This window comes from Protopterus annectens, chromosome 4.part1 (genome assembly GCF_019279795.1).
Source record: "Protopterus annectens isolate FY-2018-M chromosome 4.part1, PAN1.0, whole genome shotgun sequence".
NCBI lineage: Eukaryota > Metazoa > Chordata > Ceratodontiformes > Protopteridae > Protopterus > Protopterus annectens.
In genome coordinates, this window is record NC_056734.1 from 955,730,465 (window position 1) to 955,874,643 (window position 144,179).

The window sequence follows — 144,179 nt, forward strand, 5'->3', positions numbered from 1 at the left end:
AAAGAGCACTTCTGGTTAACATCAAAGGTTGAAACTATAGTCATTTTATGAACTTTAATCATACTTTGACTTAGGAAGAGAGTCCATTCCTGTAACAGTATTAGAAACCCAAAAGACTTGAAGAAATTAAAGGAGAGAAATATCCAAGTTTAACAGTGCTGGACTTTTAATAACACTCCTAAAAATCAACAATAGGAAAACTATATGTGTGATGCCTGCCACTGCTACCAATATGTGAGTGATACTACTGCCACCAATATGTGATGCACCCATGCTGGGCCAGTAATCAAGGAGCCTGAATCCTCACCACTGACAATGGACTGGGGCATGCACTTCCAATATAAATGGATATACTCAGTATTTCCAGATGCAGACCTCCGTGAATCAAGTACACTTTCCCTTAAAACAGGAAACACACTCAGCACAGAGTCTGGATATTTCCATATTTGTCTCTGTCCAGATCCCCAATAAGACTCCCCACTGGTACAGCTGTAGGGTTAGGTTCTCAGCCAAGTGTCCAAGCCAAGTCCTTCAGCACCCTTTCTGTGAACCTAGTGGTTCATGTCTCTGCCCCAAGTAGCTGACACAAACACACTTTGAGATTTAATTTTCACACACACACACACACACACACACACACACACACACACACACACACACACACACACACACACACACACATATACACACGCGCGCACACACACACACACACACACACACACACACACACACACACACACACACACACACACACACACACACACACACACACACACACACACCAACTTTGCCCAGATTATAAGGCAAATTCACTACCATTCAGTTGCTATAAGGCTGTTAAAAGGGTATCCAATTATGCTGAGTGAAGTTAATATTAATACAAATTATAGTAGTTAACCAAGACAGCAAGGCCTTCTGGAGTGGCCCACACAGTCTCACCAAATAAATATAAGCACTCTCAAAGGCTAAGTACTTTCTGCAAGGACCAGCCACAAGTTTTTGTTATGTCATTTGGCTTTTCCCAGTTAGGGGTCGCCACAATGGAACTCCTGTCCGCTAATGATTGGCAGTAGATTTTTATGTGCCGAGTTGCCAGCCCTGACGCACAACCTTCAATGAAGGTACGCCCATTCACGCATGTCTCCAGACAGAAGATGCACTAAAAGTTTTAAATATATTTAATAAATAATAAAAAAAGCATGAAAATACTAAATATATTTTTACAGTAAACCACAGAGTTTAAATCGCAGAAAATAATAAAAGTTAACATTGATGGACAGACTCATACAAATAAAGAAAAACACTCTCTAAACTAAGCTTCACTATGTTCCTGACTGAATCTAAGAGAATTTACTGTTCCCCTAATAACTTACTTGGGCAAGGCAAGATGAAATATATGAACATTCTTTCTAGTCAGGTCCCCAAACAGAACACACAGTACTAAGACTTCTCTTTTTAATATCTGAAGTATAATTTTCAGGAGGGCTGACAGAATGACCTCATCTGGTCACCTGACTCTAAATTCTCACAGTATTCCCCTTTGAAGCTGAGACAGGAATTTAGCATAGACGGCTACAATACACATCTAAATGTTTGACAGTGCCTGGGGCTTACCCTCTTTCTACTGAGGTAATGAACAAAGGCTTTTTTTCCTAGACCTAGTATCTCCGGTCCTATTCAGCACTATGGGGTGCTGTTTTAATGGTTTAACAGTTCATTTACATTTCCCTTATTTTTCTTAAAGTAAGCTATCTTGCAATAATCTATGTACATTTATTTTCATTCCAGCAGGGTGCATTGTTGATACATTTTAACACAATTAATTCAGGCAAAGCTCACAAATACATTTTCAGCACAAGCATCTGTGCAAATCAGTTTGGTGTACAAATGGCATACAATTCTAATACATTTGTATCACAATCATCTAGTATAAATCAGCTTGATATTCAAAGGACATATTCTTTAACAAAACTGCAGCTGGCTATGCTGGCACTTGCCCATATCATCACAATATGTTTAATAGCAATTGATATACCAATAGGGAATAATATTGATACTGCTGAAAACATCCTGTATTGGATATCCCAACAAATTATCCAAACATCTACCTTACACAGATAGGCTAAAAGCCAAGTCCCTCTACTCAGTGTCCTACAGACTCCTCAGTGGTGACCTCTGTCTGGCATACAAAGCAATCTCAGACCCTAAGTCAAGCTCCACTCGAGTAACCCACACATGAGACCTCAACCTGGTCTGTGACATCAGTAGGACTTGTTGGCAGGACAAATATGTATCCCAGAGACTACCCTTTTTGTGGAATAGACTCCCTTTCCAAATAAAGCAGAGTACCTCATTAAACCTTTTTAAGCACAACCTGGATAACTGCATGGGGAACAAAAAATACACCCCTGGGATTCCACCTATGTGCCTGCTGGACAGTGGCATAGGGTGTTGACTTATTGGAACATGGGCTAAATTCTTGGCTAGGCTTGTAAGGGCCTCAGGGCCAATAGCTTAGTAACTTCTTATGATCCTATGAAGCTATAATATATGGAGACTGAAATATAGATTGTCAACTCATAAATTCCACTAACCCCACTGAAGCCATCAACTTGTACAACTTCAAAGAATTAATAACCATACCCCCTATAATCAATAAAACTGCAGGAAGACACTCAGCATTAGACTGGATCCTTACAAACAAACCAGGCAATGACAAACGTAGGCTGCCTCTCAGATAGCATAAGTGACCACATACCAACATATGCCATTAGAACTCACCATAACCTACATAAACATATTATCTATAATCAAATACGAAATATAACCAATTTCACCTAAGAGATTTTCAATGAAACACTAAAACAATATAACTGGAATGTACTTAGAGCAATGTCACTAGATACTGCTATACAACACTTAATAGCATATTCTTAGAGAGCTTAAATAATCTAGCACCAGTATGTAATAATAAAGTCCAAACCCGCATTATGGCTAACCAAACAAACACAAACACTCATGATAAAAAGGGATAAAGCCTGGAAAAATTGGTATAAAAATAGAACTCAGAATGCCTTCCAGCAATTTAGACATCTTAGAAACCTTGCAAAATTAAAGAGGCCCAAGCATCTTTAAAGTCCAAACTGCACAGCATACAATAAAGACAAAAAATATAAGCAGCAAGACCACCACAGCTGAAAGCATACATTCAATAATAAAACAAAGGAGATAAGCACTTTTGCGTTCCAACACAATGCTTCATCAGATCTAAAAACATGATTAATATACACACACACACACACACACACACATATATATATATATATATATATATATATATATATACATATATATATATAAAAAACAGAAAAACAATCAGTGAAGCAGCCAATAAAATAACAGGCACATAAGCAACCAAATTGCATTGTTAACAGTTTCCTCCCTGCTAGGGCTGGTTTAAGGGGGACAGAACCATTTAAACCCAGAAAGCTATCTGCCTACAGTCTCAAAATCCAAAGCAGTTCTGTTCTTTCAGTGTGTCTTGTTATATCACTCCCCTTCCCATTATTATATAAGCATTGCGACGCTTTAAAGGAAAAGCTGTGTCCAATATGTACCATTATGTGTTTTAGTAACGCATTCTTACTATTCTTCTTCTTTATGTCATAGAGATGTCTAATTTTTTGTTAGTCTTTGCAACATGTTGCCAGGTACACTACATTCTCAGTTTTGCAGTCAGCATACACTGTAGGTATGAGGGTAAAATCTAACCTAGAGTGTGTGAAAGACTGTCTTGGAGATGGATGCACAAGCATGACAACCTCTGCAGGGGAATATGCCTTTCCTATCAGACAAAGATGGACCTTCTCTTCTAGATGTCTTCCCATATATAAATTAGGAGCATTCCTGTAGGAAAACTTAGGGAATTCACCTAATAAATTCTTAGTCTTCTCATCTGTAACAAGGAATTTCCAGTTTCTACGTATCACATTACGTATGATGTTGACATCACTAGTATAACTGACACCAAATCTGAATCTATCTGGCCCATGCCCAGATCTCACTGTGTCACTAGTTATATTAGCATAGTCAAAGGAATAGTAAGGTTTATATCTGTCTGTTTCTCCCATCTATTATGGATTTGATATGTGGTTGTATCATATCCCTTTTGTAGCTTCTCACTATTAAATTCTCTGTCACGTTATCCAAAGTATCTTTGAATATGTTATCATGTGTATTTAGCCTAGATGTTCAGGCAAACTGTCCTTTGACAATATTCGGATAGATATGCCTGGGATGCATATTATCACCGGCTAACAGGTTATTCTTCCAACATTCTTTATGATGCAAGGTTGTATATATACTGCCTACATTATCAAAGCCAATTGTTACATCTAAAAAGTCTACTTCAGATTCTGAGCTAGTCTTAGTGAATTTAAAAAATTTAGTAGTAGAATTCAAGTAGGTTACCAATCAATCCACTTCTTCCTGAGTCCGTTCCATAAGATAAAAAATGTTGTCCATGAAACGATGATAAAACATCAACTTATCAACAAGATCTGTTCTAGAAAATACATTATCATCCTCCCATTTACTGAGCACTAAATTAGCATATGTGTTTGCACAGGGGCTGCCCATGGCTACTCCCAGCACTGTAGAAAAATATGCTCTTGAAACATAAAAACATTATTGCTTAGTAAAAGATCTAATAGAAGACAAATAGTATGTATAACCATAGCCGAGAAGTCTCTTTTGTTAGTTAAAACATGTCTAACTTGCATCTAATGCATAGGCATTTGGTATGCAGGTGAACAAACTCTGAATATCTAAAGTTACCAATAATAATTTAGGATTAACTCTATTGCTTGTGACTTGACATAAATCATGTAAAAAATGTTTTGTGTCCTTCAAAACATGAGGAAATAGATGCAAAACTCCCTTCAGTTGTTTCTCTATGAGTGTTGAACTAGGCTGAGTAACCCATTTCTCTCCAGCAACAATGGGGTGCATATGAGGTTTTACCATATGCTTATGCATCTTAGGTAGCCCTTTAATATGCTTTCTTTGTTGTTAGATTTGTTAGTTTTAGTTGGGTCATGAATGGTCTGAGAAAAACCATGAAGATTTAGGAGGGAGGTGGGTGTAGAGAGGTGCAGATTTTCCAGTCAATATTGACATCGCCCAGGACTATGGTTTCTTGTGGGAATTGAATAGCGAGCCAGCTAAGGATCTCTTCTAGGGTACTAATGTTATTTCCGGGGGGGGTAGGTGCAGATTATATAGATGGATTTGTGGGAATTAAGCTGGAGTTTGGAGATAAGGATTTCGGCATTACTTACAGAGGGGGGGGGGGGTTCATGGATGACAGTAATTTGCAATCCGGTTTTATAAAGAATTGCTATCCCACCACCCTTTTTGGCTTTGCGATCTAGTCTGAAGATGTTATGCCAGGGGAAGTAATCTCCCTGTTTTGGGTTGTTGGCTTGAGCCAGGTTTCAGACAGGCAAAGGATGTCAAATGAGTGTATGTCTAGCAGTGCATGTAGGTAGGCAATTTTATTATTAATGCTATGGATGTTAAGGTGAGCTATAGAGAGGGAGTTTGGGGGTTTGGAGGATAAGGTTGAGTATGTGGGTGGAGGACAGAGGGGGTTTATATTAGCAGTGTTATTTGGGTCAGGGTTGGGATGAATGTCACCTGCTAGAAGGGAGAGAAGTAATCTTATTTTTAGGTTAAAGGGTTTTGGTGAAGATATGTAAAGATTTTCTGTATATGTGATTAGTGTAAGTAATGTAGAATTTTCTACGAAATTTTGCAATAAGGTAGGTGGGAGAAGAAATAATGTTTGAAAATGGATGGAATGTGTTTTTGGAAGGTGAGTTAGTATGCTGAGTGAAAGTGTATGGTTCTTTGAGTCTAAGCTGTTCATATGAGGTTAGAAGGTAGAGTAGCATAAGGTAAAGAAGAAGTGAAAAAAGGAGGATATGTTTTAAATAATTTGAGGTTAGAGGTGGAGGCATAGTGATAGGATGGTATATGGAAGAAAAATTGGGAAGTAGAAGTGGAAAAGCAGACAGGAAGAGTTGAAAGAATTTGTGTGTGTTTTAAAGATATAGGTGGATGGGTAGTGGTTGAGCAAGATGGGAGGGGGCAGAGTGTGGTTGGTGAGCCAAAATGGGGGAGTGGTTAGAGAGGTATAAGTTTAGAACCACTGGGGGTGTGTGGGAATTGGGGGTAGGGTAGGGAAGTGGAGTGAGCCAGCAGCGTGAACAGATTGGGTTTGAGCAAGTAAAGGATGAGAATCACAGAAACAATCAGAAGCAAGAGATAGTAGAGGAGCTCTAGGAATTCCAGGTGAGTGAGGAAAACTACTACAATAATTAGGTTACAGGAGATAGTGGTAAGGGGACTTCATGTTATCATCTTACAAAAATGAACAAACACACAAGTGCACTCGACAAACATTAAAAAAAGAAGAAAAAAAAACAGAACTCTTAGCATTTTCCATAAGACTGTCCCTTTGATGTCAGGGAAAATTATACTTAAAATGGCTGTTCTTCTTTTAGACAGTGAAATGTACAAACTGAGGACTTGGGCATGGATGTTTGCCAAAAAGATGCTCACTGTAATAGGTTTACCTCAGCCATCTTTCCTATAACCTTAATTATTTTATTAAGCAGACCTGCTCTATATAATATAAAAAAGTTTCTCTCCGCTCTTAAAGCAACATTCCCATTTTAAAGTTATAACAGTTCTCTAACTAATACAACATTTTTTTATCTATTCTTAAAGAAAAAGTGTTGTGCATTTATTTATGTATGTATGGATTTATTTATTTTTTACCCAGGTAGGTGAGCTGATGCATTGTCCTTTTTCAACAACAACCAGGCCCAAGAGGCAGTTATAACTTTGTTGAAATAGAAAAAGTACAAATAATAGTTACAAAACAATTAGCCTTACTTGCTGAAGTGTATATAAGATATGTGTGCACAGGACATTACACTTAGATGTCATGTATTGCAGTGAGCTAAACAGAAGGTTAGCAATAGCCCTCCTGTAGTGATAAGTAAGAAAAAGACTAACACAAGTAGTCATAATAAAAAAAAGCTATTAATAGCTAGATATGCTTCAAGTATCCAATCTAAATGACTTCCAAGAAGAAAAGTGGGATATATAAGAGAAACTTTAACAAGATAAAGGACAGAGAAGCTCATATTGCAGCAGATTACATGGCAGAACTAGGCAAATGTGCAGACAGATGTGTTAACTGAAAACTGAGCCATGGCTCTTTTGGAGGAAAAAGGGCTCAAATGTACAGAAAATATTAAAAATAGGAAGCAACTAAGAAGACTATATACGAACAAAAATAAAAATGGAACACATAGAAGATGGTCTGAGATGGCATTCTGATTAATTAATCTCAATTCAGAAATTAAAAATTAAAAACACAACAGGATCAGTTTGAGATAATTAAATCAGATGCTAATAGAACTAGAAGACTGTTCAAGAGGGGATAACATTTTCATTGATACATGTAGGGGCAAAGTGCACTGAATTTAAGAATGCATTTGTGAAAGGAAAGGTATTCCTCTCCAATAAATAATGGCAGAAAGATAGACAGGGTATATATACCAAATTCCCTAACAAAGAGACACCCAAAATGGTTCTTGTAAAATTGCAGTCATTCTCACAAAAATAATAAATCATACTAGAGTTGTGGCTGAATGGAAAACCTGTGAGGATAGAAGAAATTTGAATCTTCATAGACAGTGATTATTTTTGCCAGATAAGGTAACATAGAAACCTGTTTATTCCTGCATCTTGCAAACGCAGAGAAATAGGTCTTGTGTGTAAAATGTTTTATCTTATAAACCTCAGAATATTCCTGTCAAGTGGAACTAAAACTAACTTAAATACAGAGTAAGCTATGGAAAACTTGCAGAACATTCAACAGGACATTGTTGAGCAAAGAGCAGAGTTTCCTAAATAATTCGAAAGACTGTCAACCATTGCCCTTTAGGAATCAGAAGGAGGGGATACCTACTAAGCCATTCCCAGTTTTTCAAAACTGAATAACTCTGCTGGTGAAGCAATATTCTCTTGCACCATAGCCAAATTATGGAACTCCCTCCCACCCACAATTACCTCCATACCATCACGCACCCACTACAAAACTTTACTAAAAGCGCACCTAAAAACATGCTGGCTATGCCCTTGCAACTCCCACTCTAATATCACCCACCCCATCCAACCACCTTTCTTTCCACTCCACTAACTACCTTGATTATAGCAAGCTCAGATGCTCATAAGCCTAGTACTTATTATACAGCAGGAACATCTTATTGTAACATTTGTTGATGTCTGTTATGTACTTCACAGATAAAGATTCTAGTTGTCTACTGATGTACTATGTTCTTTATCTATAATATGTCGTAAGTAATTGCTATGTTAAATTGTTAATTGCTATGTAATCCAATATAACTACTGCCTGTTTATTTTAACTGTGGAGCTTTTCTCCCCGGGCCTCCGCTGAAAATGGACCTACGTCCAGTCGGACACTCCCGGTCAACAAATGTAAATAAATAAATAAATAATAGAAAGATAAAAAGGTTTGCAAGAGATAACCCAAATAACTATACAATTATAATCAAGCTGAGCAGCTGGCACAGTGAAAATTATGAAGATGACAGATCTAATTGTGAGCAAACTGCAGAGTATCAATAGCAACTAACAAAATAGTTGATGTACTCTGTGCACTAGTGCAGTTCCTTTTGCTGTTTTCTTTTTCTTTTGCTGTGTGGCTTCTTCCTAGTCTGCTACAATCCTGGGTATAAGAGGACACAGGTAAGCACATCCAACTGTCTAAAGGGTTTGAAAAGGTAAAGGTATGTCATTTATATTATCCATCTATCTATCTATCTATCTATCTATCTATCTATCTATCTATCTATCTATCTATCTATCTATATATTTATCTATCTATCTGTGTGTGTGTGTAATGTATGGAGCTACTTCACAAGCTTGAAGTTTCAAAACTTTGAATAAATGGTCAAGACCATAAGATCACAGTTTTGAAACTTCAAACGTTCTGAATGGAGTTTGCACAGAACAAGAAATGTACTGTTTCCCTCACTATAGTGCTGTCTTCAGAGCTGGTATATTTATTTAGCAGGGGGTGTGGGGGTGCAGGGGGGGCTTGCTCCCCTGCAAAAGCGTAAAAACAAATTTAAAAATTTTTTTTATTACAATTTCAAAGTTTTAAAACTTCGATCTTATGGTCTCATAAATAAATATGGTCAGTATTAAACTGATCTCTGATCATTTGATGAACCTACTGTGTAATATCTGCTGCAGTCAGTCTGAACTTGCTTCTGTTCACAGATTTCATCATTTCCCTAAGCATCAAAAGTTTGTCCTTAAAGTTGCATCTGCCCACATTGTTCAAAATGGTACGTGTATTATTATATTATATTATATTATATTATATTATATTATATTATATTATATTATATTTTGTATTAATCACATATATTTTGAGGTAAGATAATGTGTGCACATATCAGGTTCTTATATTATTATTAGTATATCTTAGAATTACAAGAGAGCTAATAATTATACTTAAGTCTCTTCATGATGATTACAATTTTGAACTATATGGGAATGAGAGACCACTTTATAACCCACATCTAAACAGGATGCAACATCCAGGTAAGGCAATTTCACATGGCTAGCACCTACATCCAAAATTTGTATTAGTGCAGGTAGGCAGTGTGGTAGGCTTTTCTACAGCTTAATAAATGAACCTTGTCTGTTGATAGGCTTCTGGCTGATGGTATATTTGAATAAGCTGTACAGAAAAACATAATGCTTGACTGCCTTGTACTTCCTTTTATTTCCACTGCTATTTTCCTCTTTTCATCTACACATAAGCAGTGATATAAACTATGGTTTTCACATATAGGTTCATAGGTTCATAGGTTGGTACTAGGCTATCAGCCCTAGGGCCTATACAAGCCTAGCCATAACAATTCCCTGGCTATTTCTTCCCACACTATTTACTTCCCTGGACCCCTGTCTAGAAGGGTGACTGACGTGATCCCCGGGGTGAATTTCCTTTCTCCCATCCAATCATCAAGGTTCCTTTTGAAGAGGGCCAAAGAGGTGCTCTGCTTGACATATATGGACAGTCTATTCCAGAGTCTGGGGAGTCTCTGGGTCAGGAACCTATCCCTCCAGCATGTTTTGTTTATTGTGATGACAAGGTTTAGATCTCTGGAGCGTGTGGCTCTGAGGGATTGGGATTTCTTTAAGTGTAGCATGTCCAATAGCTCTGGGTTTGACATGGCCTTGTATGTTAAGCAGAGATCGCCTCGGAGTAGACGATATGGGACAGAGTATAGCTGTAGTTTTTTAAGGCGGTCAGCATAGGGCATCTGCTTTAGGCCTGTGATTCTTTTAGTGAGGTATTTCTGTGGCCTTTCCAGTTGTTGCAGATGTCTTGAGAGGTACATACCAAATGGGGCGTTGTACTCTATAATGGGTCTAATGAGGGATGAGTACAGTGGGACAATGACCTCCTTTTTTCTGGTTGAAAAGTCCTTAGTGATGAGGTATGCCACATAGAAGGATTTCCTGACTGTTGTGGTGATGTGGTTATTGAAGGTGAGACCACTGTCCACCTGTGTCCCTAAGTCTCTTATCACACTTTCGGTGTTTAGCGTATTGCCACCTATGTGGTAATTCACGGGTACATGTTTTTTCCCAAAGAGGATAACTATACATTTCTTGGCATTGAGCTTGAGCCCATGGCTCTGGCACCAAGCATCTGTATCTGTAAGGCCCTTTTGTAGAGTATCGACATCATTTGGGGATTCAATAATGGCTCCCAGTTTGCAGTCATCTGCGAACTTTGTTAGCCAGAGTCCCTTAGTGTTGGCCTGTACTTCAGAGAAGTAGATGCCAAACAAGAGAGGTCCCAGGACTGAACACTGAGGTACTCCACTTGTCTGGAGCTGGATTTGGAGTCGGCTAATTTTACAGTGTGGAATCTGTCAGTAAGCTAGTTGGCAACCCATTGAGTGACATAGGGATTAATGCCCAGCTTAGTAAGTTTATCTATGATTCCAGAGTGGGGGATGGTGTCAAAAGCCTTGGCGAGGTCCAGATAGGCTGTGGACTGCCTTACCCTCATCCACGGCTCTGGAGACTGATTCAAAGAAGTCAAGCAGGTTCAGGAGACAAGATCGGCCCTTCATGAACCCAAACTGGGTGGGGTACCTGGCCAGAACAGGAAGGTTAAGTTTATCCCACTCCAATAAAGTCAGCTTAGTAGATTGCACTAATTCATTTAGATTTATGTCCAGTATCTCTCAAAGGTTCTTAGTTAGTTTTATGCCCATATAAATGTGTAAGTGTATTATTCCTATATTTTTCTCTACTGGAATGGTTCCATTGTCCCTCAGTGCTCCAGTTGAGAGAAAGAAAAGAGCATTTATGGCAGTCTGATTTAAGCCCAGAGAGGCAACCAAAAGCTTCTAGAGTATCTAAGATTGCGGGTAAATGTTTATTTGGATAATTAAGCTAGATTGCTCCATCACCCATAAACCACAAAGAAAAGTATGTAGTGACGTCTACATTTCTCATGCTGACATCTCAAATAAGAGCCAAACAAATAGTGCCTTCCAATCCAAATCCTGGAGGTAAATCCCCTTCCCGTGGTTGGAGGACCAACTCAAAAAACCTCTGTGAAAAATCTCACAAGCCTAAAAACTCATGGCTTACAGGGAAAAAAAATATGTCCCTTTTTAAGTACCACGTTCTCCAAAAGAATATAGTGATGAAAAGATCGTTTGCAGTGTCACACAACAAAAAACAAAAGTAGGACTTTCAAACTGCTTCTTGTTTGAAGACATCTCTTTTCATAACTAGTACTTTACAGGCAGATGAGCACTGCTCTGATAATGTGTTAAAGCTTGTAAAAACATGCACTTATTTCAATTGTTCAGAGAGGGGCATTCTTTGAGATACATCCACCTTTAGGGGTAATGCCATTAGTGTGGGATGAATCACCACTAGGGTGCAGTCTAGAATACGGTCTTGCCAAACAAGTTTTACCTGTTTCTAAAGACTTAACAGCTACTTTTCATTGCATCTAATGAAAGATAACAAATCTACTCAAAAAAATCTTAAAAATAATTGCAGCAAACTGTGGTTGGAAAGCAAAATCAAAATCACAACAACACAAATGAGCTGCAAATGTTTCAATAACCATAACAAAGAACAGAGTGAACAATGGACACCCCTGCTGTGCACTTTGGTATAAATTGAAATAAGTGGGAGAGATGCCATTTTAATTACCAAGGCTACAGGTTGGTTGTAGAGAATTTTACATCGACCTAAAAAGCTACCATGGATGCCATAAGCTTCCAGGGTTGCACAGTAGAAGCCATTTTGAAGTCTAGGAAGTACTCTCCCAGTGATGTGTCTTGTGCCTTGTTGTACTGTAAAATGCTAATCCACAAATACAGTAACTCCAGCCACCCCCATCTACACTTCATGTTGTGAAGGGTATATTAATTTGGGTTGAATTCCCTCCAGCCTGTTCACTGATATCTTATCATACACTTTTGTTTCCATCTTGTAATAGGGAGACAGGATGATAACCTAAGGGGAAATGAAGAACTTTTCCAGGTTTGAATATGAAAATGATCAAGGCTACATGTGAGGAGAGTGGAAAGATGCCTTAGTTCTCAACTCACTCCAACAGCAACAATAACCCATTAAGTACCTCTTCTGAGTACAATGAATAAAGATCTACTGGAATACCAACTGGCTCATTACTTTTCCCTTTTGTAGGGATTTAATGGCTTTACATACTTCCTCACTCATAACAGGGTTGTTTAATGCTACTAAATCCTGGTATATGCCATTACGTTGGAGGATGAAATGCATAAATATGTGGCCTCATATGCATCAGCCATTATTTGATTCATCTTGAAATATGTTGCAGTAACTACTTTGTGCCCCACAGAGCCCCAGTGAAGCACTGACTCCTGCTTTTCTTTAATCTCTTTATTAAAAAGTAAAGGATTTATTTTAGCCCATGCCTATGCTTTCCATATCTAGCCTTTCTGTACTTCAGCTGCCATCCTAATAGCTCTATATATCTTTACTCACTGCTCTGTCTTCTTTCTAAGGATCTTATCCAACAACCTGTAAGCTTATAAAACTCTTCTTTGTCCCTCATTGAATACTCTTTCTTTTCTATTTTCTTAATTCTATCCCAACCTTTTTTGTTTTCCTATCCTTCACTCTGTTTAATGAAGATTTTAAACCTCTCCCATCCTAGACCCACATTTGTGTAAAAGCCACTGACACATTCTCAATAACTGTTTGTATTTTGTTGCAGCACAGCGTCATGCAGTAAGAAAGGGCCTAACATCCAGTTCCTGCTTGGCTTTGGCCGACCTACCTCCTGAATGTCTAGAAGTACAAGACTGTGGTCAGACAGAGTGGTAATAATGTGCTCAGATGATACAATAACTTGAACATTAAAAATGTTAATAAAAATGTGGTGAAAACAACTTGCAGTCCATGTCTTTAGTTCAGGAAAAGTGAAATCTTCCCTCTGGGTGCATAGTCTCCCAGGAGCCATGGATGGTGCAGATCATGGTCACTCAGTGCTAGCACTTCCACAGTGACTTCAATTATGAAAGGGGATATAGACAGCAGATAACATCCCCAGGATCATGTCAGTTGGAGGAAAAGCATATCTGGTAATGGAAGTGGTTCACAGTCATGTAGCAAGGTCAGTGACAGTGGCCCTTCACAAAGCCTTCAGCTTTAATCCTCACCCCTCAAAACTGGCTCATACATGTAGTGAATTTTTGGTTTTCCAAAATAAGCAGTACTCATACATTTCTCTGTCTACATGTGCAAATGATGATACCCATCTCCTGCCCTACTTTGGTTGCCAGTGAGATACCCATCTCCTGCCCTACTTTGGTTGCCAGTGATCACAGTCTAGTGTTTTGCATATATATATGCTGTGCTGTGGGTGTGGGCTGAAGCTGTGTGCAAGCCACAACCTCTTTGCCAGTGCCATGGCATGGTATACTGCATCCACCTCTATCTAGCATGGTTATATCCTGCTGATGAGTCCTCCACTGACTTCTCATGTGGCTCCTCATGTGATAACTACCTGAGTGACCTGCATGCAGACGCATTGTAGATTATACCCATGTACATTACAGACCATCTGGGAGTTAATGGAGGAATAACCATTGTGGTTTACTTACCTTCTTTCCAGGTCACCACATGGGGCCTTTATTTCAATGTGGGCACAATCTATGACCCAAAGTACCACAAGAAAATGGACTATGTCATAGAAGTACTGCATGCTGTTTTTCTCTCCTTTGTGATACATGGAAGCCAGATGTGTTCCCCCAGTGCTGTAGTTTGGCATGGGTAAAGTGATGGTATATTCTTAAAGCACCTGTCCGAGAAACTCCTACTGTGTTCCCATCTGGTAGCTGAAAGGTCCCAGCAGCTAGTATATACAATGCCACACATACCTTGCTATTCACTGAGATAGGTAATCCATGACTTCAGTGGGTCTGCAGATGACTTATGTCTTCCAGGTCATTCATGGTATCCCTATCCACATGGTACCAGTCCACAATGTCAGTGTCTTGGATTCCATGAAATGTTAAGACAAGGTGCTTTCAAGGGCAATGACGAGCATCACTGTGAATTGTAGTGGTAACAATAGCTTCTTGTATATACACATTAGCTAATGTTGCAGCAACCCTAATATATTTCTGTGGTTTGGTAGCATAAACATAGAGATTTAGCTGTGATCAACAATACTGGTATTAGAACAATTTGTCGTGTCATGTTTTATATGCATTTTGAATTTATATCTATAGCCATTTTTGGTTTATTTTATTTGCATACACAATACCCCTCATTTTTAATAGTGTTGTTTATTATACAGCCACTAACATATACAATCTTACGCTGTGCTACTCAGCATTCACCACATGCATTACATGTACCTTTGAATTGTAGGCACCCTGTGCAAAGCCATTTACAATGTAAATTTGCTTAGCCCAATGTTGGTAAGGTTTATGAATCCAGGCTTTAAGAAGGATGTTTGTCTAGGAGATCCCTGTGGGGAGACGTTGTCCATGGGGGAGTAGTCCTCAGATGTAAACAGGTGAATACAGGAGGCACCAAGTGGTAAGTCATAAATAAAAAATCCCCTGTGGAAGCAGTCAATGCCCCCCCTCCCCAGGACACCATTAGATTCCATTCTGGTCCTAACCTTAGAACAGAGATAGTCCTGGGGTGTAGTAGAGGCTGGTAGACCTGGCAATGGATAGAAGCAGGAGTTAGCTGAAACAAATGAAGGAGAAGGGGAACAAAAAAGCTTAGATAGAAAGTCAAAAATATTTTACATAAATTTCAGTTATTATATTTAATGATACAAAACAAATACCATTGATACAGAACTATAAAATAAATACTCATTTAATAAATACATTTAAATATATTTAGATCAGTAACCAAATAAAATATCTAGGGTTTATTTTAACTCACAATATAAACAAAGGTATACAAGTAAATTATGACCAAACTCTTGAAATCATTGACAGTATAATATTGAACACGTTCATTGAAAGCATTGATAGAATAATATTTAACACTTTCATTTAAAGATGCATAATATCTGACAAAAATGATATTATTACTTAAAATTGCATTCATAATATAGAGAAATGTGTTATGCTTGATGAAATATGCAAAAAGAAAATTTATATTTATCTATGTTGTTTGGTATCCAAATAAACTAAGGAAATAACAGTAATTATACTAAGTTACTCAAAACATGGAAACAAACTAAAAATAAAAAAAAAAAATTCAAGGCACAAAAATGGATACTCCAAGTGTAACAAAAGTAATGAATGAATTTAATAAGATATTAAGTGCTTTTCGTCCAGTAATGTTACATGAACTTCTTCAGATAAAATGACAGGTGCATAATTCCCTTTTAAAATATCCTCCTTTTATCCCATGTGATTGTCACTAGCATTCTCTTAAAGAAACATTGTTCTGATGATATTTGTAATGAAAATTATAAAAAAGTAAAGTAAAATAAACTATCATTCTTACTTTAAAAATAAAATGTACACACATTTTATATTAATATAAATGAAAAATTCTTAACATTTATCTTTTCAGGTTTTTTAATTTCAACATACAAAGAATTGAACACATATCATTAAACCCTGGGGTAATATATGAATTGAGACATATTTGCCACAGTAATTCCAGCTGTTCAAGAATTACTGTTAGTGGTCCAACCCTTGGGTCTACATAAACTTGATCTATTACTTGGAATTTAAACGTGTGGTTGGGATTTACACTTATATGTTTAGCTAGTGCATTCTCTGTTTTATTTCTTGAGATACTATATATGTATTCATAAATTCTCGGTCTTAATTTATGTTCTGTTTTTCCTACATAAAAGGAAGGACATATTTGGCATTTAGCAATATATACTACCATTTTTGATTGGCAGTTATACTTATTAGTAATTTCCAAAGGTCTGCCATTAATTTCAATACTTTGTCCTTCCTCTATGTATTTACAGTATGCACAGCTAGCGCATTTAATTTTTTACAATTTACTTTTACTTATAACAATCAAGAAATCCCTTATCTGGATATTCATCTCAGAAAGAGTAGAGAGAGTATATAGTGCCAAAATATATAGGAAGAAGACGTATTCAAATAATTTTCTGTACTATTCAAGTGCTCACCCCTTCCATCAGAAAAGATAGGGGTTAAGGGGCAGCTCATACGACCTGCAAGAATTCATATATCCACTGATTTAGATTTTGAACATGAATGTAACAACCTAAAACATATTACTAAATGAACTAATAGAAAAAGTCAGGCCCAAAATTGCTACTGGTTATTACAAGCCCATCTTGAGAGGAGAACTTGTACAAGAAAATTTAGAAACCAGTCTTGTATTACAAAATATCAATGGAAAAAAAGTGAAACCATGAATTTCAAAACTGGATATGTTACATCTTTTAGATATGAAGCCTTAATATTAGGAAAATCCTGCACAAAAACTGGAACCTATTGAAGGATAGCAGGGTAATAATGGAAAAACTGAGTGCAAGTCCTAAAATAATTTTTAGGAGAGGAATGAATTTGAAAAATATACTGGAAGTTAGCAGGACAACTATAAATAGAAACCCCAGAATGTTTAAATGTGCTAGCTGTACATACTGTAAATACATATAGGAAGGACGAAGTGTTGAAATTAATGGCAGAACTTTGAAAATTACAAATAAATATAACTGGCAATCAAAAATGGTAGTATATTTTGCTAAATGCCAAATATGACCTTCCTTCTATGTAGGAAAAACAGAATGTGAATTAAGAGAGAATTTAAGAACAAATGTATTGTATCTCAAGAAATAAAGCAGAGAAAGCACTAGCTAAACATATAAGTGTAAATCCCAAGCACACATTTAAATTCCAAGTAATAGATCAAGTTTATGTAGACCCAAGGGGTGGACCACTAACAGTAATTCTTGAACAGCTGGAATTACTGTGGCAAATATGTCTCAATTCATATAGTACCCCAGGATTTAATGACATGTTCAATTCTTTGTATGTTGAAATTAAAAAACCTGAAAAGATAAATGTTAAGAATTTTTTATTTATATTAATATAAAATGTGTGTATATTTTATTTTTAAAGTGAGAATAATAGTTTATTTTACTTTACTTCTTTATAATTGTTATTAAAAATATCATCAGAACAATGTTTCTTTAAGAGAATGCTAGTGACAATCACATGGGAGAAAAGGAGGGTATTTTAAAAGGGAAGTATGCACCTGTGATTTTATCTGAAGAAGTTCATGTAACATTACTGGACGAAAAGCACTTAATATCTTATTAATTTCATCCATTACGTTTGTTACATTTGGAATATCCATGTTTTGTGCCTTGAATTTTTTATTTGTAGTAATCATATAAGCATGTCTGAGAATGGTAAAAAGCATACTAGATTTTGAACCATATGAAATGCCAACTATATTAAAAAATAATAATACGTTGGGTAAATACTTAATGAACTGGAAACAGTTATTGTTAAGCTTATGTGATGACAAAAAAAATATATAACCCAACTAAGTATTTAAGTGACAGGTAATAAAATATGGATTTTAATCATTAACTGTTTTCATTATAGAATATATATGCATTAATAAATGGTCTCTCTCACTATATATATATATATATATATATATATATATATATATATATATATGGAACATTTTCAAAAATTAAATTTATACACATGCCATGTTAAAGACATGTATATTTGCACTATTCCTTCTTTGTGTCATCACATGATTCATTGACGCTACTTGGTTAAGTAAAATGGTATAATAGAATTGGAACAATATTTGGAGCAATATTTATCTTTTGGAAAATGTATACCTGGGAATATTTGCATCAATCATTTTATATGTCAGAAAAATGAAAATTTTATTAAAGTTTCATTAATACGATGGAGATGTCATAAGAAAATTAATGAAGATAAATGTAGTATGTTCTTTGATTGCATCTTATTTGTATTTTGGAATAGTTGTCAATCATTCATACAGTCTAGGAGAAATAGTTTATTTAATGTTATGTAATGCTACAATATTTGCATTCATAAGAAGATGAATATCTCAGGAAAGTAACTATAAAACATGGGAAAAAGCCCACCTCTTCTAAGACATCATTAACCTCTTAAATTGCCAAGCATTTTCAGAAAGGCTTTTCACAGAATTCTGTATTTTTTGCTATATTTGCACTTTGTATTTGAAACCTCCATAATTGGTTCAACACTTATTCATGCAAATTTCAGAGGATTTCATTGCATAAGTAATTATTAAAACATTATTTGACTGAGTGCCTATCTTCAAAGGCAAACAAGCAGCTGCAGCTTGAATTATAATAATTTTTAATGCCATTTATACCTTAATAAGTACAATGCAAAGATAAATTTTATAGAGAAACAAATAACTGATTGTATGTTTGAAATCATATTATTTTACGATAAAGAGAGAAAGCTACTCATTTGTTTTCAGTTGAATGTTTTGTAAATGTTGCACATTGTCAGTTTACAAAGACCATTTCACCCTAACTGCAAATCGCAGTATCTTTCTACTGCTTCAAGATATTCTTATAAGGTTTTCAGGACAAGACCCCTTCATAATACCACTTTCATTTTGTTTTCTAGAATCCAATAACATTTAGGGAAATAGACAAACAGAATATCTAATATGGGTATGCCTCTTAGAATATGTAGAAAATATGTAATTTGCTATAACATATGGACATGACAGAAATATTACTTTTTCCAAGAAAAAAAATATTTTTTGTTCATGTTTCATAAGACACTCCAACAAAATGTACCTGACACATATTTTGAGTGCTATCCTGAAATAAATACATTTCTATGATGCGAACACCAAGAAATGCATCAAAATGGCTGTTAAAAACTGCTGGTGGTACTAAGTAGTAATGGACCATTTGTCTGTAACTGTAAGAAGTATTGTAGCACATTTCTCAGAATAATATATCATGACCCTCAGCTACACAATGCACTTAGTAGGTGGTTTCAAGTACAAAGACTCATGTGTTACTTTATATTCTTGTAAAGAGGTTTGCTTCATATGAGTGTCTAAGCTGGTGGTGGTGGTGGGGGTATGGTTCAGATGTCCAGTGACAAAAAACTTCAGTATTCTGGGAAATAAATATGATTTTTTCTTCTTATATATTAAAAACCCAATAAAGAGGTATTTTAGGACATTATTGAACTTAGCATTCTGCGGTGGTGGTGCTGCGGTAACGTTGTCGCCTCACAGTAAGACGCTGTCTGGTTTGATTCTCAGCTAGAGCGTCTTCTGTGTGGAGACATGCGTGAATGGGCATACCTTCATTGAAGGTTGTGCGTCAGGCCTGGCAGGCCGGTACGTAAAAATCAACTGCCAATCATTAGCAGACCGGAGTTCCGTTGCGGCGACCCCTAACCGGGGAAAGCCGAAAGACACAAACAAACAAACTGAACTTAGCATTCTCATCAGAAGTTTACTAGTCTAGATAGAGGACTGCTGTTTGTTTGTTCTGATTTCCTGCCAATGAGTGTATCATATAATTGATTTTTTTGCAGTTAAAAGCATTCTCTAGAGTATCCTTGCTCCTTTATCTGTTTAAAACTTTCATTTAGTGTCTCACTGCTGTTTTTCTGCTGTGATAAAGATTTCTGTAGTGTTTTCTGCCTAATAGTGTAATTAGTAGCTGTAATAGTGTTCATTACTGTAATTGCATTTTTACTGAATTGCTAAACTGTAAATTGTTTTTTCATACTGGGAGTTGCATTTTCTGTTTGTGAGTGCTCTATCTGTGCTTTTCTGTGCATTTATTGTGATGTTTCTGTGTTCTAGTCAGGTAGCATAGTCTGGATTAGAGGCCTGCTGTTATCCAGGCCTGGTTGTTTTGTTTATTGAGTTTCCTGTGTTTTTGGAAGCCATCTTTTGCTGATAGTGTCTTGTCTTCTCTGTTATTGAGAGTAACAGGGTTTTCTGACCTTCTCTAGCATAAGTGATTGGTTGAAAGAGCAGGTGCTAATAGGACTGTGTAGTAATTCAAGCTTCTAGTTTCTTCCATCCTTTCTGGTATTTAAATCCTGTGTCTGCAGAGGGCTGTGCTTGTATTTACCAGGCTGTGGAGTAGTGATTCAGGACTGTTAGTAAGCTTTTGAGCAATGCCAAAGTCTGCTCTTCAAAATTTTCCTTATATCTGCTAGTTCTCTCCTCTCCTGCACTTTTACTAACTTATTAGTCTAGCACTTTACCTGACTTCTTGTAGCAATTATTGTAGCACACAAAAGTGCTACCAGCACTAAACGTTCTACAAGGAAACAGCTCAAGTTCTTATTATTAATGCCCATCCCTCCAGGCATGTCTAAAGGTCAGTTCCCTGTGCTTTCTCCTATTAACCTGGTGAACTTAGGCATCCTGAGGCAATGTTGCAACTGCCTCATGTACACCAGCAACCCTCTCCTCTTACCTCCCAACACACAGACTTGTGAGAGATGCACTTATATATCCAAATTGGAAGTCACGCACTCTCCAGACAAGACCGGAATAGCTGGTCAAGAGGAGAAGAATGACACTTGCACCACACCACATGGAACAAATAGCCCAACAGAACACACACTAGCACTGCCTTCACATAAAAACACAAACGACACACCCACCTTCAAAGAGGCTCTCAATAAAAACCTACCTAAACAGCAGAGACCTCCAAGGCAGAAATGCACTCAACCACCACAACACAACACTAATCATGAGACACATAACTCTCCTAAACAGTGTGCCACTCAACCAAAGCTCCTAAGGCAAAACAGCATGCCCAACATACTAGTCATAGGTGAGGCACACTGATGTCCCACTCACTAGGTTGAATAACGAGAAAGTAACAGTCAACTGTCTGTCAGGTTCCAGGATTCACAAAACACACGCACTCAGGTCCCTCAACAACAGGTACAAATATGACTCTGTCATTGTGCATGTTTGTGTGAATGACCTGAGATGTACCTCCCTGGACTACATGAAAAGAGACACGGAGGCACTCTCGGATTATGTAGCCCAGGTGGGTATAACCCTAGCCCTGAGCAGCATCCTACCATCACCCCGAATGATACCACAGTACAAGCAGAAAATGACTGATTTCAACAATTGGCTAAGTTTCTGGTGTCATTCTAAAGGGATTCAGTAGCTGTCTGCCTGGGATGACATGATTGACAGATCTCGATACTTTGCCAGAGATGGCCTGCATCTGTCACCCTGGGCTTCAGGATACTGGCCAAGGCTGTTGCCATCCCTTTCTAGGCAGTGTTCCAAAGACCAAATTACCACCATAACAGCTACAAACAAATGCAATCTGAGGGTCATGCTGCTCATTGCTAGAAGTCTAAATCTCAAAATACACTCACTTGAAGCACTCCTTAAAATGGAGAACATCGACATTTATGCTGTAACAGAGACCTGGTTCAAGGCAGCAGAAAGCACCCCTGCCCTATCAGGCTATAACTCATTCCACATCTTTCATCCCCAGAACTTGGACAGAAGCTCCAAAGGCAGTGGTGTTTCCATATTCATAAAGGATGTGCACATCTCCAGACTGGTAGCCCATCATAATGCATCAGGGATACTTCAGGTGTAGCTAACATTGAATAAGACAGTGATTCAGGTGGTAGCCTGCTATAGGTCCCCAACCATGTCCCAAGACACACACTCCATGTTCCTAAGCACACTGGAGAATATTAAGTCCAGCCTAACACTCTCATACTGGGCAACTTCAACTACCCCTCCATTAACTCGGAAAATTACTCACTCATGTACCAATACACTTGCCCAACGTTTCCTGGAATTCATTAATTCCAATGCTCTGGACCAGCTTGTTCTTACCCTCACTAGAGGTAGCAACATCCTTGACTTGGTCATTACTAACATGGGCAACTGTTGCTCTACACCAATAGTCAACTCTTCCCTGGTTAGATCCGACCACAAACTAATCACCTTGAAAATCCACATCTCTCCCACCACCCCACCCCACTGCAAAGCTAACCACCATGAAAAACATATCCAAAGCTAACTTTGGGCTCCTAAAACAGAGGTGGCTAACTTCATGGCACCCATGCAAATGGAGAATAGTTGCATGACCGCTGAATCATACACCAATGCACTGTATGAACATGTACACAAATGCATGGATCTCGCCATACCCAGTAGAACCAAAACACTCTCCTCCAAATAAAGGAAGCCAATCTGGTGGTCCCTTGCCATAAACAAACTCTACAACAGAAGGAGGAAACTGATGCGGAATAAGGTGAAGTCCCAATACTGGAAAAACTCCCTTATCAGCCTCAACAAAAAGTTGACATCCCTCATCAAATCCTCTAAAGCTAGCTAAGAAAACAGAATTGCAGCAGATAGTAAAGTCAACCACAAGGCTTTCTATAGTTATATAAAGAATCTCCATGGCAATACCCAGATTTGCTCTGAGCTACTTCACAATGGTACCTCCCATACCCAGCCAACAGATATTGCCAATATACTGTCCGACAGATTCAGTGCCGTTTACCCCTCCACCCCTAAGGGACCAGTTACAATACCAGTGGATTGCAAGGAACCCAGTATTTCTGTTACACAGGTTAAAACAGCACTGTTCAAGACCAAGAATACAGCTTCTATACATTGACCTGACAATATCCCTGGCTGTGTTCTACATGAACTACAGAGTGAACTGGCACCTCACCTGTATGCCCTGTTCAATCACAGCCTCACCTCAGGCTTTGCTCCTACCGAATGGCACACTGCTACAGTCATCTCTCTCCCCAAAGGAGGAGTGACTATGGACCCTGGGAACTATCGCCCCATTAGCCTGACAAGTCTGATATGCAAAGCTATGGAATGCATCGTCATGGACCTAATAAACAAGGATATAGAGAATCTCCAAACTCTGTATCCCACACAGTTTGGTTTTGTGAAGGGTAGCTCATGCCTGCTCAACTTGGTCGACTTCTCTGAGTCAGTCACCAGAGCTGTGGATGAAGGCAAGGTGGTTCATACAGCCTACCTTGATCTGGCCAAGGCCTTTGATACCATTCCCCATTTAGGAATCATAGAAAAACTCACTAAGCTAGGCATCAACCCCTGTATCACTAGGTCAGTTGCAAACTGGCTCACAGATAGAACCCACAGTATGAAAGTAGCTGACTCCAAGTCAGACTGCTGACCAGTCACAAGTGGAGTCCCACAGGGTTTGGTCCTGGGTCCTCTCCTGTTTATTATCTACTTCTCTGAAGTCCACTCCAACACGAAGGGACTCTGGCTGACAAAGTTCACAGACAATTGCAAGTTGGGAGCTATTATTAACTCCCCAAGTGATGTTGACATCCTACAGAAAGGCCTCACACTGATACCAATGACTGGTGTTAGAACCATGGCCTTAAGCTCAATGACAAAAAATGTGTTGTCATCCCCTTTGGGAAAAACCCGGTTCCCATGAATTACCACATCGATGGTAGTCCACTGAACATAGAAGGCATTATAAGAGATTTGGGAACACAGGTTGACAGCAACCTCTCTTTTGACCGCAACATTGCCACTGTGGTCAGAAAGTCCTTCTATGTGGCACATCTCATTACTAAGGGTTTTGCATCCAGGAAGAAAGAGGTCATTGTCTCCCTCTACTCTTCCCTCATTAGGCCAGTCATTGAGTACAATGCCCCATTTGGCATGTACCTCACTAAACACCTGCAACAACTGGAGAGGCCGCAAAAGTACCTCACAAAGAGGATCCTAGGCCTCAAACACTTGACCTATATGGACAGACTCAAAATCTCCAGCTATTCTTTGTCTCATATCATCTACTTGGAGGCGTTCTCTGCCTGACTTACAAAGCCATGTCTGACCTAGCTCTGTTAGAAATGCTATGGCTAAAGAAATCTCAATCCCTTCACACCACATGCTCCAGAGACCTCAACCTCATTACCACAATCAGCAGACCATATTGGACAGACAGATTCATAACCCAGGGATTGCCCATGCTATGAAATAGACTTCCTATATATGTCAAACAGAGCACCTCACTAGCCGTCTTCAAGAGAAATCTTGATGAGTGGATGGGAAATAGAAAATTCTCCCCGGGAATCACTCCATTAGCTCTTCTCTACAGAGGCACTGGAAACTAAGGTCCGGTGGCATGATGATCGAGTAATCCTATCTGCTTGTAAAGGCTCCAGGGCCATTAGCCTAGTACACACCTATGAACCTATGAACTAGAGCACCACAAATGAAAACAGTATAATGCAAAATGTCAAGACTCAACAGTAAAAGCATTTTCAGCTAAAACCACTTGAGCCTATATTTGAAAGGCTATATCTCTGCTCCTCTTGAGATATAGTTATGAACCTTTCATTTAATGACAGCAGACTGTCAGCTACAACACACTCTTAAATCTGCAATTCTAGACATTCCAGTGCTGTGTAACTCTAAATTTGACTCCACAGCTTTAGCCACTTGAAAGCTTAACATTGTAGTCAGTGTGTTACAGGTCAAAATAAAAAAAGAAAATATATATACTGCTGAAATATAAGTAATATGATGGATGTTTGCTTTTTATGTCTTGACAACTACACACAGAGTTTTTGAGCCATTATTATTTACATACTGAGCAGATGGTTTCCATCGTGGGTGCTGTGGTGAACAAGTACATTGGAGAACATAAGAGAATGTCAGTCAAGGCACACACATTAAAGCCACTGTGGAGTGTCTTTCAGAGGCTGCATGTCTATCACCATATGAGAGTTTACTACACAAATATGAAGTAATAACAACAAAGTATTCAAGTAAAAACAACACATATAACACTGCAATCATGACTGTTGTAACCACAAAGCTTACAGTGAATTTGGCTGTACAGCTGCAGCTGTTTTATAGCTTGTCATTGTAGCTGTGATATGTCACATGTTTAAAAAAACAACACATACACTGTAAAAAAAAAAAAAAAAAGAGAAAGACTTCTAATACGATGCTCTGGTACTTAAAACACATACTGTCCTTGAAGAATGCCCCTACATAAACATCCAATGTGCCAAACATAGTTAAAAAGCCATGTTAATGCATTTCCATTTGCTGCTATAGTGCACCCCACCCCCATGTTGTTTGCCATAAAAATACACTTAAAAAACACAGGGGTGTATAGTGCTGTGGGCAGTGCATAGTGTTACCACTGCCCACATATATATCTGGTTCCTGACAGAAAAAGGTGAAAAAAAACAGGATCACAGCAAATGTATTTCACACACTTTAATGTCTCCAGCCAACCCTTATCCCACCCCACCAAGCCACACCGATAATCACTATATTGTGATCTCTCTAATTGCTCTCTTCTTTCATCCACTGACTTTATCCTCCCACACATACAAAAACAAACCGCTACTTCTGGCAATCACTTCTCTTGTGTGATTGCAAAATGTGATGAATTAAGTCACAATTCTGCATTTACACTTGCTGCTATAGGGCTCCCCATCCCAATGTTGACTGACATAGAAAGGTAGTTAAAGGGTAAGGTGCTATGAATAGTGAGTACTGTTACCACTGTCCACAGACCAGTCTGGTTTCTTGCCAAAAAAGAAAAAAAAAATGTAGACATGAAAAGCCATCCTGGAAGTTGTGAAAATGTTTTTTTGCTTTAATTTGGAGCTTTCAAACACTATGTTTTTACCTTATGCCCTGATTAAGTCTTCTTGATTATGTTACTGTCATCATCATAACTGTACTTTCCTTTCATCCATGGACTGGCCTGCAGACATGTAACCACATATGGGATCACCTGTAATCACAATAAGTGATCAAAAATAGGCACAGCAAAGTTACTGATATAGGGCTGAAGTTGCTGACAATAGCCACACCCAGATCTGACCACGGCAAAGATTACAAAATCTGTATTCTGCTGTTTGTAGTGTTTACCGCTCCCAATAGTGTTTACCACTCCCAATAGTTCTAGCTGTTTTTTTTCCAGAAAGTAAATAAAGCACACACCTACAAGATAATAACTATCTCTGAAGATCGGTGCATCTGTACTTTCCAGTGGTCTGTAATTATATTACTACAGATTGCTGATTAATCACTGTGATCACTTGCTAACACAACTGATTGCAAATGCTTAGACTGTAGAGTAAAAGGACATGGCTTGGCTGCCCACGTTCTGTTAATATATTCCTAGAGTGGAAGTGAAAAGCCATCCTAGAAGTCATGCTGATAAATAGCATGACTTCTCACCTCTGAGTTAAAAGATCTTCTTGATTTTAATGAGAAGCTTCAGAGTAACTATTCGGCTAGCACAGGTACTTAATAGCAAAATAATTATCTCACAGATGTGTTGCAAAAGAGAAAAAAATAGATGCTGATTTTAAAATAAGACAAAAATGTACTAAATTGGAGTAAACATGGCACTTGCTCCAGTGGGTCAGCAGTGTGGTGCTGAGTTTACTTGTCAAAGTGTTAAACTATTCGCTATAATGTATAATAAAGAAATTAAATGAATTTCAGTAAAAACAAAATCTACAGTAATCTATTTCTATCCAAAATTTATTCTATTAATTTAGAAATAATTCCTATAAAATATCAAGAAAGAACATGACGTTAAACTTAAACAATTGAGCGATTCTGTATAAGTTAACACGGCCTCTCATGATCACTTGTGGTAGTGAACACTGACAGAAGCATGTGTTCATCCATCCAGACAGAAGTAATTGCTGGAGTGCTTAGCGCAAAGGTATTGTTGGGGTTGTGTGCATGCGCGTATATGCAGTTTGCATACATGAGTTTGTGTGTGTCTGTCTGGGAGGTCACAGTGGAGGGGGTGTAGTGAAGGCGGTAGAGTAAGTCTATGTGTGTTTGTTTGTATGGACTACATATATGTGTGTTTGTGTGTGTATATACACAAATTAGCCAATACTGAAGTCTTCCCTCGTTATGGCTAATGTGTCTCTAAATTACAAATCTACATATCAAAAGAATTTGCATGTGCACTTTTTGTTTATGTACATCATACACAAAATTATAAATTTTGTTGATAGATGGGTAAATTACTGTAAGTACAATGGACATTAGGTTTTCACAGAACGTGGGCAGCCAAGCCATGTCCTTTTACTCTACAGTCTAAGCATTTGCAATCAGTTGTGTTAGCAAGTGATCTGCATGTCCTCCCCGTGATCAAGTGGCATTCGAAAGACATGCGTAGAATGGGCATTGAGCTGGCACCTCGGCACCCGTAAAAAAATCTACTACCAATCATTAGCGGACCGGAGTTCTGCTATGGTGACCCCTAACCGGGAAAAGCTGAAAGAAGAAGAAGACACATCATGGAAACAGGACTCTTTTACCACAGCCCTTCCTGTAAGCACTGGGGTTCTTTCTGCATAATGTTTTCTTTTACTCTAAAATTTTGAGATTGATATCAGAAAATGGATGCATTTACTTGTAAATGTATATTAGGAGCATAGCTCTGTCTGCCAGTGACCCATTTGTTTTATACCAGCGATACACTTTACAATGCTGCATTCAAACAGTAGTCTAACATTTAGCTTTAAAAAGCATAAGGAGCAACTCTCAACAAGCTAGTCTAGTGAGGGACAGACAAAACTGATTTATTTAGGACTTGAGAACACTGAGAGATGATGGCATAATGTTTGAAGAACGCATTTTAACAGTCATCACAAAGGCCTATGGATTAGCACATCTAATTTCAAATGGAATACCTAGCTGATCAGGAGAGGTCATTGTACCACTTTATACCTCACTCATTCATCAGGCTGTAGATTACATGTTCTTCTATAGCCAGCCATCTTGGCGATGATGATGGTGATGATGATTGCTCCACTGGAAAATTGATGGACTCTGTGATTTCATTTATTCAGAGAGGCACCACAATGCTCAGCATTTTCAGCTTTATATTAAGTCCTTAGTAGTAATCTGTACCTCATACATCAGTCCCCATCTTCCCCTTTTTAACACCAAGGATTTCTTCATGAAAATAGAGTGGCCAGCACAAAATCTTTTTCTCTAAGTGACAGACTTGCTATTAAAGCTAAACATAATTGTCATAGGTAAGTATTAGGCTAGCTACCCTTGTGGGATATTTTATGCCTAGTCAGTTTCCATCAAAGGTGAGAATCAAACCCTGTACCTTGTGTGCATGTGTTAAACACCTTAACTATTATGCCAACCCCAATTCCCAAAACATTCAAACCCTGCACATGTGCCACAGGAAGAAGCTCAGTAAAAATTAGAGCTTTAGTCCTCTGTACTAACTGCCAGATCTATGAAAATTTTAAATCATAATACCCCACACTCCTTTGTGGTGGCCACTTCCCTAACTATTACACAGTTTACATCCTCTGGTACCTTTAAGAAGCACCTATAATACAGAGTAACAGCTACCAAGCTTCTAGATAGCCATTAGTCCATAAGTTTCAGCATGGCATAATACTGATCACAAATAAATATTAAAAAAAACAACGATGCCACTGCGAACCTCTACTACACAACTATATACCAATAAAATAAAAATAAAAATGTAGTAAACGACGTGGCTAAAAGCAGATAAATTTATTAACAGGTTAGCGCTTTCACATCAATGATGCTTCTTCAGACCATGAACAAATCTCTTCACTTCCCCTATATATATATATATATATATATACACACACACATAAATTCATCAATTAACCAATAATGTAATCAAGTTATTAAAGTCATCTCACACTACTTACTTAAATTATAAAATAAATATATACATATATATCTTCTTCTTCATTTGGCTTTTCCTGGTTAGGGGTCGCCACAGTGGATCACCTGTCCTCTCATGATTGGCAGTGGAATTTTATGGTGTTGAGTTGCCAGCCGGGCGCCCAGCCTTCGACAGAAGGCACATACACACACACTCACACCTAGGGCCAATTTGGAGTGTCCAATCCACCTATAGCATGTCTTTGGGATGTGGGAGGAAATCGGAGCAACCGGAGGAAACCCATGCGACCACAGGGAGGACATGCAGACTCCACATAGAAGGCACCTCAGCCAAGGATCGAACCAGAGAACCTCTTGCTGTGAGGTGACAATGCTAATCACTGCACCACCGTGGCCACCAAAAATATATACATATATATTCATGTCAAAAAATCAGCCATAAATACATAGCTAAAAAAGCAACATTCTAAAAAAAAAAAAAAAAATATATATATATATATATATATATATATATATATATATATATATACACACACACACACACACACACACACACACACACACACACACACACACACACACACACACACACACACGTGTATATATATTAGATATTATTTTTATATTGATCAAGCATTTTAATATGGAATAACAGTTATCAAGGTTCTGGACTTCCATTAATCCACATGTGTCTGCATAGAATAACTGCTCTCAAGTTTCTTGATAGACATTAGTTCATATCTTTCAGATAGTATAATAGCTACCGATCTTCTGGATAGCCATTAGTCTATAAGTTTCATCACAGTGTAATAGCTATCAAAGGTGTAGATAGTCATTAGTCCATTAGTTTCTGCATGGGATAATGGCTACCAAACTTCTTGATAGCTGTTATTGTATATGTTTCAACAGTGGGTTAACAACAGTCAAGGCTCTGGATAGCCATTAGTCCATAAGTCTTAGCATGGGATAACAACTGCCAAGGTTCTAGATAGTACAGCCCATAAGTTTTTTTCTAAAACGTATGCTCCTCTCTAATGGGTAGAAAGTCACCTACACCACATCTGCCTCATACATGACAAAGAGATGCTCCTGGGGAGAAGGACTAGGAATATGAAGCAAAGATGCAAAGAACTGTTGTGTTACAGGAGTTAGTAAAAACAAATGGTAGGAAAGGAAAGTTAAATATTCCAGTATTCTATGCAGTATGAACTATTTTTGATCCATTTTAACAACTATTTATAGGTCATTTTGGTACTACACATTTAATTTATAATTAAAATACATTTATTAAGTTGGTGCTTGCTGCAAATAGCCCAGCTCATTCATTCCCAGAAAGAAGATTATATTTTTCTTTTTCAAGAAATCAATCTGAACCTTGGAACTTTATCTGCTGAGTACATGAGGTGAAAGGGTTCAAAATGGTTAATCAGTAATAGAACAGCATATGATGTTTGCTGAGCATAACTTACAATTATCATAATTGATAATCAAGATTAAAGTAAAAGAAAATAAACATTGGCAATGAAAAATCTGCACACAAATGTCATAGGAGCGGTTTATTTGCTGTTGCCCAAAATAAATTAAAACTAGTGCAGTGAAAATAGTAAGCTCCTACATACAAGTCTGATTTAGACAATCTCATATGAATGGCTTCTTTATTGTTCTTTCTGTTAGAACAGGTTTCTGTTTTGCAGCTATGACAGTCTCCTTTGCACATTTTAATATGTGCAGTGAGAAACATCACATTCAGAACTACAGTGTGTAGCTGTCCCTAAATTAGGGCTTTTTTATATTGTGGTTCCTGGCTGCTTTATGGCTTATGCTGTTCTCCTCCACCTTTTAGCAGTGCCTCAGGATGTGGCAAGTATGCTGTGTATCTGGGCTTTATCTGAAATTGGTCTGCTATGCATCAGGTCATTATCTTGGTCAAGAAACATTAAATAAATAATAAAATAGCACTTCTCCAGAATTAATTCAAGTGATAATGGGCATGCGGTCACTGGGATAGGTTTGTCTACATTGTAAGACATGAGTCTTTTCTGTTGCTAGACCCTTGGTAATGGCATAAGGTATCCTTATGTGTGCGAATATTGTAGCATACTGTTTCTTAGTTCCTTTTGTTTCTTTCCTATTATGTTTCTACTGTTGGATTTCAGCATTAGGTTATAGAAGCTATGGCTTTTCTACTCATATTTGCTTTGCTTGCTGTTTAATACACTGATCTAGACACTACTGGTCTAGATGACATACCTGTGGAAGCATGGAGGTGTTTAGGTGAATTGGCAAGGGAGTTTTTAACCAGATTGTTTAATGAAATTTTGGAAAGTGAGAGGATGCCTGAGGACTGGAGAAAAATGTTTTGGTACTGATTTTTAAGAATAAAGGTGATGTGCAGAGCTATAGTAACTACAGAGAGATTAAATTGATCAGTCACAGCATGAAGTTATGGGAAAGAGTAGTGGAAGCTAGGTTAAGAAGGGACATGATGATTAGTGATCAGAAGTATGTTTTTATGCCGGGAAAGAGCACTACAGATGTGATGTTTGCTCTGAGAGTGTTGATGGAGAAGTACAGAGAAGATCAGAAGCAGTTGCATTGTGTTTTTGTAGACTTAGAGAAAGCATATGACAGGGTGCCTAGATAGGAGTTGTGGTACTGTATGAGGAAGTCGGGAGTGTCAGAGAAATATGTTAGAGTGGTACAGGATATGTACGAGGGTAGTATGACAGCAGTGAGGTCTGCAGTGGGAGTGACGGATGCATTTAAGGTGGAGGTGGGATAACATCAAGGATCAGCTCTGAGCCCTTTTTTATTTGCAGTGGTGATGGACAGGTTGACATACGATATCAGACAGGAGTCCCTGTGGACTATGATGTTTACAGATGACATTGTGATCTGTAGTGAGAGTAGGGAACAGGTGGAGGAGACCCTGGATAGATGGATATTTGCTCTAGAGAGAAGAGGAATGAAGGCCAGCAGGACTAAGACAGACTATATGTGTGCGAATGAGAGGGAGGATAGAGGAATGGTGAGGATGCAAGAAGTAGAGGTGGCAAAGGTGGATGAGTTTAACTACTTGGGATCAATAGTTCAGAGTAATGGTGAGTGTGGAAAAGAGGTGAAGAAGAGAGTACAGGTAGGATGGAGTGGGTGGAGAAGAGTATCAGGAGTGATTTGTGACAGACGAGTACCAGTAAGAGTGAAAGGGAAGGTCTACAAGAGGGTAGTGAGGCCATCTATGTTATATGGGTTGTAGACAGTGGCATTGATAAAAAGGCAGGAGTTAGACCTGGATGTGGCAGAGTTAAATATGTTAAGATTTGCACTGGGTGTGACGAGGGTGGACAGGATTAGAAATAAGTTTATTAGAGGGTCATCCCAGGTTGGAAGGTTTGGAGACAAAGTCAGAGAGGCAAGATCATGTTGGTTTGGACATGTGCTGAGGAGGATGCTGTGTATATTGGGAAAAAGATGCTAAGGATGAAGCTACCAGGTAACAGGAAAAGAGGAAGGCCTAAGATAAGGTTTATGGATGTGGTGAGAGAGGACATGCAGGTGGTTGGTGTGACAGAGCAAGATGCAGAGGACAGGAAGAAATGGAAACAGATGATCCGCTGTGGCGACCCCTAACAGGAACAGCCGAAAGATGATGTTGATCTAGACACTACTCTAAAGTTAAATCATGCCATGCATAGTTTGATGTTTTGTTAACAGTTCTACATTATAAAAAAGAAACACAAAAACCTGAGAAAAAGTAGTTTATTATGAACAAATGATAGTCCATTTCATCAAATATGTAATTGGCTTCATTTGACATAAAATATGTTGTCTCTGCTTAATAAATAACCTTCAGAAAGTCAATTATTCATCATAAAATTAAATTAATGAAAGTACAATACTCTTAAAAATACAATAAAATGTCAAGTGTGTAAAAAGTCCCAAAGCTTGATACTTCACATTATAAAAAATATTTGACACTTCAATTCTTTTGATTTGAAATTTAATCAAATACTGGTATACTTACATAACCCTTTGGGATGCTAATCCCGAGCAAATGCTTTTATTAATGCTCCTTTCTTTCAAGTAATGCTTCTAGATTCCCTCATCTTTCATTCAAAGTGCCCCCCTTTAACACAAATAAATAAAATAAATATATAAATACACATTTATTAAGGAAAAAACTGTACTGTCTGAAAACATTGTATTTTAACTTTTTAATAGCATACATTTTGGCATACATTATTTCATTGACCTAAAAAAGAATTACACATTTTGCAAGAGATAACACACAGTAGTGGTCCAGCTCATTGGTTCTGCCTAAACATCAAGGATGTTATCTTAACTCTTAGGTAAGATGAATGTGGTGTGCATGTGTGTGTGTGTGTGTGTGTGTGTGTGTGTGTGTGTGTGTGTGTGTGTGTGTGTGTGTGTGTGTGCGCGCGTGCGTGTGTGTTTTCCTATGTGTATGTTACTGGGAGAGTGAGTGGGGGGGGGGTGACTGTGCTAACATAATGCATGGACCGGCAGTGTTAGCTACCACATGAAAGGGTTATTGTTAATGAATCTCCAATTTCTAATAAACCCATATCAAAAAATGTTCATTTCCTTTTATTAGTTAGAGTTAGCTTCTGCCACTACTCTGCTATTCTCCAAAAGGAACCTAAAATTAGACCAACTCTTTTTAAAAAGCACACTGTTACCTGCTATATTCTGAAACAACAGGATTATTCTAGCTTTGTACGGGATCACTCTAGCTTTGTACAGGATTACTCTAGCTTTGTTGGTATAGTGAGATAAAGCCTAGCAATGACCCAAGTAACCTACGTTCAACTAGCTTCTGAAGATACTTACTGAAGTTGGTGTGGGAAGGATGTGTATGCTTATCCTAGAATGGATTGGGGCAGGGTGGACTGCCAATTCCATTGTCTCTCAGGGGGGATGATGATGATTATGATGTAATGACAACCCAAAGATTCATATCTGACCATCAAACCACTGTTCAGTTGCCCCTCTATAGCTGCATGACAGGATATTCTCACACAAGGAGGCCATAGATTCTGCCATAGTGATGTGGGTCACATATCCCTAACTTGGGGGGGGGGTTAAGACTTAAACACACCTTCATTTCTGGGGTGCCTGAATGATAGCTGAAACATGGATTGTTCTTGTTCTTGTCCTGCTGGTGGGGAATGAATAAACAGTTGTTGCAGCCCAATGATTGGAACATATTGGGGCCATAAAAAATATGCAAAATGGATTTCCAATTAGCACTTTATATTTACACCTTTTCAACCAAAATGCAATGGACTGAACAGGCTAACTATCAAATACAATTTTTTATGACAATGACTTGTACTGAAAAGAGAGAGAGAGAGAGAGCAGCATGATGACAACATGGTTAATATCAAGAGTTTAGTCATAATCTCTACTCACTGTTTGTATGGACTTTTCAAGTTCTGTCCATGTCTGCATGGTCTTTCTGTGAGTACGCCAGTTTATTCTCAACAAACATATAAAGTAGAGGAATTCTACAATGTGCTTTAAAAGTTTGGTTGATGGATGGGCTGGTGTTAGAAAAGGAATTACTGGTGCACATCAGTCTGCATTCCTAGATGGCTTTTAGCCTGTATGCAGGAAATAACCAGCAGATACAAAATATCACACCTCTTAGCCAAAGAAGCAAGGCATGCCATAGCTATAAGTGTCCTAATGCTTGGGTTGGAATACTCACTCCCAGTCATTGCCTACATTCTTAACAAAATATACAGCTCCTCAAAAGGACAGAAAACGGAATGCTGTACTTCATTCATCTTTGCCCTTCAAGAGAGCACTGTCACCTTACCACAGCCAAATACGTCTGGTTACTGGTTGAATATACAGATGCATTCCTACTAAATCTCTTTACCTTTAAGCTACTTAATGACTGCTATTGACTACTTCTTAAACAATGCCTTCAATTTAATGACTCATAATACGGTGTCAGGAACACATATAGTTTCATAATGGTATGAACATCCTATACTCTATCAACAGTAAAAAAAACACATACTAAAGTAGCACCTGTATAAAGGAACAAAATAACAGAAAACTTCAGAAATGATAATTCTCTCACCCCCCCCAAATGAAAAAAATAAAAAAAAGCATATCAAGAAAGACTTCCAGCGGATGTCACCAAGATGTCTAACCAGAAGCAACAACTGGTGACTGAAAACTTTCCTCTGACAGAAAATATTATCAAAAAAATTTAAATTTGGAGATACTTGTTAGCTAATTTATTCATTGATAGTCAGAAAAAAAGATTTGTAGATTCAAGTTTTCAAAAGCTGTAATTTTACTTTCAGAATTTCAATTACTTGGTTAAGAGAGAAGAGACGTCAGCATGAGCCACTCAAGAAATGGTACTAGGGATATTTTGTGTTAAAAAAGACATGCAGTCACTAATATCTAGTATGCAGGCTATATTACTTAAAATGGACAACCTGGATACTGAAATAGAAAGTTTCAAAGAGACCAGAAAGAAAATAGAACATTTACAAATTCTTATGAAAGAAGGTGCACAAATCAGCAGTACTGAAGAAGCTTTAAATGATCATGAAGGAAGAATAACTGAAGTTGAGCCTCAAACTGAATTTATTTTAAAACAAAATAACTGGCATATAGGTAAAGTTGATGAGTTAGAAAACAGACCAAGATGAAATAACATTAGAATGTATGGTATACCTGAAAAGTATGAGGGAGACAATATAATAAACTTCTTAACAACTTGGCTACATAAAACATTAAATCTATATGAAACTTTATATTTTGGAATTGAAAGGACACAGATCCTTGAGAACACATTCAAAGAATGAAAACTTGCCACCATGTTTAGTTATAGTTAAGTTTATATCTAGCTTAGAAAAAGATCAAATGTTAAAAATAACATCGTCCATCCCACACTTTTAAAATAGGTAAACAGGTAGTCAGATTTGACAATGATTATTCCAGTAAAGTAATGAGTAAAAGAAAATCCTGCTTACCACTGATAATAAACTTAAAAAGAACAACATTAAAGCTACTTTGGTGTTTCCTGCTAAGATCATAGTGTTTCTTCCAGAAGCTAGGCACATACTTGAAAATGAAAACTATAGATTTAAATTTAGAGCTATTGAACAAGTAACATTGGACAATAGAGGGTGTCCCTGTTCATGTTGGACAGACTTGAATTAATATGGCAGATACGATTGAATGCTTGTCCTGGCCTGAATGAAATTTGCTCAATTTTATGTATATTAAAATTGAAAAGTTTAACAAGATAAGCAATAACTCAAGAATGTGAGGGCTGACAATGTGAATTTTTTGAAGTAATGATTTTTTGTATACAAGAAACTTTAAAAAAAATTTTTATACAGTGTTTTAAATGTTTAAAATGATGAGTAAAAGTAGGTAAAAGGTATTTGACAAACCATGTTATTTGTTACTAGATAGGAAAGGGTTAATTTAACCTTATGTGGGAAACGTATGATTCTGTTGGGTAAGAACTGACACATGACTCAGTGTAAGGAGGTTTTTAAATGAGGAAACAGTTTGAATGTTTGTATCTGAAGAAGTTCTAGCAAATTGCCGGACAAAAAGCACTTAATAAACATTTAAAGTGGATTGCTGTATACGTCTGTGGTGGACTACTCCTTTGGTTGCTGTCATAGTTTTTACTTGTGGTTATTTAGAAATTTAGTGATAATAATGCTGAATGAGCAAATAATTTAGGAATATTTAATAGATAATTTATACTACTATTTTATAAACAGGTATATAATACACTACTTGTTGTATTATTTAATATTCCTGATTAATAGAAGAGTATTATTAAAGTTTTGCGTGGTAATGGGGGATATAGTTTTAAATGGCAAAATATATAACTGAATTAATAGTCTCTTATTATTTTAAGTTGTATATAATATATTGATTATTTGTAAGCCATGGTAACTTTTGACTAGTTTTTAAATGAATTAATAGTTATTCATGGGTAAAGAGATAGTATAGTAGTTTGGCTATTCTATAGGCAAACTTAGTGCTTTGGTATCCATGGTAGGTTGTGTTCTATTAGTAATATATACAGTTAAAGTCTAGACTTGTTTCTGTTTTTGTTATTTATGAGATTTAGTAGTTTAGTTTGCAGAAAGGAAGAAAAAATGTGGAATGTTAAGATAGTGTTGAAGGAATGCATTAGAGTCTTGTATACAATTACATTAATGTGGTGGATAAATGTCATATTATATTTTATAAAAAATCTTTTTAAATGCACAGCATGTATAGTTTTAATCTATTATCTGTTAATGCAAATTGATTAAATAATGGCAACAAAAAGAAATCATTAATTAAATGCCTACAATTAAATAGAGGAGATATTATATTCTTGGAAGAGACTCACTTGATAGATAAAGATACACATTATTTAGATAATTTAGGTTACCAAATGCTATCATCTGTTAACAAAAAGAGGAGAGGAACTGCTGTACTTTGGAGAAATTCTACTGTAGTGCCTAATGTCATAGAATCCATTAATGATCCCAAAGGAATGTGTACATTTGTAATAATTATATATAATGGCAAATTCTGTACACTAGATAATTTTTTACTTGATCTCTGAAACAGGTGAAAGCATGGGTAAAGTTCACTTAAACTTATTACAAAGTCATTGGAAGGGTAGTTTAATTTAGCATGGGATTTTAACTGCATATCTAGTATAGAAGATACAAGTGAACAGAAGAAAGCTATGAATTAGTGATAGCAATTTAATTGATTTAATAGTAAAAGCAGAAGATACATCATTGTTCTTTACCCATTATTCATATGGGCATGGGACTCAAATTAGAATTGATCAGATTTATGCCTCTACAGATTTACGTAATAAAATGAATTATTTTAAAACTATTCCTTGCCCTTTATCTGATCATAATTTACTAAGTATTAATATATTAATTTCTGTAAGAACATTTCAGATTATTTATAGAATCCCAGTATATATAATGAAATTAAAAATAATTTAAGAGTTATCTTAAAGAACAAATTGAAAAACTTTTTATCTTGAATGATAATGGTCAGGTTAGCAAAGTCTTACTATGGCACACCTTAAAAAGGCATATTAAAGATAGAATAGGAAGATGGGCTAGTAATGAAATGAAACAGCTGGATAAAGAGTCATTAGAAATACAAGATTAACTTCACAAAGCAAGGTTTGAACAACAAAAAAATTAGATAATACAGAATTTATTTAAAAATAATGACAAATATCAAACAGTTTTAACACAGATAGTGTGGAGATAGCTTTAGAAAAAATAAAATTGCATGGTTATGCGATAACATCCAACAATCTGCATATATTGGCTAATAGAAGTAAGATGTTAAGCAAAAAGGCACAAATCAATAATATCCAAAATCCTCACACTAATAAGCTTACTTCAGACATAGATGAAATACTTAAGATCCTCTCAGAATTTCTTAAATATATTAATAAAGATAAAAATAATAATCCCAATGATTACAAAATTGACAACTATTTAAATAAAAATGTCACTAATACACTTAATGACCAACAGATTGCACTGTTGAATAAACCTATTGAAGATGGTTTAAGTATGGAATTATATAATGCTTCCATTACATATTTTAGAATTACTGAGTGATGTTTTCAGTATAATTCAGAGTAACAAAATAATTCCTCCCTCATGGCAATTTTCTGTAATCTCACCTATACTTAAACAAGAAATTGATAATAGGTTAGTTTCCTCATATAGACCTATGTTATTATTAAACCTAAACTGTAACATATTGATTTCCATCCTCACTACAAGATTAAGAGATATAGTAGATACATTAATTAAGATCAAACAGGATTTATAGTTAATATATTAATGCATGATAATACAAAAGGGTATTAATTATCTTACATTGAGCAAAAATGAATGAACAATAAATGGGCCCTAATTGGCTTAGATACTGATAGAACTTTTAATTCTGTAGACTGGAACTACTTGTTTAATACTTTAGAAGTATCTGCATTTTCAGAACAATTTGCTAGAATATTAAAAAATCTGTAGAGTGACTCCAAAGTATATGCTAAAATTGAATATTACATTTCTCAAGGATTCACTTTGAACAAAGGCACAAAGCAAGGATGTCCCTTGCCCCCTTTGCTATCTGCATTAGTTATCAAACCCTTAGCTAACAGTATAAGAAACAATGAAAAAATGATGAAAAACTTCAGAAAAGTCACACCTAGAAATAAACCGCTTTAATATCTTTAAACGCACTTTTTTTACAAACATTTTTTGTCTTACTCTATAGTAAAACTTCTTCAGAAAAAAACAGTTCATTGCAAGTAGCCCTTATATAAATTAGATTGAAGTTTTGGTGCCAAACTACGCAACAAATCATGATGAAATTTAAAGTTATATTCACCTACATTACATTTAAAAAAATACATTAATAAAATACATTAGATAAAATACATCATAAAGACTGGGATAACTCTGATAAAAAATACCATTATTAAAAATTATTAAACATAAATAAGTTTTGACCATGTACACCATTAAGAAACTTTGAACATCTCATAATAAAGAAAAACGATGGGGTGACAACCTTATTTATACTTAAATACCACATGTTCAATATTCAAAACTACATATATATGAAAAAATATATATGAAAATATATATATATGTTTTATCAAAACTTAAACACCGATGCTTTTATATCAGTGTAGCAGTGTTCCGAATTGTTAGTGTATTCCATCTAAAATGACAGATGTCCAGAATACTATTCAAGTATCATGACAGGTGAGATGTATAAATAACCATGCCAATGGAAATGAATAATGAATATATTACTATTTCATGAATTCATTGATTTAAAAACTAAAGATAAATTATTTATATCGATCACTATTTTTAATATATGATAATAAGCCTCTGGTTTAACTAACTTACAAATTATGTATAATGACAGGAGTCCAGAAATTTTTTCCACATATTTTAAGAAGCGCTAAATATGCAAAAGTCTACAACGTAAAAATAATAATACTGATAAATTGATACCCTCCTGAAAGAATTTATGTTTACATTTAGATTGTATTTATTACCTATGTATAAAAATTCATTTCCCATATAAGGGAAACCTTTCTTATGTAAAAAATCCAATAATATACAAAATAATATACAATAAAAAATAATATACAAATACGCAAATATTTAATGATGCATATAATATATTACTTATAAGCTAAATATTTAAAATTATTAATTAATACTAACCATATGTAAATCCTTAAATTATTTCAGTACTTCCATATATAATATTATAAACTATTTATTATGAAATATTTATATATGGTACTATACATAAACTATATTTTACCTTTCCAAACTCTTCAACTTTAATAAACAACTGATGGAACATTTTTCATTAAGGCCTGGATATAAACATGCATTAAGCCTTATTTGCCACAAAAGTTCTAACTTTTCCAAAAACAGACCATTAGGTCCCCCTCTTGTGCTCGAATGCACCTGTTGTATAATTTTAAACTTAAATTTATGTTCAGGATTCATTTTGATATGCCTGGCTAATGCATTCTCTTCTTTTACTTGGTTAATGCTTCTCAGATGTTCTGAGATTCGATCTCTGATCCTACGGTCTGTTTTGCCCACATAAAATGATGGGCAACCTTGGCATTTTGCTTTGTACACTACTCCCTTTTATTACAATTATATCTCCCCTTTAAATAAATTTTATAACCATTGATATCAATACTATGACCTGTATCTATTATGTAACAAAATGAGCAGTTACCACATTACATCATGCCCGGATTTCTTATAAATATATCTTTCTGCCTTTGAAAGAGGAATTTGAAACTATTTGTTTTTTTCCATACAAATTTAGGTGTAAGATTAAACACTGAATTCAAAAAAGCATCTTCTTTCAATAGATTCCAATTCTTCAAAATTATTCCTTTTATAGATGGTAACGTGAATAATCAAGTTAACAATGCTAATATGGTATCGGTAGCCCCAGAGACTTGTATTAATGACAGAATTTTAATCGATGAAACAAATGTAAGAGAATTATCTCAAATGCCTAATTTGAAAGACTGGCTAATTTTACCAATAGGTCTTTCCAAATCTAATCAAATAACAAGTGAGCAAAATGCAATAGAGAACAGTAAAGCTGCATTATCTAACCTGCTTAATGAATTGGATGAAAACATGTTGAAACATAAAAAACTGACCTTGGAAATTGAATATTTCCAAGAATGTTTAAAAGCAGAAATAGTGCCAAAAGGCCTTAGAAGTTGGCGGTATCCTACAGGTTTAGTACCTGGTTCACAATTTCACAAAGATTTGATTAACCTATTCAACCAACAAGGCTTTCAATTAATGCAGACTATGATCAAACATTATTCTCTCACCCTCAAAGAATTGGGAGATAAAATAGAGAAACTGGATTTCACTATAAAACAACATTCTGATTTTATCAGATACAAATATGACTATTTGCGAGTTTTTCACAGCATAGAGCAACATATAGAAAAAATAAAGAAAACGAAAATCAAAAAATTGGAAAGAGATAGAGGGCAATATGTAAAAGGGATAGCATATCCATCGCCCTCACCGATGCAAGTATGGCAGAACAAATTATTAGATTCATTAGATCTTTTTATGGAAAATAATAATGAAAATGAGCCCAGAATAAATGATAATAATTTTAGTAACAATCACCATGGACATCAGTCTAATCCTTCTACTTCTGAATCATCACGACATCAAGATCAGAATGTTGTGGAACAAAATCCAGTAAGAAGAAGTGAATGGATAAAAAGTTACAACAACATTAATAATTCTAGAGCAGAAGTAGCTAATGGATCAACAACTAATGCCAATAAAAATCAGGGTTTTCAGAAATATATGCAGAAGAAGCGATGGAACAGGAAGAGGAATCAGAACAACAGGAGATGACCGAGATAAATCATGAACTAAATGGACCTGATATTATAGAAAACAACAATAAAGATTTTACTATTTACAATTTTTCTTCTTTTCAGGTCACACAAGTTTTGGTGGATACACTTTCCAAGGGTCTAACTTTCGTACCATCAAGTAGAATGAATTTGGCAGAAACGATTTGTGATCTTAAACTTTTTGTCAGAAAGTTAAATTTGAAACATATTTTTGGAACACAACAAGATCATGTTATGAATGAATTTAGAGTTACTAGTTGTTACAACCCTCCTTTACATAATACACTGTTCACATTTGAAAAAATATGTGAATTGGATTTGAGAAGGTTAAGTAATAATAATTTAAAATTCACTGATAACTTGAATAAAGAAGAAATGGATGGTCTGGAGTGTTTATTAAAGGCCAATATCAGAATAATGAACCCAGATAGAGGAGGGGGCTTGGTCTTTATGGATATTCCAGATTATCAGCAGCGTATCAGGGATAGTTTGAACACTGAGGTATACCAGATAGCATCTCTTAATGAATATAATAAAGCAAATCAAGTCATAAAAAGCTTTATAAATGAATTATTTATTGAAGCAAGAATCAACATTCATATATTCACTTTTTTTGTTCATGTTAACACCTAGAGTCCCAGTTATTTTTGGGGTGCCAAAAATCCACAAATATTTGTATAATCCTCCATTCAGACCCATCGTGGATGGGAGGAATTCCGCTACTTATGCATGCGCTAAATTCATTGATTCTATATTAAAGAAATATGTGACAAAGGAAGAATGGATCATAAAAGATTCTTGGACATTCTTAGAAGGATTAAATAAGTTCGAATATAGAGATGAATACAGTTTTTTGACAATAGATGTCAAGGAACTGTATACTAGCATTCCGCATGACGAAGGAATAGAATGGGTTACAACTAGAATGCGTCAAAAGCAGGCATTAGAATCTGAAGTTACTCTTGTACAAGAAATGTTAGATATAATACTATCATATAATTTTATTCTCTTTGAAGATCAATATTATGTACAAAAGAAAGGGGTAGCAATGGGATCACCATGTGGCTCAAGTTATGCAAATATGGTGATGTCATGTTGGGAGTGTAAATATGCTTTCTCGAATACTCTATTTCAAGAGGTAGTGAGGTTCTATGTCAGATTTATTGATGATATATTTATAATAATTCATGGTACAAAACAAACAGCAGAAAATTTAGTATCAATGTTGAATCATACATCTGAATTTTTGAACTTCACATACACATTTGACAATTCATCTATATCATATTTGGACATAAAGGTGATAAAGAACAGTCATTTAAAACAATATGAGGCTTTAATATTCAGGAAGCCTACATATTCTAATAGATTTCTGCATTTTTCTAGTTCTCATCCATTTCATCAGAAAAGTTCAGTGCTCAAGGGACAATATGTCTGAGCAGCAAGGATGATAACAACAGATGAAAAATTCGAAGAGGAATGCAGAAATTTAAAGTCCATGTTTCTTAATAGAGCATATCCACTCAATTTGATAGAAGACATAATGAATGAAGTTACAATAAAAAGAAGGAATGGGTTTTACACAACTATTTTAAATAACAAGAGTAATGGAAACGAAGAGAGTTCGATTCATAGTAATGAAGGAATTATAGAAGTATACAATCAAGAGGGGCTCATAGAACAAGAGGTAAAGTTTACCTTAGCATGTATCATGAATTTCTGCTCTTATTCAACACATATAAAAGGAATAATTTTGAAGAATTGGGATCTATTGAAGGAAGATGCTTTTTTGAATTCAGTGTTCAATCTTACAGCTAAATTTGTATGGAGAAAAACAAATAGTTTCAAATTCCTCTTTCAAAGGCAGAAAGATACATTTATAAGAAATCCGGGCATGATGCAATGTGGTAACTGCTCATTTTGTTACATAATAGATACAGGTCATAGTAGTGATATCAATGGTTATAAAATTTATTTAAAGGGGAGATATAATTGTAATACAAAGGGAGTAGTGGACATAGCAAAATGCCAAGGTTGCCCATCATTTTATGTGGGCAAAACAGACCGTAGGATCATATATCGAATCTCAGAACATCTGAGAAGCGTTAACCAAGTAAAAGAAGAGAATGCATTAGCTAGGCATATCAAAATGAATCCTGAACATAAATTTAAGTTTAAAATTATACAACAGGTGCATTCGAACACAAGAGGGGACCTATTGGTCTGTTTTTGGAAAAGTTAGTTTTGGCAAATTAGACTTAATGTATGTTTATATCCATGCCCTAATGAAAAATGTTCCATCAGTTGTTTATTAAAGTTGAAGAGTTTGGAAAGGTAAAGTATAGTTTATGCATAGTACCATATATAAATATTTCATAATAAATAGTTTATAATATTATATATGGAAGTACTGAAATAATTTAAGGATTTACATATGGTTAGTATTAATTAATAATTTTAAATATTTAGCTTATAAGCAATATATTATATGCATCATTAAATATTTGCGTATTTGTATATTATTTTTATTGTATATTATTTTGTATATTATTGGATTTTATATATAAGAAAGGTTTCCCTTATATGGGAAATGAATTTTTATATATAGATAATAAATACAATCTAAATGTAAACATAAATTCTTTCAAGAGGGTATCAATTTATCAGTATTATTATTTTTACATTGTAGACTTTTGCATATTTAGCACTTCTTAAAATATGTGGAAAAAATTTCTGGACTCCTGTCATTATACATAATTTGTAAGTTAGTTAAACCAGAGGCTTATTATCATATATTAAAAATAGTGATCGATATAAATAATTTATCTTTAGTTTTTAAATCAATGAATTCATGAAATAGTAATATATTCATTATTCATTTCCATTGGCATGGTTATTTATACATCTCACCTGTCATGATACTTGAATAGTATTCCGGACATCTGTCATTTTAGACGGAATACACTAACAGTTTGGAACACTGCTACACTGATATAAAAGCATCGGTGTTTACGTTTTGATAAAACATATATATATATATTTTCATATATATTTTTTCATATATATGTAGTTTTGAATATTGAACATGTGGTATTTAAGTATAAATAAGGTTGTCACCCCATCGTTTTTCTTTATTATGAGATGTTCAAAGTTTCTTAATGGTGTACATGGTCAAAACTTATTTATGTTTAATAATTTTTAATAATGGTATTTTTTATCAGAGTTATCCCAGTCTTTATGATGTATTTTATCTAATGTATTTTATTAATGTATTTTTTGAAATGTAATGTAGGTGAATATAACTTTAAATTTCATCATGATTTGGTGCATAGTTTGGCGCCAAAATTTCAATCTAATTTATATAAGGGCTACTTGCAATAAACTGTTTTTTTTCTGAAGAAGTTTTACTATAGAGTAAGATGAAAAACGTTTGTAAAAAAAAGTGCGTTTAAAGTTATTAAAGCGGTTGGTTTCTAGGTGCAACTTTTCTGAAGTTTTTCATCAGTTTGTTCGTGTTTGAAGTGATTTTTAAACAATGAAAAAATGATGGATTCACAATTAACAAAGATCGTCAATCTAAAATACAACTTTTTGCAGATTATATTTTACCAACTATAGGAGATTTAAATTATTCAATTGAAGAAATAGATGAGGAAATTGAAAAGTTTCAAGAAGTATCCCCCATTATGTGCATGTATGAATGCTAAAATCAAAGGTAAATTGGCCTACAAAGGAAGCTTGTACAAATTATGTAAGTTAATCTTGAAGCAAAATTCTGGAACTGAAATGGTAAGAGTAAAATATTGTTCCTTAAATCAGTTAGTTAAACTTCTTCAAGTTTATACTGATTTTTTTTTATGTGGAAATATATACATAGAATGTTTGTTACTCCCTATAAAATCTCTAAGTTTAGTAAAATTATTTCTTCAGTTTGCTGTATCTGTAGTAAAGATGCAGAAGCTGATTGGACACACATGTTTATGGATTGTGAAAAAAATGGAATGTATATTGGGAAGAGATAAGTATGTTTTTTAAAGGTTTGTGTGTGATAATGGTTCTTTAACTATATCACTAATACTAATGAATGCTCAACTTCCTTTCTCTGTAAAAGCCTGCAAGAAGTGTAATGTTTGAATACTACTACTATTATACTTCTACATTCATGCTTACTCTTTAATGGAGTAAACTGTCCTATAGAATGGTTACTATTCAATTTTGTTACTGTCACCTTGCCAAGTTAAGTGCAATGACTTTGCTGATGGCAGAAAACTGCAAGGACTTTTATCGGTTCATAGGTTCATAGATAGGTACTATAGCCAAAAAGGTTCCCTGGCTTTCAGCACCCAAGAAAATTATTTTAGGCAGTAAGGTAGCACTTACCAAAGAACAGTACATATGTACATTGAAAACAAAAAAAGAAAAAAATCAGTATGTATTTATGATGCTAATAAGTAGTTTCCTATTACTCAGATAGAAATGTAAATTTGGTTTAGAAAGGTAGTCCACACATTTGCTGTAATTCCAAGTTTAATACATGATATAACAATATGGAAAGATTTATCCCACTTTAGACAGCTATAGACAGAATGGTTGAAGGTATTTCTTTTGGTAGAGTACCCCAGCATTATGGGAAGGGGAACATCAGAGGAATATGTCTACAGATATGCCTATGCATAACCCAGAAAAAAAGGATATCAACTACTAGGCACATTATTACAGTATTAGAATCCAGCAAAGACCAAAGAATGATGTTAAAAAGTCTATAAGAGTCTAGGAATTCAAATGAAAAAGACCCTGCAATGGTTAGAGATTTGTCGGAATATATCTCTAGCAGAACCACTAGAATGAAAAGACTCCCATAGTAAAATAGTTCATACGATAAAAGGCAAAGACAGATTTGTCATTGCAGCTTGAACATGTTGCAATGCAAGGAGTTAAAGTGAGAATCAAAACAGAACAGAACAGAATTCTAACTGAAAGCATATAATCTAAAGAAATTAAGTTAGGAAATATAGAAAATATACCAATCAGCTGAATTCTAAACTTACTATGAAGATAAACAGAAAGCCTCAGAAATGGGGAATATATGCGGGTGGTGGGTATTGAAAGGAAGAACTGTAAAAATAAAACAGATTTTACCAGTGTAGTTAAAGAAGTAGAACAGTATCTGCTCTGACTTCCAAAGCCATGTCTGTCAATGTCAGAAAGAAATCTCAATATGGGAAATCTCTAAGCAACAGATATCTGTAAGCAAGAAATAATACCACTGAGTACATCCTTTTCAGAAGGAGAGTCCCTAAAGAGGAGAAATACATTGAGATGGAGAGTTTAGTCACCCTGTGTGAGCCATATAAAGTAGAAGAGAAGGAAAACTTGGTGAATACTAAGGGAATAAATGACTTTGAACAAAGCCATAATGATATTCCTACAGAGGCAAAATGCAGGTACTCTCAGCAAAAGGAAGAGACCTCTACACTTCACGTTCATAAAAAAGGAAGAAGAAAAATTAAATAAAGCAGTGGCATTAAAGATTACTGGTGTGAGTTCTCCTATTCATAGAGAATAGTTAGACATTGTGATCCCAGCATCAGTACTCACAGAGGAGAAAGCAATGACTTCTTCCTTACAATAAGATTACCTTGAAAAAACTGGAAAAATAGTTTATATTCAGATAGGTGGCCAGATTTTAAATATGCACAGTGAGAATATACTTTCAGTAGGGCAAGAGGAATAATATATGGTTGTAGATGAAGAAGATGAGCAAGATGTTTTTATGTCTTACCCATCTTTTGAGGTACAATAATAACTTAGAGATACATAGTGTATGTAATGATAGAGAGAAAACAGCATGTGAACCTTTGGTTCATAAAGTCTTTTTGAAGGTAACTGTTTGAAATATTGTGATCTACTTTAATGAGTCCCATAATGCTAGGACTGAATAGCTGGAAAAATGGATTTGCATATATTAAGTATGAGACATACATTTCTCAGAATATTCCGTTTTCTCTATGGTATGTCAGTCTCGATGTTAGTATATTTGGTGGTGTGGTAAGCTTGCCCCCCAATTTTGGGGCTGCAAGGTGGCTTACCCCAGGGGCGGCCCATGCTATTGGACTGCTGGACTGCAGCCCCCTCAACAAAAAGAACTAAAAAGAAAAAAAAAAAAAAAAAAGTTTTAAAATTCGCGGACTTCGCGCATGCGCAGTAGTCCAGACTACTGCGAGTCTACTGCGCATGCTCCAGGCAGTCCGGCAGTCCTGGTAGGGAAACATGAGGAGACATCTGTGTACTTTTAAAGTGCACAGACTCGCTGGGAAAACACGTCGGGGCCGGACTGCAACACCAGCAGTCAGTCTCTCGTCGTCGGGAAGGGTTTGGAGCTCGGGAATCTCGCGGGTCTTTGGATTATTGTGCGGGCATTTGGATGTACATTATGGAGAATGGACAGCCAGGACAGGTAAGTGTGCTAATTATTTTATAGTGTGTGTGTGTTTTAATTAGTACTATTTGAATTTATGCTGGACTGTGTTTAGGGAAGTGTGTGTGTGTGATTATGCTGACTGGTTAGGGAAGTGTTATGCTGGACTGGTGTGTGTGTGTGTGTGTGTGTGTGTGTGTGTGTGTGTGTGTGTGTGTGTGTGTGTGTGTGTGTGTGTGTGTGTGTGTGAAAAAATGCCCCAGGTGCTCATGGTGGTGTGGTAGGGAATACCTCAGGCTTGAACCCTGTACCCTGTATGCAGGTGTTAAAGACTTGAGTTCCCTACCCACCACCATTTGTAAAAAAATTGCAGATTTTTGCCTCATATTTGATCTGATCTGTTCCTCATAATATCTGCGGTTTGTAAATATTACAATGCTTGATATCTGATGGTGTAGTAGTAACATTGTTGCCTCACAGCTGCAGGTTCTCAGGTTTGATTCTTGGCTGGGGTTCCTTCTTTGTGGTGTCTGTATCTTCTCCCTGTGTTTGTGTGGGTTTGCTTTTGTGTCCTCCCATGTTACAAAGACATGTCTGCATTATTTCTTCCTCGGCCTCTGCTGAAAATTGTTTTTTTGTTCCAAGCCAGACTGTCCTGATTAACAAATGTTAAATAAAATTGACAGGCATTTGAATTTCAGACTTCAGGTTTCTGAATGTTTAATTTCTTACATATTTGATGGTGCAGTGGCAGTATTGTTGTCTCATAGCTACAGGGTTTGTGGTTTGATTCTTGGCTGTGGTGCCTTCTTTGTGGAGTCTCCATATTATCTCTGTGTTTGTGAGGATTTGCTCTGGTATCCTACCATTTTACAAAGACGTGTTTACAGTATTTCTCCCTGGGCCTCTGCTGAAAATTGTTTTTGTTCCATCAGAAGTAAAATTGACAGGCATTTTGAATTTCATACTTCATAGTCTTCAGAAAATACATAGTAAAACAACTTTTTATTCTAGCAATAAATATATAGGTTCATAGGTTCATAGGTTTATACTAGGCTATCTGCCCTAAGGCATTTATAAGCCTAGCCCAAATTTTTGTGGCTTACGCCACCCCTTATATGAAAAAATACTGTGCCCATTAGTTTGGTGTGCCTCTGTCCAGCAGTGACACAGAGATGATTCCCGGGGTAAACCTACGATCTCCCATCCACAGGTCAAGATTTCTCTTGAACAGAGTCAGCGAGGTGCTCTGCCTCACATGGACCGGGATTTTATTCCACAGCATAGGGAGTCTCTGAGTGATAAATCTATCCCTCCAGCACGTCCTATTTATATCCGTGCTAAGGTTTAAGTCGCTTGCTCTAGTGGTTTTGGTGGATTTGGATTTTTTGAGGTGGAGCATGTCCATTAATTCCGGGTTGGACATGGCCTTGTATGTCAGGCACATGTCACCTCTGAGCAGATGGTATGAGACTGAATAGAGCTGGAGATTCTTCAATCTGGCAGCATATGACAGATTTTGGAGTCCCTTTATCCTTTTGGTGAGGAACGTTTGGGGTCTCTCCAATTGCTGCAGATGTCGGGTGAGATACATCCCGAATGGGGCATTGTACTCGATCATTGGTCTGATAAGTGAAGAGTACAGGGGAACAATGACCTCACTAGATCTGGATGTAAATCCCTTCATGATCAGGTGGGCAATGTAGAAGGTCTTTCTAACCACTTTAGCAACGTGAGTGTCAAAAGAAAGGCCACTGTCAACCTGGGTCCCCAGGTTCCTGATAACCTCTTCTGTGCTTAGTGGATTGCCACCTATATGGTAGCTTGGGGTTACCTTGTTTTTCCCGAAGGGTATGACTACACATTTTTTGGCGTTTAACTTCAGGCCATGGCTCTGGCACCAGCTATCTGTTTCCGTGAGTCCCTTCTGAAGGATATCCGTGTCCGATGCACTTTCCACTATGGCGCCCAGTTTGCAGTCGTCAGCAAACTTTGTCTGCCAAAGTCCTCCAATGTTGGCCTGTACTTCTGAGAAGTAGATGCCGAACAATAGGGGGCCAAGGACCAAGCCCTGTGGGACACCACTTGTGACCGGCTGACATAGCGCCAGCAACTCTAACCCTGTGGGTTCTGTCCTTAAGCCAGTTTGCAACCCATCTTGTGACATATGGGTTTACATTTAAGCTGGTAAGTTTTTCTACAATACCCGAGTGGGGTATTGTGTCGAAAGCCTTTGCAAGGTCAAGGTAGGCTGTATGGACTGCCTTTCCCTCATCAATGGCCTTGGTGACTGTTTCGAAGAAGTCGACCAAGTTCAAAAGGCATGATCTTCCCTTGACGAAGCCAAACTGGGTCGGGTCCAATGTCTGCAAGTCCCCTATATCTTTGTTTATGAGCTCCATTATGATCCTCTCCATAGCTTTGCAGACTAGACTTGTTAAGCTTATGGGCGGTAATTACCAGGGTCCATAGAGGCGCCGCCTTTGTGGAGTGGGACCACAGTTGCCGTCACGCCACTCCTTGGGCACGTATCCTGTGGTAAGGCTGAGATTAAACAGCTGCCTTATGTGCGGGTTTAATTCCTCATTTAGCTCGTGTAGCACACAGCCGGGGACACCATCCGGTCCCATTGATGCTGTGTTTTTAGCTTTAGAGAGAGCAGCTTTCACCTGCGCATTTGAGATGTCTGGGAGGCTACACTCGGCTGGGATAGTTATCTCTCCTTTAGGGGAGAGGGGTGAAGTTTGCACTGAACCTGTCTGCCAGTATGTTGGCAATGTCTGTGGGTTCAGTGATTTTTCTATCATTTTGGACTAATTCTGAGCATATCTGGGAGTTTCCACCCAGGTTCCTAACATAGCTGAAAAAGGCCTTATGATTGTCCTTTGAATCCATGGCAATTTTTCTCTCAAAATTGGCCTTAGTTGATTTTATGAGTGCTCGTATTTTTTTACTAATAATGATCAGGGGTGACTTCCCTTTTATGGATTTTGTTCTATCATGTAATAGCTTTCTCCTCTTATTGTAAAGTTTGTTAATGGCTGGGGTCCACCAGACTGGACGTTTGCCCTTTGTGGAAAGAGTCTTGGTTTTATTTGGGATTGCCTGATCCATGCAGTCCTGGAGGTGTTCATAGAAGGCATTTGTAAGGGCTTCCGCAGCTTGGGTTTTGGTTTCCACTGGCTCAGGGGCCTTGAAGGATTCCACACCAGTCTTGAGTAGTGTGAAGTTTGCTTTAGAGAAGTTCTTCACTGTGGTCTTTTTTGTTTGGGGTGGGGGCGGGATGTGGATTTCCAGTGAGATTAGTTTATGATCAGATCTCACCAATGAGGGATATACTTCCAGTGTGGAGCATTTTGTCCCCATGTTTGTGACAATGAGATCTAGTATATTTTCTCCTCTCGTGGGAACAGTGACTAGCTGTTCCATGGCATTTGAATTTATGAACTCCAAGAACCGTTGGGCTAGAAAGTTAGGGCTTGAGTAATGTTCCCAGTCTATATTCGGGTAGTTGAAGTCACCCAATATGATGGTGTTTGGAGATACATTTATACCCTCCAGTGTCTTCAGGAAGGCTGTGTGGGGTTTCTGAGTTTGAGAGGGTGGCCTGTAGCATGCTACAATTTGTAGAGCAGTTTTGCCTATGGTTAGTTGCACCTGGATGGTTTCCGAAGCTTCGTGCATTGCCACCAACCTGGAGGTGTGGGTATCCTTTATGAATATGGATACACCCCCTCCTTTTGTGGTGTGGTCCGGGTTTTGGGGCCGGAACGCATGATATGAGGTAAAACCTAATAGTGCCGGGTGCTCTCAGGAGCCTTGAACCAGGTTTCAGTTACAGCACAGACATCGATGTTCTCCATACTGAGAAGGGCCTCGAGTGCGTGCATTTTGAGATTTAGACTTCTGGCATTGAGCAGCATTACCCTCAGCTTCTTCCCATTTTTGTTTTCTAGGGTGGTAGGTTTAGAATTTGAGCCTTGCCTAAAAAGGCACTATGGGGTGGCAAGAGCCTTAGCCAATATCCGGAATCCCAGGGGTGACAGGTGCAAGCCGTCCCTTGCGAAGCAGCGTGGCTTGTCAAGCATGTCATCCCAGGCAGACAGACACTGGATCCCCTTTGAATGACACCAGACATTAAGCCAATTGTTAAAGCTGATCATCTTGTCTCTATATTGTGGCATCATTCTTGATGAAAGAAGGATACTGCTCAGGGTCAGGGTCATACCTGCCTGGGCTACATAATCAGAGAGCTCCTCTATGTCTCTTTTCATGTGGTCCAGGGAGGTACGTCTCAGATCGTTCACACCAGCATGGACAATGACTGTGTCATATTTGTAATTGCCGTGGAGTGACCCGAGTGCTTGTGTTATGTGGCGGATTCTAGCGCCCGATAGGCAGCTTACTGTGACCCTCTCCTTGTTCAGCCTGGTGAGTGGGACGTCAGTGTGTCTGACTATGGAGTCACCTATGACAAGTATGTTTGGTGTTGTATTTGGCCTTAAGGGCTGTGACTGCTTTGCACACTGCTTTTGTGGTTTATTTGTTGCTTGTGGGGTGTCTTGAGGTAGCAGTTGTTTGGGTGTCTGCTTTGGAGGCCTCTGCTGTTTAGGTAAATTTTTACTCAGAGCCTCCGAGTATGTCTTTGTGTGTTTATGTGTTTGATTCAGTGGAGTGGTAGCATTATGTGAGGCTGGTTTTGTGGTGTGTGTAGTTGCCTTCTCCTCCTGTCTGGTCTTGCCAGTCCTGAGTTGAGAGAGCTCAGCCTCCAGTTTGGCTAAAAAGCTGCATCTCTCGCAAGTAATTGAGTTATGTGGGAGGAGGAGAGGGTTGTCTGTGTACATGAGGCAGTTATAACATTGCCTCAAGATTCCCAGATTCACCAGCTGGACCGGAGAGGAGATTGACAACTGACCTTTGGACATGCTAGAATAATATTGGGAAATCCTTTATTGAAAACAAGGGCCAGTGGGGAGTGAGGGTGTAGTGCTTTTAATTTTTAGTGCTGACTTATATAATTGCTTTAGTGAGCAAGTGCCAGGTAACTTGAGTGCAATGTGTTACAAGTAACTAAATGCAAAAACGACAAACAGTAACTTTCTTTCAAGTGAAACAAGGAAATAAGTACAGTAAGCAATGCAGATATCACTAGTGATCCACAGAAGCGCTGAGAAGTTGCGTATTAGGTGGAATTAGCTTCCAGGGAAATAACAAGCAAACAAACAACAAGCATATAAACAAAGCTAGATTCAGCAGGCCTGGATCTAGTCTATGCTAGAGCAAACAAGGTGTACCAATTTCAGTAAGATACAGTTCAAATATACAGTAACACAACCTTTTATTATAGCAATTTTTTAAGTTTATAAGATGACTATTTGAAATTTTTCCTTATTTTTGGGATTGTAATACCCTGTTAGTGGCTTTGTCCAGGTTTTTTGGGCTAACGTTGACAGCTATGGCAAGAACTGAATTCACTGAATATGTTTGAGGGCTGTATTCCCTCATTACTGGATTTGTCCAGGTGTTTTGTGCTAAGAGGTTGACAGCTATGGTGAGAACTGAATTCATTAAATGATAGCCATTTAAGTTTCAGTCTTCCTCTCGTTCACAAAACAGCTGATTTGGCATAGTGGTATGTTGCTCTTGACTGTTTTGCACAGGGACCTTGTCTGTAAAATGTACAGTGGTAACACAGCATTTTTCTTTCACAAAGCAGGTGATTTGGCATAGTGGTATGTTGTTCTGACTCTTTTTTGCACAGGGACTTTGGCGGTAAAATGTATGGTGGTACCGTGGTAACACAGCATTTTATTCTAGCAGCTTTCCAAGATTATACAAGCAATGTTTAATGCGTCCCTGGTTTTTGCCCTTTTGACCCACCCCAATAAATTTGGCTTTTTCCAGACTTCTTTTGCTGCGAAGTTGAGATGCAGTTGAGTATTGAGTAGATTTTACAAGGAGCTGAGAGCTGCAGAGGAAGAGAAGTTTAGTGCTAATAGCACAACAGGCTGCGTGCTTGCTTTTGATGCAGAAGGTTGTTGGTTCTACTCCCATAAGGGGTGAATGCTGCCGTACTGAAAGTTAAGATACTAATTATGAGCCTGTTATCAGTTTGCCATCCATTTCCTATTGCAATATTACTAGCTTATTTTTAATGTAATTTAGGCAATTTATTCCACAGGGGCATCAGACACTTTATTGTTGGATGAAACCATGAAATATAAAGGTGATTGCTAGCACCAACCTCTTCATTTTCAGATTTATTTAACGTGGAATTATTTAGATGACTTTTTTACTACTTCAGAGATTGTGCATATTTACTGATAATGGTGGACTGTAGAATTGTGCATATTTACTGATAATAGTGGACTGTAGAAGTTTGAGTAGACTTTTATGATGGAAATGTTCTGAATTGGACAGTTTTGTTTCACTGTTTACTGGAAAAATGTTCAAAGCAATAGGAAGGTGTATCAAAGAGCACATGTATGTTTCATATGCAAGGGGCCTATGATTTGAAAACAGCCCAGAATTAATTTTTATCTGCCACGAGTAAAATGTATTTTTTTTGAATGTGGATTTTAATGTTGTTTCAGTGAATGTGAGTTTCAAGGGCAGAAAAGGTTTAGTGCCAAGTTTGTTTAGCAGATGCCTTAGTGTTTGTGCTGTAAAATGCAAAAATAAAACTTTCAAATGAAGTTCAAATCATCATAGAAGTAAATCAGTATGCACATTAGTGTTTATGGTAAATGGAGTGAAATAGCAAAGTAATGGATCATTGGAATGGCTGCAGGGAGGCTCCATTTGACCAGGGTTTTGTGAGGGGGAAGGGCGGCAAACTTAGACAGCCCCAGCTGAACCATACCTCCCAACTGTCCAGATTTTCAAAGAATGAATAGATTTTTTGCTTCTTATTTTTGATTTGTTCCTCATAAAAATTTGTGGTTTTCTGGCAAATCCTTTAGGAATTAAGTCACTAAACAATGACACACCTAGTTTCAGACTTCATAACCTTCAGAAAAATGCATGCTAAAGTAAGACCTGTTCTATCAACTGTCCCAGTTTATAGAAGAGCATTTTTTAGTACTGTTTATATGTTCCCCCCAATATATCTGGCCTTGTCCAGATTTATTGCATTAACAGGTTGAGAGGTACATGCAAATAAATTGCTTTATAGAATTAGGCATAGCCAAACCTCTGAACTGTCCCTGATTTTTACTCAAAATGTTGCTCTTCCCCTAATGATCCCTCCGCAAAATAGCAATTTTGGAAGAAAACATGGAGGGTTTATAATTAAGAAATAACTGTAATAATCAGATTACTTTTATTTCAGAAATACATGTAGATTATTTTATTTTGTCAGCTGCTCAAGTTAGCAGTACTAATATTAAAGTGTCCCTTCTTTGACAGGTTCCCAGCTGTATTGTGTTGCTATTTTATATATTTACATCACATTTTTGGTCCATTTTTCATAGAATTGTGTTTTTTGGCAAATTAGTGATAAATAATTAAAGACTGAAGTTAGAAAATAATGACAGACATTTGAGTTTCAGATTTCATACCATTCAGAAAATTCATACTAATGCAAGACCTCTATTAGCTTTCTAAGGTTATAAGAGCGATATTTAAAAAATTGTCCTTATTTTGGGCCTTTGTCCCATTTCTTTGTATGGCTTTGTCCAGATTTCTTGCTCTGAGGTTGAGAGGTATGACAAATGTGTCAGGGCCATCACAAGTCAGCCAGAGACATTTCAAACTGTGACATACTTGTTACACCCCACTCCCCCATGTAGTGACTCTGGATGTGTCAAAGCAAGGCAAGGAGTATTTATGCAGTGTAAATGTGCAGAGAATCCCACCCATCCAAGGTAGACACAAGTACTAGAGTGGCTTTTCATCTGTCCTTGATTTTTGCAGAATGGTCTGGTTTCTGTCATATTTTTTTTGTACTGTTGATTTATGCTTATTACTCAAAGTGCCTGTTGCTCTGTGTTTAAGTAGCAATACTTTAATGACCATCAGGTAAGCTTGGCTGAGATTGCAAGATGCAAGTAAGCTTTAATAAGCATACTGTTAAAGAATTGCCAACATTGAAAGCCTTTCTGTTGCCATGTAGAGAATACTTAACTAGATAATGTATAAGCCTTGGGTATTGAAATGCATATGCCAGTATTTGTAATAAAGGACAGAATTACATTATTTTAAGAGTCTCATTACACTTGGAGACTTACAGTCATCTCTGCAGGCTTTAACCATAAACCGAATGCCAATTGTGTGGTCCATAACCTGTACAGTAATCCTTTTAAGCAATGTATCTTGAGCTTATTTCTTTTTTGCTTTTCATTTTTTACTTTGATCATGTTTTCCCCATGAAACAAGTAGTTGTCAGGCAGCAGGTCTTTTTTTGGATAAGGAACATTTTTACAAGTGGGGGCATCAGAGATTTCTACTTTCAGCATGTTACTTGTTACTTTAATAAAGCTGAATATAAATTATAATTAGAACTGCAGTGCAAGAAGTGGTTTGAGTTGAGTGCTGCTTGTTTTTCTTATACTTGATTTTGACTGACATTCCATTAATGTATTTAAAAAAAGTAATTTATTTCTTCATGCCTCACAACCTTTTTTGTTTCCATCTAGATATTAAGCTGTCATGCAGCCAATGCATTGAAATATTTTTATTCTTCTACACTTCATTTTGTCTTGATTGGACTCTCATGACAACTGTTTGGCGTAATGCAGTATATTTAGTTTTTGTGGTTTGCTACTACAGGTGTTTGTGTGTGTGGTAGGGAATACCTCAGGCTTGAATCCTGTACCTTGTATGCAGGTTTTAAAGACCTTAATTCCCTACCCACCACCATTTGTGAAAAAAAACCTGCAGATTTTTGCCTCATGTTTGATCTGATCTGTTCCTCATAATATCTGTGGTTTGTAAATGTTGTAATGCTTGATATTTGATGGGGCAGTTGTAGCATTGTTGCCTCACAGCTGCAGGTTCTCAAGTTTGCTTCTTGGCTGGGGTGCCTTCTTTGTGGGGTCTTTATCTTCTCCCTGTGTTTGTGTGGGTTTGTGTCCTCCCATGTTACAAAGACATGTCTGCATTATTTCTTCCTGGGCCTCTGCTGAATTTTTTTTGTTCCAAGTCAGACTGTCCTGATTAACAAATGTTAAATAAAATTGACAGGCATTTGAATTTCAGACTTCAGGTTTCTGAATGTTTAAGTCCTTGCATATTTGATGGTGCAGTGGTAGTATTGTTGCCTCACAGCTATAGGTTTTCTGGTTTGATTCTTGGCTGGGGTGCCTTCTGTGTGGAGTCTGCATCTTCTCCCTGTGTTTGTGTGGATTTGCTCTGGTGCCCTGTCATTTTACAAAGACGTGTCTGCAGTATTTCTCCCTGGGTCTCTGCTGAAAATTGTTTTTATTCTGTCAGCAGTAAAATTGACAGGCATTTGAATTTCAGACTTCATGTTCTTCAGAAAATACATAGTAACACAACCGTAACACAACCTTTTATTCTAGCAATTTTCTAAGTTTATAAGATGAATATTTGAAATTTGTCCCTATTTTTGGGACTGCATTCCCTCATTATTGGTTTCGTCCAGGTCTTTTGTGCTAAGGTTGACAGCTATGGCAAGAACTGAATTCACTGAATGTTTGAGGGCTGTATTCCCTCATTACTGGGTTTGTCCAGGTGTTTTGTACTAAGAGATTGACAGCTATGGTGAGAACTGAATTCACTAAATGATAGCCATTTAAGTTTCAGTCTTCCTCTTTTACAAAGCAGCTGATTTGGAATAGTGGTATGTTGCTCTGTTTTGTACAGGGAGCTTGGCAGTAAAATGTATGGTTCTACCAACTTTCCAAGATTATACAAGCAATGTTTGTGTCCCTGGTTTTTGGGCTTTTGACCCCTCCCAATACATTTTGGCTTTTTCCAGTTTTCTTGTGCTGCAAAGTTGAGTATTGAGTAGATTTTACAAGGAGCTGAGAGCTGCAGGGGAACAGAAGTTTAGTGCTGCTTAAGTGAAGTTGGTTTGCCTTGTTAATAGCACAACAAGTTGTGTACTTGTCTTTGATGCAGAAGGCTGTGGGTTCTACTCCCACAAGGGGTGGATGCTGCTGTACTGAGAATGTTCTCCTTGGTGAAGATACTAACTATGAGTTCGTTATCGGTTTGCCATCCATTTCCTCTTGCAATATTACTAGCTTATCATTTTTTTAATGTAATATAGGCAATTTATTCCTGAGGGGCAACAGGCACTTTATTTTTTGATGAAACCATGAAATATAAAGGTGTTTGCTAGCAGCAACCTCTTCATTAGTTACAGATTTCTTTAATGTGGAATTATTTAGATGATTTTTACTTCTTCAGAGATAGTGCATATTTACTGATAATGGACTGTAGAATTGTGCATATTTACTGATAATGGACTGTAGAATTGTGCATATTTACTGATAATGGTGGACTGTAGAATTGTGCATATTTACTGATAATGGTGGACTGCGGAAGTCTGAGTATACTTTTATGATAAATGTTCTGAACTGGGCAGTTTTGTCATTATGGGTGCATGCATTTTGTTTCATTGTTTACTGGAAAAATGTTCAAACAAATTTAAAACGCCCTCTAACAACTGTAATATATTGTACAAGGAATATAATTTAGTACAATGAGGAAGGTGTATCAAAGAGCACATGTATGTTTCATGTGCAAGGGGCCTATGATTTGAAAACAGCCCAAAATTAATCTTTATCTGCCACTGGCAAAATGTATTTTCTTTGAATGTGGGTTTCAATGCTGTTTCAATGAATGTGAGTTTCAAGAGCAGAGAAGTTTTAATGCTAAGTTTTCATTGTGAGACTGCATTGCTTTGTTTAGTAGATGACTTAGTGTTTGTGCTGTAAAATACAAAATAAAACTTTCAAATGAAGTCCAACTCATCATACAAGTAAAGCAGTATGCACATTAGTGTTTATGGTAAATGGAGTGAAATAGCCAAGTAATGGTTCACAGGAATGGCTGCAGAGGCTCCATTCAACCGTGATTTTGTCAGGGGGGAAGGGCAGCAAACTCAGACAGGCCCAGCTGAACTATACCTCCCAACTGCCCAGATTTTCAAAGAATGAATAGATTTTTGCTTCTTGTTTTTGGTTTGTTCTTCATAAAATTTGTAGTTTTCTGGCAAATCATTTAGAAATTAAGTCACTAAATAATGATACACTGAGTTTCAGACTTCATAACCTTCAGAAAAATGCATGCTAAAGTACGAACAATGATACACTGAGTTTCAGACTTCATAACCTTCAGAAAAATGCATGCTAAAGTAAGAACTGTTATGCTATCAACTGTCTCAATTTATACGAGCAATTTGTAGTACTGTTTATATGTTCCCCCAGTATATTTGGCCTTGTTCAGATTTACTGCATTAACAGGTTGAGAGGTACATGCAAATAAATTGCTTTATAGAATTAGGCATAGCCAACCTCTCAACTGTCTCCGATTTTGGCTTAAAATGTTTCTCTTCCCCCTAATAATCCCTCCGCAAAATAGCAATTTTGGAAGAAAACATGGAGGGTTTACAATTAAGAAATAACTGTAATAATCAAAGTTATAGATTACTTGAAATGCATGTAGATTCTTTTATTTTGTCAGCTGCTCAAGTTAGCAGTACTAATATTAAAGTGTCCCTTCTTTGACAGGTTCCCAGCTGTATTGTGTGGCTATTTTATATTTTTGCATCACATTTGGTCCATTTTCATAAAATTGTGTTTTTTGGCAAATTAGTGACAAATCACTAAAGACTGAAGTTAGAAAATAATGGCAGACATTTGAGTTTCAGATTTTATACCCTTCAGAAAAGTCATACTAATGCAAGACCTATTCTATTATCTTTCTAAGTTTATTAGAGCAATATTTAAAAATTGTCCTTATTTGTGGGCATTTGTCCCACGTCTGTGTATGGCTTTGTCCAGATTTCTTGCTCTGAGGTTGAGAGGTATTACACATGTGTCAGGGCCATCACAGTCAGCCAGAGACATTTCAAATTGTGACATACTTCTTGCACCCCACTCCACCATGTACTGACTCTGGATGTGTCCAAGCAAGGCAAGGAGTAGTTATGCAGTGTAAATGTGTAGTGTGTCTCCCCCTCCCCCCGCATCCAAGGTAGACACAAGTACTACAGTGGCTTTTCATCTGTCCTTGATTTTGCAGAAAGGTCTGGTTTCTGTCATATTTTTGTACTGTTGATTTATGCTTATTACTCAAAGTGCCTGTTGCTCTGTGTTTAAGTATAAATGCTTTAATGACCATAATGTAAGCTTGTCTGAGATCATAAGATGCAAGTAAGCTTTAATAAGCATACTGTTAAAGAATTGCCAACATTGAAAGCCTTTCTGTTGTTGCCATGCAGAGAATACTTGACTAGATAATGTATAAGCCTTGGGTATTAAAGGATAGGATTCCATTATTTTAAAAAGCTCATTACACTTGTTGGAGACTTCCAGTCATCTCTACAGACTTTAGCATAAAATAGGTACCATCAACCACAGGGTTAGCAAAATCCAACAATGAGGCACCGACCAGGAGTAGAATTAAATACAGTTTAATCCAATAAATCACATAGACTGGGCGCTTTCTCCAGTACAACTGGCTTCATCAGAGTCATTTAACAAAACACACCCAGCTTTATCCTTCCTTATATAACCCAATAAAATCCAATTAATCAATTGTCAGATCAATAAAATAATTAATTAATCAATTATTTAAAAGTCTTGACTAAAGAAGAATCATCACCATGAGATTACATTCTAAAAGTGAGAATGGTACATTACTTGTAATACTAGTTCAACACAATATAATAAATTATTATTTTAACCTTAAAGTTGTGCACCAAAAATATGCATACATTTAATCAATGTGTTCTATTCCTTTATAATTCTATGATATTTGTAAATTCATCCCCTAATATAAATTCCATAATCAGAAAATGTGTAAAAAACAAATAAATATAATAAACTGAAAACTGTATATATAAATTAAATATTTTGTTTATATAAAAAAGCCTTTCTGTTGTTGCCATGCAGAGAATACTTGACTAGATAATGTATAAGCCTTGGGTATTAAAGGACAGGATTCCATTATTTTAAAAAGCTCATTACACTTGTTGGAGACTTCCAGTCATCTCTACAGACTTTACCCGTAAACTAAAGAGAATGCCAATCATGTGTGGTCCATAACCTGTACAGTAATCCTTTAAGCAATGTATCTTGAGCTTGTTTCTTGTTTGCTTTTCATTTTTTACTTGCATGTTTTCCCCATGAAACAAGTAGATAGTTGTCAGGCAGCAGGTCTTTTTTGGATAAGAAACATTTTTACAAGTGGGGGCATCACCGAGATTTCTACTTTCAGCATGTTACTTGGTACTTTAATAAAGCTGAATATATTATATATTAGAACTGCAGTGCAAGGAGAAGTGGTTTGAGTTGAGTGCTTCTGGTTTTGCTTGTACTTGATTTTGACTGGCATTCCAGTAATGTATTTAAAAAGTAATGTATTTTTTCATGCCTCACAACCTTTTGTTTCCATCTAGATATTAAGTAAGCTGTCATGCAGCCAATGCATTGAAATATTTTTATTCTTCTACACTTATTTTTGTCTTGATTGGACTCTCATAATGATGGTTTCCCACCCAGGGCAGTGTATTTAATTAAAGTTCGTTTTGTGGTTTTGGGCATAGCTCCTCCCCTTTCTGGTTGGCTACACCCCTTCCCCTTGACCCCACCCATTCAGCTGGCTCCTGCAGCCCCCCTTTGATTTGAAGTCACCAGCCGCCACTGGCTTACCCCCTTACAAAAATAAGCTTTAAGGAGAACAGCACTTTTTAATATTCACTCTTCACCTGCACTTTGGTGGGTTTTTTTTTTTTGCATGTCAGTACTCAACCCTTTTAGAAATCTAGTGATGAGATTAGCATGTAGTTCAGTATTAGGTGGATACGTTGGAATAGACAAAACTAAAGTACACCTGATAGTAAGGTTTTAATGGACAGATATAATGAAAGAAATTGAGAAATAGGAAAATTTTCTGGTGGAGGTCCTGAGAGTCAGAAAACGTCCTGTCATCCAGTCTTTAAAAATCCTTTGATTACAAAGCCTATCATAGGAATGGATTCAATATATTTTAGTTATTTTGCACTATGCAATAAATACCCTGATCCATCCCATTATTTAAAGCCAGTGCTAAATCTATATTCAGGGAGCTTTTCATGGCAGTGATAACCATGTGATTATTGGACTCCATTTTTGTCCAGAATAATGCGCTAACTCTGCCAGTGCTTTAAGGTCAAGCAATTAAATACGTCTGTGTAAAATCCCCAGATAGATGAAATGGTGGAACATTTTAAGCAAATGCTAAAGTCTATGAGTTAATACCATGCCACATATCTGCATTAGAGAACTGCTGCAGCCTTCAGCTGAGTACAGTTCTGTTAAATAAACATATGGTAGGAATCCTCAGGGACTATTAGGTATTGCCAAACAAACAAGGGAAGAAGAGAAATCCCATTTAAAAGTATCTCAAAATTGTGTACCAACTTGCAATAGAAACACATGGAAAGACAAACATCTGACAGCAAGGGACATATAATAGAAGTGCAAGAACTAGGAAATTTTATATAAATATATATATATATATATATATATATATATATATATATTTATAGATATAGATATATAGATATATAGATTAGATTTATAGATAGTGCAATATTTGTCAGCATGGAAGGAGATGGTCAACATGCCGGGGATGGTCTGCACCTCTCCCTTCTAGGCTTTCGAATATTACCTAAAACATTGTCTTCCCCATAGTACCTTTCTTAGGCAATGCCAAACTGAAAGTACTTCTGACATAGCAAATCAAAACCAAGAAAATCTAAACCTGTTACAGCTCAATGCTAGGAGTCTAAACAAAAAACTCCACTCCATAGAAGCTCTCTTTACCCTAGACAATGCTGATGTCTGTGTGGTCATACCAAATGTGTCTTCCACACATTTAGACCAGCTACTTCACAGGCAGGGACTATAGGTGGAGGTGTCTACATCAAAAATAAATATACTTCAAGGCTGGTCAAGCAGGACAATGCACTTGAGCTGCTCCATGTTCAAATCACCATAAATAAAATCTAATACTGCTTCCTTGCAAGCTATAGATCCCACTCTATGACCCAGAAAACCCATACCATGGATTTAAACTTAGTAGAAATACTAACCATCCAACCCAATACCATATTTATGGGTGACTTTAATTACCCTGCAATTAACTGGGAATCCTATATGACATCAAACGTACATGCACAGAGATTCATGGATTTTATAAACACAAACTCCCTGGGACAGACAGTCAGTACACCAACCAGAGGTGCAACCATACTGGATCTGGTCCTCACTAATATGGGAGACTGCTGCACACCCCTACTGTAATGCCTTCCCTGGTAGGTCAGACCAGAAAATGGTCTCCTTTGAAGTAAAAATAAAACGTGGACCCCCAGCTAAACCAGCAATATTCAGGAACTATTCTAAGGCTAACCTACTACTATTAAGTTTGAACCTGGCAAAATTTCAAACCCCCATAAACCTTGGGAATACTTCTGCCTATGCAGAACTGTTCAGAGAAAGCACAAAACTAACTCAGAAAACAAACCACCCTGGTGGAATCACAAAATCAATTGGATGTATACAAAAGGAAGAAAAACATGGCAAAAAATATGAGGTGCAGCACCCAGCAGGATAAAAGCACTCTCATCAAACTAAACAAACACCTCAGAGGACAAATAAAGTCTGCCAAAGCCAAATTTGAGGTAAGTTTGGCCTCCCAGGCCAAGTACAGCCACAAACCACAACCACAAAGCACTTTAGCTTTGTACGCAACCTCAAAGTCAATGCAGAATTGTGTGCAGAGCTCATTGTAAATGGAGCCACCTGTACTGAGCCAGAAGATATATCAAACCTCCTGGCTGATAAATTCAGCTCCAAAGTTACTCCTCTTTCCCCCTCAACCTTCCCTCAGGAAATATCATCAAATATAACTCCCTATACTATCACTAGGGAGCAGGTCCTTGATGCTGTCTCTAAGACCAAGAACACTGCATCATTGGGCTCAGACATTATCTCAGGATGCCTTCTAAATAACATGAAACATGACCTATCAGGGCCTCTGGAATTACTGTTTAACTGTAGCCTCCAAACAGGCTTTGTGCCTCATGAATAGAGAAAGGCAATAGTCATCCCTCTGCACAAAGGTGGGCCATCTACAGACCCTGGAAACTACCGACCCATAACTCTCACCAGTCTTATATGTAAAGCAATGGAAAGAATCATCATGGAGATGATCAGTAGAGATAGTAAACCTCCAGACACTGGATCCAACCCACTTTGGTTATGTTAAGGGCAGATCATGCCTACTCATCCTGATGGACTTCATTGAGAAGATCACCAAAGCAATGGATGAAGGCAAAATTATTCACACTGCCTATCTTGACCTGGCCAAGGTATTTGACACAATACCCCACTTGGGCATTGTTAGCAAACTCAAGAGGTTAGGTACAAACCTGTATATCACCCAGTGGATAGCCAACTGGCTCACTGACAGGACCCAGGAAGTTAGAATTGGGGAGTCCACCTCTACAAAGAGGCCAGTCACAAATGGAGTCCCTCAGGGATCAGTCCTTGGACTGCTCCTTTTTGGCATTTACTTCTCAGAAGTCAAGGCCAATGTAATTGGCCTCTGGCTGACTAAATTTGCAGATGATTGCAAATTAGAAGCTGTCATGAATCTCACACTGACACAAATATTCTCCAGGAGATGTTGGCACAGACAAACATCTGGTGTCAGAGCCATGGACTAAAACTAAATGCCAAGAAATACATAATAGTATCCTTTGGGAAGTCATCTATCTCTGGTAACTGTCATATTGACAACACACCCCTTAGAGTTGACCCAGTAGTCAGGGACTTTAGGGACACACATAGATAGTAATCTAGCCTTTAATCATCACATGTCTACAGTGGTGAGGAAATCATTCTGTGTTGCGCAACTTATAAACAAAGGTATGGCATCTAATCCACGGAAGTCACTGTTCCACTGTATTCAGCATTCATCAACCTATCATTGAGTACAATGCCTGCCCCCTTTGGTATGTACCTAATCAGGCATATCCAACAACTGGAATGTCTGCAGAGGTTCCTCACTTCAAGAATGCAGGGCATAAGTAATATGTCCTATGCAGACCGTCTCAAGGCCCTATCCCTGTATTCTGTCTCCTACAGGCTTTTGAGGAGATATCTATACCTGGCATACAGGTCATTGTCAGACCACATTCTGATGGACCTCCTACATATCCACAAAACAAACAATACCAGAATTGCCCATTCTAAATACTTAAACCTTGCCTGTGATATAAATAGGACCTGTTGGAGAGATAGGTATCTGTCCCAGAGACTACCCCATCTATGGAAAAGGCTCCCCATCCATGTGAAGTAGAGTTCCTCCCTAACCTGATTCAAGTGCAACTTGGACAACTGGATGGGAAAACGGAAATTCATCCTTGGTTTGGCACCTATGTCTCTAATGCAAACAGGCAACTTGTAAATGGATCACCTCCCAGGCTCATGCTTACACTTATCAAGGGTATCAGAACTTGTCAGAGATTTGGGATTGCATGGCTATGCTTAAAAAGGCCCTTGTGGTTGTTAGCCTAGTAAACACCTATGAACCTATAAGATATATGTAGATATTGATAGATGTGTGTGTGTGTGTGTGTGTGTGTGTGTGTGTGTGTGTGTGTGTGTGTGTGTGTGTGTGTGTGTGTGTGTGTGTGTATGTTTGCTAAATGGTAGGACCCCTTTAAACTAAACAAAGAAGGAAAATAATTGAGATACCTCTCTGTCTAACTCTGTAGATTAAGAGAAAGCAAATTGGGTATACCATGTCACTGTACTGGGAAACATAAAAGGAAGAACACATTTGAGAAGTTACTTAAACAGAGACTAGTGAATCTGATAGAGAACTACCACCATGCATGCAGTTCACACAGGTGATACAGTATCCAAGCCAAAAAAAAAACAAAAAAAACAAGAATTGCTTTTAAAGAATCAACAAGACACCACTATATGAAGAAATAAAAAGTTACTTAAGATTGCGAAAATAGAGGGGTCTAAAAGTGATGGCAACATCCTCATAGCATTAGCCCCAAAACTTAATGGAATGATCTTGATTGTAGTGATTTGCAACCATTGAAAAGCATCTCAAAATTTTATAGTTACAGCATGGCAAAGGTAGATGAATAAATAGAGAAGACAGAATATGCAGGATTCTTGTCTATACCGGATCTGATGAAGGGATATTAAAAAACAGGTGAAGCTTGAGAGAGAGAAACAAGCATTTATCTCTCCTAATGGTTTGTTTCACAATGCCATACTTCCCTTGTTTTAGTATATCATACTTCCCTTGACTCAGCATACCATACTCCATAGTTTCAGTGTACCATACTCACTTTTTTAAGTTCACCATAATGCACTGGTTTCCATATAATCCACCCCCTTCTTTCAGTACACCATACTTCCATTGTTACTGTATACCATACTTTCCTTCTTTAAATATACTATACTTCCCTTGTTCAATATACCATACCTCCCTTGTTTCAGTATATAATTATCCCTTGTTTCAGTATACAATACATCCCTAGTTGGAGTATACCATACTTCCATTGTTTCACTACACCATGCTCCCTTGTTTTAGTATACCACACTTCCCTCGTTTCAGTAAACCATACTCCCTTCATTCAGTGTACTATAATTCCTTTGTTTCAGTGTACCATATTTCTCATTTCAGTATACCATGCATTTCTTGTTTCAGTATAAAAAACTTCCTTCTTTCAGTATACAACACTTCACTCTTTCAATATACCATATTCCCTTATTTTAGTATACCATACTTCCCTTGTTTCAGTAGACCATACTTCCATTCTATCATATGTCCATTGTTTCAGTATACAATGCTTCCATTGTTTTATAAAATACCACCTTGTCTCAGTATACCAGACTTCCCATATTTCAGTATACAACACTTCCCTTGTTTCAGAATTCCACCCTTCCTTGTTTCAGTATACCATATTTCCCTTGTTTCAATAAACCACACTCCCTTCTTTCATTAAACCTTGCTCCCTTTTTTAGAGCACCATACTTCCCTTGATTTAGTCCCTTGTTCCAGTATACTATATTTCCCTTGATTTTATATTCTATACTTCCCTTGTTTAGTTATGCCATACTTACCTTGTATAAGTATACAATATTTGCCATGCTTCAGTATACTATACGTCATTCTTTCAGTATGCCATACTTTGTTTCAGTGTACTATACTTCCTTTATCAATATACCATACTCCCTTGTTTTAGTATACCACACTTCCCTTGCTTTAGTATACCTTTTTTCAGTATACCATACTTTCCTTGTTTTAGTCTGCAACACTTCTTTGTTTCAGTATAACATAGTTTCTTTGCTTTGGAATAAAATACTTGGTTGTTTTAGTGTACCATACTTCCCTTGTTTCTGTGTACAATACTTACCTTGTTAAAGTATACTACACCTTCTTGTTTCAGTATAGCATATTTGCCTTGTTTTACACCAGCATGCTGCCACATCTTAGTATACCATACTCCCTTGTTTCAGTATACCATACTTCACTTGTTTCAATATACCATACGTCTCTTGTTTCAGGATACAATGCTTCATTGGTTCTGTATAACATTATTTCTTATTTCTGTGTACCTTACTCCCTAGTTTCAGTATAAAATACTTATTTTGCTGTAGTATACCTTATATACCTTCTTTCATGAACCATGCTTCCCTTTTTTTCAATATGTGATTCTTCCCTTGTTTCAGAATGCCATACTTCCCTTGTTTTAGTATACCATACTTCCCTGCTTTAAATACCTTGTTTCAGCCAACCATATTTCACTTAAGTATACCATACTCCCCTGTTTCAGTATAGCATACTGCCCTTGTTTCAGTGTAGCACCACTTTCATGATTTAGCAAACCATACTCCCCTTTTTCAGTACAACATACTGCCCTTGTTTCAATATACCATAATCCCTTGTTTCAGCATGACATACTTCCTTTGATTCAGTATACCATACTTCCTTTTTCAGTATACCGTATTCCCCTTGTTTTAGTATACCAAATATCTGTTATTTCACTATAGCGTACTTCCTTGCTTGAGTATACCAGACAACTCTTGTTTCAGTATACCACACTTCCCTTGTTTCAACATGCCATATTCCCCTTGTTTTAGCATACCACACATCCCTTGTGTAAAACAGATCCCTTGTTTCAGTATGCCTTATTTCCATTGTTTCAAATTATCATACTTTCCTTGTATCAGTATGCCACACTCCCTTGTTTCAGCATACCATACTTCCATTGCTTCAGAATACAGTACTTCTCTTGTTTTACCTTCTGTTGTTTCAATTTACACCACTTCCTTGTTTTAGTAAACCATACTTTTCTTGTTTTAGTGTGAAACACTTCCTTGTTTCAGTATTCAGTACTTCCCATGCTACAAAATAAAATACTCAGTTATTTCAATGTACCATAATTTCCTTGTTTCATTATATGATACTTCCCTTGTTTTATAGTGTGCAACACTTTCTTGTTTCAGTATACCATACTTTCTCTTGTTTCAGTACACTATACTTCCCTTGATCCAGTATAATATACTTCCTTGTTTCAATATGCCATATTTCCCTTGTTTCAGCATACCATCAGACCTCTCAACTGTCCCAAATTACTCGTTTTTTACAGAGTTGTGAGGTCCCAATAATGGGGTGACACGATTCCCGATTGGCACCCCGTTATTTCTGATTTTTCAAATCTACTTGTTTGATTTTCACGCTTTTGGAGCTGACGTCATCACGTGCGCAATGAAGTCAGCTCCGTCAATATGCTGCGCACCTGTTTGAATACTGGACTGCCGTTTGGGCAGAACATAAGCCGCGTGTCTGTCACAGGAAGATTTATTTACAATGCATTTACTTTGTAAGCCAGTCGGAATGCATTGCCATTGGGGCAGGAAGTCTCTGCTGTTACTAAATGAATGAACTTGGACTGCCATTCGGATTTCTTCAACTGCACAGCTGAAAGTGAGTGTCAGTTGCCAAACAGAAGGTTACTTTGCTGTTTAAAGCCGGCAAATGGTGTGTGTGTTTCATGATACAGGTTACGTTAAGAATGCCAGCTTTCTTTCTACTTGATGCTGTTCTGCTTGAGGAGAGCAGTATGACTGAATATTGACATTGAATAATGAATAAGACATTATTTAATTAAAACTGAGACTAAATTGAATAGAATGAACTTCTAACACCACAAGGTTAATCAAGCTGTCATCTTTTCTAAATGTTTGGGTATTTCTGTTTAATAAAATAGCAGCAGTTTAGATGTCCTGCAAATGTGTGAATACATGAGCTGTTTAACATTGGTGTTTTGCATACACCTGCAGATTTTTAGTAGTACAGATGTGGCAATGCGCTTGACAATAGTGGAATAACTTCCATTCACTAAATGCTAATGTAGGAAAGGTGAATTAGTTTGAAAAGAGAAACCTGTGCTGGTTAGGTGGTAATGTATTAGGTATTTCTGCATAACAAAGAGGTAACACTTGTAACTTCTCAACTCATAATGAAAGACCTTTGTTAAAAGCAATTTGAATGGTTAAAGTGTTTTGTCTCGTCTTGATCATCATAGAGGAAGTGTGCATTCCAACAGGAACCATGAAAAAGAAAGCGAGTTTACATTAGCACTGTATCCTTATGAGCTTAAAGGCTCGTTTTGCTGAGCACATCTGTAATGTTTAACTCACTTTTTCTGTTTAAATTGTTTTAATGTGTATAAAACGAGGTTAAATATGTTTTTTTTTCATACGTGTCATAAAGGAACATAAACGTTCGAAAACATCGTGGTAGGTTAGGTGGAAATGTGCAGTTTTATCTGAAGTTGTAGAAAAGTACAATGCACCTTAACGTTATGTAAAACAGATTCTATTTATTTTGGTAATAAAGGGATGTTTTGCACTTGACCCAGCATTATATAAAACAGATTCTAATCCTATTTATTTTGGTAATAACATGATGTGTTGCACTTGACCCAGCGTTTCAATGAGAAATATCTAATTTTATTTAGGCAAGTGAGGTGACAGCCTTGTATGTCATTTTCATAGCTTCCTTTTGGTTTGTAGGACAATATAGGTGGCAATATAGAGCTTTAAGAAGATTGTTCGTTGAATTTTTGTGTCTGATTTCTACTTCTTTCAGTGTTCATCGAGTTTGTATTGTCTGATTCCTACCTTAATGTGAGTTAATGAATAATAAGATCTGATTTCTTAGTGCTCCAGCTGCAGGAACAGACGGGAATGGACAGTAAGGCCACTCAACACACACAATTTTCTCAGGCTGTTAAACCAAGCATATAAACAATGCAGTAGCCTTGAACTCAGAAAGCAGTAACACAAAATTGTTAGTTACTGTATTTAACAAGTGGACTGTTTGCTTCCTGTAAGAATTGTTCAAAAGCTATGTGCATCTTGATTTATGTTATAACCCAGACTGATGCAACACATACTTTGTTTTGTCCCTTGAAAACTAAAGCTTGCCTTCAGATTTTTTTTTTTTACTAGAGTCATAACAAAGTTATTTCAACACATATATGTTTGAAAGATACATATGCATGGAATGATTTTATGTATTTGTGGATTAGGTTTAGATAAGTGGCTTCGTTCAAAGGATTTTTTTCTGTCATGATTCATGAACTAGACAAGATATATAATGAATTTGTACTATAAATATATATATATGATTGAAATGGCTGCGGGGGGAGTCTGGTGCCATATTTTGGTTGTCTGTTCTTCAGTTTGCATTTGAAAGTTGGTATCCCAACATTCCATTGGAGTGGGTGGGGTTATATAATTATGTATGCAAATTATATACAAATCAGTGTACAGATTTGTACCTATTTTTCATTTGCCTTGTCCAGATTTTTGATGTTTCCAGGTTGAGAGGTATGCATACCATACTCCCTTGTTTTGGTTTACCATACTTCCCTTGTTTCAGTATATCATAGTTCCCTTGCTTTATATTAAAATACTCCATTGTTTTAGCATACCATACTTCCTTTTTTCTGTATACAAATCTTCCCTTGTTTCATTATATAATACTTCCCTTATTTCAGAATACCACACTTCCTTTTTACAGTATACTATACTTCCTTTGTTTTAGCCCACCATACTTCAATGACTTAGTATCTGTTTCAGTACAGCATACTTGATTTGTTTCAATATACCATACACCCCTTGTTTCAGAATACCATTCTGCTTTATTTTTTGTGTTTGATCCTCCCTTGTTTTAGTATATCATATTCCCTTGTTTTAGTGTACCACACTTGTCTTCTTTCAGTATACCCTATATACCTTCTTTCAGGACACTATACTTCCCTTTTTCCAGTATACAATACTTCCCTTGTTTCAGTATACCATATTCCCTAGTTTCTGTATACAACACTTCACTTGCTTTAGTATGCCATACATCCTTGTTTTAGTATACCGTTTTCTATTGTATCCAGCACACCCATGTTTCACTATACCATACTTCAGTTCTTTCAGTATACTATACTTCCATTGTTTCAGTATACCATAATCCCTTGTTTTAGTATACCATACTCCATTTTTCAGTAAACTGTATTGCCTTATTTCACTGTATGTACAATACTTCACTTGCTTCAGTATACCATACTGCCTTGTTTCCATATACAATACTTCCCTTTTCTCAGTATAACAGACTCCCTTATTTCAGTATAGCGTATATATATATATATATATATATATATATATATATATATATATATCTATCTATATATATATATATATATATATATATATATATATATATATATATATATATATATATATATATATATAGTGTTATACTATGCAGTACTTTCCTTGTTTCAGTACACCATACTCACCTGATTCAGTACACCATACTTCCCTCATTTCAGTATGCCATACTTTTCATGTTTCAGTATGCCACACTTTCCTCATTACAGTATACCGTACTCCCTTGCTTCAGTATATCACACTTCCTTGTTTTAGTACACCACACTACCCTTGCTTCAGTCTCTTGTTCCTTCATACCACACTTCCCATGTTTCTGTCTTCTATAATTCCTTTGTTTCAATATACTATACTCCTTTGTTTCAGTATACCATACTTCCCTTGATTCATTATACTATACTCCCTTGTTTCAGTATACCATACTTTAGCTGTTGCAGACTACTATACTTTCCTGGTTTCAATTTACCATACTTCCCCTTTTTCCGTATACCATACTCCCCGTTTTCAGTACACCATACTGCCCTTGTTTCAATATACCATACTCCTTTGTTTCAATGTGACATTCTTCCTTTTTCAATATACCAGACTCCCTTTTTTAATAAAACATGCTCCCCTTGTTTAGTATACCACACATTTGTTGTTTCAGCATATCATACTTCCTTGTTTGAGTATACCAGACATGCCTTGTTTCCATATACCATACTTCCCGTGTTTCAATATACCTTACTTCCCTTGTTTCAGTATACTATACTCCCTTGTATCAGTACCCACAACTCCTTCTTTCTGTATAAGACAGACCCCTTGTTTCAGTATGCCTTTTTTCCCTTGCTTCATTATATCGTACCTCCCTTGTATCAGTATACCATGCTCCCTTGTTTCAGTAAACCATGTCCTATTCTTTCCATGTACCATACTCCCTTTTTTATTTATATCATACTTCCCTTACTTCAGTATACTGTACTCCATTATTTCATTATACCGAACTTCCTTGTTTCACTGCATCATACCTCCCTTTTTTAAGTACCTTGTTTCAGTCAGCCATACTTCTCTTGTTTTAGTATACCATACTCTACTGTTTCAGTGTATACCACATTTCCTTCTTTTGGTATACAAAACTTCCTTTGTTTCAGTATACTAGACCTCCCTTGTTTTAGTCCATTGTTTCAGTATACTACACTTTTCTTGAATCATTATATCTTACTTCCCTTGTTTCAGTATACTGTACTTCCTTGATTAACTATACTATACTCCTTGTGTCAGTATACCATACTTCCCTTTTTTGAGTATAATATATTCTGTTTCAGTGTACCACACTTCTCTTGTTTCAGTATACAATAGTTCTGTTGTTTCAGTATATCAGACTTCCTTGTTTTATTCCACTATGCTCCATTGTTTTAGTATACCTTATTCCCTTGTTTCAATATACCACACTTCCATGTTTCAGGACCTTGTTTCAGTACACTGTCAACTCTTGTTTCAGTATACCACACTTTCTTGTTTGAGTATACACATTTCTTGTTTCAGTGTACCAGACCTTCCTTGTTTCAGTATATCACACTTCCCTTGGTTCAGTATATCATACTCCCCTGTTTCAGTATACCACACTTCTCTTTTTTCAGTATATCACATTTCCTTTTGTCAGAATATCATATCTCCCTTATTTCAGTACATCATACCACCCTTGGTCTGTATACCTTACTCCCTTTTTTCAGTATACCACACTCCATTGTTTCAGAGCAACATACTTCCATTTTTTTCAGTGCTTTGTTTCAGTCAGAAATACTTAGCTTGTTTTATTATACCATACACCCTTATCTCAGTATACAGCACTTCCTTGTTTCAATATAAAACACTTCCCTTGTTTCAGTATACCACACATTCCTTGTTTCAGTATACCATATTCCCGTGTTTCAGTTTAACATACTTCCCTTGTTTCAGTATACCACAGCTTCCTTGTTTAGTGTAAAATACTCTGTTGTTTCAGTGTACCATACTTCCCTTGTTTTGGTATTTCATAGTCCCTTGTAGAAGTATATCATGCTTCATCTGTTTCAGTATATAATACATACCTTGCTTCAGTATACAACACTTCATTGTTTAAGTATACAGCACTTTTTTGTTTCCCTGTACCATACTTCCCTTCTTTAGTATACAATACTCCATTGTATCACTATATCATGCACCCTTATTTGAGTATACTATACATGCTTGTTTCAGTATAACATACTCCCTTGTTTCTGTATATCCTATTCCATTGTTTCAGGATACTGTATATCCCTTGCTTCAGTGTACCTTACTCCCTTTTTTCAGTAAGTAACATTCCCATGTTTCAATATAACAGTTTTCCCTTGTATCAGTATGTAACACTTCTCTTGTTTCAGTATACTATACTTCAATTGCTTCAGTATACCATACTTTCTTTCTTTTGGTATACCATTCTCATTTTATTCAGTATACCATACTTCCCTTGTTTCAGTATAACTCACATGTAAATTTGCCTATGTCACAAGTGATAATTCAGTAAATGTGTTTGAAAAGGAAATCATACTTCCCATGCTTCAGTATACAATGCATCCCTTGTTTCAGTATACGATACTTGCTTCCTTCAGTACAATACTTATATTTTTTCAGTGTACCATACATTCTTTGTTTCTTTGCTACTTTTTTTCAGTATACCACACTTATTTTGTACCAGTTTACCATGTTTCTCTCATTTTAGTATACCACACTCCATTGTTGCAGTGCACCATACTTCCCTTTTTTCAGTGTACCATCATTTTTTTCTTTCAGTGTTACATGCTTCACTTGTTTCAGTATACTGCACTTCAAATGAAAACATGTTTTCAATCCTCCTACACATCCATTATTAAATGCATTTGAGAGGATGTGTGAAAAGGAAATAAGAAGTTTGTTAGGAAATCAAAGAAATTTACAATCTTTCCAATGTGGAAAAATCTATTTTGTATGATTTTTGCATCAAATGAAGACATCAGATGCATAAGACCCAACAAAGGTGGAGGTATGTTTTTTATGGATACAGTCTATTATGTGGGCAGGATGACTGCCACGTTCCACTCTAATATAGTGCTAAGAATTTTTTTATTGTAATTCAGTGGGGGTTGCAGTTGTTTGAAGCTTATGTGGTATGTGGGTCAAACAAAACGTAGGGTCAAAATTCGTATATTGGAACATTTGGGAGATATCACAAACAATAACAGCAATAGTCTTATAGCTAAACATTTTATGGAAGCACATGGGAGTGTGGATTCTGACTTCTCTTTTTAGTTTTAGCTAAACGTTTTTTACCTATGGGAGGTGATTATGTACGTAAATTATTAGAACTAGAAGATAGATTAATTTTGAATTATACTACATTATTTAGTTTGGGATTGAATCAAGAAATAAACATGTAATGTATTTAAATTAAATTAAAAATGTTTTTTGTAATATAAAATTTTAAGTGAAGAGGTTTGTATTAATTGTTTAATTGAATTATTAGGGATGCTTGTTTGCACATGTATATAAAGTGAAGTCTGTTGATTGTTATTCAGATCCCTAAAGGCAAATGGCTGAGGTACCAGATTGCTGATGGTCGAAGAAACTATTGAAGCTGAACTATGCATTTTTTTGTTTTCATTGATTATTGTTGGTGTTTGATAGTTTTTTATTTGACCTCCACATTGTCTGACACCAATATTTATCAACTTGTTTCTGTTAATGAAATTACTTTGTGTCTTTCGGCTTTTCCCGGTTAGGGGTCGCCACAGCAGAACTCCGGTCCGCTAATGATTGGCAATAGATTTTTACGTGCTGGCTTGCCAGGCCTAATGCACAACCTTCAATGAAGGAATGCACAGAAGACGCTCTAACTGAGAATCGAACGGGCAACGTCTAACTGTGAGGCGACAACGCTACCGCAGCATCACCACCGCAGTACCTTCTGTTAATGAAATTACTACAGCTTATAAAGTCATTAATTTATATTTGGATGAATTATTTTTGTATGAGATTATTTCTATAGAACTGGCTCAGTTTTTAAAAGTTCAGATCCCCAGTATATGCAAGATCTTTGGAGTGCCCAAGATACATTCCAATCCATGTGGCCCTCCATTACGACCTATTATTTCTGTAGGGTGATCAGTTACAGAACCTTTAGACAAATATATAGATAGAAAGTTGAAATATTTGTTTTCCAACAGCTATTACATTCTGAAGGACTCTACGGACTTCAATGACAAGTTAAGAGACATGCATTTAGACAATGGCTGCTTGATGGTTAGCTTGGACATTAAGAATTTGTTTTCTGTCGTGCCCCATATATGTGGGCTAAAATGGTTAAGTGATGTTGTAATACATTATAGTGAACTATTTAAAGTTGATATCAAATTAATAAGTTCATGGATATTATTTAAAAAAATATTTTTTTCAAAGGCGAATATTTAAATAGTAACCATGGCCCCCCCCCTATTTACCAGTACAATTTTGTACTGGTGGGAGAAAGAAAAGGTGTTTAAAATGGACTTGTACAAAAATGCCAGGTATATCTTATAATCTTAATGACTTTTTTTTTAAGTTGGAAGGGCAATTTTATGCAATCTGATGAGTTTGTTACGCAACTGGAAAAAACACCACTTTTTAAAGATTTATTTCAAATGTCAGTGTTCAAGAAATAGATTATTTGGATGTGAAAGTTATTAGGGAGAGTGACGTCCCCACTCTGGGCCAGTAATCAAGGAGCCTTAATCCTTACCACTGACACTCGAGGAGGGACTTTCACTTGGAATACAAATGGATACACTCAGTATTTCCCTAATGCAGACTTCTCTGCATCAAGCACAATTTCCCTTAAGAACACAGTCAGCATGGGGTCTGGATTTCTTTATATCTGTCTCCCTGCAGGGCCCCAGTAAGGCTCTCCAGTAGCACAGCTTTAGGTTTAAGTCCTCAGCTGAGTGTCTAAGCCAAGTCCTCCAGCACCCTCTCTGTGAAACCAGTGCTTTGTGTCCCTGCCTAAGTAGCTGACACACTCACACTGCGAGATTTGATGTATACAAACACACACACACACACACACACACACACACACACACACACACACACACACACACACACACACACACCTGGGAAAAGCTGGCACAGATTTATCTGCTGTGCCCCATTCTGCCTAGATTAAAAGAAAAGGTAGTTGTCACTTCCACCAGACACAAGAAAGCCAGCTACCTATGGCTGTTGCAAGGGTTCCCAATTATATTGAGTGAAACTAATATTAACACAAATGGTAATATTGACCAAACAGCCAGGCTTCAGGAGTGGCCACAGTGTCTCCAATAGATATAAGTACTCTCAAATGTTAAAATATTCTCTAAAAGGACTAGCCACAATGAAAAGTTAAAATATATTTAATAACAAGAACATGAAAATACAAAATATCTATTTACAGTAAACACCAGAGTTTTAGTACAGGAAATATTAAAAATACAGCTGAAAAGATTCACACAGTTACAGAAAAAAAAACAATACTCAACTATTGTCACAATATTATTGTGCACTATGGTACACCTAGAGAACATTGAACTTGAATGGATCTTGAGACTTAGAGCGCATATATCTCCAGGGTTAAACAGTACAGTTAGTTTAAAATCTGTACTAGCCTCAAGATAGTTTTATTACCATCTGATTCTTGAAGATGTTATATTTGATCTCCACTACACCCCTCCAACCCTTCATGTCCCTTTTCCTTTTTCCTTCCCCGTTCCCCCCCCCCCCTTTATTCCCTCTATCCCTTTTGTTTGGTGAAGTTTGATGTATTTACATTGATTTGTTTGTTTCTATAAATGATGAATTTTTTATATGTATGATGAATTTAATAATGATTACATCAATATCAAATTTAAGATATTAAATTTAAATTCATATTTATGGATCAACAAGACACCACTTTCTATGTATCATATGTTTAAATCCCAGTGATTTAAAAGTGTTACATTATATATATTTTTTGACTACTTGATTATCATAATACAATATGTTTCTTATGGTTAGTGTATACATGTTTATATTTTTATTTTCATATAAATATCTACATCTATATGTTCATATACATTTATTTATATATTTGACATAATATATACTTGTAGTTGACATTTATACATTTTATATATTTTTATATTCAATGAATACTTTTATGTCTATTTATATATTAATACTATTTTTAATAATTAGTGAGTTGTGTATAGTTAGACATATGTTGCTGCTAACTGGATACGTTTTTAGTTTATTATTTTTTACAGCTAAGAGCATATAGTTTACTACATTATGTGTCTGATATTGTTTAGCTTGGCTCCTTGGAGTGCTTGTTTATCCCAAGCAATTATACATTTATTAATACCGTTAATACTGATAAAAGTATACATTCATTTTTTAGAAGTGAGCCAAAGTATTACTATACAGATGCTCTAAATGTGCAGCTTTAAATGAAAGTTCTCAAGCAAGTTTTTAAATGAAACTAGCTGATGTTAATGTATTATTGCTTGATTAATTAATTGAATGAAGAAAAAGTGGGAAATTAAGGAATGTTTCTTGCTATTTAAGCATTTGGTTTTCTATTAGTTACTATAACCTGAAGAAGCATACAGTCCGTATGCGAAAGCGCTTGTTATTTTCAATAAAATTCTAAAAATTATATTTTTGCATCGTGGTGATCTTTGCTTGGTGTTCCTGGGACTTACAGAAAAAAAAAAACAATACTCAACTATTGTCACAATATTTTCTTGAGTGATCTAGAGAATTATTGTTCCTACTTACTTAATAGAGCAAGGCAAGATGTCAGGTTCTAAGAAACAGATTGATCTGTGATGTCTGTCTCACACAATATTAAAACATTATTTCTGTACAGAATGACATCCCATACATCTGGTCATCTGATTTCTGATTCACTTGCACCCCCATTGCTAGAAACTGCCAAGATTTAGCGCCTACATGTCAATGATACACACACAAGAGCTCTGCTCAGATCTGGTGCAGGTTCTGAAAGTCATAAAACAATTCCAAACTTCTACTCCTCCTACTGAGATTACCAAACCATTCTTCTTACATTGCATCTCTGGATTTATTCAAAATTGTGAGATAACATATTTATGGCCTATGCCCAGTAATTTAATTTCTTAATATTTTCATAGTTTGCTGCAGCTGGATTGTGATTAACCTCTTCTCTTCCAGTATCTTCTGTTAAATCATATACATTTAATTCAGTTACAATAATACATGTATATTTCTTTCTGTCCAGCAGGATACATTTTTAACATAAGCATCTGTACAAATCACTTTGATATTCAAATAAGATATAATTCCAGCTAGCTGTGCTGGCATATGTTACACATCCACTGTCCTACTTCTCCTTGCAAAGCTGGCAATACCTCACATCATCACAGGTGAGACCAATATAACTTAGAAACTTTTATTTATAGAAAACTAATGTTCAATTATTCCTTCTTACATTTTACTGGTAGTCATCCAATATACCAGAGGAGAGGGCTAGTCAAAAGTCAATTTATTAGGAAGTCAAGACTAGCTTCCAAAGATGAATGTTGATTGGTGGAGTTTAATAAATTAAAGATTATGTTTTTTGAGTGTTGATATCCTGAGACATTAGTCAACGAGCCTCTTGGTAAGTGTTAGCACAGATGAGTGGAAGATATGGGCCCATAATACATATGGGCCTGGATCATATAATGAAGAGCAATGTACACAATCAGTTGGAAGTAGTGGCCAATAGTAGCAAAAGATTTTCCAACTACAAGGTGTTACATTATTCTTTGGATACAGCTAATATCAAGAAAATCTTACAAAAAATGTGAAGATTTTTGGGTAGTACAGATGTAGCCAATTTTAAGTTTTGGACCCCCCCCCATTTTATTTGTAAGAACAGGAGTAACATCAAAAGTATGTTGGAAAGACAAGGTCAGACTAGGAGCAATTTGATATACAACACCTTTTAACATGGATGTTGTAAGCAATGTTCCTTTCTAGATACTTATGACAGAGGTGGAAGTTTGGATAATATACAAAAATGGAGAGGACCAGGCAGATTCAGTTCCAAAGCTGACAGGATTGTGTATTTAGCTAAGTGCTGTTCTTGCACCATTTTTATATTGGTAAGATGGAGAATACCTTGAATAATTTATCAGCACAATTACAGAATCATTTCAAAAGATAATAAGAGTGCCTTAGTTAGATACTAGTATGTGATAATTTTGTTAAATTCTAATTTTTAATTTTGGAAAAAATTCAATGTATGAGCTATAGGGAAGACTGGAAAAACACTATGTTGTACAAAGAAATGATCTGGCAGCTTAGAACAGACATATCAAATATGCCTGATCTTAATGCCACCATTTCCATAACTACTGAGCTAAAACATAGAACTTTTAAGGCATGAAACATGATTTTACAACAGTTTTTTTATTTGTTTATTTATTTCATTTATTTATTTATTTATATTTGTTGACCGGGAGTGTCCAACTGGATGTAGGTCCATTTTCAGCGGAGGCCCGGGGAGAAAAGCTCCACAGTTAAAATAAACAGACAGTAGTTACATTGGATTACATAGCGATTAACAATTTGATCAACTGTATATGGACAGCATGATTAGTTTCATTACTGTGACTAAAATGAGTACATGGTGATTAACAGAGGCATGGAAAGAATGTCTGTTTTATAAAATTTGGTTCTGATGAAGTCCAAAACACAGTAGGGATGAAAGCACTTAACCTAATTACTGTCGCATTTAACAAAAGAGTTTCTATTAAAGTATAGATTTTATCCTTGTAATGGTGAGTCAGTCGTTTTGTTTTTTGGCTACTCTCTTGTTTCAGTATACCACACTTCTCATGTTTCAGTGTGCAACACATCCCTTGCTTCAGTATACCACACTTACCTTGTTTCAGCATACCATACTTTCTTGTTTCTCTATACCACACTCCATTTTTCAGTAAACCACATTCCCTTGTTTCACTGTAGAGTAATTCCCTTGTTTCAGTATACCATACCTCCCTTTTTCCCATATGCCATACTCCCTTCATTCAGTATACCATACTTCCCTTCTTTCAATATACTAGACTTCCTTGTCTCAGTATACCACACATCTATTATTTCAGTATACAATATTTTCCTTGTTTCAGCATACCATATCCACTTGCTTCAGGATACTTCTCATGTTTCAGTATACCACACATCCTATGTTTCAGTATGTCATACTTCCCTTGTTTTAGTATACCATTCTTCCCTTGATTCAGTATACCAAACTCACTTGTTTCAGTATACCACACTTTTCTTGCTTCACTATACCATACTTTCCATGTTTCAGTATACCATACTCCTTTGTTTTAGTACACTATACTCCTCTTGTTTCAGTCCCTTGTTTCATCATACCATATGTCCCTTGTTGTTGTATTACATAGTTCTCTTGTTTCTCTATTCCGTACTTGTTTTTGATATACCATACTGCTTTGTTTCAGTATGCCATACTTCCCCTTTTTAAATATACCATATTTCCATTGTTTCAGTATGCCACAGTTCCCTTGTTTCTTGTATACCATACTTCCCTCATTTCATGATACCACACCCAGTTCTTTTAGTATGCACACTTCCTTGTTTCAGTATAAAACAATTCCCTTGTTTTAGTACATCTTACTTCCCTTGTTTCAGTATACCATGATTCCCTTATATCAGTATAGCATACACCCTTATTTCAATATACCATACTTCCATTACCTCAGAATAAAATGCTTACCTTGTTTCAGTATTCCATATTTCCCATATTTTAGTGTGCATGCAACACTTCCTTGTTTCAGTATACCATACTTCCCTTGATTCAGTATACCAAATTCACTTGTTTTAGTATACCATAATTCCCTTGTTTCAGTACACAATGCTTCCTTGTTTCAGTATAACACACTCTCCTTGTTTCAGTGTACCATACTCCTTTGTTTTAATACACCATACTACCCTTGTTTCAGTCCCTTGTTCCATCATACCATATGTCCCTTGTTGTATTCCATACCTCTGTTGTTTCTGTATTGCATCCTTCCCTTGTTTCAATATATTATATTCCCTTGCTTCAATAAACCATATGCCCATGTTTCAGTACACCATACCTCCTTTGTTTCAGTATACCAAACTCCCTTTATCAATATACCATACTTTCCTTGTTTCAGTATACCATACTCCCTTGTTTCAATACTCCATTTTTATTATGCCTTACTTCCCCTGGTTCAGACCACCATACTTCTCCTGTTTCTGTGCACCATACCTCCCATGTGTTAGTCCCATGTTTCAATATACAATCCTTACCGTGTTTCACTATACCATACTTTTGTTTTAATACACCACTCTCCTTTGTTTAGTATACCATACTTCCCATTTTTCAGGATATCATTCTGCCTTGTTTCAGTATACCACACTACCTTTCTTCAGTAAAGCAAAATTCCTTTGTATCAGTATACCATACTATCCTTGATTCAGTATAAAATACTCCCTTCTTTCAGCATACCATACTTCCCTTCTGCCAAATACAATGCTTTCTTTGTTTCAGTATTCCACATTTCAGTATACCATTTGTGATGATGTGAGGTATTGCCAGCTATGTCAGGACAAGTAGGGCAGTGGATGTGTAACATATGCTATTAGTCTGGTTTGAGAAAAATTTACAATACTGTTATTATGGAAAAAAAGAAATAATTTGATAATACATTTTTGTAAAAAAAAAATAAGACAGAGATTAAAAGAGATTTCCTCTTCTTTTCCTACTCCTAATCTTCTACAACCCTTCTCACAAGCCTCCTCTGCTTTCTCTTCATTTTCCATCTCTCATTGCTAAGCACATTGCTTTTCAATCTCTCATTACTAATCACACTACTTTCCAATTCTGCTGTCATCTTAACAAGTGACTTCAAATTAACCTAACACATGTTACTGGACCTCTCTCAATACTTACAAACAACTTTTGCCTAACTTCCAGTATGATACCTACATTACTTTCTCTCTGTATCTGACCCTCTCAAACTCTATTTTTTTTTCTACTGTTGCCTAGGGTCTATATCAGATGCTCGAAAGTTCGAGTGTCATATGGTTGACACCATATGATCGAACTTTTGAATGTTCGAACGTTTTTTAATGGAGATCTTCATACAGTGTGGAATGGGAAGATTTCCCTTTTCTGCACTGTAGTGCAATCTCGGAGTTGGTATATTTAAAGGGGGGGGTGGCATAGCCCCCCTGCTTAAAACATTTAGGTAGGTTATTTGTGTAGTTTATTTTTTTTTGGATGTTCAAACTTTTAAAAGTTTGATCATATGGTGTCGACCATATAACACTCAATCTTTTAAAAGTTCAAGCATCCAATATAGACCCTTTTCCTAAGAATAAAAATAATCTGAAATAGAGTATACTGTATAATGCCTGCACTGTAAATGCATGTAAATGGATGTAAACCATCCTCTAAATGTCCCATCCCTCCAGAATCTACTTCAACCCTATCGCACCACCAGACCACTAAGATCCAGCAACAAAAATCACTTGCAGATCACTAAAGCCAATAATTCTGCTGGTGAAGCAATATTCTCTTGCACCATAGCCAAATTATGGAACTCCCTTCCACCCACAATTACCTCCGTACCATCATGTACCCACTTCAAAACTTTACTAAAAGCGCACCTAAAAACATGTTGGCTATGCCCTTGCAACTTCCACTCTAATATCACCCACCCCATCCACTAACTACCTTGATTATAGCAAGCTCAAATGCTCATAAGCCTAGTACTTATTATACAACAGGAACTTCTTATTGTAACATTTGTTAATGTCTGTTATGTACTTCACAGATAAAGATTCTAGTTGTCTACTGATGTACTATGTTCTTCATCTGTAAATATGTTGTAAGTAATTGCTATGTTAAATTGTTAATCGCTATGTAATCCAATGTAACTACTGTCTGTTTATTTTAACTGTGGAGCTTTTCTCCCTGGGCCTCCGCTGAAAATGGACCTACGTCCAATCGGACACTCCCGGTCAACAAATGTAAATAAATAAATAAATAAATAAATAAAATAAATGTTAACCTTGTGTGTTGTAATGTATGTCATATTAATAATATATTTTGGAGCTTTTCTCCCCAGGCCTCCACTGAAAATGGGCCAATGGCCCAGTCGAACACTCCCAGTAAATAAATATGAAATAGAGTTAAGGGTTGTATGGTGTACATGCACTGACTTCTGTAACTGCTAAGAGAAAGGGAGAGAAATACCTAAGTGTGTGTTGAGCAACAGACACCTCTGTTTGCTTGTGTAAGTAAAGTACGTCAGTTGCTATCCTGGATCTGCCACTACATGAGGTATAGTGTTTTCCACAATCACCTTCTTATCCCTTCAGTAGGATGCTTTTTTATAAACAGTCCAGACCTCTCAATGTGGAAACATCAAAAATCTGGACAAGGCCTATGAAAAGTAGGTACAACTGGTCAAAAATCTGGAAACTGCTTTACATAAAATGTGCATATTTATTTATGTAACCCCTCCTGCTTTAATGGAATTGTGGGATACCAGTGTTCAAATGCAAATTGAAGAACAAACAAAATATTAAAGAACACAAAATATAACCAGAACAATAGTGTTTTATATATTGGCATTTGAACTGTTATCAAACTTTGAACTTGTATAAAACCAAAAGATCTGACAAAAGACACAAAGCCAAACCTGTTTGAGTTATTTCCATTTATAAGGTATTAAAGTTATGAAGCAGATCAACCTTTACTAGCAACCCTAGCTGAGTTGCTACATATGGGGCCAAAACACAAAAAATCCCTTTTGCACCTGCAGCTGTTACTTCGCTGTGGCTGTTTGTTCTCTTACTTCAGAGTTAACACAGTGACCATCTCCCCCAATACATAACTAAAATATTTTGATATTTAGATATTGCAAGCTTGATTCCCTTTTTGAAACCAGGTGTAGGACTCAGTCCCAATTATTTATAACTGATAGAGAACTACAGGAGCTCTTTGTTTTAGAGTCAGCATTTGGGTAACTGTTCAGTTTAGTATGTTACTCCACACTCAAGCCTTTCGGAAATTTGGCCCTTAAAGTGGTATAATGTGACATTTGTTAGAATTCCACCTAAAATGGAACTCCATAAAGCAATAAAACACAGTGATTGCAAGCAAGACAGCTATAAACCACCCTACAATGTACTAATTGGAAGACAAATTGCAAATGTTTAATATACAAAAAAATCAAAATAACAGGTATACACAGATAAGTAAACAAAGCAAACTGACAAACTGCAACAAGTAAAACAGAACACCTGAAGCATTCTGAAGCACTCTGTGGTCAAAGTAATTTAAATGTCAAACACTATGAAGAATCATAATACGTAAATGCACAAGAACATGGAAATGCCCACATCACAGCACTCAACACAAATCTAGATTTCAAAATGTAAACCTAATTTTCAAGGATAGGTGATGCAACAGATAGTCCTGTCTGAAAAACACCACAATCATTTTACTTGAGAGAAAGGAATACAAGTTCAGGTCTACCAATATGTATGTGTGAGACTCTTGAAACTGTAAGAGTAATCTAATTTACACTGCAACTAAACTAAATGTTATTTGCCTACTGCAAGCAGCAACATTACAACATAAACTTTGACATCAACATGTTCCTAACTTGCTAAATAAATCTGCCATATGTGCCAGTACCTCTATCTTAACAGTCTACATTTCCTACACGATTTACAGCATGAATGCACATTTTCAGCACAGCTGTATTAATACGCACAAATACAAATAATAAAATTTGTACTGTAATTAAAACGAAGTTCCAAGGAGTAAGCAACATCGCCTGTTCTAATAACAAAAGCCTCCCAATGAATATTAGCAGTTTCAAAAAAGTAAGCATGTCTGGCTACCCAGATAAGTTGCTTAAACAATATATTCACTTGCACCTGAAGAGGAACAAGCAGCAGTTTACATTTTTCACTTATGATAAAGGTGTATTTAAGGCAAGGGCAATAAACAGTTATTGTGACAAGCAGTTATTACAGATATAACCATTTTCTTTATCTTAGGGACTCGACATGCTTTTTTGAATTGCAATCTATGATTATGATATGTTGGTGACTTGTCTTGCTATAATCTATTTGCAAAGTCAAAAGTACTTGCAACTTGCATTTCATCTGCATTATTAGGCAATAACTTAAGGCATATATAATGTTCTTTTTTTTATTCTTTTTTTTACTTACCTGGAGCCAGAGGTAGAACTTGAGGCACTGGAGAAAGTAAATTTTCTCACCCTGGGACTGGGAGTGCAAACCAGACTCTGTAAAGCAGTCTGCAGAAATACTTGGGCTTGGTAGAACTTAAGTTAAACATAAACTGTAAACATAGCTCCACTTGCTTGCTGCTATCTGGCCTGCTGTGCTGCCCTGCTATATTCAAAATTTCCAGATTCAAACAGGTGCCTGCTAATGAACATAAACACAATCCCAGCATCTCCGACTGGCTGACAGTCTGCCTGAGTGCCTCACAAAGCTGACGTGTCATGACAGCAGCTACAATTTGTAAAAAAAAAAAAAAAAATTCAGGAAATAACAGACTCACTTGGGAATTAGTGGCACCCATTTATTTTGTCTTCAAAACTGATAAATACAGAGGAATTCAGAATGGTTGAGAGGTATGAAACAGTTAAGTGTGGCTGAACATGAGTGGCCATGACCATTGAGTCTTAGGTAATGCCTCGTTTATAGTTTCTAAGCCTTGCTTTGGATTCATAAAGCCTGCAAATGAATAAAGGCCTGTATCCATGTCAATATAGTTGAAATTGGTTGCAGAATATAAAACAATTGGGATGATGACATTGTTTTGTTGCCCATGCTGATTAGCAGACAGGGAATTTTGTTTGTTTGTTTATGAAATCAGGCAAATGAAAATAAATGTTTTTTCAAAGATTTGCATTAGGTGTTGCAGTTTGGTAATTTGGCTGAAATGAAATGGAGGAAATGTAGTCAGTTTCCGTACTGTGAAAGGTTCCAATGGCAAAAGACAAATTAAAAACATTGGCAATGGATTATGGATATAAGGAGCTATTTTTCTGAGACAGTGGAGAGAAATTGGCAGAATCTTTTTCAAGAAAGGTAATCTGCAAAACGTAAGGTAGAAGCTGCGTGTATAATAAGTCAATTCAATGTTTAAAAAGCTGCATCTTTAGCACTTTTGCAGCTTTATTGAGATACTGCACAGTTGTTTGTTGACCTTTGGATAACAGAAGTAGGATTGTGTAGCATGCTGTTCTGTCTGTGTCTCGACACTGCTGATAATTTCCCAGAAATTCTAGCACAGCAGTTTAGTTTGCAGTGAGTTTAATATTCATGGCTATCACCACTACTGATAATGTCTGGCAAAGGACCAGTAAACAGGACACTGGTTAAAGTATAAACCTTGTGGCACTTAGCAGACACCACGGACTTTTAGAGGAGCTGTGCTCATAGGTGCAGCAGTGTTATTGAAAATAAAATGTTAAATGGTGTCAGAAAAAAAAGCTGTTGTTAGTTTAATAGTTTTACTATGTTAGTGCAGAATACTTATTTACCATGTAAACCTACTACTTATTTGTCCAGCAACTTTTATGTCCGAAGCACTTTTGATTAGCACAGTCTATGCTACTGTCAATAGCAAATACAACTTAAAAAAATAAATAAATAAAAAAAATAAAATAATAAAATACCACCAAGACCACCGATTCAAGAAGTAAGCAAAATTAATGAAACACTTAGCGCCTCAGCTTACACAGCCTCCCAAGAGTAAAAACTAATATTAAGCATGAAATAGGGACACAGGTCTTGTTCCATTTTTGGGGGGACTCCCCTATGTCTCATTTTCTGATAGATTTTGTTATGTTTTGTTTAAAAAACTATTTTTTATGTTCAATGGAGACATTTTCCAGCAGTTGCAGGGCACTGCCATGGGGGCGGCTTTTGCCCCCATGTATGCCAATTTAGTCATGGCTAAACTTGAAGATGATTTTATTTATCAACATGATTTTTTTCAGATCTAAAGTTATTTTATATTTTAGATTTATTGATGATCTTATTTTTTTATGTCAAGGAAGCCAGACAGAGGCCCTTGGGTTTGTTAATAACTTACAAGCTAATACTATGGGCTTAAGCTTTGATGCTATGCAGCTTGGCCCACAAGGGAAATTTTTGGATATAAGCCTAGATGGATTTATTACTAGTCTCCATAGGAAATTTGAACATAGAAATGTATATTTATATGGGAATAGTTGTCACCCCAAACATTTGGTCAAGGTACTGCCCTATAATGAATTCTTACGAATTCATATGCTATGTAGCCTTGATATGAGCTTTGATTTAGAGATAGCTGAAGCAGAAACAAATGTTTATTAGCAGGGGTTATGATGTCTAGCTAGTCAGGGAAGCTAAACAAAAAAATATGGACATGAGGTATTCTGTTAACTCTCAGGGAGATTCTTATTATGTCCGTGCTAGTGGAAAATATAATATTTGTACTGGTGGAAATAAATCTAGCAATAAAACTGTGAACAATAGAGAGCAGAAGAAAATTTTCTTAGTGACAACTTATAATGTTATAACTGAGGAAATAGTTAAGAAAGCACGTAGCTTGTAGCCTATGCTCCTAAGGGATAAAATTTTGAACTCTGTACTACCTGATTTTGTGAGTATTGCATATAAAAGAGCTAGGAATGTGTCTGACATTCTGGTACATAACCAGTTTTGTTTACCAGATGTTAATGTCAGTCAGAGCTTAAGTATAAATAAAGGCACTGTTCCATGTGATGGTTGTTCCATCTGTCAATGTGTAGTAAGCTCTTTTCCCTATATTAATGGCATCAAGTATACAGATAGGCATGAGTACAGTTGTAATACAGAGGGGTTAGTGTATGTGTTGAGATGTGGATGTAAGAAGTTTTACATAAGGGAAACTTACAGGAGTTTTAGGGTCCAATTGCAGGAACATATTAGGGTCATAAAAATAAAAAATTAGAGAGTCCCCTTGGGAGTCATTTTTTGACAGCACACAACTCTTAACCCTGATTCTCTTAGCGGTTGTGTCTTGGAAAAATTGCATGTTGGCATAGGTGAATGTGTGTCTTTAAAAAACAAACTGTTAAAAAAAGAAACCCTGTTGATTTTAAACGATAGTACTTTGGAGCCTCAGGGACTCAACAAAGAATGTAATTAGAAGTATGTGATTTAAATTGTATGCTTAATTGATTAATTGTTTTGTGCAATATGCTGTATATAAGCAAACAGTATTTTGTAGTGTTTTTACTCTTGGAAGGCTGTGTAAGCCGAGGTGCTAAGTGTTTCATTAAATTTGCTTACTTCTTGGATCGGTGGTCTTGGTGGTATTTTATTATTATCCTACTGTCAATAACCTGTTAACCACACAACTATTTGGCAGTTTAATTTGTAGTGCATCATTTTCTGTTGTTTGTTCTTAGGCTTTCTTCTTGATCTTGGTAATGTATAAGTATAGCAATATTAAGCAGGTTTCTGTCAAAATCTGCTCATGTTAAACCAGGAACATGTCTGTGGTTGTAGGGAGAACAGCAGTTTTTTTAAGAGCTGACATCAGTGCCAGTCAGTGTATATTTGTACACAAAGACTGCACAGATGCAAAGGCACTCAGCTGTTTACATTTCACATGTTGCCAACTTAATAGGAAGAAGGTGTTAATTATCATTAATTAAATAAATCTGCTAACTGATTTTTAGGGATATGTATTTTGTATATTAACTGTTTCTTTGATGACTTAGACAAGATATAATTTGTGATCCTGTATTGCTGTTACATATTACATTTTATAGTGATTATTTTTACAGATTACTGTTTTTAAAATTTAATATATATAAAGCACTTTGTCTATTCAGTATCTTCACAAATCCTTATCTGTTTAAAAACTTTCATTTGTCTCTCTAGTGCTTGCTGTCTGTAGGCTATTTTATACTTGGTGGCCTTGCATTTGCCCACCCCTACTGTGACACATCTCCCAGTCTAGTGTCATTAGCTCATTCTGCCTAATACAGAGAGGACATTTGATAAGGCCTTCTGTTCCTCCTTTTTCCCTTTCAAAAAGTAAATCAAAACTTTTTTTTTTCTTTCGCCTGAACCTTCTTGTGTTCTGACTGTCCTTCTCAAACATTTTGGAAATATACAGTATATTTCAAAGCATTTGTTATAACTGTATTTGCTATAACTGATTTAAGTATTTTTTCTGGCTTTTTGATTATTTACTGCTTAGCGACTGTTTATACAGCTCTGCATTCTATTTAAACTGTTTTTGTGTTGATTAACTGTTTTGCACTTTTAATAAGTTATTTGTTGCTTAATTTTACCTGTAGGCTAACAAACTCAAGTGCGCTAGCCATTTAAAAGCATTTATAGTATTTACTGTCTGTTTTTCCTGTTTTCTGCAAAAAAGACAAAAACAAAAAAACAAAAAATCTTGTTTTCCCGCCTTACTGAACTAGAATAGTCCAGTCTTCAGAGTTTGCTGATCTCTGGGCTTTGTCTTGGTTCCTGTGCTATTCCATATCCTTATTTGGATAAAAGGAAGCTTATTTGTTCACCAGTGGGAGTGGGGAGCACTGAGCAGCCTATTTGTCCCTAGAGGAGTGGTACCAGCCAGAAACTTGTAGTCTATTGGCCATTTTGGGTCAATTCCTAGCTCTTTTCAACCCCCTGCTATAAAGCCCACTTTAGCATGCTTTTTCGCTTGTATTCAACTCAGCACAGCTCCTCGTGGTGTCCTGCAGAGTTCTACAAGCAGCAGAGAGCAAAAGAGTGACTTTTTCCTGATTTAAGTATTTTTTCTGGCTTTTTGATTATTTACTGCTTAGCGACTGCATTTTCGCCTGTTTATACAGCTCTGCATTCTATTTAAACTGTTTTTGTGTTGATTAACTGTTTTGCACTTTTAAAAAGTTATTTGTTGCTTAATTTTACCTGTAGGCTAACACACTCAAGTGCGCTAGCCGTTTAAAAGCATTTATAGCATTTACTGTCTGTTTTTCCTCTGTTTTCTGCAAAAAAGAAAAAAAAAAAAATCTTGTTTTCCTGCCTTACTGAACTAGAATAGTCCAGTCTTCAGAGTTTGCTGATCTCTGGGCTTTGTCTTGGTTTCTGTGCTATTCCATATCCTTATTTGGATAAAAGGAAGCGTCTTTGTTCACCAGTGGGAGTAGGGAGCACTGAGCAGCCTATTTGTCCCTAGAGGAGTGGTTCCAGCCAGAAACTTGTAGTCTATTGGCCATTTTGGGTCAATTCCTAGCTCTTTTCAGCCCCCTGTAATAAAGCCCACTTTAGCATGCTTTTTCGCTTGTATTCAACTCAGCACCGCTCCTCGTGGTGTCCTGCAGAGTTCTACAAGCAGCAGAGAGAGAAAAGAGTGACTTTCCTGATTTAAGTATTTTTTTTCTGGCTTTTTTGATTATTTACTGCTTAGCGACTGCATTTTCGCCTGTTTATACAGCTCTGCATTTTATTTAAACTGTTTTTGTGTTGATTAACTGCTTTGCACTTTTAAAAAATTTATTTGTTGCTTAATTTTACCTGTAGGCTAACACACTCAAGTGCGCTAGCCGTTTAAAAGCATTTATAGCATTTACTGTCTGTTTTTCCTCTGTTTTCTGCAAAAAAATATCTTGTTTTCCCACCTTACTGAACTAGAATAGTCCAGTCTTCAGAGTTTGCTGATCTCTGGGCTTTGGCTTGGTTCCTGTGCTATTCCATATCCTTATTTGGATAAAGGGAAGCTTCTCTGCTCACCAGTGGGAGTGGGGAGCACTGAGCAGCCTATTTGTCCCTAGAGCAGTGGTTCCAGCCAGAAACTTGTAGTCTACTGGCCATTTTGGGTCAATTCCTAGCTCTTTTCAACCCCCTGCTATAAAGCCCGCTTTAGCGCGCTTTTGTGTGATTTAGCGCGGAGTTGCCCATAGAGCACCATGGGCAGCGCCGGTTAAACAAGGTTAAACTATTTCTGGCTCCGTAAAGTCTGCTCTTCAATTTTTCCCTTAGAACTTCTCTACTTGCAATCTAAACAGTCTATTCTCTATCTCAAAAGCTCAGCACTTGCTCCTAAAGCATTTTTATATAGGTAAAGTACTTATATACTAAACAAAGTACTACATTAGCCTAGAATCCCCTTGAGTACCCATTTCCCTATAGGTCCCTTCTGACTCAGTTACACAGCAAACTTTTTCACTTTTTCTAGCATGTCGAAGGGTCAGTTGCTGGCGTCCTCTCCTGTTCAACTGGTGAATCTGGGCATCTTGAGGCAATGTTACAATTGCCTCATGTACACAGACAACCCACTCCTTCTCCCACAAAACACAAATACATGTGAGAGATGCAACTATATAGCCAAACTGGAGGCTGAGCTCTCTCAACTCAGGACTGGCAAGACCAGACAGGAGGAGAAGGAAACCACGCACACCACAAACCCAGTTTCACATAGAACTATCACAACTGCAAAACAAACACATAAACTCACAAAGACATACTCGGAGGCATTGATCAAAAATCTACCAAAACTACAGAGGCCTCCAAAGCAGACACCCAAGCAACTGCCACCTCAAGACATAAGACATGCAACACATAGTTCTCAAAGTCAGTGTGCTAAACAGTCACAGCCCTTAAGGCCAAACACAATGCCAGACACACTTGTTATAGGTGACTCCATAGTCAGACACACTGATGCCCCACTCACCAGAGTGAACAAGGAAAAGATCACAGTAAGCTGTCTGTCGGGCGCTAGAATCCGCCACATAACACAAGCACTCAGGTCACTCCACAGCAAGTACAAGTATGACTCAGTCATTGTCCATGCCGGTGTGAACGACCTGAGACGTACCTCCCTGGACTACATGAAAAGAGACATAGAGGAGCTCTCAGATTATGTAGTCCAGGCCGGTATGACCCTGACCCTGAGCAGTATCCTACCCTCACCAAGAATGATGCCGCAATACAGAGACAAAATGATCAGCTTTAATAATTGTCTTAATTACTGGTGTCATTCTAAGGGGATCCAATGTCTGTCTGCCTGGGATGACATGCTTGACAACCCACGCTGCTTCGCAAGGGACGGCTTGCACCTGTCGCCCCTGGGCTTCCGGATATTGGCAAAGGCTCTTGCCACCCCCATAGTGCCTTTTTTAGGCAAGGCTTAAATGATAAACCTACCGCCCTAGAAAACAAAATGGAAAACCTAAGGGTAATACTGCTCAATGCCAGAAGTCTAAACCTCAAGATGCACGCCCTCAAAGCCCTCCTCAGTATGGAGAACATCGATGTCTGTGCTGTGACTGAAACCTGGTTCAAGGCTCCTGAGAGCACCCCAGCACTATCAGGTTATACCTCATATCATGCTCCGCCCCAAAATCCGGACCGAACCACAAAAGGAGGGGAGTATCCATATTCATAAAGGATACCCACACCTCCAGGTTAGTGGCAATGCACGAAGCATCGGAGACCATCCAGGTGCAATTAACCATAGGTAAAACTGCCCTACAGTTTGTAGCATGCTACAGACCACCCTCTCAAACTCAGGAAATCCACACAGCCTTCCTGAAGACACTGGAGAGTATGAATGTCTCTCCAAACACCATCATATTGGGTGACTTCAACTACCCAAACATAGACTGGGAACATTACTCAAGCCCCAACACCCTAGCCCAAAGGTTCCTGGAGTTCATAAACTCAAATGCTATGGAACAACTAGTCACCATTCCCACAAGAGGAGAAAATATACTAGACCTGATCATCACAAACATGGGGACAAAATGCTCCACACCGGAGGTATATCCCTCATTGGTGAGATCAGACCATAAATTAATCTCACTGGAGATCCACATCCCGCCCCCAACCCCAGCAAAAAAGACCACAGTGAAGAACTTCTCAAAAGCAAACTTCACACTTCTTAAGACTGGAGTGGTATCCTTCAAGTCCCCCGAGCCAGTGGAAACCACAACCCACGCTGCTGAAACCCTTACAAATGCCTTCTACAAGCACCTCCAGGAATGCATGGATCAAGCAATCCCTAATAAAATCAAGACCCTTTCCACCAAAGGCAGGCGCCCAGTCTGGTGGACCCCAGCCATAAAATAAACTCTACAACAAGAGGAGAAAGCTACTACATGACAGAGCAAAATCCCTAAAAGGGAAGGCATCTCTGATCAATACTAGCAAAAAACTACGATCACTCATAAAATCATCCAAGGCCAACTTTGAGAGAAAAATCGCTAAAGAGACAAAAGACAATCATAAGGCCTTCTTTAGCTATGTTAGAAACCTGGGTGGAAATTCCCAGATATGCTCAGAATTAGTCCAAAATGATACAAAAATCACTGAACCCACAGACATTGCCAACATACTGGCAGACAGGTTCAGTGCAAATTTCTCCCCCCCCCCCCCAAAAGGAGAAATATCTATCCCACCAGAGTCTAGCCTCCCAAACATCTCAGATGCCCAGGTGAGAGCTGCTCTCTCTAAAGCAAAAAACACAGCATCAATGGGATTGGACAGTGTCCCCGGCTGTGTGCTACATGAACTCAATGAGGAACTAAACCCACACATAAGGCTGCTGTTTAATCTTAGCCTTACTACAGGATACGTACCCAAAGAATGGCATACGGCAACTGTGGTCCCACTCCACAAAGGCGGTGCTTCTACGGACCCTGGAAATTATCGCCCCATAAGCTTGACGAGCCTCGTCTGCAAAGCTATGGAGAGGATCATAATGGAACTCATAAATAAAGACATTGGGGACCTACAGACACTGGATCCTACCCAATTTGGCTTTGTCAAGGGCAGATGCTGCCTCTTGAACTTGGTTGACTTTTTTGAAACAGTCACTAAGGCCATTGATGAGGGTAAGGCAGTTCACACAGCCTACCTTGACCTAGCAAAAGCGTTCGACACAATACCCCACTCGGGCATCATAGAAAAGCTCACCAGCTTAGATGAAAACCCATATGTCACAAGATGGGTTGCAAACTGGCTCAAGGACAGAACCCACAGGGTTAGAGTTGCTGGTGCCATGTCAGACACTAAGCCAGTCATGAGCGGTGTCCCACAGGGCTCAGTCCTGGGCCCCCTCTTGTTCGGCATTTATTTTTCTGAAGTGCAGGCAAACATAGAGGGATTGTGGCTGACAAAATTTGCAGATGACTGCAAACTGGGCACCATAATTGACACTCCATCAGACACAGACATCCTCCAGAGAGGTCTCATAGAAATGGATTACTGGTGCCAGAGCCATGGCCTTAAGCTAAATGCCAAAAAATGTATAGTCATACCCTGTGGGAAAAACAAGGTAACCCCTAATTACCACATAGGTGGTAATCCATTAAACACGGAAGAAGTTATCAGGGACCTGGGGACCCAAGTTGACAGTAACCTCTCTTTTGACACTCACATTGCCAAAGTGGTTAGGAAGACCTTCTACATTGCCCACCTGATCATGAAGGGATTCAAATCCAGATCAGGAGAGGTCATTGTACCCCTGTACTCTTCACTTATCAGACCAATGATTGAGTACAATGCCCCATTCGGAATGTACCTTACCCGACACTTGCAGCACTTGGAAAGACCCCAAAAGTTCCTCACCAAAAGGATAAAGGGGCTCAAACATATGTCATACGCTGCCCGACTGAAGAAACTCCAGCTCTATTCAGTCACATACCGTCTGCTCAGAGGTGATCTGTGCCTGACATACAAGGCCATGTCCAACCCAGAATTAATGGACATGCTCCACCTCAAAAAATCCAAATCCACCAGAGCCACGAGAGCAAGAGACTTAAACCTCAACACGGATATAAATAGGATGTGCTGGAGGGACAGATTCATCACCCAGAGACTCCCTACACTATGGAACAGAATCCCAGTCCATGTGAGGCAGAGCCCCTCACTGACTCTGTTCAAGAGAAATCTTGACGAGTGGATGGGAGATCGTAGGTTTACCCCGGGAATCATCTCTGTGTCACTGCTGGACAGAGGCACAGCAAACTAATGGGTATAGTATTGTCATCCTAAGGGGTGGTGAAAGCCACACACACTCTGGCTAGGCTTATAAATGCCCTAGCGCAGATGGCCTAGTATGAACCTATGAACCTATGAACTTATGAACAAATAGGCTGAACTTTTAAATGTGACTGGACACTTGCTTGAAAATGTGTTACATGTTTGAGCTTTAGAGTTATAGGAATATACTTGGAGATCTATTGTCATTTTTTTCTTCAGGGAGTCTCTGGAACCTGAAGAGGAGCAACTTGAAAGTACATTAATCAGTAATGAGCTTGCATTCTGGGTTATTGTACACTGTATAGTTGGACTGTGTACATCAGAGTTAGCAGTCTATTCTGGTATTTGTAAGGCTGTAATAACATGCAGCAATGCTAACAGTTTTTATGCCCAAAATTGGCACTGAAATATCTGTAACTCTGCTTCTTCATCTACAAGCATTTCCTAATTCTTAAAATAAAGGTGAAAGAATGTTTTTCATTTATTGGCTGTCCACAGATTGCAGCTCTGATAAGTTTATTTTGCTTGAAAGCAAAAAGGTGGGACTTCAAGTTTCTAGACAAGCCATATCTAGATGGATTTCCCTTTCTATTTCTTTCTATTGTTCTTTCCATGGTAAGTCTCTCCAAAGTCGAGTCAAAGCACATTATAAGTGACCATAGGTTCTTCTGGGGCTTTTTTCATGGGTATCAACTGGAAATCCTCCTTGAAGGTAATTGCATGGTCTTGCATTCACATTACAAAATAGATGTATTTTGCAGAGCCATTGCAGGTTTTGCTAGAACCATCCTTGAAGGTTTACTGGACTCCATTTCTGTTTCTCAGACCTCCACACTTTCTATCCTAAGCTTTAGGACAGGAGACCAGTTAAATTGGAGTCTTGTCTTTTGAGGTTGTTGTGAAGAATTTTGTCTATGGCTTTATTTATTGGAAAATAGCTTTAGTTTAGTTTTGGGGGTTAGTAGAAGTTGAGTTATACTTATTTACCCAAGTGTATACCAACCATGCATTTCAAACTAGTTTGGGAACTGTTTTCTTTGTTCCAAATTCTGGGCAGTCATTGCATAATGTATTTGTAATTTTACTGTTAAGCTTACTGTTTAGCTTGAAATGAGATATCCTAAAGCTCATACCAAATGTGAGTTCCAGATGGACATTCATACCAGACAAGGTCATGCAGTTTCTTGAAGGCAAGACAAGAACTGTCCCACAGGAGTTCTGTATGCCACCCAGGAGAGTGGCATTTCTTATAGTCTCTATTGTTTTATTTTTCTTTTTATTCAGAATATCTGGACCTTTGCTAAAAGAAGAGAGAATTGTATTTAGGAATGTGATGGATTATTGTCTGTTACAGGGGAAACTGCACATTCAACTACACTTGGCTCTATCACATGATGAACGTAAGATTTATTTTTTCACTTCGGCCACATCTTGCTCCAAAGTTATGTTTATTGTCCACTTTTTCCTGAACCCTGTCATGTGGTAGTAGTAATCTACCTTTCATTCAAAAATTACTTCATTTTAATTCCAAATTTGGCTAAGCTGAATTTCTTGACATTGATAGGTAAAACCACTGTGGCATAAGATATGTTTTATCTAAAATTAATTGCAATACCACATTAGTAGATGTAACTGTTACCAAGTGTGTTTATCTGCATATTTTAATGCTCAGAAGTTCCTTTGCTAAGTTAAGTCAGAATAAAAGGGCCAATGGGTCATAGCTGATTGTTGCCACAGAGTCTGAAATAAGGTCTTCATGCAGATTTGATGCATTCTTTTATTTAGCATTTGTTTGACCTACTGGGTAACATGCCCATTTGCATTTAGTATTTGAAACTAATTAGAATTGCCCTTGTATGGAACCAAGTTGTGGACTTTCACAGAATTAACACAGTTATTTAGCACAGTAAGGCCTACAACCTGTGCCACTGTAACTTCTTCAGTACAGGACTTTGGGTTTAAAAGATGCAGTCTGCTGTAATAAATCAACATTGGTGCAAATCAGGGAGGAGATGGTTCCCCTCTTCCTTCTAATGATTTAATGAATCTCTCCATCATTTGACTTAGTTATCTTATTAGGCTTATTGTTCCTTAACCACTGAGGTCTGAGTTTGTGCTTGTGTGCATGTGTGTGTATAGTGACCACTGTAACTTTTCACCATCGTGCAGGAGGGTAATGCATTGTCAGGTACTTGCTGATTATGACAAATAAAGGTTTTAACTAGGCTCCTATTCATCTCATCAATCTAATTCAACTTGTGGGTCTCAAATGATCTTGTTTGATCTTTCACAGCAAAGTTCATGCTACAATCTCAAGTCCTTTTAAAATTTTCCCTTGCTGTAATATACCTGATTGTGAAGATGCCTCAGAACTTCTTTGCTGCCTCAGTGCTCATATGTAGTTGTGATCTGTTCCTCAAAATCTAAGTACTGTCCCCCTATTTTTGGTCAAATTAGTTAACCTTTCTTCTTTCAATAGTTTTTTAGCATTTTATAGAACTTTTTCTATCAGTAACTTCAAACATTTGCTCTTCCTTTTACATTTTTTCCCTTCTCTTCATCACTTCATTGGGCCTACCAGCCACATTCACACACACACACACACACACACACACAGCATGTCTGATGAAGCGGGTGCACCGCGAAAGCGCTCACATTAATTAAAGCTTAGATTTTTTGCTTTTACATTTTGCAGTTTTTCGCTGTTATTTGATCATTTTTGCCAAATCTTGCTTGTTTTGTTTCGTGGATTTTTCAACTATACCTTCAGCCAGTTCTGGGATTTGTTTGGTCTATACCTCGTTGGGCTTTTGGGTTTGTTTTAGTATATATATATATATATATATATATATATATATATATATATATATATATATATATATTTATATCTGGTTTACTATCAAATAGTCAAACTTCAAAATAAATTCCTACTACAAAGATCGACCCTCATATTTGAAATGGAATGTCAAAAAGGTCAGAATGTCAAATACACTTCCTGTTGTCGACATCTGTAGACTGCAGTCCGACACTGCACATCACGTGATGCCCCCCTGCACACCCACCGCAGATTACATATTCCAACTCTGAGAATGCAATACAGTGGGGAAAAGGGTATATTTCCCAATCTGCACTGTACCATGATCTCTAGAATTAAGGTTGAACACGTATGTACAAATGCCAGTGCAGTCCTGATAGTCAGCAATGCAGAATGCTATCAAATGACTTTCAACATTCCGGTTGTCGCTGAACCATCATTCTACATTTTCAAAGTAAACACACACACACACACACACACACACACACACACACACACACACACACGTGTATATATATATATATATATATATATATATATATATATATATATATATAAAAATTATATGTGCATGTATATACAGATTGCTCTTTCCACATGCACACACACACACACACACACACACACACACACACACACACACACACATACATATATATATATATATATATATATATATATATATATATATATATATATATATATATATATATATAGATATGGGTTCCCTTCAGATGATCGAAGTTTTAAAACTTTGAACGTTCTGAACGGAGCTCTCCATATAGCATGGAATGGGAAATGTTCACTTTTCCTCACTGTAGTGCGATCTTGGAGTTCGCATATTTAAATAACAGGGGATGTGAGGGTGCAGGGGGGCTTGCCCCTTTGCAAAAACATCTAGGAACATTTTTTGTTTTGTTTTTTCTTTTTCTTTCAGGTTTTCGAAGTTTTGAAACTTTGATCATCTGAAGTAGATCCGTATATATGGGTCCCCTTCAGAAACCTGAAAGCTCACTTACCCAACTTTCAAAAGACCGATACAAAAAAAAAAAAAAACTTAACAGCAGAAGACCAACCACTCGGAACACTGACATTTCACTATAGGTAAATAACTGCTTGGCCAGCATGTTGACCTTTGCTTGTTACCTCCAATGGTAGTGTGATCTCGGTGTTGGTATATTTAGTTGGAGGGATGGGTTTTCATATATATATATATATATATATATATATATATATATATATATATATATATATATACATATACATATATATATCAGTGAGAGAGAGTGTGAGTGTGATTCCTATTGTAGTAGGAAAGTTTAGCTTTTATCCTTTATTCTGGTTGTCAAGAATTTCTTTACTTTGTAGTACTGCTGCTTGCTCTGATTTGTGATAATTTGTCTTCAAAAACACTTTCATGAAGTGCTTAAAATTTTGGCACAAGATTCCTCAAGATGGGAAGACGCAGTCTGTAGGTATTAAATGTGAGACTTCCAGCAATCTTACAGCAGTAACCAAAAGGATCCAAGTTCCTATGATTTAATAGAGCCACGTATCAACCCTTTGAGTCCATCTCTGCATTCTCTCCTTCACTGACAGATAAAAACAAAGATGATTCAGGTTAAGTGGAGTTGGTACTGGACACCATGAAATTGTCAGAAAAATTACAGAGACAAAACTATGCCTGTTCCCTCATCATGACACCTGTGCCCACTGTGCTCATAGGTTGGCTAGGTGCATTATGCAAGAACTGCATAGAGAGAGATTGGTAATAAACAGTGTCCATTAAGCCGTCTAGCTGTTCGAGGATCAGTAGTGGGCAGCTTTTTCAGAGAGGCTAAGAACCATTCTGACAGATCCATCTGAAGCCAAGTCACATGAGTGAAATAGTTCAAAGTTCACAAAGCAAAAGACGTTGAAGTATACCCCCACTTCCATTTCTGTCCATTGCCTTAGACTTCATGTTAGGAGGATGAACATGTGGCTGCATCAACCATCAGTGCTCTTGGTAGCTGAAGCCACAATGATTGAATCTACCAAATGATTCTTGGATCAGAAGAGACTGACCTTGGAGGGTGTGGGCTTCCTTGGTATGCTTTCATAAGATTTGGGATCCTTCCATGCCTTCCTAGCAACCAGGTTGATGAGGTGGTTTTCCAAAGAGGCTACCCAAGTAGTAGAGGGAGCTGAGCCGTAGGTCTCAAAAAGGATCTGCTCATTTTGAGAAGGTAGATTTGTGGGACAATTTCTCATCTAGCAAAAGTTGCAAGACCTTGCTGATCCCTCACAATCTTCAAAGTCAGTGTCTGAAGTGACTGACTCAAATGGGGAGTCTGCCTCTTACATATCTTCTTCCTCGGAACCTCAAGTGGTGGTTAATTTGAGTTATCAGAGGACTGGTCCTACTTCTGGGCAGATATTTTAAGGACATCAGTTCTGTTCTGACTCTGGGATGTTTGAGAAAAGGTAGAGACAGAGATGGAAGTATATCCAAGAGAAAAGGTAGAGACAGAGATGGAAGTATATCCAAGGGAAGGATCAATGTTGATTGAGTTCATATAGCCATTCTAGAAGTAGAGCCTAGGATACTCCCTATAACTTTGAGTGGTAAAACCATGTCTGCCTGATATCAGGAGTCACCATCAAGTGCTACAGTTACTCCTTCTGCAGAAGAGATGGGCTGCCTTGATGAGGGAATCCCTGAACCAGACACATTAGATGGACCTAAGGTAGGGATTGGTGCAGCCTTCTTGAAAGCAGACTACTCAACACTAAAAATAGCACTATATGAAATAGGTCTGAAAGGTCTGAAAACAATCCCAAAGTATCAATGTCAAGGCACTAGCCCCAGCAATCCAAATCTGATGGCCTTGGAATTGAATGAATTATATTTGAAGGCTTCTGAGCCAAAGGCAGGGGTGTGTTTGGCACCAAAAACACGGTTCTGAAAAGAAGGTCAAACACGGTACCACTGAGATTAAAGGTTGGACCAGTGAAGGAGCAAGCAAGAGGGAGGATGGTCCACGCTCACTGTAGATGGGGATGAAAGAACACTGGTATTGATCTGTGTCTTGATGAAAGCCCTCATCATATGATCCAGCTCTAAATCACAGGCACTTCTGAAGGACTTAAAGATTTAGATGGGGTTTGAGAAGGGAACTTAGAAAGTTCATTCAGAAAAGGTAGTTTGCACTGGTCATCTAGGAGATTTATCCTTGATGACTGAGATCCAGTAGAGTGGAGCCACTGTCGGGAAGACAGTTGAAGCAGGAGAACCAGTCTGCTCCAACCTTACAATTTGAGGGTCCAGCACCTGAAAACTCCTCCAATTGCTTTTTCTTTGTATTCTGATCCTTACCCTTAACCCTCTCTTTATCCTTATTGTGACCATCCTTATCCTTACACTGCATGTTTGTTTCTGGATCAAGTGGCAGTAAGTCCTTAATAACCAATTTGTTTCTTCTATCTGTCAAGGCACATTATCCAAAGGCTTTGCAATTAGAACAGTCGGCAGTTAACTATTCAGACCCAAACAGCATTCATTATATCTATACTTTATATCACACTTTTATACATCTTAATAAAACACTTTGGATATTCATTTTCCTAAATATGTCCAACAGCCATTTCATCTCCCCACTTTTTCCACTATAAACATTTTTATATCACATATTACTTCCTCATTATTTTTTTCTTTTGTTACACAGCAGTTCTTCATATCTTCATTTCCATAAATAAAAAATAGCAATGAATACAATTTTATCACATTTTTCAATTTTATTTTCACTCCACATTTTATATTATTTTTTTTCTTAGAATTCAAAAAACAACTTAAAATGAAGATCGTAATTGGTTTAAATAGGTTGACAGTTTCCTTGGTATATACTAGGCTAACAACCTCTGGAGCCTTTGTAAGCCTAACCAAACATATCAAATGTACCACTCAAGTTTAAGTGCCTTAGAGGTTATTTTAAGGGGTATATGTAGACTAGGGCAAGATTTACAGGCTGCCTCTGTCCATTAATCAAATGTTAATAAATAAATAAATAAAATTAGAGAAATAGATGCTAGACCTGGTGCATATTTCTGATTTCCCATTCACTGGTCCAGGTTTCTCTTGAGTAATGAATGGGAAACCTGTTTCAGAGAAGGGGGGATTCTCCAAGACACATACCTGTCCCTCAAGCATTTCCTATGTATGTTTGCAAGCAAAGTTTAAATCCTTAGATTGAGTAGTTCTGATAATGCTCTTTTGTGGGTATGCAAAAGATTTACTAGAATCGGACCCAGAGGTGTCTTGTTTGTCAGACATAGATGGCCTCTTAACAGTCTGTAAGAAACAGCGTATAGAGATAGGGCTTTGTTGCTTACGCCCTGTATTCTTTTTGTGAGGAATGTGCCTAGTCATGTATATATATCAAAGGGGGCATTGTACTCAATGATGGGCCTGATGAGGGCCAGGTACAGTGGAATGATGACTTCCTTGGACTTTGATTCTATGCCCTTCCTTATAATTTCAGTAACATAAAATGATTTCCTTACTATATTAGACACATCTTGATCAAAAGCCAGGTTATTATCTGTATATCTATCTAACTCCCTGACTACATGTTCTAATCTTAGGGGGTGTGTTATCAATGAGGGGATTTTCTAGGGTGGTTGACTTCCCAAAGAGTACTATTATGCTTTTGTGGCATTGAGTTTTAAGGTGTAGCTTTGGCATCATTCATTTATCTATGTTAGTCTTTCCTGTAGGGTAATAGTGTCTTGAGGGGATTCTAAGACAGTTGCTTAGTTTGGAATCATCTGCAACCTTGGTCAGCCAGCGGCTTTGACTTCTGAGGAGCCCAGTTTAAAATAAAACTCCACAGCAAAGAAGACTCCTTTTTCAGATCTTTATATAAGGTAATCACTGTGACAATGTGAGGTATTGCCAGCTATGCCAGAAGTAGGGCAGTGGATGTGTAACATATGCCAGCACAGCTAGCTGGAATTTAATAAAGAATTGTATGTTATTTGAATATCCAACTGATTTGTACAGGTGCTTGTACTGAAAATGTATTTGCAAAGTTGCTTGTGTTAAAAATGTATCAACATTGTGTCCTGCTAGACAGAGGAAGAAATGTACATGTATATATTCTATGTGTTGAAATGTATATATTGTATCAGAGGATACTGGAAGAAAAGAGGTTAATCTCAATCCATCTGACCATGAAAAATAGTAAGAAATTAAATTACTTAATTTAGGCCATAAAAATTGTATCTTACAGTTCTCAATACAGGCAGAAACAAAAAGTCTGTACTAGGAAGCCTCCTGCATTGTCTCTGGGGTGAACTAATTGCCACTCTGGAAGAGTAGATGTTTGAAATTGTTTTATGACTTTATGACTTCCAGGAGCTGCAGCAGATCTTAACAAGGCTTTATGTGTGTATATTATTGTCACATATGTGATAAAGCCTGACAGCGTCTAGCCAAGGGGGAACCATGGGAACCAGAAGCTCTAGTAAGTAAGCGGGGAATGATAACACTTTAGATTAGTCAGGAAAATATAGTAAGATTAGTTAAGTATTGTTTTTCTGTAATTGTATGATCCTTTGCCTCAATCAAATTAGCACTTTCTTAGTTACAAAACTTCTTCCTAGCTCACCAAGCTTACGATATTTATTCAGAATTGAATGTCTGGTCATTATCTTTCATCTGAACTGCTACCATCTGGCATACCCTACTTTCACCAGGTTGGGATTTCCAGTTCAGTTTCTACATTCCAGGTGACTATTTGATGTTTATATAAGTATACAGATAGATAGATAGATAGATAGATAGATAGATAGATAGATAGATAGATAGATAGAAATATAGATATAGCTATAGCTACAGATACAAATATGGATATAGATACAGAGGACACTAAACATCGAAAGTGTGATGAGAGACTTAGGGACACAAGTGGATAGTGGTCTCACTTTCGATAACCACATCGCCACAACAGTCAGGAAATCCTTCTACATTGCACACCTCATCGCTAAGGGCTTTTCATCCAGAAAAAAGGAGGTCATTGTCCCACTGTACTCATCCCTCATTAGACCCATTATAGAGTATAATGCCCCATTTGGTATGTACCTCACAAGACATCTGCCACAGCTGGAAAGGCCACAGAAATACCTCACTAAAAGAATCACAGGCCTAAAGCAGATGCCATATGCTGACTGTCTAAAAAACTCCAGCTATACTCTGTGGCTTATCGTCTACTCAGAGGCGATCTCTGCTTAACATACAAGGCCATGTCAAACCCTGAGCTGTTGGACATGCTCCACTTAAAGAAATCCCAATCCCTCAGAGCCACATGCTCCAGGGATCTAAACCTTATCATCACATTGAACAAAACATGCTGGAGGGATATGTTCCTGACCCAGAGACTCCCCATACTCTGGAACAGACTGCCCATACATGTCAAGCAGAGCACCCCATTGGCCCTCTTCAAAAGGAACCTTGATGATTGGATGGGAGATAGGAAATTCACCCCGGGGATCATGTCAGTCACCCTACTAGATGGGCCCAGAGAAGTAAATATTGTGGGAAAAAATTTCCAGGGAATTGTTATGGCTAGACTTGCATAAGCCTAAGGGCCGATAGCCTGGTACCAACCTATGAACCTGTGAACCTATACAGATATAGATATAGATGTAGATATCCTTCCAGTCCTTTGGAATGGAATTCAGACAGTTCAGTATGCATCCAAAACCCTTCAATGATGCATATTACTTGTACATAAATTTGAATATAACAACTTAGCATCTAGAAAATATTTTGTGAGTAAATAATATTTCTTATATATTGTTGAATCACTTCGCAGTGATTGCAGTTTACTGTCTTGTGCATACTTACTATATACATATACAGTGGATATAAAAAGTGTACACACCCCTGTTAAAATGCCAGGATTTTGTAATATAAAAAAATGACACCACAATAAATCATTTCAAAACTTTTTCCACCTTTAATGTGACCTATAACCTGTACAATTCAATTGAAAAACAAACAAATCTGTTAGGGGAATAAATATAAAAACTAAAAAACGTACAATAAGCTGGTTGCATAAGTGTGCACATCCTTAAACTAATACTTTGTTGAAGAAGCACCTTTTGATTTAATTACAACATTCAGTCTTCTTGGGTACACACCTACCATCAATTAAAGAGACGCTAATTAACCCCAAATAAAGTTTAGCTATCCTAGTAGGATTTTCCTGATATTTACTCAGTTGCCTGCTACAGTAAAAGCTATGGTTCACAGAAAGCTTACAAAGCATCAAAGGGATCTCATTGTTGAAAGGTATCAGTCAGGAGAAGTGTACAAAAACATTTCCGCAGTATTGGATATACCATGGAACACAGTGAAGACAGTCATAAAATAGTGGAGAAAATATGGGAGAACAGTGACACTGCAAAGAACTGGACGTCCCCCCAAAATTGATGAAAAGACAAGACGAAAACTGATCAGAGAGGCTGCCAAGAGACATACAGCAACACTGAAGGAGCTGCAGGAATTTCTGGCAAGTACTGGTTGTGTACTACATGAGACAACAATCTCCCATAGTCTCCATATGTCTGGGCTATGGGGTAGGGTTGCAAGATGGAAGCTTTTTTTTTTTACACAGAAAAACATCCAGGCCTGGCTAAAATTTGCAAAATAATACAGCAAGTCTTCCAAAAGCATGTGGGAAAATGTGTTATGGTCTGATGAGACCAAGGTTGAACTTTTTGGCCACAATTCCAAAAGGTACATTTGGCCCAAAAACAACATTTTGCATCAGCAAAAGAACACAGTGAAGCATGGTGGTGTCAGTATCATGCTTTGGGGTTGCTTTTCTTCAGCTGGAAATGGTGCTTTTGTCAAGGTGGAGGAAATTATGAACAGTTCCAAATACCAGTCACTTTTGACCTAAAACTTTCAGGGGTCTGCTAGAAACCTTTCAATACGACAATGACTCCAAGCATACATCCAAATCAACAAAAGAATGGCTTCACCAGAAGAAAATTAAAGTTTTGGAATGGCCCAGCCAGAGCCCAGACCTAAATCTAATAGAAAATCTGTGGGGTGAACTGAAGAGGGCTGTGCACAAGAGATGCCCATGCAATCTGACAGATTTGGAGTGTTTTTGCAAGGAAGAGTGGTTAAATATTGCCAAGTCAAGATATGTCATGCTGATAGACTCCTACCCAAGAAGACTGAATGTTGTAATTAGATCAAAAGGTGCTTCAACAAAGTATTAGTTTAAGAGTGTGCACACTTATGCAACCAGCTTATTGTACATTTTTTTTATATTTTCCCCTAACAGATTTGTTTTTCAATTAAATTGTACAGGTTATAGGTCACATTAAAGGTGGGAAATGTTTTGAAATGATTTATTGTGGTCTCGGTTTTTATATCACAAAACCTGGCATTTTAACAGGGGTATGCACACATTTTATATTTACTGTATATGAGTCTATGTCAAGTGTCTGAACTTTGAAAGTTTAAGCACTTAGTGAAAAAAGATTGAGTCTACAGATTAAAAAAAATAATAATTTATTTGCAAGTGTAAGCACTCATGCAGCCCCACACCCCTACTATGTTTATATAACAACTTTGAGGTCAACCAAGTAGTATGAACATTGGATCTAGATAATAGTTGCTACTGATGTGACACCCCAACCCCATGCATAAAAATGTGAAAAAGGTTTATGGGTGTATACAAAATAATGTTTAATAAGCTTTGTTTTCATCTACTAGGTCTTGTTTGGAAATGGCAACAATGGCTTTAACTTTGGCATGTTTAATTGCTCTTAATGTACAGGAAGTGATACAGTTTTTACAGATTCTATATTTCCCATCTTGTTTCAATAAGAAAAAAGGCTTATGAGAAATGGCTTAGAAAATGCCATTCTGCAGCTTTTTGTAAAATGTATTGTTCTGGTACAATTAAGCCACTCTTCGGGAAATGGACTGCTGTAGTGCAATTAAGTAACCTGACTCAGACCTTCAACTGAATGGTTTTGTTTGCTTTACAAACCATTCTACTAAAAGGCTATGCACAAAATGGAATCATCCAACTAATATTACAAAAAAACTACAAAACTCTGTATCAGTAGACTCAGACTAGATCATCTTCTTTCAGCTGTTCCCGTTAGGGGTCGCCACAGCAGATCATCTGTTTCCATTTCTTCCTGTCCTCTGCATCATGCTCTTTCACACCAACTGCCTGCATGTCCTCTCTCACCACACCCATAAACCTTATTTTAGGCCTTCCTCTTTTCCTCTTACCTGGCAGCTCCATCCTTAGCATCCTTTTCCCAATATACCCAGCATCCCTCCTCAGCACATGTCCAAATCAACGCAATCTCACCTCTCTTGCTTTGTCTCCAAACTGTCCAACCTGAGCTGACCCTCTAATATACTGATTCCTAATCCTGTCCATTCTAGTCACACCCAGAGCAAATCTTAACATCTTTAACTCTGCCACATCCAGCTCTGACTCCTGCCTTTTCGTCATTGCCACCGTCTCCAACCCATATAACATAGCTGGTCTCCCTACCCTCTTGTAGACCTTCCCTTTCACTCTTACTGGTACCCATCTCTCACAAATCACTCCTGACACTCTTATCCACCCATTCCACCCTGCCTGTACTCTCTTCTTCACCTCTCTTCCACACACACCATTACTATGAACTGTTAATCTTAAGTACTTAAACTCATCCACCTTTACCAACTCTACTCCCTGCATCCTCACAATTCCTCTACCCTCCCTCACATTTACACACATATATTCTGTTTTAGCCCTGCTGACCTTCATTCCTCTCCTCTCTAAAGCATATCTCCACCTCTCCAGGGTCTCCTCAACCTGGTCCTTACTCTCACTACATATCACAATGTCATCTGCAAACATCATAGTCCACGGGGCCTCCTGTCGGATCTCATCTGTCAACCTGTCCATCACCACTGCAAATAAGAAAGGGTTCAGAGCTGATCCTTGATGTAATCCCACCTCCACCTTAAACGTATCTGTCACTCCCACCGCAGTCCTCACCAATGTCACACTACCCTCATACATATCCTGTACCACTCTTACATATTTGTCTGCCACTCCCGGCTTCCTCATACAGTACCACAATTCCTCTCTAGGCACCACGTCATATGCTTTCTCCACAAAGACACAATTAGCAACTCCTTCTGACCTTCTCTGTATTTCTCCAACAACACTATCAGAGCAAATATTACATCTGTAGTGCTCTTTCCTGGCATGAAACCATACTGCTGATCACCAATCATCACCTCCCTTCTTAACCTAACTTCCACTACTCTTTCCCATAACTTCAAGATGTGACTGATCAGTTTTATCCCTCTGTGATTACTGCAGCTCTGCACATCACCCTTATTCTTAAAGATAGGTACCCAGAACACTTTTTCTCCACTCCTCAGGCATCCTCTGACTTTCCAAAATTTCATTAAACAATCTGGTTAAAAATTCCACTGCCATTTCACCTAAGCACCTCCATGCTTCCACTGGTATGTCATCTGGGCCAACAGGCTTTCCATTCTTCATCCTCTTCATAGCGGTCCTTACTTTCTCCTTGCTAATCTGTTGATCCCAAGTACTTAAACTCATCCACCTTTACCAACTCTTCTCCCTGCATCCTCACCATTCCTCTACCCTCCCTCACATTTACACACATATATTATGTTTTAGCCCTGCTGACCTTCATTCCTCTCCTCTCTAAAGCATATCTCCACCTCTCCAGGGTCTCCTCAACCTGGTCCCTACTCTCACTACATATCACAATGTCATCTGCAAGCATCATAGTCCACAGGTCCTCCTGTCAGATCTCATCTGTCAACCTGTCCATCACCACTGCAAATAAGAAAGGGCTCAGAGCTGATCCTTGATGTATTCCCACCTCCACCTTAAACGTATCTGTCACTCCCACCGCAGTCCTCACCAATGTCACACTACCCTTGTACATATCCTGTACCACTCTTACATACTTGTCTGCCACTCCTGACTTCCTCATACAATACCACAACTCCTCTCTAGGCACCCTGTCATATGCTTTCTCTAAGTCCACAAAGACACAATGCAACTCCTTCTGACCTTCTCTGTATTTCCCCAACAACACTCTCAGAGCAAATATTGCATCCTTTGTGCTCTTTCCTGGCATGAAACCATACTGCTGATCACTAATCATCACCTCCCTTCTTAACCTAACTTCCACTACTCTTTCCCATAACTTCAAGATGTGACTGATCAGTTTTATCCCTCTGTGATTACTGCAGCTCTGCACATCACCCTTGTTCGTAAAGACAGGTACCCAAAACACTTTTTCTCCACTCCTCAGGCATCCCCTGACTTTCTAAAATTTCATTAAACAATCTGGTTAAAAATTCCACTGCCATTTCACCTAAACACCTCCATGCTTACACTGGTATGTCATCTGGGCCAACAGCCTTTCCATTCTTCATCCTCTTCATAGCGGTCCTTACTTCCTCCTTGCTAATCTGTTTCACTTCCTGATTCACTATCCCCACATCATCCGACCTTCTCCCTCTCTCATTCTCTTCATTCATCAGCCCTTCAAAGTACTCTTTCCATCTACTCAACACACACACCTCACTTGTGAGAAAGTTTCCCTCACTATCCTTTATCACCCTTACCTTCTGCACATCTTTCTCAGCTCTGTCCCTCTGTCTAGCCAATCGGTACAGGTCCTTTTCTCCCTCTTTAGTGTCCAATCTCTCATACAACTCTCTATATGCCTTATCCTTAACCTTCACCACCTCTCTCTTTGCCATCTCCTTATACTCATGTCTACTTTCTTCATCTCTTTGACAATCCCACTTCTTCTTCGCCAAACTCTTTCTCTGTATACCCTCCTGTACTTCTTCACTCCGCCACCAGTTCTCCTTGTCCTCCTTCCTCTGTCCAGATGTCACACCAAGCACCTTTGTAGCAGTCTCCCTTACTAGCTCTGCTGTAGTTACCCAGCTATTCAGTAACACTTCACTGCCTCCCAGTGCCTGTCTTAACTCTTCCCTGAACTCCACCTCAAAATCACCCTTTTCTAACTTCCACCATTTAATCCTTGGCACTGTTTTCACACTCCCCTTCTTGATCACCAACGTCATCCTACAGACCATCATTCTATGCTGCTTAACTACACTTTCTCCTGTCACCACTTTACAGTCTCCAATCTCCTTCAGACTAGCCCTTCTACATAGGATATAATCTACCTGTGTGCATCTTCCTCCACTCTTGTAAGTCACCCTATGCTCCTCCCTCTTCTTAAAATACGTATTCACCACAGCCATGTCCATCCTTTTCACAAAATCCACAATCATCTGACCTTCTGCATTCCTCTCCTTAACACCATACCTACCCATCACTTCCTCATCCCCTCTGTTCACTTCACCAACATGCCCACTGAGGTCCACTCCAATCACTAGTCTCTCACCCTTGGGTACACTCACCACCATTTCATCCAACTCACTCCAAAATTTTTCTTTCTCATCCATCGCACACCCAACTTGTGGAGTATATGCACTAACAACATTCATCATTACACCATCAATATCAAGCTTCATAAACATCACTCTATCAGACACTCTCTTCACCTCCAAAACACTCTTGGCATACTGTTCCTACTAGATAAAACACCAATTAAATTCTGAGGGTACAAACACTGGAGCTTATTGTTTAAAATGCATATTTTGTTATTGAGTGGAAAAGCAAGTACTTTTTGCAATCAAATGCAAGCATAATGGCAAAATTAACAGAAATATGCCATATAAGTATGTTTATATAATGAAGAAGAAAGGCGGTGGTAAGGGTGATTCAGTGGAGCACTGGAGAAGCAACTGCTTATGTGACCAGCGACTCAAGTTCATAGAGCATTCTGGGCATCAGAGGGCTTGCCTTGGATGGATAGAACAGTAAAGGCTTGCCTGCTGATATCCTCTGCTGGGGATGGATAGTAGGTAAGAGGAAGTCTCTGGGTGGACATCCAGTCTGTGAATCTCTATTAAAGGTTAGAGACTTGGAAGGAGGCATCTGCTGTCAAAGGAGACAGGATTGCCTGAGGAACTACTTATTCCATGCAAGTAAGTGACATTTCCAATTTGCAGTTTTGCACATTTCCCTGTGCGCTTACCAAGGCATGTGCAAGTAAAAAGTTAGATGAACATGCACAAAATTCTCTCTTCTGCACTGGGGATAGTCATGATTTTTCTCAGAGGGGGAGTGACAGTAAATAAGGTGGGCCATTAGTGGGCTAGCAAATAATGGCATTAAGTATGACCTCAGGGATATGATATTTAGAGAGTGGGGGTATGAGGGCAGAGACTTCACATTGAGAAAACAGGATGGCACGGTCCCCCTGTAAAAGTTATCACAATCTGTCACTTCACTTTTTATTACCATAGAGCATTACTATGATGGTAGGTTAGAAAGAAAAAGTGAAGCATTGGCAAAAATGATATCAATAATATCAACAGCCTAGATTTCTAATTCATAGTTAATAATTTTGTTGCCATCAAAGTAAGTAAATAAAAAATAACTGGAATGTCTGTTTAGACAGACTCCCTAGTGTTGTGGTAGTAAAGGCTTGTAGTGAAAGGTCTAATGTATATAGATAACACTTTATTATGAAAAACTATGTGATCTAAAGTGTCCCATTGTCTCTCCGTGCATACCTAACAACTTGGATCTAACTGTGGTAACATTTAAACCAATTTTACTGTAATGTAAAAAAAATACCATCAAACAGTCAAACCACAGAACTATGATTCTCTTGAACTGGTGGCTTTGCAAGGGGCTTAGAGAGTTTGCAACTCTTGTACTGGCAACTTCTATGTGTAGTGTTTGGACTTAGTTTTGCCAGTAGACAGTATACAGATTAGGAAGAAACAACTGGAGCCCGTTTTTCAAATAATAGTCTTCATATTGGCCTTAACATTCCTGGAATTCTATAAAAGTCCATAATATTATGTTTCCCATTTACCTTTTCATAGGTGCTGGATTGCTGTGGGTAAACCTTAAACCTGGAGATTTATGTATTGGAGGTATGTATTTTGTATATCCTTGGTTTTACATATACTTGGCTACAGAACTTTAGAACTTTATTAACTCAGATATGATAATCTTGGGCCCAAACTATAGATATAAAACTCATCATTAACAGGGAGGGAAAATATAAGGCACCCATTTCTGCAGTGCCATTAAGTTATATATTTATTGTATGTACTGTACCTATGTACTATGTATGTATTCTAATGTTCCAAATTTCAGCTGTACACCCCAAATCTATTAAGTACCTTTATTTTTAAATATTTTTTTGTTTGTTCTCCCCACTGCAACTGTTGATGTGCTGCATACCACTGTAAAAACACATCTTTTGTAATTTGTGTGTATACTGATCATGTCTAAATGTATCTGTAATTTTTCTATGTGGAGCTTTTCTCCCCGGGCCTCTGCTGAAAAAGGGCCTTTTCGGCTGAGTCAGACACCCCTGGTTAACAAATGTAAAATAAATAAATAAGAAATATTATTGATTCTGAAGTGTTGCCCAAGTGGAAAGAAACAAAGTATGAGAAGGTCACTACTTTGGTGCAAAATCTATGCAAAGGGATGTAATAAATGTGCCCTGGTCTCCACCTGTCAGAAACAGTGTGATGCATTATTAATGTTTGCCAGTACCACTCCTTTCAAAGCTGGTCCCCACTTAGGGTTAAAATCCAGTCAAAGGGTTGAATGAGCTCTATCCCATGCCTATGGCTGTTTTGCTGTTTGATACATATTTCATGTTTGCTCATTGCCACTATTCTGAACTGAGCTGCTAATCAATGTTCTGAAAAGTCAGGTACAGGCAAACCAACTGGTGCTTCAGAGGGAAGATGTTTGCAAATGCTACAAACAGCCTAGGTTTCTGATGTATATGTTGCCCAGTTAGGTTCATATGTTCATAGGTAAGTACTAGGTTAGCTGCCCTTATGTGCCATTTTTAAGCTTATCCACTTAACTTTTTTGTGCTTGAAATAACCTATCCCATTTGCTTACAGATTACAGTTACCCATGCCATGGTCAATAATTATATATTACCTCTAATGAGAACAATTAGAACCGTACCATAGATAATTTGAGGGGACCCAAGCTTGTGATAACCATTTAGAAGCTGCATCAGTACAGGGGGCAGTCCCAGGGTAAAGTTTCTGTTTCCCATCCATAGATCTAAGTTGTGCTTGAATATGGGCTAGGATGAACTTTGTTTTATGTAAATGGAGAGTCCCAGAGCAGCGGTATCTTCTGAGAGATATGCCTGTTCCTCCAAACTGCTGTTGATGTTGCAGTAGAGGTTCAGATTCCTAAACTCAGAATTTCTTATGCCATTTGGCTTGCTGATGTGCAGTAAATCCATCAGTAATGGGTCAGAGGATGCCTTGAACACCAGACACAGGTCACCTCTTAGCAGTCTGTAGGATATACTGAGTATAGTGACAGGGCTGTGAGTCAGTCCATATAGGATATATTGTTTAGGTGTTTTATCCTTTTAAGGCATCTCTGTGGGAGTTCCATTTGTTGCATCTGTCTGGACAGATACAAGTCAGACAAGGGCATTATATTCAATAACTGGCCTAACAAATGCAGAGTAAAGGGGGGGCAATGACATCCCTAAATCTAGACACAATCCCTTTGTTTTTAAGCTGTGAATTATATGAGGACTTTCTTATAATAGACACATATTGATCAAAAGTTAGATCACTATCCACATACGTTCCCAAATCCCAAACAACTGGGACAACACTTGGGGGCGTACTATCAATGTAGTAGTTCCTGGCATGGATGACTTCACATGGAATTCAATAATGAATTTTTTGGCATTTCATTTCAGTCCATGATGTTGGCATCAGTTATTTATTTGAGATAAACCTTTCTGCAGGATGGCTAAGTCTTTTGGGGATTTAATGACTGGTCCTAGCTTGCATCATCTGCAAACTTAGTCAGCAAGAGTCCGGCGGTATAAGCTTTTACTTCAGAAAAGTAGATGCCAAGCAGGGGAGGTCCCAGCACAGAATTCTGGGGGACTTCACTGGTGACTCTTCTGTTTGTGGAGGTAACTTCCACTATTTTGATTATCTGAGTCCTATCTGTGAGCCAGTTGACAATCCAGCAGGTGACATAAGCGGTTTATTCCCAGTTTATTAGCTTTTTCTACTATGCTTGAGTGGAGAATTGTGTCAAAAGCTTTTACCATGGTGAGGTTAGTGGTGTTTGCTAAGCTTATGTAATCAGTTTTAAGAAGAAAAGAGAGTATTGTTTGTGTTAGATAATAAACTACAGGCAGAAGTGTTATTTAGAGGGCCTGTACTTTTTGGGTGAATGTTTGGAGCAGAAATGTCCAAACTGAAAAATGTTTGCAACAGTTGAATGGCTTATGGAAAGATTTGCCAGCTGTTACTAGGAATCTGAAGCAGGACTTGATCCTGGAGAATATATAATGGTTTCCATGCCAAGGAAAAAACAGTCCTTTTTGAGGCCAGTTAGGGGCTGGGGGTTAGCTGTAGCTTAATTGATTTTATTCTCCAAGGGAAGCCCAAACCAGATTGGCTGACAAAAAAAAACAAACAAAAAAAAAAAAAACAACTGGAACTTCCTGAATAGGATGGGTTAACAAATATATCATTTGCAGATATGATTAACAATGAGAAGCTCAAAAAGTCTTCATACAGTGACTGTGTTGAGATTTAGCCAGAAGTACAAGGTGGGTGTCAAAGGCCAAGAAGGTCTAATACAAATTTAAATATAGCTCACTTTCTGTGTGGTTTAGACTGGGCAATTCCAAGATATTGTCATTTTATCCACAGAATCTTCCCTAGAAGGGCTTCCTTCAAGGTCTTCTGTAGTTCTGATAAATTGCTTATATCATTTATTGCATTTGTTGCTATATTATTTGTAGAAGTTTAGTTCCATCAATAAATAAAGTCTGGGATCCGTCTAAATTGCCTCCTAAAATGTTATTCCTGCAAAGGATACCTTAAGGAAACACTGAAGTCCTGTAGAATTCCTCAAAGTAAAGTTAGCAGTTCTATTACTCTGATATGCACAATTTTGTTTGGAACATCCTTTAAGTATGTCATTTTAAAACTCACAGGAAAAGTCAGCTTTTCTAATGTGTCCTGCATTTTCTTTTTGTCCTGGGATATGATAATTTTTTAAGTCATTGGTCTGTTCAGCTTGTTGACTTTCTGTGTGACTGAACTGTTCTTGTTAGTACCTTAAGTATGACATTTGCACCTTCCATTTTCAAACGATATATTCTCTTTACTTTGTTGCTAGACATATTTTTACAGTATCCCATAACAAACAGGGTTTCAGACATGATGTAGTATTGTATTCAGTTATGTCATAAGGAAAATCTTCACAGATGGTACTTAGATGATGCTGTTACAGAATTTCCAGAAACTTCCTTAATGTTCTAAACAGGTTAGCCCCCTCCAAACAAAACATGAAAATGCCATACCAGTCACTTGGCTGATCAGAACCACAAAACATCTAATGAAACTTAGAGACAAGGCCTGGAATTCTTGTATCAAGAATGAAACACAAAAGAACCTACAAATTGTATTTATTTATTTATTTATTTATGTTAACAGGGTAGTGCACTGATCTCAATGGACTATTTGCAGGTATCTCAGTGGACCATTTGCAGGTACAGCCTGATGAAAAAGCTTACTTACGAAATGAGCAAAATATATTTATATATACAACGATATGCTAACAAACATATACATATGTATTGAAACAAGAATATGCAACATTTTGTTCAATAATCAGTTTACAAAGTTAAAACATGGATAGAAAATGGTATTATGCTTAACAAAGCTTTATGGGTAAGATGTAGCCATAATGACTGAGATGGCTTATACTACAGAGATTGCGGCATATCATTATATAGAGAGGTTTGATGACACTAGAAGAGGTGAGTTTGAATAGTTCTAGGAAAGGATACCATTAAGAGAAGATAGAAAAAAAGGTGAGAGAGGAATATAGAGGGAAGAGGAGTAGAAAGTAGAGGACGTGATAGGACGAATGAAAAATGTTTTGGCGACTCTGAAATCATGCCAAATCCATCCATCCATTCATGCACAACTCCCTTTTGCCATTTTTGCACATGGGTTTGAGATGCTACTTCAACAATGGCAATCATCTATAGCCAAAATTTACTCTAATACCAAATTAAATTATATAAAAAACCCTCAGACCAAAACCCTTCACAACCCAAAGGCATTCTGGTCACTTTTTAAAAAAAATCTTCAAACCAAGCAATGCCACTCAACCCAAACCCACACTGCCCAACAAGACAGAAAATACTGTCATTCTCTTTAACAAGCACTTCATTAACTCAGTATCATCCTTAACCAAACACTACACCCCTCCCACCAGCCAATACATCCCCGGCAGCACCTATGATTCCGCCCCCTTCTCAATGCAACCATTTCCCACCTCGGCCATTAAAAAACTTCTCTTAAAACTAAAACATACCACCCAAGCACCAGACAATCTCCCCACTGAATATAAAAAGTAATCACTGTCAAGGCTATAGCCTATCCAATTTCCATACCCATAAACCACTCTGTCACAAAAGCATATGGCCCAACACAATGGGAAGAATTCATAACATATCACTATACAAAGGAGAATAACAACAAACACAGTAACTACTGACATATTGCTATTCTGCCCCATTATCTAACATTTTTGAAAAATACATTTAATCCCAACTTCCTCAATATCTCATCAGTCTCAACACAGCTTTCACCCCATCATAGCACCACTACAGATCTTCTTCATATCACTAATATGTTAATACCCACAGGAATGAAAGAAGGCTAGTATCTGCTCTTTTTCTAGAACTTTCCTAAACCTTCCACAGAGTCTCATACTCCATCCTCCCACAAAAACTCTCATGTCTAAGAGTTGATGAAATCTCTACCACATGGTTTAACAGCTGTTTTGTTAACAGAGCACAGGCTGTAAAATGGCACAAAGACTCTTCCCATTTCTCCCAGTCTCCACAGGCATCTTCCAAGAGTCCATTCTTTATTTTTTTTAATTGGTACCATTCTTTTCAACATCCTTTTTAATAATGTCTTAGATGCCTCCAAATCAGCCATAATATTTTATTATGTTGATGGCTCCACTTCACATCCAGTACCCCAAACCAGTCTAGAGCAAATCACTCAAGAATCCTTCTCATCCCTTGAAACCTGGCTAACTGACTCAACGTTTTCTTAACATTCAAAAAGCAACCTTATTCTCTTTAACCAAAGGCACATCTCAGCACAGACACCCTTCTATAATATTCTCTCAGGAAATAACACTAAAATTGAAATTGTCCCACATACTAAAGAGATTGGCATCTAAACTGACCATGTCTTAAAATTTGTCTACCACATCCAACATACAGTACAGAAAACTTTCCATAAATTGGATTCCCTATATAGGATGTGGTGCTTGATTAAGGATGTCACTGACCAAGCTAGAAATAAAGCTTTTCCTCTACTCTACTACTGCCAACACATCTGTATTCAGCCCTTATTTTCAGCAACTTGGAGACAAAAAAAGCCATAAATTAAACCAAGCATCTACTAAAGAAATACCAGATCTGCACCTTAAACTCCTTGTTTATTTAAATACATTAAGTGCTTTTGTCCTGTAAAGAATACAGTCAGCATGAATCACATCAGTCTTTTGTACTCAAAACCCATCCCACCAGGTTTTAAGCTCATAAGTCATCAATTAAACAAACTGAGTAAGCATGTAACAAGATAAAAAGTCCTTATTTTTAAAGATATAGTAACTGATGTAAATACTACAAATACATAGACATTGGGTAAATAATAAAATAAATGACACATATATCATACCCACAAATGAGTTAGTTGGATTATATAAAATTGTCGGACTATAAACTCATTAACTCACAAGTAAAATCCATAACAGTATCAACCACTATGGAAACTCTACCATCACATATACAACGAGGCTTTCAATCACAATATATTGCTGATGGAAACCATATTGTCTAACCCCAAACCACTGGTAGAATCAAACTTAAGTTGCCATCTTAACTGTTTAAGTTCCAATAATCTTTCCAGGCTATCACACGACCCTCACATCCTATTTCATCAATGACATAAAATGTAAAACCATTAGTATTATTGGACTTAATATGTTTAAAACATGCATTATGCTAATCTTTTTTGTTGATGTTAACAGTATGCTGGTAATTTCTTGTTCTCAATGACTTTTCAGTTTTCCCAACATAGAAAGTGGGGAATTTCTGACACTGTGCCACATAATCAACCTTAACAACTTTATGTCAGGAAAACCTCACCATAACCAACAACAGAAAATGTGGACCCTTCCAAAATAAAGTTATATTGATTACAGTGACTACATTTTTTCATATGGTACCTGGGTGTGTTATGCCCCATTCTTTCAATAAAGGATTTAAAACACACATCCTTTTTGTAGATAAAATGTGGTATGGTGCCCAAAACCATAAACAGATCTCCAGCCATTAAGAATTCCAATTTCTAGGTATCACTGGTTTGACATCAAAATAGTCAAGGTTATAGGTTAAAACCAATGCCTTCCCAAAATTACCTTCAACTTTTGGTTGGACATTGTCCCTGTTAGTGGAGAGAACTTTCCCATTCAGGAGGGCAAAAATAAACTGTTCATATTTAGATGCAACTTCATTCATGATGGCGTTGGTAAAGTTGTATGGAATACATCGTATCTCAAACATGGTCTTAAGTTTATCACTTTTCCTTGCACAAAAATCTCATATTGTGAAATCATACATAATAATCTGACCATTTATCCCTTAACTAAAGCTTTTTTCTGATGTAGCAGGTGCCAATGAGTAAAATATAAAAATGAATTTGAATAAGTTGGCTTCTTAAAAATATTAGATTCAAAAGAGTGCTTGATCCTATTTTTAGAAATGTTTAAATCTAACAAATTGATGTAATTACATGAATAGTCTGTAGTAAACTTAAGAAATTCTGTGGTATCATTAAGGTAGTAAAAAATTATTGAGCTCCTCCAGGTTACCAGTCCAAAAAATGATAATGTCATCCATTTGGCTATACAATGACCACAGATCGCAAAAGTGGGATCAGTTCCCATTCAGTCATGACAAGATTAGTGAATATCAGGACACAGGTGGCACCCATGGCCACTGCTGTATGTTGTCAAAAACATTGCCCCTCAAAAAATATAAAGTAGTTGTTTAAGACAAGTTCCATCAAGACCCTCAGTAACTTGATCTTTTTTATGGTCAAAACTACTGTCCCTACACAGGTAATCATAAAACCACTCAAGGCCTATATTGTGTGGGATAAGAGCAAAAAGGTCTTCAATGTTGATGGTGTTGATGGTAGCAAATATAATACCCTCACTTCTTCAGAACCTCTTCTAAGGAAGTCCCATGAATCCCTATCTAGGGATGGTATATCAGTACGCACCTCTTTTAATTCCTGGTGAATAAATTGAGCTATAGCAAAGATTTGAGAAAATTTAGCATCAGCAATTAACCACAATGGTGGGTCAAAAATATCCTTCTGCACCTTGGGAAATCCAAAGGTAGTCAGAGTTTTTAGACCGATTACCTTTAAGAAATCAAATTCTTTTTGGAAAATATGATCTTGAGTAAAAAAAAAAAAAAAAAAAAAAAAAACATTTAGCATCACATCTATTCTATGATAAGAAATGTTCCTCTGGTTGATGGACACCTCATCATAGGTGTCCCCAACATATGAAACATTTTGTTAACATAGCATGACATTTATAAAATACAAGTTCCTTCACTTAATTGTGCTAATCGTCAGCTTATCCTCTATTCTTCTCCTACTGTGCCATCTATCATCCTACCATGACTCAATAATATATCACAATATCTCTCCAATTCTGCCCCACCCACCTTTCCACCTATTTCCTCTTTACACTCTCCACATATTGCACCAAACCTATTTAATATTATCCCTCACCTTTATTCCAAATATAGGCTAATTAATTACAATTCAGTTCACACCAAAAGAAAATTAAGTGCAAGAATCCTCTCCAAAAACAAGTACACATTATTCCCCAATGTACTAAATTGTTCTAGGAGGAGATATTCACCCTAATCCTGGCCCCACCTAGCACAATGAACACAAAGATAATTCTGTTACACATACTTCTGCAACCCAGCACCTGCCAATCCCCAACCCTTGTGATCTAATGCTTGCTGCAATAAATGTTAGACGTCTAAGAAATAAAACTGCTGAAGTACATGCCTGGATTACCCAACATAAACCTAATGATCTCACTGTAACTGAAACTTGGCTGAAACCCAGCCTAAACAAGTCCGAAGTTATACCTCCAGGTTATAATATCATCTGTAATGACCATATAAAAAGGAAAGGTGGTGGTATTGCTTTAATATTTCCCAGTACCTACCACATTTTCCCTTAAAGCAAACCAACACCAACATTTAGCTCAGCAGAGCTTCTTATTGCTTTCCTCAAAATAAACAATTATAAACTAATATATATATATATAACTGTCTTACGTTGGATATCCTTAACATTTCCGCATGAAAATGTCAATTTGTTGGGCATAAACTCTAACTCCCCAACATCTAGCATGAACTTATATGGTTTCACACAACTAATTAATAGCCTCACACATTATAGCAAGACATCAAATTCTCTATTAGACTGGATCCTAGTATCAGACCCTAGCAAATACACCACAGGTACAATGTCAGACTCTCTCAGGGATCATCTCCCAATCTATATGACTAGACATCTCACACATCTGGTTAAACAGCATATCTATAAAAACTACACATAACCTTTTCAAGTTTAACCCAGCAATATTCATTACTACACTATCATCTATTAAATGGAACTTCCTAAAAATCTTTCCTTTAGATGATTCTGTAATTGAATTCAATACAACTTTTTAAAATATCCTAAATAGCCTTGCACCTCCTAGAGGGAAGACACTGAAAACAAAAAATGCAATTTGCCTATTCAAAAAGAGTAGAAAAGGCATGGAAACAATGACAAAAATATAAAACACCTCAATATCTTGAAAACTTCAGGATGCTTGACAATCGTACTAAAAAGCAAATCATTGAAGACAAAAAAAAAACAATACTATAATTACTTTCAAAATAATAATAAACACAACCCAAAAATCATCCCAGCCAAAAATTCAACCCAAACCCCACTCCTGATAACTCACCACTCAAAACTGCAAAACAATTCAACTGTTATTTTATAGATAATATAGCATCTCTAACCAAGGATTCCTCAGCATCTAATCCCAACCCTGCCCAACAGCCATATATCACCACATCCACTTTCACCTTCAAACATGTGCCCCATCCTATATGAAACTACTCTTAAACAAGCTTAAAATGTGCTCTTCTTCAGCTGATAACCTTCCAAGTGAGTACCTAAAAATAACAGCCAATATCATTGCTTATCCTGTCTCAAGCCTTATAAGCAGGTCAATCCAGGAGTCCCACATTCCATCTCTATGAGAAAAAGTCATGCATTTTCCCTCTGCACAAAGGAGGAAATTCTTCAGACATGAATAACTTTAGACCTATAGCAATCTTATCTCCCCTTGGCAAAATACTTGAAAAATGTATTTAAAAAGATTGCTAGACTATCTCCTGTAGGAAAAAACTACTATATCCTACACAACGTGGCTTCCATGCTTCCCATAGTATCAGCACTGCCTTTATAACCTATACAGATACTGTCAACAAAGCTAGACATAATGGCAAACTAGTCTCTTCCTTATTTCTAGACTTGTGTGAAGCCATAGACAGAGTTTGACACAGCAAACTTCTACTTCAAATGTCCTCACTAGGTCTCTCTCTCTCTCAGCCTACCCTCTGTGGTTCAAAAGCTACCTGTCCAGTCGGTATCAGTTGACGTCATTGGATCAGTTGAAGTCAATAGCAAACTATTAGGGGTGATAGTGGATGATAATCTTACAATCAATCTGCATATACAAAATTGCATAAGAAAAAAATCATCAAAAGCTAGGGATGATTTACAGAACCAAAACTTTCTCACAGATGCAACTAAAACTATACTTGCCACTACATATCTATTCCCCACATTTTTATGGTGCTCCCATCCTTACTAGCCTCTAGGCTACACAAAAATTGAAACTTTAACAATGCTGTAAGAAAGTTGCTAAATTTGCAGCACATAGCCCTTTCAGAATCCACCACTGTATAGCACTGGAAAGCATAAATTGGTTAGAACTGCCACATCAACCAACACATACAAAACTTCTTACCACCCATAAAATTATCCAGTGCCATTCTGCCTGTCTAGCACTAGAAAACATTCAACACAGCTATGTTCCCAGGTCATTGTATTCCAGTGACCAAAAACTCCTGTCTATAAACCTAGCAAATCTGCTGGGCAATGTCTACAATTGTACAAGGATGTTAAGGCCCAGAACTCCTTACCTATATCCATCAGGTCTATACCCACCCTTCCATCTTTCAAATCTACTCTGAAAGACTTTCTAGCTAAAATCTGTCTGTTCTTCCTCAAAACCATGATAACCTATATCCTTAAATGTGAACAAGTACCTTTTCACTCATTATACCTCCTTACTCTTCCTTCTTCACTTAATTACTTACTGCTATCTAATTCTTTTCTCTGACTTTCTCTTTAAATATACCTGTTTATATTTAAATATGCCTGTTTTCCCCTCACTTCATATTGCAGTTCCTATTTGTATTGCACCAACTTACCTTTAATTTCTCTACCTACAAACTGTCTAAAATGTCGCTAAATATTAAGCGATTACTTTTAACTTTTGAACAAATGTATATACATTATGTCTAATTTGTTATTATTTAAACTGCAGATGTTTTTGTTTCAAGATTGTAAAATGCTTGCTCTTAAAATGTTTTGTAATAATTTAAAGCTTTTCTCCTTGGGCCTCTACTGAAAATGGGCTTCTACCCATTCAGACTTTCCTGGTAATCAAATGTCAATAAATAATAAATAAATTAATAAATGATCATTGGTGTTCATAACCACCAAACCACCCCCTTTTCAGGCTTCATCAGGATTCATTAGTCTCTCTTGTCTGTTGCTAATCTGTTGCAATAAGATCTGGTCTTTTATTGTTAGATTATATCTGTAGTGCGTCCTTTTGGTATGCAAAATCTGACTCGCATACTTTTTCAAATAGTGCAATTAATAGGACGTAAAGGGGGGTTGAAGGTACTAGATTTTAAACATTGTTTAGAAGTATCTATGTTCACCTTTTCCTTAAGTGTGACATACATGCTTAAATTAAGTTTACGGATAAAACATTTCAAATCAACCAGGATATCATTGACATGCACCCTCCTGATTGGTAGACCTGTTAGGCCTTTCTCAAATAATTCTGCACATTTATAGTCAACAGTGAATTTGCTATAATTAAAAAAATTAAAATCGTGACTACTATTGTGAACAATAATGTGATCAACTGCTTCATTTTTGTACTTGTGTCATTGGGTCCATTTACACAGCCTTAACTAATTTGCTCCCTTCGTTCAACCCAAATGCTGCTCCTTCATGTCACTAAATCCAACAAAATAGCTGGTGATGGTCTATTCTCTAACTATGTCACCAAAACATGGAACACCATACCTCTGTCTCTAAAAATAAAGCAACATCTCAAACATTTTAAAAAGAAGTTAAGTCACACCTGCAGAATCTCTGGCTTCTCCCTTCACTAACCATGGATAAGTACCCCTAGATAAACAATAATTATACACTTCTTCCTACCCTTAAACTACTTCTGTTTCATCTCTTTCTCACAAGACTTTTCTACACTCTCACCCACTTGACATAACTGACTGTTACCCCTCCCCCAACTTCCCCACTCACTTCATTCCTTCTTACATTCACCTATTAGAAAAACTAAATGAAAACTCCAGCCAAGCTAGAACTTCCAATTTTGAAGTTGTTTTAATGGACAATTTCAGGCCAATAAAGTGGATTACTGTCTATAAATCTTGTATATCATTTGGAGTTTTTCTCCCTTGGTATTTGCTGAAAGTGAATGAATGAATAAAACAAGCAAACAAACAAACAAACAAAGTGAAAACAACTATTCTCTAAAATCTGAAACGTCCTGGCAGGAAATGACAACAAATGTCCAATGCTTAGTAACTCTGCACCAACCTTTTTACTGCCTAGGTGTAAGGAGCCTGGGTTGTGATAGATGTTGGAAAAGTGCAGAGATTTTGGAACTGTGTGAATATTTTGCAATGCTTAAGCATGACCATTTATGGTAAACAGTGTGCGTGTGTATGAGTAAAAAGTGAAACGTTCCTTAGGGAAGATGAACAAAATGTTGCATCAATCCAAGCCAGGTGGTTACACAGCCATACCTGATCATGTTCTATGCCTAACTGTGAAGTCTGCTGGAGAAGAAAGCATATTGCACTCTCTCAAAGAACTAGTCTAGGGTGAATGTATAAAATCACCTAGGATAAATGTGCAAGTTGAAAAAAAGAAACAAATGTGATAATTAAGCAATTACAATTTTTTTCTTCATGGGTCAGTGAACCCCATTTAGGTATGCAGTACAATGTAGGATGTATGTACACCTACTCAATAGACTTAACTCCTAGGTAGCTGCACTGTTTGATGGGAGGGGAACCCATTAAAGCCTCTGCTATCACTTTTTTGGATGACTCATAATTTCATCTAATTTGATTTCATCCTATTAGCCTAGTCTCTACAAGAATCAAACGTCCCATACAAAATATAGTTTTCTCTGACCTTAATTGTTGAGACAGGTAGAAGCTGTAAAATGTCCAGTGAATTTTTTTAGCCTTGATGTAGGGCATGAAAAGTTACCATCAATCAAGCTGAGTACATCTCCTTATAGTTGCCAGATGGACAACTGCATGCTGTACCTATCATCTCAAGAAGGACAGAGCAGATCAGACCTGAAATAGATTAATTGGAGATTTAACAATCATGTCCATTTTGCAGTTATCTGCAAATTCAGACAACCAAAGGTCCTGATTCCCAACCTTGAAAGAGCTTCAAATCACTTTCTCAAAATAAGTTCACCATATTCATTATTAATGGCAGTTTTCCCTTTCCTTTGCTTCCAGGAAATCATCCTACACAAATCTATTAGGCAGGATAGTACGCAATTCAGAATGCAGAACAGAATATCCAGAAAAAAGACACTTTTAACTTCACCTATGGTGTTTTTTTGAAGGTTTATTGCTTCCAAAATTTGAATCCACCACTTTTCTTTTTTTTTTTCAGGAAGTTCCTTAGGTTCCTGATTTCCAATATGCATATTTTCATTGTAAGAGATGCAACATTAAAGAACTGTTGTTGTTCCTTAGCCCAGAGGGTACAAGCAATAAGAGTTGCCTCCAAGGGTAATTTTTTTTGTAACCAAGAATATAATTGATTTTAGAGAATGGGTAACCTGGACAACGGTGCTCTAATTGGAAAGCAAGCATTCTTCAGCAGGGTGTTAATGTACAGGTAATACCCACTGAGAAACAAGTCTGCCACTTGAGAGCAGCATATTATGCTGTAGTGAAGCTTTGACATTAAAAAAAAATAAACTTCCATCTTGGTTTTACTCTTACTATGTTGTTTAGTGATCGGAAAATTAAAATGAGTTAACAAACTAAAAAAAAAATGTGTGTGTGTGTGTGTGTGTGTGTGTGTGTGTGTGTGTGTGTGTGTGTGTGTGCGCATAAATGTTTATGTGTGTGCATGTTGGTATGTATGTGTGTGTGTGTGTGTGTGTGTGTGTGTGTGTGTGTGTGTGTGTGTGTGTGTGTGTGTGTGTGTGTGTGTGTGTGTGTGTGTGTGTGTGTGTGTGTGTGTGTGTGTGTATGAGAGAGAGAGAGAGAGAGCATAAATGAGCGAGACAACAATATCTTCAGACTGCAACAGGCAGTCTTAGCAGCATACCCTTAAAAATTAGAAGTGTCAAACTTTGTCTCCCATTATTGGCTGACCTTAGTTTTCAGTGCCTTCAAAGTATTCACAGAGAGACTCAAAAGTAGAGCTTGACATGCAATGAGAACAATCATGGGTCCGAGGCTTTTTTTAATATCAATTAGTCTTTATTAATCAGTTGAGACCTAGTAAACAATTGCATATTTTAGGATCAATCTTTAAATTTAAGTGGTTACACACCCAAAAAAGTAAAGGATTTAGTTTTATTTTATAGAAGGAAGGAAGATCGATCTGTAGCAGACCCTTACAAACATGGCTTTGGCACAAGATAAATAAATGTATTGCATAGTAAATTGTCCATTCTATGGAACAGAGCAGCACTATGTGGTAAAATTGTGTACAGTAAAGAAGCGTGATGGGGGCAATGACAGTTGCAATGACTTGTATTCTATTTTTTAGTAATTTGGTCAGAATGAAACATAGTAAGTGAATTCACTGAAAGTGGCTGTAACTGTGTGTGTGTGTGTGTGTGTGTGTGTGTGTGTGTGTGTGTGTGTGTGTGTGTGTGTGTGTGTGTGTGTGCGTTCGTGCATGTGTGCGTGTGTGTGTGTGTGTGTGTGTGTGTGTGTGTGTGTGTGTGTGTGTTTCTATGTGTATGTGTGTGAACATATACTTCTAAATATGTGTGTATATCTTTTGAGTATGTAAACATTAAATACTTACATATCTTATATTATGGATGTAAAATACTTCCTACAGCAACAGTTACATGTGCTATGGCAAGTTTGAATCTATAATAATAATAACAAAATACAAAACAATTTAATAGATATCCCATTCTTCATAGATAATAATGCCCTCCAGGGTGTGTGTGTGTGGTGTTATTGGGGGAACGCTGTTCTTCCAGGGGTAGACAGGCCCTCGTCTGGTGTTGGACCTCACAACACCACTGGATGGACATAGAATTTCCGAATAACACACACTCTGCCATGCATTATTGCTAACATATCCTTGGGTTGATGCCATCAATGTTTCCAGGAAGGACTAATGGATTCATGTCTTAATTCTGTCACAGCCATACCTGCAAGCTGGATGGGTTGATGGATTCATTTTATACAGGGATGAAAAAGTCCATAGGAAAATTTTTGTCAAGATGACCTTGTTTCTAAGTCATTTATACTACACTATATTAAATGAGCAAATATGCCATGGATTAATATTCAATATTCTGCCTCATCTCTTTCCCAATATTCCCAACTGTTTGTCTCTTACAATGATGTGCTGCACATTATTCTTGCATACATTTGAGAGAGCATCTTAACTCCACCCACTCTCTTGAAACTCTCCTGCTGCTCCTCTGAAAATGGAATACCCTTCTTATCAAAATAATTTTATAAAACTGCAGGAAAAATGTATCTAAAATTCTTGTACTGAAACCTAGATAATTTGTCTCTGCATTGTAATTAAGCTTCTGAGTTGTTTTGGTACCAAAGTTCTTTAGACTGAAAATAGCTTCGAATTGCCAAGGGATAATAAATACAAAAAGTAGAAAAACAGGCCAAAGTTCAGTAGACCCTCAATAAGCCTCATAGGTTCATAGGAGGTTACTAGGCTAATGAGCCCAGAGCCCTTACAAGCCTAGCCATATTTATCCTGAGTTGCCCCAGTTGTCAGTAGTTAAGTGAGTGAAGATCACATAGGTAAGGGTATGTGGTATTTAATACTGACTTCTTCTATTCAGGAGGGACAAGAGTGAATTTGTGGTCATCCATCCATTGATTTATGTTGAGTTCGAAGGTGGTCAGGGTCTGTTTCACATGAATTGAAAGCTTTTTCCAGAGAAGTGGCAGTCTCTGGGAGATGTATCTATCTCTTCAGCATGACCTGTTCATGTCAGAAACTAGGTTAACATCCCTCGACCAAGTGACCTACCTGCAGTTTGATATATGAATGTGTAACATTTCCCATCAGTCATGGACTACAGTGTAAGCTAGACACAGGTCACGCCTTAGCAACCTGTAGAAGATAGAATACAGTGACAGGGCTTCCAGTCTTTCCTTGTAAGACTTGTTTTGTGTACCCTGTAATTTTTTGGTGAGAAACCTCTGTGATCTCTCCAATTGTTGCAGATGTCTGGTGAGGTACATGTAAAAGGGAGCATTGTACTCAGTTATTGGTCTGATGAGGGCTAAGTATAATGGAATTATAACATCCTTCGATGTAGATGTGATGCCTTTATTTATAAGATGTGCCACATAGAAGGATTTCCTTAATACTGTGGATACCTGGTGGTCAAAGTTCAGATTGCTATCAATCCAAGTACCCAGGTCACGTACCACTGGGTCTACACTTAGGGTGATGCTGTATATAATATTAGCAGGGATGTCAGCTTTCCCAAAGGGAATAATAATGCATGTTTTGCATTTAGCTTTAATCGATGGCTTTGGCACCAGTCATTTGTCTGCATTAACCCTGCCTGCAGTAGATTAACATTGTTGGGGAAATCAATGATTGCTCCCAATTTGCAACTGTCAGTGATTTTGGTCAGCTACAGGCCATCCAAGTTTGCCTGGACTTCTGAGAAATAAATTCTGAACAGTAAGGTGCCCAGCACAGAACTCTGTGGTACACCACTGGTGACTGGTCTTTTGCTAAAGGTGAAGTCACCCACTTTGACAGTATGTGTCCTGTTGGTGAGTCAGTTGGCTATCTACCTCATAATGTAGGGGTTAATTCTCAAATGGGAGAATTTCTCTATAATACCTGAGTGGGGGATTGTGTCAAATGTCTTGGCTAGGTCAAGATAGGTGATATGCACTGTCTTTCCCATGTACAGGGCCTTGGTGACTTTCTTGAAAAGTCAATCATTTTTAACAGGTACAATCTATCTTTAACAAATCCAACTCGGGTTGAGTCCAGGGTTTTGAGATTACCTATGTCTTTATTAATAAGGTCCATAATGATTTTTTCCATGGCCTTGCAGATGAGGCTTGTGAAGCTTATGGGCCTATAATTCACACGGTCGGTTGATGTTCCCCCTTTGTGCAGAAGGATTACTGTTGCTGTCCTCCATTCCACTGGAACATAGCCAGCTCTCAAGCTGTGGTTAAACAGGGATCCAAGTGGGTCTGTTATGTCATGTTTTAAGCACTTATAAGGCACCCTGGAATGTTGTCTGGTCCCAGTGATGCCAAGTGTTTGGCCTTGGAGAGCACCAAGATGACCTGCTCTCTATTGAGATATTAGGCTGAGGAATGGTGACAGGTTTACTTTTAGGGATGACTGAAGGGGATGTGGGGTGAAGTTTTTTCCAAATCTGTTAGCTAGCAAGTTGGCTAGTATCTATGGTTGAGTATAGGTGGTGCCATTTACAACTAGTTCAGTGCACAGCTGGATATTCCCTTTTAGATTTCTGATGTAGCTAAAGAGCACCTTGTGATTATCCTTAGCTAGGAGGCTAGTTTTGCTTTGCAATTAGCTTTGGGTGAGTTGACAAGATCTCTAATTTGTTTAAGTTCGAGAGGGATTTCTTCCTCTGCTGAGACAGTTCTCTCTTATTCTTCAACATTAGTTTCTTCCTCTTGTTGTATAGCCTGTTTTTACAAGGGTCCACCAGGGTTACTTGTTTTGTCGGCAAGACCTGGTTTTAATCCGGTCAGGTACAGCCAATTCTATTCAACTGCTTAAGTGGTTCTACAGGGCATTGGTGTTCCCCTCTGCATAGGAGTCCATGTTATCAGTGTTTGAAAGGGCTTTGAAACTTTTTATACTATCACTTAGTAGGAAATAATTTGTCTTAGAAAAGTTTTTAAGCATTTTTGAGCTTGATGGGGTATCTGGTCTTATAATTACATTGAATGAGACTAATTTATCATCTGGTCCTACCAGAGAGGGTATCACATGGGGGAGGGTGCAACATTCTCCCATGCTAGTGAGTACTATGTTCAGGAAATTTGAGCCTCATATGGGTGTGCTGTCTAGCTAAACCAGAGCATTTGCATTGCTGAAGTCTAAGAACCCCTGAGCCAGCATGTTTGTGGTTGTGTGTGTTTCCCAGTAAGATAATTAAAATCACCCATATGTAAGGTGTTGGGTTGTATGGCAAGTGACTCCAGTAAATCCAGGTATGTGGTATGCTTTTCCTGTTTTGTGGTGAGGGACCTATAGGTAGCTATGATGGGATAGGGGACTTTTAATTGGACATGGAACAGCTCAAGAAAGTTATATTGTTTGACCAGTCTCACGGTGTACTTATCCTTAATAAAGACGGATACACCTCTTCCTTTGGTTCTTTCATGCTCAGTTTGAGGCCTGAATATATGGAAGTCATTGTAGCCCTGCATGGCTGGGTTGCTTTCTATGCCTTTGAACCATGTCTTGGTGACTGCACAGATGTCAGTGAGGAGTGCAGTTTCTTGTATAGACTCCCAGCATTAAGCAGCAGTACCTCAAGTTCATCTAGAGAGGATTTTGTTATGTTGGGAGGTTGTTTTGACACTACCTAAAAAAGGCACAATAGGGGTGGCTAATGCCTTTGCCAGTATCTGAATGCCTAGAGGAAATAGGTTCAGACCATCTCTGGAAAAGCAGCATGGCCTGTCAACCATGTCCTTCCAGGCTGACAGATATTGGATCCCCTTCAGCTGACACCAGAAGTTAAGCCAATTGTTAAAGTCAATCATTTTTTTTTTGTATTGTGGCATCATCTTTGGAGAAGATAGGATGCTGCTTAAGCCTAGGCTTATACCTGCTTATGACACATAATATGAGGGCTCAGTTATGTCACTCTTCATATTCTGGATCATACCTAATTTGGCTTCGAGAAGGGCAGATCCTGTCTGTTAAATCTGGTGGATTTCTTTGAAAATGTGACCAAGGCCACTGACAAGGGCAAATCTGTGCAAACTGCATACCTTGACCTGGCAAGGGTTTTTGACAAAATCTCACATTCAGGCATTACCAATAAACTTAGCAAACTGAATGTAAATCCCTTTGTTGTAAGATGCAATGTCAACTGGCTCACATACCAGACACACAGTATCAAGGTGGGTGACTCCACATCAACCAGCAGACCTGTTACCAGTTTGGTGCCACAGGGGTCAGTGTTGGACCCCTACTGTTTGGTATACACTTCTCAGAAGTTCAGGTCAAAACTAAGGGGTTGTGGCTGACCAAGTTTGCAGATAACTGCAAACTAGGTGCAATCATTGAATCCCCAAATGATGTCAGGATACTCCAGGAGGGTCTCACACACACCAACAACTGATGTATTAGTCACGGTCTCAAACTAAATGCAGAGAAATGCATCATCATTCCCTTTGGCACAAACAATGTCCCCTCACACTATAGAATTAACAACTATAGAATTAACAACAATACCCTAAGTACCCCTGAAGTGGTAAGGGACATGGGATCACAAGTTGACTGCAACCTTAACTTTGACCACCATGTGTCTACTGTAGTAAGGAAAGCTTTCTATATAACACAATTGATTAGTAAATGCATTGCCTTGAGAGTAAAAGAAGTTATAACTCCCCTATACTCAGCACTTATCCAGCTCATAATTGATTATAAAGCCCCATTTGACATGTACCATACTAAGCACCTGCAGCAATTAAAGAGACCTCAGAGATTTCTAACAAAGAAGATCAAGGTGCTCCAGCAGCCTTACACAGACTAACTAAAATCCCTGTCACTATACTCTGAATCATATAGATTTGTTAGGGGAGACTTATGCCTGGCCTACAAAGCAATCCAAGTCCCAAATCTAATGAACTTGCTACATAACCATAAATCAAATGGGACTACTGCTACCCATTCCTGGGACCTTAATATAGACTGCGACTTAAATAGAACATGCTGCAGGGACAGATTTATCTCTCAGTGACTGCCACGTCTTTGGAACAGACTACCAATTCATGTGAAACAGAGCACCTCTTTGACACTGTTCAAGAAGAACCTGGATGAGTGGATGGGGCACCATAGATTCTTACCAGGGATAGAGCCCACAACCCTCCTGGACATGAGCAGTCATCACTAAATGCAATCCTGGGTACTGACTAGCATTTCTATGGTATTACATTGGGATGAAACAGCTAGGCTTAAAATGATCTCAGGGTCAATAGTCTAGTAATCTCTTATGATCTTATGATCCTATGATATAGTCCAGTGAGATATGTCTCAAATCATTCACACCCACATGGACTATGACAGAGACATACCAGTACTTGTGGTTGAGGGACTTGAGTGCTTGAATGACTCGATGAGTCCTGGCATCTGATAAGCAGCAAACTGTAACCCACTCTTTATTCAGCCTGGTGAAGAGAACATTAGTGTGTCTAACAATGGAGTCACCTATGACTAATATATTAGGTTTTGTGGTGTTACACATTATGGGCCTATTTGTTGAGAAACTGGCATGTGTGTGTGTGTGTGTGTGTGTGTGTGTGTGTGTGTGTGTGTGCATGTTATGTGTTGTAGTTGTTTTTTGCATTGTTATGCATGCAAGTAGTTTCCTCATGGGAGGCCTCTGATCTTTTGCTAAGTTACTATTGTATACCTCCATATGTTTGGGTTTATGTATTGTGTCCTTTTTTGTGTGGAAAGTGTGTGTGTGTGTGTGTTGATAACCTGTTTACCATTCAATTTGTCCTTATGTGAGAGCCTTGCTTCCAATTTCATTGTGTAACAACATCTTCATCTCACATAAAGTATTTGTTTGTTTCAGGAGTGACTTGTCAGTATACCTTAGATAATTGCTATATTGCCTGAGGATGCCCATGTCTATCAGGCTGGCCAGAGAGATGTTGGGAAACTACACTGCTCAGTGTGCACCTGAGGTGCTCGTAGAGCAGCAGAAAAGCTTGGAAGGGATTCATTGGCAGCTGTTTAGGGAAAAACCTAACTTCTAGGCTTTTGTATCTATACAAGGGCACTGCTAAATGCTGCTGCATGAAAAGCAGCACTGTGCAAATATCAGCAAAGAGAAATGAGTTTTAAGTCAACTACCAATCAGGTAAGCCTTCCACCAACAATCCTCAAATCAGATAGGTTAGATCAGCGGACGTCTGCCATAAAAGTGCAGAAAAACACTTTCTTAATGTAGAATAGCTTGTTTGGAGCCCAAGTGTAACAAGATCACATAAACTACCTACAACAGCCCTACAACTAATAGATACAATGTAATATAGTGCAATTAACTACTACACGCAGCAACAGGCAATATAGTTTTTTTTAACTGCTAATGTACAGCCACAGTATATAAAAGAAGTGCAAAAAGATAATTAGAGCCCTTTTGTGTGTTTCCCAGCTCAGACAGACCATTTACTACTATTAGATGAATAATCCCAGTCCTCCTAATTTAAAAGCACAGTAAAAGAGTGTCCAGAGTGAAATGCTACCACAAACAAACTTAAAAGATTCAAAATGCTACCACAAAAAACTTAAAGCTATGGATACATCAGTGTACTTTAAACAGTCTATAATAGTGTGATTATTCATTAAAAGTCTTTGATTTGCATAAATGAGTTAAGAGCCCCTCAACTGTATAGAATTTATAAAGGCATTAAAAACAAGATAAGCTGATTAGTAGGTTCTCCAGCCAATAAAAATACATGCAGAAATCTCAAGTGTTTCCCCAACCTAAAATGACCAGACTACCTTCCAGTGCACTAGACAGAAAATCCACTGACCTCTTGATGTAAAAACAAGTGCATGCTAGAGTGTGCAAATATACTGCTTTACCCAACAGCTAGCTAGATAATGAATTTGCATCAAGTAAATCAGTAGAACAGACAATGAGAGGCAAAATGCATTTTTTTCAATATAAGCACAAGGAAAGGCAAATGCATTTATTAAGGATATCAACAACAATGTAGAAAGCGATGAGCTTATTAGCTCAATTTACAGTAAGGCTGGGCAGCTTAAAATCACCAGTTTAAAAAGCAGATCAACAAATGTGAGGGTGGTGGTAATCAGTAGAAGCGCTTTAGTTTATGCAAGCTTGAAATATTTTCAGGAAAAGACAAAAGCCCAGAAATTCACTGTGTATTTAAGTATCACTTAAGCAATTTAACCAATGACAAAACATAGGAAATGTGAAGCCGAGCTAACAAACATGTGTACCACTCATGTAGAACAAAAACACTAGGCCAAGCAGATTTCTAAAACAGAAAACAAAATGGAGCAGGTAAAACAGAAAGCAGCTTTATCACTCAAATACAAGAAAATATAAGTCTACTTTCCTTACCCAGCAGGGAATTAGCTGCAATGCTTTAGTTTAAGCAGGCTTAAAAAGTTTTCAGAAAAAGAAAAAAAACACCTAGAAATTCATTATGTTTTAAGTGCCACTCAAACAATTTAACCAATGTAAAAACATGTGAAATATGTAGCCTAGTTAATTTAATTGTCTATCTCTCACATAGAACAGAAACACCAGACCAAGCAGATTTCTTAAAACAGAAAAAATGGAGAAGGTAAAACCAAAAGCAGGTTTATCACTCAGTGACAAGAAAATGTAGGTTTCCTTTACTCACCCACCAGGGAATCACCAGCAGTGCTTTAATTTATGAAAGCTTGAAATCTTTTAAGAAAAAGTCACAGGCCCAAAATTTTTAGCAGTACTTTAACGAATGAAAAAACAAGATTAATTTGCAGTCTAAGTAACAAGTGTATATCTCTCACATAGAATCACAACACCAGGCCAAGTAGATTTCTTAAAACAGAAACTGCCTTATCACTCATAGATAAGGAACTATAGGTTTGCTTTCCTCACCCAGCAAAGAATCATCAGTGCTTTAGTTTATGTAGAACAAGTCAGAGGCCCAGAAATACACTCTGTATTTAAGTATCACTGAAAACAATTTAACCAATTAAAAACATGTGAAATGTGCAGCCTAGCTAATTTAAGTATCTATGTCTCAAAAAGAGCAATAATACCAGGTCTAACAAATTTCTTAAAACAGAAAACAAAATGGAGCAGGTAAACTAGAAAGCTAGCTTTATAACTCACAGAGAAGAAAATATAGGTTTACTTTTCTTGTCCAGCAGGGAACCACCAGCAATGCTTTAGTTTATGCAGGATGAAAATCTTTTTTGGAAAAAGACAAAGGCCCATAAAATCACTGTGTATGTAAGTATCATTCAAAGAATTCAACCAATAAAAAAGCATTTGAAATGTGCAGCATTGATAATTTAATTGCCCATATCTCACAAAGAGCAAAAACACTAGGCCAAGCAGATTTTGTAAAATAGAAAACAAAATGGAGCAGGTAAAACAAAAAGAAGGTTTATCACTCACAGGCAAGAAAATATGTTTACTTTCCTCACTCAGCAGGGAATCACCAGAATTGCTTTACTTTATGCAGGCTTGAAATATTTTCTGGAAAAGACAAATGCCTAGATGTTAACTATGTATTTAAGTATCACTCAAACAATTTAACTAATGAAAAAATGTGTAATATGCAGCCTAGCTAATTTATGTGTCTATCTTTCACATAGAAGAAAAACACCAGGCCAAAAAGATTTCTTAAAACAGAAAATAAGATGGGGCAGGTAAAACAGAAAGCAGCTTTATCACTCACACACAAAAAATATAGGTTTACTGTCTTCACCCAGCAGGGAATCAGTATCAGTGCTTTAGTTTATGCAAGCTTAAAATCTTTACAAAAACAAACAAAAGCCCAAAAATTCACTGCCTATTTAAGTATCACTGAAACAATTCAACCAATGAAAAAACATATGAAATGTGGACTTTAGCTAAAGTACCTAGCCGTCAGATAAGAAAAAAAACCACCAAATTAATCATATTTCTTAAAACAGAAAACAAAATGGAGCAGAAAAAAAGAAAGCTGCTTTATCACTCACATAAAAGAAAATATAGGTTTACTTTTCTCACTCAGCATGAAACCCAAGTAGTGCTTTAGTTTAAACATGCTTGAATTTTTTTCAGAAAAAGTCAAAGTACAAGAAATTCACTACATATTTATGTATGACTCCAAAAATTTAATGAATGAAAAAACACATGAAATATGCAGCCTAGCTAGTTTGTGTCTGTCTCTCACACAGAACAAAAACACCAGGTGAAGCATATTTCTTAAAACAGAAGAATATCAAGCAGGTAAAAGACAAAGCACTTATACCACTCAGACAAAAAAGTATAGCTGTACTTTCCTCACATAGCAGAGAATTAGCAGGAGTGCTCTAGTTTATGCAGCCTTGAAATATTTTCAGAAAAAGACAAAGGCCCAGAAATTCAATGTCTATTTAAGTATCACAGAAAGAATGTAACCAATGAAAAAAACATTTGAAATGTGCAACCTAGCTAATTTCAGTGTCACTCTTTCACACAGAAGAAAAACACCAGGCCAGGAAGAATTCTTAAAACAGAAGACTAAATGGAACAACTAAAACAGAAAGCAGCTTTATCACTCTAAGAGAACAAAAATTTAGGCTTACTTTCCTCACTCAGCAGGGAACCACCAGCAGTGCCTTAGCTTATGTACTCTTGAAATCTTTTCAGATAAAGACAAAGGACCAGATATTCACTTTGTATTTAACTATCACTGAAACAATTTAACCAGTGGAAAAAATGTGAAATATGCAGCCTAGCTAATTTAGGTGTACATCTCTCACATAGAACAAACAACAGCAGACCAAGAAAACCTCTTAAAACAGAAAACAAAATGGAGCAGCTGAAACAGAAAGCAGCTTTATCACTCACAGACAAAAAATATAATTTACTTAAAAAAGTGTGAAATTGCAATCTAGCTAATTTGTGTCTATCTCTCAGACAGAACAAAAACACCATGAAAGACAGATTTCTTAAAACAGAAAAGAAAACAGAGCAGTCAAACAGAAAGCAACAGCAACACTCACAGATAAGCACATCTAAATTTCCTTTACTCACTCACCAGGGAATCACCAGAACTGCTTGAGTTTTTGCAGGCCTGAAATCTTTTCAGAAAAAGGCAAAGGCCCAGAAATTTAAGTAACACTCAAACAATTTAACCAATTAAAAACATGTGAAATGTGCAGCCTAGCTAATTTATGTATCTGTCAGATAAAAAAATACAAGTAATCTCTGTGGTATCCCTGAAGTCTCAAAACAACCCACTAAACAAGTGTAGTTGGTCCAAAATCAAAACAGTGTAAGAAACTTCTGTGTGGAAGATTTTCAGTCCATATATCTCTAGTTAATCACCGTATATTAATCAGATCAGAGAAAAGTCGAAGTAGTGGACTTAAACTCGTCTTAAGTAAAAAAAAAAAAAAATATATATATATATATATATATATATGACTGCGGTGGTGGTGCTGCGGTATCGTTGTCGCCTCACAGTTAGATGTTGCCCATTTGATTCTCAGAGCGTCTTCTGTGTGGCGACATGCGTCAATGGGCATTCCTTCATTGAAGGTTGTGCATTAGGCCCAGCAAGCCAGTACGTAAAAATCTACTGCCAATCATTAGTGGACCGGAGTTCCGCTGTGGCGACCCCTAACCGGGAAAAAAACGAAAGACACAAATATATATATATATAAATTGTACAGAATTACTAAGTATTCGAAAGTAATCCAAGCAAGGCAGGCAGTCTGTTTCCAGTCGAACATCCTTTATTAAGTACACAGATAAGTGATCCAAGTAAAACAAAAATAGAGTAATAGTTTCCTTGCAAGCTTTCTAAATATATATATATATATATATATATATATACATATATATATATATATATATATATATATATATATATAAATACATATATATATATATATATATATATATATATATATATACATATATATATATATATATATATATATATATATATATATATATATATATATACTTTTTATCAGGCAAGGGAGTGGTTTATTGTGCTGTAAACAAAGTGTTATTGGTACACATGTTAAATTCACATCCCTTCCCCCATCAATGTGACATTCGAGCTGGTCCTTCCCGACTTAGCAGCTGTCTTAATAATATAACCCTTATGTACTTTAAATAAAATTTATAATGATGTGTTACCTCTTATTTAACCAGATTATTAAGTAAATTATTAAGCCTGTGATTTTATCCAAGACAATATACTACATGGCTGGAAATATATCAACCTTAGTCCATTTGGCAATCAAAAAATATACATAAATCTATACATATACACTATGCATGTAAAAAAATAAATTGTAAAAATCATTATCTATTTTCATAATCTATTGTTAACAAAGATCACTTTTGTCCTTCTAGACTTCTTCAGGTCTGTGTACAAGAATTCTAAAAACTACCTATAAAAATATATATAATTGTATAATTACTATTGTTATTGCACATCATTTTAAATAAAGTGGAAAAAAGAGAACCAGAAAAAGAAAAAATAATAAGAAAAAAAATTATGATGATGGAAACAAAATATACGCTTCAATTACAACTGATTTAAAATGGTATTTAAAACCAACTGGTAGAATAAAATCAAATAAAATAAAATTAGTCATGTAAACAATGTGGCAATTTTCTAAGTTCCAGTGCACTTTTAATTGAACAGTATTAGTTTAGTCCAGGCTTCCTAAAAGACTTCAGCTTTAATTGCCACATGAGTTCATGTTTCTCCAGAATGTTCAGGATGATCCTGCTAAGTGTAAGCTAAAACTGCTATGTTTTGTTTTAGCTTTGATATAATTAACACTGGTTTGTGATTGTAAAATTTGTCATTTTTTCTTAGCTCCATATTGGTGTTTGTTTTTCATGTGGTTTATTTGTTGCATTTTAGCCTCTGTTCTTATATTTGTTATATAGACATTATGTTGAGGTAGTAGCATGTATATGATCCTAAGCTTTGTTTCCATGAGGTTTAATTGTTGCATTTTAGCCTCTGCCCTTATATTTTTGTTTTATGTACTGTTTTAGATTTTATTTTGAGGTTGCAGTTCATATGATCCTAAGCTTTGTTTATGCTCAATACTTTTCTGACTTATGTATCTTGAAGTGTTTAATGGTGTTTTAGCTTTATGGGGTAGAGTTGAAGTATTTCTTTATGTTTATATTTGATCATTTTTTTGTAGGTTCAGACAATTAGATTTCTTTGAACCTTAGTGTTTTGTTTTTGTCGGTTATGATTGTTGTATACTTTTAGCCTTTGTTTATTTTGCATTATGTATTTGTTATACATCTTTAACTACTGGTATTTCTAAAATATCATATCTAGACATATTACCATGATGATATAGTCTAGAAAATCTCTAGACCTTTTTATGTTTTAATATTTTCTGCTTTGATTATACAGTTTAACTGTCTATTTCTCACATAGAACAAAAATACCAGGCAAAGTAGATTACTTAGAATAGAAAACAAACTCAAGCAGGTAAAAGATAAACCACTTTTATCACTCAGAGACAAAAAAGTATAGGTGTACTTTCCTCACATAGCAGGGGATCAGCAGCAGTGCTTATGTTAATTCAGCCTTGAAATCTTTCCAGGAAAAGACAAAGGCTCAGAAATTCATTGTCTAGGTATCCCTAAAACAATGTAACCAATGAAAAAACATGTGAAACGTGCAACCTAGCTAATTTTGGGGTCAATCTCTCAGATAGAAGAAAAACACCAGGTCAAGCAGATTTCTTAAAACAGAAGACAAACTGGAGCAGTTAAAATGGAAAGCAGCTTTATCAATCAGAGAGGACAAAAATATAGGCTTGCTTTCCTCACCTAGCAGGGAGCCACCAGCAGTGCCTTAGTTTATGCAGGCTTGAAATCTTTTCAAATAATGAGAAAAGCCCAGAAATTCAATGTGTATTTAAGTATCACTCAAACAATTTAACCAATGGAAAAAAATGTGATATGTGCAGTCTAGCTAATTTAGGTATGTATCTCTCACATAGAAAAAAAAAAGACCAGGGCAAAAAGATTTCTTAAAATAGAAAAGAAAATGGGGTAGGTAAAACAAAATCACTCACGGACAAGAAAATGTAGGTTTACTTCACCCATTAGGGAATCAGTTGCAGAGCTTTCGTTTATACAGGCTTAAAATCTTTACAAAAAAGACAAAGGCCCAGAAATTCACTGTGTATTTAAATATCACTGAACCAATTTCACCAAAGAAAAACATATGAAATGTGCAGCCAGGGTAATTTAATTGTTTATCTCTGACATACAGAAAAAAAAACACAGGCAAAACAGATTTCTTGAAATGGAAAACAAAATGGAGTAAGTAAAACAGAAAGCAGATTTATCACTCACAGACAAGAAAATATAGGTTTCCTTACTCACTCACCAGGGAATCACCAACAGTGCTTTAATTTATGCAGGCTTGAAAACTTTTCGTAAAAAGTCAATGGCCCAGAAAAATCACTGTGTATTTAAGTATTACTAATACAATTTAAAAAATAAGAAAAGCGTGTGAAATCTGCAGTCTAGCTAATTTAAGTGTCTGTCTCTCACATAGAACAAAAATGCCATGCCAAGCAGATTTCTTAAAACAAAAAACAAAATGCAGCAGGTAAAAAAGAAAGTAGCTCTATCACTCACTGACAAGAAATTATAGGTTTATTTTTCTCGCCCATCAAGGAATCAGCAGCAGTGCTTTAGTTTGCACAGGCTTGGTATATATTTTAGAAAAGGGCAAAGGACCAGAAATTCACTGTGTATTTAAGTATTTAAATGTAGAAAAACTTCCGATATGTCTCACACCCCAAACCTTTGCACCAACTTTCTTTCCTTGCCCTTTCTAGTCACTCTCAACAATGGTTTTCTAGATACCCATCTGATAGACAACAATGTGTATAATGTCTCTCTCGGTATCTAACTAACAAAGCAGGAGTTCCTTGAGGATTCATCCTTTGCCCCCTCCTCTTCAATACCATTAGAAATGATCTCCACACTACCTCCTGCCAAAGTTCCCTAATCCAATACACAGATGACTCAACTCTCATATCTTCCTCCAACAATATAGCACACCTCAAACAAATCACCCGATCTGCCTTCTCCTCCATGGAGTCCTGGTTCAGAAATGCACAACTATTATTTAACCCCAACAAAACCAACCCCCCCCCCTTTTTACCTCTAAGCCAGTCTCCACTTACTTTAAGATATTTTTTCTAAGTAATACAGAAACTGAAGTGGGCACATATACCAAATTGTTAGGAGAAACAATAGAAAACAGACTTACCTTTAGCCTTCATATATATAACACTTTCAAAAAACACATCACAAACTAGAGATGCTCTATTTGCACAAAAACCTCATGGATACAACCACCAAAACAACACTAGCTGCAACCTATCTGCTTCCCTTATTACTTTTTGGTTCCCCCATTTTAACCAACATTCAGCATACACTAAAAAATAATCTTGAATCTTGATGTAACAGGCTAACCATATCTTAAACACTAGTGTTTGTCTCTTATTCCATTCAACTGGCTAGAACTCCCACAATATCTAAACTAGTTCCAACTAAAATCTGCCCACAAAGTTATCTGTAATCCTGATGTCTGCCCAGCCTTAAAAACAATACTTCAAATTTACTCTCCTAGCTAGACTCTCCACACTGAAGACAAACGTCTTTTAACTCTACACAAACCAAATAAAACTGCCAGACAATGTCTGTACTCCTACTTAGTGACCAAACTATGGAAAGCGCTCCTCTTAGATATTAGAACTATCTCTAATTTCAAGAATTTCAAATTCAAACAAAAAGATTTCCTACTCACGTCATGTGCCTGTCTCTGCTGCATACCATACTGACTGCCACCACTTTCTGTTTACCCTAGTTCAATTATGCCTTTTCTACTCCCTCCCCAGTTGCCCCCCTCTTATTCCTTTTATCTGAATTGTAACTACCAGCTGCTATTTATTACCTTCCTCCCTCCATCCTAGATCCCATACTCTACTTTGCCTAATTACCAGTTTTCTGTGGTGATTAATCACCCTTGATATCCACATCCTGCCCCCACCCCCACCCCCCCATTAAGGAAACCACAGTAAAAAATTTCTCCAAAGCCAACTTCATGCTTCTTAAGACAGAAGTGGTGAACTTCATGACACCCATGCAGATGGACAATACAGTTACAACTGCTGAATCCTACACAAATGCACTGTATAAGCACTTACACAAGTGCATGGATCGTGCTATCCCAAACAGAACCAAAACGCTATCCTCCAAAAAAAGGAAGCCAATCTGGTGGTCCCCTGCCATAAACAAACTGTACAACAGAAGGAAGAAACTGTTTCAAAAGAGAGTAAAATCCCATGAGTGAAGGAGCTCGCTGGTCAGCCTCAGTAAGAAGCTGAGATCCCTTATAAGATCCTCCAAAGCTAACTACGAAAACAAAATTGCCACTAAATCCAAGGACAACCACACAGCATTCTATAGCTATGTCAAGAATCTAGATGGCAACACCCAGATCTGCTCTGAGTTACAGCACAAAGGCACGAAAATTACAGAACCAACTGATATTGCCAAC